We start from the raw sequence: 144,179 nt of genomic DNA, 5'->3' as shown, positions 1-144,179 counted from the left end.
CAATCTCTCTGAGAAGAGGTCACTTGCTTCTTTGGAAAGATTACAGAAAAAGGAAGAAATCATAGCAAGGGAGCTCTGTGATACATGAGTACCTAGAAACCCACTGAGAAAGCTTAATCCCCTATAACTGCTGTGCAGAAGCTGAAAGACAGCCATTTAACCTTTGGACTGCCACTGCTGCACAGCTATAAAGGCATCCATGTGAAACCTTTAAATGGTGGAAGCCACAGGTAGGAAGAGACCTATCCTGCTCCCATGAAGTCTGGCCCACTCAGTCCCCAGCCAGAGGATTTGTCAACTACAGCTAATAAACACTTCACCAATACAAAAACTTAGCACATTTCTGAATTTGGAAATGTTACACTTTCTCAGGCAGACAGTTCCTCATCTGAGCAGGGAAAAAAAATAGAAATGTATTTTTCTGCTGTAGAGATGCTCACTGCTCCTGGCATGGGTTAATATTACTGAAGTAGCTTCTTTTTCTAGGAAGACTGAGATATAATTTTACAGACATAGGCTTGGGTGAATCCTACCTTAGGGATGGTGTTATCCAATGGTAAATATGCTACAGGGAGGGTGAAATGTTACTTTCCATAATCTAAAAAAACATGTCTGTGAGGGAAGAGAGCTTATAACATTAAAATCAGAGAGATAAGACTTACAGGAATGACAGGCACAAAGGCTCTGAAAAGGCTCCCAGCACAGTCAGGCAAATATAAGCACAGTGCCCTCACAATGGCCAAGACTACTGCCCCCCAAAAATGGGTCTCTGGAGGAGCAAATCTGTGAAGGCCACTCAACCTAAATTACAGCAAACCAAGTCTTAGCCATAAATGTTTTTGAACACTTTTCCTTACCAGGATGTGCATTCCCAAGAGGGGCCTCAATATTTTGTGAGTGCTCCTTCTGCTGCTGGTGTAAAGCAGCTGAGCCTGGCCAGCTGTCATCCCACCCTCCTGCTCTCTCCTGTATGCCAACAATATTCTGAGCCATTTATCATGAGAAAAAAAATGGGAATTTCTTCTGTCTACCTTCCATAGAGCCTCGCTGCCTCTGTCCCACTGTTTAGTACCATGGCCATGCCTGCTCCTCGCTGGATATTTCCAAGTTCAGGCTCACTCAGCCCCTGCTTTATGTCCATGCACAGCTCTGTGGAGAGTGCAGAGAGGAGAAGCCACAACCACCCAGGGAATGCTGATGGATCACAGCCTGGGGAGAGCTGATAAAAGAGCAATCTGCCTTGCACAGCAAACTGCTCAGGCAGCTTGCACGAGAAATCTGCACCCAGAGAAAGGGTCACCCGAGTCCTCACGTGTTGCGACAACTTGAGAAAATGTAAAAATAGAGAAGGGGTAGGAGGAAAGATATAGTGAAATACAAAAGCTTTTTTTCCCTTCTAAAATTAACTTGAAAGGCATCAAAAAATTTATTGTGAAATTGCTGAACAACTGTGGCATCTGATAAATCAGAGATGGGCTCCTGGATGTGTACAGCACTCACATGCACACACATTCCCAATACTATGGGGAGCTTTGCCCACTCTTGGGCACTGCCAGCCCTCAATACAAATAGCTTGAGAGCTCTGCTGAATACAGGTGGGCTTAAAATATGCTTTAAATTAAACACTTGCCTATGTTCCTTGCTGAATCAGGATGAAAATCCTGTGTTTAGGCACAGTCTCAGCTTTACAGATGCAAGAATTATATCAAGGAGAAGGAGGTGAGTCTGTAATTTCCAGCAAAATAACAGACTTACAAAGCAGTCAAGGGCCACAAACAAGGAGAGAAACAAGGCCAAGATTTTTATCTGTCCTTGAATCATGGCAGAGCACAAAGGAAGACATGGAGGAAAATCTTTCTTTTCCCCCCTTTCTCCTTGCTTGGCTGAATGAGTGTGTCTGCAGCTCCATTCAAATCCGATTATCTCACTTTCAGAAATGAATTCACCAAGGAAACAGCTGCTTATCACGAGGCTGCAAATGGGATGCCCCCCAGACCACCAGCTCCCAGAACCTGGGATGAGCAATTAGAAATGTGTAGGGCTAAAGGAATGTTTGCTCTTCATCACAGAACACAAGTATTGAAAAGTTTTCACTTTGCCAATTCCTTGCTGCTCTCTTTCCCACACTGCTCACCCCAAGGTGAATTACATAATTCAAAAATTATCAGAGAGTAACATTTCTATTATTCCACTAAAAACATGTGAGGTTTTTCTATAAATACCTCTGGTCAAACCTTTAAACCTTTCTCTTTAACAGGAGAAGAAAATCGTGGTTCTAATTTGAAATGTAAACGGACAACGCCATGATTGAGATTTTCAATGCAGAGTGAAAAAATAACCACAAAACCCAAACAACCAACCAACAAATAAAAGGAAAAAAACTGATAAACAAGGGTATATTTAATTTGGGTGATTTTTTATTTACCTCCACAATGCAATGACTAACCATATCAAGCCAAAGCTTCTTGAGGTGTTTTTGTCAACAGGATGGAATTGCATTTCCTTCTGCTGAAGAGCAGCACCAAGAGTCCACAGCAGGACTCAGTCAGCTTTGAGCATGGGTAAAATGTGTATGTCTGCCCCCAGTCACACAGATATATCCATTATCCAGTGTTTAATCCTGTTATACACCTGACCACTGGCCCATCCCTTACAAATGCAGCCACTCTTTGCCAAACAGGCACTGCTCTAGAAAGTGATAAGGGTTATTCACCTTCAAGCCCTTGGAATTAAACATGCAGAAGCTTATTTAAATATTTAAGTAAATTAGATTGTCTTGTTTTCCAGAAAAACTACATAAACTACAAAGAGTATTTTGGTGTGAATAGAAGATAAATAGACACAAAGAAAGTGCCTGAAACTTTCTTTAGTGCTTATCTTAAGCAAAGCTACATCCCACAAAATCAGGTCATTTCAAGGCTTTCAAGTATATTGGAAATTTTTGCATAAAAACAAATTTCAAATGACACACTGAGGGCTGATTTTGAAGTATAGAGCAGTCACAGAGCACACACTTCAATGGTAGCTCCTAGTGAGCATGGCTTGAAGATGCTCATGAAGGTGGCCTTAAAGAATAACTGCCTCCTGTCATGAACAGGTCAAAAAGACAATGAAGAAGTGTAGTGAGATGGGGATAAATGAACCTTAGAATTCCAGAAATGTCTTGGTTCTAGACCTGTAGCTCTGTGTCAGGCTTTGCTCCTGAGTGCTGACGCATCAGGGACATGACACGGGGACTGCTTAGGTGAAAGAACCTGTTGTGGAATCCTCTGGACCAGCAAAGAACCCTTTCCCTCAGCCCAACACCTGCTAATCAGATGATTGATTACAGGACTGTCATGCTCCTAAAACAGCTGTGTGATTCCTTCTGTCCCAGGCTGACAGGATTGAGGATTAATGAAGTCTGGAGAGGAGATCCCACTGGTGAAATCAAGCAGCTGCCAACTCCCTTCTTCCCAGAATGAGTCAGGATCCTTTTTATTCATTTGTTTCACAGAGTCAGACACTGCAACACTGTTCAATACCACCAAGGAAAAGAAGAAAAAGAGAAACAAGCAGCAACAAAACCAACTTTGGATTTGCAACTTAAATACTGAAGGGAAACATGGGAAATGATAGAGGGAATAGCAAGCTTCAAGTGTTGAGTATTGCTGCTTGTCTCCCTGCATAGGGGTGTTACCAAACCATCCAGATGCTCAGTGGTTTGCCCCAGCCCCATCTTTGCTGAGCTCATGGCTGGATGCTGACAGGTTTTGGTCCCCTGCCAAGGAGGGAGCATCCTGCCTCAGCATCCATGGCTTTTGGGGGGGCAGCTGCTTTCCTGCCTTCTGAAGGGAAACCAAAAAAGGGCCAGACTAATTCCTGTTGCTGCTGTACAGCTCAGGAAGCTGGAGGTATTTACAAGCTGGAGCAAGGCAGCTATTTGCCAGTCTCAACAGCAGCCTGTCAGATGAGTGCTGCCACTCCCAGCAGTGCAGGGAGCTGCAGGAGGGTCACTGAGCTCCCTGCTCACCCTTGTGGGACTGAGAAAACTGCAAAGAGCCCAGAAGAAAGCAGAGCAACCCTCTGCTGGGGGCTGCTGTCTCCAGACACACATGGCTGCCTTATTCCCAAAGCACAGGGTTAATGAAGAGATGCTGAAGGATCTGAAGCTGAGTTGGGAACAGAGAGATTGATTTTGCAAACTGCTGAAGTGAACTCTGGATTAAATGTGAGCCTAGAGATAAGTAAAGTAGGCCTTAAAGCTGTAACACCCTACTGCTCCTCTCAGTCTTCAATTTCTCCTTCTCTTCTGCTCTGCAGCAGATTGATATGAATTACTCAATAATCACCAAGTCCCCTGGGCTTCAGCCTTCAACTGACACAGAAGAACTTATCTCTGTCCTGGCAGTAAGTTTTCCTGGGTTCTCCTTTTTCTAGTTTTTCAACTATTTGCTCTGAACTTTAAGAAGAGAATATCAGACCTATCAGATCTCCCAATCCTAGTATAAAATCTTCTCTCATTTCATAATAATCAGGGGGAAATGTACTAATCAATAATCATATTCAATAAACCTTATGTGTGCCTAAGATTCTGCATTCGATTTTTTATGTCACTGAGCTTTCTTATGCTTCTATTCTCAAACTGTTCTGAGAAGTTAGAGTTTTCTCTTTTTCTGCTTTTTTTTTAGTTAGATCTCAGTCACTTCAGCACAAGGTCCCTAAAGCAGCCCCCAAACCACAGCAGTGTCCAAAGATAGATGTAATGATATATACATATATACACACACAGCCATACACACAGGTACTTCAAACCAGAGTTATGATTAAATCTCTCCTATTCTGGGAAGAGATGAGGAATATTATTAAACTCAGAGGCAATAAATAATTGGTAAATCATAAATATATACCCTAAATAAACTAGGCTCTATTAGCTACACTCTACCATTCCCTTTGAAAGAACTGCCCCTCAGAATAACAAGAAAATGGCATTTCAGGCTCCAACTCCTACTGCAGTTTAAAACAAGTCCTTAGCAATAGAAAATGAAAGAAATTATTTTAATAGATAATGAGTTTCAAGGTGAGCACCTTACCCCTGGCACTTTTCAATTAACAGTGCAGGACTTGCATATCTTGAGAATACTATTACTGGCAGTGCTGTTCTAATATATTTTTAGAGGATTGCCCTCAGGGCTCCAGTTTCTTCAATCCACATCCTCCTCTCTTCCTTCTGAGGTTCCTGCTGAGTTTCTGACAGCCCATAATATTTCAACCCCTCTCATCTCTTCCACCTTCTTCCCGACTGAAACTGAGCAAACATTTTTCTAACCTACTTTATTGTTTTTCTCCCAGCTGAAGGCCCCAGGTGTGAGTGGGCTCTTTGAACACCACCAGGAAGGGTGGTGCTGCTGGGTGGGGGAAGCAGCCTGGCCTGAAGGGTTCTGCCAGGGCTGCCTGCATGCAGATTGCTCAGGGTGGGAAACCAGCAGAAACTGCGTGTGAACAAACACCAGCACTCCTCCCCCTCCTGTACTAACTCCAGTACAAAGTCTGGGGCTGCTAAAAGGTGATTTTGGGGAACTTTGGTCTTGCTGCTGCTTACAACAGCAACAGCTTGAAGCCCAAGATTGGATTTGGACCAGCACAGGGCACAAGGTTGTCAGTCCTTACCTGTTTCACACATCCAAAATAAAACCACTGCAGTGTTCAGAGGAGAAGAGTTCCTGTTCACCACCCCATATGGATTCACACTGCTTTTCATTCCTTTACCTTTTCTCACAATGGATACAAACAAAACAAAAGCTTCTCTAATTAAGTTCAACATCTTGTCACAAGGATGAGAAGTTCCAGGTTGCAGACATCTCTGCACCCACTGACAGCTGTGCTATGATGATTATTATTAATAACTGCTACAGGTGTGCTTGAAGCAGCACATGAGCACTGAGCAGGCAGCCCAAAGACATCATTTATTTCTTGGCTCACGTTAGATTTATTGTTTTGAGGGTTGCTTTGTAATTAATCTAAAGCTCTTGAAAACTCTACCACCTTTCTAATGTGGGGAGAACGTGGCTCCTGTGAGCTAGGTGTGAAGGTTATGAAGAGTGTAATGAGAGCCAGTGTTTGCAAAGCACAGCCACAAGTCCCTCTTCACCACATGCCTAGCACAATGGGGAGTTTACTAATCCCTGGATCTTTGTAAAAGGACATAAGACCCAGCCATTGTTGGAAGGAGCCAGTGATGTGTCTGGACAGATAAATCACTCAGGTGAAATTAAAGAAAAATAGCACCTTCCCAGTTTCCACTAACACAGAGCAGCCCTGCTTCACCAAAACCATTTCTCCAGGTCTGAGTGAAAAAAAGACGAAGACAAAATCTCAAATTTGCTGAAGAGAAAAGGAGAGAAACCTTTAAAGAGGGGATTGTCAGGGCTGTGCTCTGATCCTCTCTTTTGATATAGGTGGACTGAGAGATTTATATCAGGGGCTACAGAATCTGGGTCCATCAATCACCTCAGCTCTTGCCCAGAATCATCTGCATGGGTTGCTGCAGAGGGATGGTTTACTTCACACCTTTCCCACATTTCAACAGTTTGGTTTACTGAAAGATTGGCTATGTGAATGTCTGGAGCTTTAGGTAAAGCTCCTTCATCATCCAGGCCACCACAGGGAAGGAGAATCTCAAGACAAAGACAGTAGGAGTGAAGACATCCTCTTCACTGTGAGGAGGAAATGGAGGGAGGATCCAGACTCACTGACTTTTAGGATGTGAGGACATAATTTTCCATTATTCTAGCTCCTCCCTCTCATAATCCAGAGGCTACTTATTTATACACACACCTAAGGCTCAGTGGGCAACAGATGAAAAAAGACCTTTGGGTTGACCAAGATCACTAATGCCTTCTCAGGTACCTTAAGTTTGCAGGTCAGTATCTAGGAAGATCTTCATTGTATTTGTGCCTGGCTTGTTAGAATGCCCAGGTAAAAAGATACAGAATGCCCAGGTAAAAAGATACAGAATGCCCAGGCAAAAAGATACAGAATTCCATAAGTTCATGTTTGTTTTTGCACACTCTAGCCTTTTACACAGATAGTGCAAACTCAAGCAAGTCTACACCATGAGCTACTAGATTATAAATATGATTTTTGTTTGTGAGACTGTAACTGCAAAGTGATTTCTACTGCATTGGATTATTCAAAATCATTCTGAGGAAAGGCAGAGTTTCACAGATCATCACTTCTAATTCATGTCTCTTTTAAAAGGGAACAATTATAAGAAAAAAACATTGAGATATTTTTGGTACACAAAGCAGCTAAAAGCAATTTCCTCACATGATTAAGATAGCAGTAGCCCCTAGTCATGTCCAGAGGTAACCTGGTGACACAGACAGGAGGGAGACAGCCAAAAATGAGAATCTCTAGCAGCTCACAGAATGCAGGGGAGCTGTGCATTCCTGCACTTGCAAATTAACAGAATTTCAAAGGGAGCTCAAAAGATTCAAATGACAAGTATGCTCCCATCTGGTGAAAAATTCTCTTTCAAAGGAGAGGAGAGTCATGCTGTACTGACCAAAGTGCCTTGCCAGTAAGACTTTGAAATAACAACACACAATTTTCTCCAGCTGAGAAGAAAACTGTTTGGGAAAATCTTCCAGTCACAGATTTGAAAACCTCTGCAGGCTCACTCAGTGCAAAACCCCCAGAATTAAGGAAAAAGCAATCCATGTGACCCAGAAAAATCACACCCACCTATTAGCAAAATCCATATGTAATAGAACTACCAGCTTGCACAGAGTAGCTAATAAGCAGCAGGCTTCTCTTTTCTCAAATCCATCCAGATCTTTTTCACAGAATAATATAAGAATAATTTCTCCTAGGAATAAATTGAATAAACTTTTTTTTTTCTTGGCTCCACAAAAAACAGCTCACATCAAGCAAGTCAAGTTTGTTCAAGCATAAGGAAACAAACTTTTATGAATTTTAAGCAAACTTATCAAATAAAAGTGACAGGATGTGATAAATATTTTTTTATTATTTATTACAAGCTGATCAAAAGGTATATCTTTAATGTCTATATGTATATCTGTAATGTCTATATTTGAGACCAGATTATATCCAATGTAGATAATTTCCATCAATAAGGTTTTTTAATGTCAGAAACATTCATTATATGCTGGCTCCTGTAATCTTTTGGGAAATTACTCCTTCTAAGCTAATTAATGGAAAAGCTTAAGGTAATAATATAATTGAAGCAGTGCATATGAATTAAAGGTCTGATCAACATCAATCCCTGTTCAATAACCCAATAATACATCATCATACAAGCACTACCTACAACTGGAATCATTCTGCAGGAGGGAGAACAAGACAAAAATACTGCCAAAATCATCCCAACTCTTTTAATGACATGAGCAGCAGGGGTTCTTCTGGGTAAGTCCAAACGACATCACCAGCCAGTTATGAGCTTCCTTCTTCTAGACATCCACATTTCCACCACCATAATTGCATTAGAGATTTTAGACATACAAGGTCAGAGAGGTCAGAGATGTAAAAATTGGTCCCACTAAGTTTTATTTCTCTTGCAGAAAGATCAAAAGGTTCTGGTTTTAACTGAGAAGCTCAACTCATTATTTACATGCCTTACCTGCCTCTCCAACAAAAAATGAACAGATTCAGAGTAAAATACAATACCTCATTAGACATAGCACTCTTTATCTTTTAATTTTACCCTGAAGTATATGAGCAGGAGATGCTAACACACTTTAATTTTAAGGGCAGGAAGAGCTGTGGCAACCACCTCATCAGATCTGCTTGGGAGTCCATGTGTAATGCTTCCCCAGCAATTCCTATACCAAAAGGAGTAAAATGTGGCTGAACTAAAAGCACTCCTCTTAGAAAGCAAATTCTTATTTAAAGACTGTGAGTAGTGATCAACAAATCACTTTCCTCAATAAATTACTGTAGCAGTTAATTAAAATGTGTCCCTTATGTTCAGTCTTCTTTGGCATTCAACATGTAGAGAGCAGACTTTGTTTTATCTTGCATCACATCCAGGCAAAGTTTGGAAGGTCTGGCAGTAATTTTTCTCTACAAAAGTGGAGAGAGATTGGAGGCACCTTTCTGGTACACTTCCCAGTGCTTACACACCATTAAAAAGGGGCACAAACATTGCTTCTACTCCAACTTCTGCTAGTGGCTGGTGCCTGGAAGGTTTTGTGCTGCAGCTACCACATGTGTCACAGCTTGTGCCAACTCTTCTTCAATCACAACCACCACCTGCCCTGGCTGGGGTGCCCTAGTCCAGGAGTCCCAACACATGCTGCCTCCACACCTTCATTCTGTGGTGCAGAGAGATCTTTCTGGAATAAATACAAAAGCTCTCTAATTTTCTTCAGTTTTCCCTCCACACTGTATATGCACTTGATGAAAGGTGCCTTGTTATTGTCTACTTGCTACTCAGAACAGACTGAACTCTGTAAACTCTCCCAAAAGGATAAAGATTTCAAAAGATCTGTTGAAAACAGGACAAAAGAAAAGCCCAGCTTCTATGGATTCCTTTTTCCTCCTCCCTGCCCTCAGGTTACACAGACTGCCTCTCCCACTGCACAAAGGGGAAAAGTTGGCTCTGCCATTTCCATCTGCGTGCAAGGGCAGGAGGAATTAATGCACTAACTGCAGGAATGCCCCAGCCCACGTGTGGAGCCTTCCTGAGCAGAGGTGGGCAGGGATGGGTGGCTCTCCCTGCCCTGGGCAGCTCCAGGCTCTGTGTCTAAAACCTGCCCTGAAGCCTCGTGCAGATCCTCTGGTGTCAATGGACCAGAGCTGTGTGTGCTGGGGTGAATCACATTAGAGCTAGTTAGTACAGGGAATTTCTATATTTATAACATAACAGTGGCAGCTTGAGTGCTCCAAGGTCCCTGGACTCACACATCTATCTCATGGAATTACTTGTCATGGAGGTGTGTCAAAGCCAGGAGCATCAGGATGACAGTTTGTTAAAATGGGCAAGCTAAAAGATTCTGCTAAGTTAACACTTGAATAACTTATGAACCACTCATTTTAATATTTGATTTAAGTTTTAGGGAGTTGATTGCGTGTGGAAGTGCAGGGCCTGACAATAACAAAGGAGTCATTCACAGGGCAAGAGCCTTTTGCTTCAAACAAACTTGCAGAATCCTGGCAGGCTGTCCCTTGTTCTGGAACTGGTTCTCCTACAGCTGGTTTGAACACACACTGTTCCTGGGCATGTCCTGCACAGGAACAGTCAGAATATGTGACAGCTCTGGGATCCAGATGTGCTTTTGGTTTGTACCATCGTTTGGTGGCAGATGTAACATCAGCCACAACAAAAAAAGGAGGTTCATCCACTGCTCTCAGCCCTCAGCTTCTTGCCATCATCTCTCTAACAGCTGTTGCTGAATTGGGGAACTCACTTTTCCTGGCAGAGCCCTTCTTGTTTCAATCAGAAGAAATGGCTGGGTTAGCCAAGTGGAGCAGGTCTGACCTGTCTGTGGGCTGGGAGAGGTGCCTGAGGTGTGTCACACCATGCAGGACCTCAGCACACACCATTGGATGGCTTTACAATGCTTGGGCCCCTCTTTCCCATCAGACACTGTGCAGGCAGCCACTAAAACACAACTGTGCCATAAACAGGCAAGAATTAAGTGAAACTATCCACACAGCTCTTCTAAACAACCTGCCCTCCCTGAGATTCCAAAAGAGTTTATAGAATTCCACCAGAGTTGGGAATACCAGAAGGCATTTTAAGAGGCAATCCCAGAGAGACTCACATTAAGAAAAAAAGGGATGCAGCACCAATCTCTCCCCTGTCATTTATATCCTTGCAGTCAGGCTTGATCCAGCTCAAGCTTTAGTTGGGTGATGATTAACACTTATTGTGGGTTCCCATGGAGAAGTCATCCTTTTTCCACTTCTTCCCAAATTGGCTTGGCTGCTCTCTCCTCTCACCAGACCTCAGTCTCTGTCAGGCTGCTGGTTGAGTGTTCCTGACCTGCCCTCTACTGCCCAGGCTTCCCCCCCAGCCACCAAAAGTTGCTCATTGTGGAAGAGCAATCTCAAATTGCAACTTTCTGCAAAACTGCAGAAGCTGAAGAAGGAAAACAGGCAAATATTTTCTCTGCTGTCTGGTCACTTCCTTTTCAAAGGGATGTAACTCAGTGCAATTACAGTGCAGGGAAGTCAAAAAGTCACTACCTATCATATGTACAAGAGGTACAAACCACATCCAAGCTCTCAATATTCCCAGTGAGCAACTCTAGGCACTTGTGCATTGGTTCATGGCAGCATGGACAGGAACTAAAATGTATTTAGGAAGCTCCTATTAGAAACACAGTATTTTCATCTAAAGGCCCCAGGCTCTGTTATGAATTTTTAAATATATTACCAAATAAGACAATCTTTGCTATCTAGAAAGAAGCAGAAGGAAACAGGGATCAGAACAGTGTATAGGTAGGAACACAACTAAAGACAGAACAAGTGCAATTATGGTACAAAAAAGCTGGGACAGCTGGGACTAGGATATAGAGATACAGAGAGAATGCCATTGTCTTCGACTCCCAGGTCTCAAAAATGCCTGAGAATAAAAAATTAGTCAGAAATATAATCATAATCTTCTTGAAGTACTCACCTCTGCTTATTCCTGCCTTTAATAGTTTAAAACACACTGTATATGAAAATCTGTCATCCCAAATTTCATTTTATGGTACAACACAATGAATCAAAATGAAGAAATCATAGAAATGAGAAAGCTGTAGTTAGGTCAGTTAACATTCCAAATAAGTGGTTTGAAAAATTCTTTGAAAGCAGCTCCTGATAGGGTTTTTTTAACACAATAGGATTTTTCCAATTAAAAAACTACTCTGTTTATTATTTTTTGACTGCTTGGCTTCAAGTAAAGCTTATTTTAAGCAGATTATATTGCAATTAGATCTGACACCTTTTGGAAAGCATGGATAATGACCTACACCACTGAAATCTGAGGGAGAGAGATTTGCCTTAGACCAGTGAATGCCTATGCTTCACTAAGTCCATTCCATGGTGAGGAAGTGGCTGGTATTTCCTGCAATCAGACTCTGCATGGCCCTTAGTAAATAGAATGCAAGTAAAAGATTTGCCATGGCAGTGAAGGTTTCTGAGCAGCATTTTTCACTGTCCTGATGCAAATCCAGTGTCAAGCCAAACATTCCAGGATGGGGGCAGTTGTGGGACTCTCATTTGATCATTTGGCTGTGGCTGCAGGTCCTTCACTTGAACAGCACATCAGGATGTCTGAGATCAGCACATCAGGATGTCTGAGATCCAGCAATGTGCAACCAAAAATCTGCAGGCAAGCTGGCCAACAGCACAGCCCCACTTTCCATTGAGTGTACATTCCTGGTTGGGATCTTCCTGGAACTGATCAAGCATGGGGCAGACTGGTTTTTTGTTTCCCTAAAATGTATTTCACCCCAAACAAGTCATGTACAGCACAAGATGACAATCTCCTTGAAGATATTGTTTTGCACAGAAGAATTTGTGACTCATCAAGAAGAGAGGTGAGTTCTGCTGAATATATAATGCCAATTTTGACAGGAAATCTATGTTTCCTCTAAGAGGCAGAGTATCAAGTTATCCAAGACAGCACAGTTCCAGAAAACTGCAGCTCAGCAGTTAACTTATGCAAGTGATGAACTTGGCTTAAGTGACCTGAAAATTCCACCTCCTGAGGAACCTCACACCTGCAATAAGAGCAGAGTGATCATGGACATCACTGGGGCAGGGCTGTGCTGGGGCAGATCCACCTGGATCAGGTGTTGGACCTGCATCAAACGGGGTGGCACATCAGAAGTTGTTGCCAGTGCCCATGCACCTCCTGACCTCTATTCCTGAATGTCAGCAATCAGCAAGGGTGGTAATGCTGGCTTTGCCTGCACCTGCACAGTACAGCTGAAAAACCTCAGCTGATGGGGAATCTCCTTCTGTCTGTGTAGCCACTGCAAAGGGAGGATGCTGGCAGCTCAGTGCTGGTCTGCAGCTGGTACATGACCTCAGACCCCACAGATGGCCTCAGGAGTGCTGCAGCTACACAAGGGACAGCCTTTCCCTTCCAGCCTGCAGTCTCTGAGCAAACTAACTTCCCTTCTTTAAGTATTAATGAAGTGCTCTGCTCACCTAATGAAAGCAAGTTTTCTCTGCTGGAGCGAGCTGGGGCCTTGGCAGCCAATTAGTGCAAGATTTTGCAGCTCCTACCAAAGTTATTTAGTGCTGTTCTAGAAAGTGCTCACTGACTGAGAGCTTTCTGGTGAGCTGGCAGAAACCAAATTGCCAAAAATAATTTTCCCCCAAGGGCACAATCCACTTTGATACATTTTCTATTTTGAAAAGTGTTTCAGAACTGCCACTGATTCTTAATGTGTCGGGCTGTTATTAAAGAACCAGCCTCAGATTTCAGCTTGACATTCCTTGTTTAGAAATCAATTGCCTTTAAATGCACAAAAGTGAATTATTTAAGTGAATAACAATGCAACACAACACAAGTATTTTCATACAGTATATATTAACTTCAAGGTATTTTAAAACTCTGAAGCAGCAAGATACAAGAGACATTTATAAGAATTGCAGGATTTTTAGGAATCCAGAAAGAGGAAAAATAAGAGAAGAAATAAAATATTAAATTTTAGGAAAGCTCACAGAAGATGTGATTGATTTCAGCAGTAGAAGTTGTCCCTGCTTTCAGCCACTGGCATGAAAGTCCAGTCTCCTACCTGGGATGCAGGAGCACTTCACAGCATTTAGGAGACTGGAAAAGTTGCTCAGTTCATGCCTAAGCAAACTTGAATGTGGCACTGATGAGGAATTTACAGTCACCCAGGCCCAGCCCTACCCTGTTGGCACTGTAAAGGTGTTTCTGTTTCTCAAACACCTCTCCAAGTATTTGTGATCCACACTATGGTATAACTATGACTGGAGGGCAATTAAAACACCAGCTAACCCCAGAAAGCTTAATCATTAAATACAGAGTGTGCTCTTACTCTTTATTACTTCATGTGTAAAGGGTAAAACTCTAACAAGCTTTGCTTTATGTTTTCCAGCTAACAAACACCTGCCTGAATTTCATGTACATAGCCTAGAACAAAGCAGTCACTACATTGTATTTATTTATGGAAGATGTTCCTAGGTGCCACAGAATTCCCTCTCCTTCCTCTGAGTTTTTCACTGTGTAGCTCTTCAAATAATCTTTCATGCAGTGGGAGTACTGAAATATTAGGCTCTGACAGAAAGAAGATTTCATGGAAAAAAATCAAATTTAGAACCACCTCTTTTTAATAAGCCATGTCTGTGGCTGTTTCTCAGAGTTTTCCATAGAGAAAGAACTGAGCTCTTGGGTGAGGTGAGAAGCAACCAGAAGTGTCAGCAAAAAAAAACACACTTTCTCCTAGCTGCCACTTCAGCCTAATTCTGTGCTAGAAAATCAGACATTTATCAGTATTATCAGTTAGCAAAAGAAACCAAGTAGATTATCAGTTAATGCCATGGGATTGCTAATGTTACCTCCCTATGCCAACATGGGAAAGGTTTCCCAATTCCAAAATGCTTACATACTCAGCACATGGAAATATTTAGGAATAATGAAACCTTAGAGATTTCTTGGCTTTAGAACATCATCTACAAGTGAGGTATTGTATTCTCTTCAATAAAAAGAAGACTCAATCCCAGCTATGCCCTATTCACCAGGCAGGTGATAGATTCATCCTTCTCACTCATCCTCTCCTGCAGACTTCCTTTACATCCTGTTCAGTCTTACAGGTATTTAAATAGAAGTCTACTCCCTTTGAATGCTATTGGTGGGCTTTTTCCCCAAAGGCTGGCATCCCCTCTGAGTGTACTGCATGCCTATGTACAAAATAGAGGCAGCATCACAAACTGAAATACAATAACATGATTACAAACCTTGTCCAGCTAATACTGAGCAGTCCACCCTCTGCTCTACTTTTCATTAACAAATTGTACTCTGCCATTTTAGACAATAAAGGAGCTGGAGAAGAATAAAGACAAACAAACACCAAATAACAAAACCAAAACATCCTAGAAAACCTCACTCGAAGTTGGTGCCTAATATAAACTCCATAATCTGGAACTACTTGGCCAGATCATCCTGCCAGAATGTCCTGCCCTGAGTGGAAGCCTGGAAAGGGACTTGCTGTTGATCCACACATCAAAGAACAGGGCAGGGTGCAGGGATGTGAGGTACAGTGGAGGTTTTTCTGGAGACCAGAGCACAGCTGAGAGGAGTCTGCAGTGACACAGCCTGCCAGGCAAGAGCCTGTCAATAAACCAATAGCCTGAGCAAACCAGAGAAACCAGCTCCCTCCTGCTCCATCCCCACCCCTGGCTTGCAGGTGCTTTGTATTCCCTGAATTGCCTCTCTGCTTGAGCTGCTGAGGCACAGAGTTAACAAAACTCAAACATGAGCTCATGCAGCTCTGTCTCTGGGAAGGGAAGGAGGCAGGAGGCAGAATGCAGAACACACAGATAATGCTGTTGCCTTACCATAGGCCTTTCTCAAAGCTATTGATTTTCTGTCACAGCTTTTTACTGAAATCACAGCATGGCCTTCTGGCTGGCTGAGATGCATTTTTGTGTACACATGCTCCCTGGTGTCTCTATATTATCACATTATCCTCACATGCCAATTCTCAGCATCCCTGTCATCACTAGAAGCTGACACACAGGTTTCCTTTATGAAAACATAAAGCTGCAATAAATTCCAGTCTAGCTTAAACTAAACCCATTGCTGCTGATTCTTATTCATAGTACCTTATTCCCAACATCAAAATTCTCCCTCTCCTTGTCTGTCTCTCTTTGAGGGAAAATGCTGTTTACTGAGAAGCTGTGCTGAAGCTCTAATTAACACGTGTTGCACTGAGCACAAAGCACACCAGCAAACAGGCCTGTTTTAAGCCTATTTTAAAATCATCTTGCATTCAAGACATGCCCCCTCTGTTGTGTATGCCCACACAGTCACTTAGGGCTCACTGCCTGCTTCAACTGCTGGCTGTTTCCCGAGTTTTCCCTCCCTTCTGTCTCATTCTCTGCCCATGGAGACAACAAAAAAGCTACTTCCACAATCGAGAGAGGCTCCTTGCTGAGTCAAAAGAATGAGCCCTAGTTAGAGGAAAATACTCTCAGACACAGGTGTGCAAGCCACATCATAATTACAGTCAGAATGGATGGCCTGCAAATTGCCTGGCATTGGTAATTAGCAGTGCTCCCTAATGAAGACCACTCTGTGTGCCATTACCACCTAATAATGCTCCATAGCTGCATGAACAAAGCTTTATTTCACTGAGAAAATGAGGATCAAATATTCACAGAAGTAATCTACCCTAGAGTGGAAGATCCTCGAGTCAGGAATGAAATTGTGGGTTATTTAAATATCAATCAAAATGAATTTGTTCTTAAACACCAGTTTACCACTGAGATACAAGCCAAGCTAATGGGAGCTGCATCATGGAACTCTTTTCTGGAACTTAGATGCATCTGCAGGTCCTGAGGGAACTGGCAGAGGACATGTAAGCTACAATCCATCATATTTGAGAAGTCATGGCAGTTCAGTGAAGTTCTGAAAGGGGAAATACAACCTCCAGTTTTTAAAAGGGGAGAAAGGAAAACCTGGGGAACAACAGGTTGGTCAGTCTCACCTTGGTGCCCAAAAAGATCCTGCTAAGGCACATAGGGATGTGACTGGTGACAGCCACCATGGCTTCACTGAGGGCAAAGTGGTGCAAATTGGATGGCAGACTGTGACAGAGTTATAGTGCTAGTGGATAAGGGAAAAGCAACTGATGGCCTCTCCTTGGGCTCGTGCAAAGCATTTGACACTGTCTGGTTTGATGTCTTTGTGTCTAACCAGAGAGAACATGCTGAGAAAAAAGGATTAAACCCGGAAGATTTGGTGAGCAGAGAACAGTTTCACTCAAAGTCACCTTGCAGCTGGGAATGCTAAGAATGTCAGTGTGGGAAAAACTAGTATTTGCTAGGATGAACTAAGCCTGAGAGAGCCTGTGTCCCCATGTCCCTGTGTCCCCATGATGTCCCTCTGCCTCCTGGTGCTGCTGGCAAGGCAATGAAAAAAACCTGATAAACAAACCTGATAAATCCTCAGGGATTGCACTGGGAGCAGCACTGATACCTCTGTGGTGACACTGACAGTGGGATCCACCCTCAGCTGAGGGTTTGCTGATGACCAAAGCTGTGTGCTGTGCACACTAGAGGGGAGAGATGCCACCCAGAGGGACCTGGATAGGCTTCAGAACTGGGTCTGTGTGAAACTCATGAAGACTGCTTATTCCTGAAGACAGGAACGTTCTTCAGCAAGTTCTCCTCTCCCTAACTCAGCTTGGACTCAGCCTGAAGCTCCACTGATTCTGTGATCTCTGGCAGTGAGGACAAGAGGTCCAGTTGCAGCAGCTAGTACAGGTTTCATCCCAGAGTTTAAAAGTCACTTGGCAAAAAGGATAAAGCACTTTTAGTTTCTGCTGGTGCCAGAGAATCACCATTAATGCTGGTATTTAATATATCCAGGGCTAATAGAATTGAGGAAATTCCAGTGAAAGGGTGTTAGTTATTTGCTCGTTTCCAATGCAAATGTTATTCTGATGAGGTCAGGGCTTAATTGTACAAGGACACCAGAACCTACAGAATAATGATAAAAACATGCCCCCATTTCTTAACAAAGAGTGATAGTAACAATTAGCATTTGCATCACACTTAGTCTCAAAGTACCCAGTGCACTTTCCAGAGCACATCTCTGTCCCACGGTGGTTATTCAGCAATCCTGGAGGTCATGTCAGCAGCAACCCTGCATCCTGCACCTGCCCTCCATGGGGGTCAGTAACACCCCTGCATCCTGCACCTGCCCATCCTGGGGTCAGTAACACCCCTGCATCGTGCACCTGCCCTCCATGGGGGTCAGTAACACCCCTGCATCCTGCACCTGCCCATTCTGGGGTCAGTAACACCCCTGCATCCTGCACCTGCCCATCCTGGGGTCAGTAACACCCCTGCATCCTGCACCTGCCCATCCTGGGGTCAGTAACACCCCTGCATCCTGCACCTGCCCATCCTGGGGGTCAGTAACACCCCTGCATCCTGCACCTGCCCATCCTGGGGTCAGTAACACCCCTGCATCCTGCACCAGCCCATTCTGGGGTCAGTAACACCCCTGCATCCTGCACCTGCCCATCCTGGGGTCAGTAACACCCCTGCATCCTGCACCTGCCCATTCTGGGGTCAGTAACACCCCTGCATCCTGCACCTGCCCTTCCTGGGGTCAGTAACACCCCTGCATCCTGCACCTGCCCATCCTGGGGGTCAGTAACACCCCTGCATCCTGCACCTGCCCATCCTGGGGTCAGTAACACCCCTGCATCCTGCACCTGCCCATTCTGGGGGCCAGTAACACCCCTGCATCCTGCACCTGCCCATTCTGGGGTCAGTAACACCCCTGCATCCTGCACCTGCCCATCCTGGGGTCAGTAACACCCCTGCATCCTGCACCTGCCCATCCTGGGGGTCAGTAACACCCCTGCATCCTGCACCTGCCCTTCCTGGGGTCAGTAACACCCCTGCATCCTGCACCAGCCCATTCTGGGGTCAGTAACACCCCTGCATCCTGCACCTGCCCATCCTGGGGGTCAGTAACACCCCTGCATCCTGCACCCACCCATTCTGGGGTCAGTAACACCCCTGCATCCTGCACCTGCCCATCCTGGGGGTCAGTAACACCCCTGCATCCTGCACCTGCCCTTCCTGGGGTCAGTAACACCCCTGCATCCTGCACCAGCCCATTCTGGGGTCAGTAACACCCCTGCATCCTGCACCTGCCCATCCTGGGGGTCAGTAACACCCCTGCATCCTGCACCCACCCATTCTGGGGTCAGTAACACCCCTGCATCCTGCACCTGCCCATCCTGGGGTCAGTAACACCCCTGCATCCTGCACCTGCCCTTCCTCCCCCACAGCAGCACTGGCAGAGCTCACTGTGCAATATTGCAGCATTAATGGGGCAAGCAAATCCAGCAGGCTCTGACAGCTCCTGGGGCTAGCTGGCTTTCTCCAAACCTCCTGCAGGACTGACTGCCTGCTCCCTGTCCCTTTGGCAGGACCCAAATGCCTCCACTGGAGCAACTCCATTCAGCCAGGGCTGCACAATGCCCTGGACGTAATCAGCTTTGCACAGCTCATTGTGAGAGAAGACAAAATATGACACAGATGGAGGAGAGAAAGCCTGGCTTATCCATACTGATTTTGGTGGTTTTCTGACAATTCGTGCCAATCCAAATCTTAGCCAAAACAGTTTTAAATATTAGTACAAAGTTAAAAGGAAAATGCAGTGTCTGGCCATACCAAGGGATTAGTTTTGTCAGGACAAAACCTCCTATAGATGACTTAAGTTGGCAAAAGCACTGTAAGTAAAGGCAACTCTGAATCTGCCAATTCCCAGCTTGTCGAGCTCCTCCACAACCAACAAACCACAGAAGTAATTACAGACAGTTAAAATGCAAAGAGCAGGAGGCCATTTCCTAAAAGGCACAATTACTGTGCCCCTGGAGGCTGGGTTCAAGCCTACCCCCTGAATTAATTTCCATTCATTTCCATCTGAAATTCGTTTGGCTTTCCCAAGATGCAAGTTTGAGATGATTCCAATTTATCTGAGACTTCATCATGAAGGAACTTGCAGTACACACTTCAGTGACATGTTTAAGTCCCTCATTCCCATGGCATTTGGCAATAGTCAGCTTTCTATGAGCCCGAAATAAAGATCTTGTTTTCAGCATCTTAATTTAGAGTGTTCAGTATCACTGAGAATTGCTTTGTCTCAAAAAATGAACTATTTGTTTGCAGGGACAAATGTTGAAATCTGACATATCTGTTGGCTGCAGGGCCTAAAGATGCTCCTATGAACATCTAATCTTGTTTGCTGTGTAAAAATGATATGAATTTCACCACAAGTGCATGCATTCCTCAGAACATTTCTTGTTTTTCTGAAGAGAAACACATACACATACACATTCAGCACAGAAGCAAGTTTGAATCTAGCTACACAAATGTTGTAAGGACAAGAGGAAAAAAAATGAAATGTTACATTGGCCATGCAGTGGAAGAAGTGTTGAGCCCATGGGAATGCTCTTGCTTTCAGAAGAGAACAAGAAGAGTTTATAATAATCCAAAAATTATCAAAAAAAATTCAACACACTGACAGCTGCTCACTGATAGGTGCTCACATCATTTAGCTTTAGACATTCTCAGTTTGATACCTCCATGTACATTAACTGGAAAGAGAGGCAGGTTCCTAAAATGGGTTCTCTGTATCACCCTCCAGAAGTCTCATTTTCCTTCAGGGTACCCAGGTTCTTCAGAACTATTCTAAGAACAGCCTTTATTGTTTCCTTTTCTGGTTCTTGGGCAGAATATGTATTGCTCTTCCACAGCAGGTAATTTATTCAGAGGCATTTTCCAAGTCAGAGGAGCTCCTGCCAGCCCCAGCTGAGCCTCTTGGTAAATTTGCCCTGTGCAGAACAGCAAACACGGAGAGGACAAGGCAGAGGAGGGTTCAGGTGCACAATAAAGCACTCTCTGGGGCTACACAAACTCCTCAGCCTCCCTAGAACAAAAGGAGTTTAAATCTGGGGGGAGGGAGTCTTTTATAAATCTGGAAACAGATGGTTCCTGTGTGTACTGTTCTTTCATCTACATTTTTCCCAAGGCCACAGAGGACCCGAGACTGATGGTGATTTGGAGAAGTCCAGCCCATTTCTGCCAATTTCTTGTTACCAGGAGCAGTGCTGAGCAGGGAGCAGCACAGCCCTGCTGTGTCCACGGGGATGCCCACAGGACACAGCAGCTGCAGGTCCTCATGGACTGCCTGCAGAAATGACCAGGCTGCTCTCAGAAATCACTGGGAATCCCACTGCCACAGCTACAACTCCTAACCTGTTTGGGGTCAGACAGCACCACAGATCACAGCCAAGGTCAGCAATGCTTTGACATTTCCCCTTTCCTACACGAAGCAACCAAAGTTCCTGTAAGACCTGTGCTTTCCAGACATCTCAAGAAATCAAAACTCTCCCATTGCTGTTTAAGTCCTCCTGGTTAAATCCTGCTGGAGAATATCTGAACACTAAAAAGCCCCACTGAAGCAGAGTGATTTATGTCAAACAAGCACATGACACTTTCTTCCCTCTGTGCTTCCTTACCACAGACAGACCAAGCACCTGTTTGAGAAACTTGTGCTTTGCAGAACAAAGAGCATTGCTAAAAAAGGCAGTGTTCATTATTCACAAAAGCCTGGGTAAGTTACCAGGCCAGTATTTCACTCATTCAGTGTTGTCTTCTGCCAGGAATACACAAGTTAATGTGACCTTTTGCAACATCTGCCCTTAAGATGCCTCCAAGCTATGAGTACTACAAAATTTGAAATCTGCTGAGGCAGATGAAGCATTTCCTATTAGAATGACCTGGAAAATACAGGGTTTTCCCATGCATTCCCTCAAAATTCTCATTTAGTGGGTTTCAGGGCTTTTTCCCTGCTCTGCTGATTTGCAGACCCTTAAGCATTTCCCTTTTGATCCCCCAATATCAGCATCAAAATAATAATATTGCCTTTCTTAATTACCTTTCTCAGATCTCTTAGCAGCAGCTAATAGACCAACAGGGATCCATAAAGAATAATCTGAAATGATGAGTTAATAACTTCATAAGGACAGGCCCTTAAGTGATTGTCCTTCAAAGAAGGACACACTTTAATAACAGTGTATATATTAAACAGGAGTTTCCTGGTCTTCTATGCTGTATGACAGAAATAACAACTGCAGCCTTTGCAATTCTTTGACACTACATTTGTTTGAACTGTCCCAAAACCTGGCCAGAGTGTGCTGGGGCAGTCAGGGTCAGCAGAAGGGTGAGTCCCAGGCTCAGGAATTCCAGCAGCCACAGTATGCAACACAGACCTGATGGTAATGCTTATTTTAATGTGCTCCCCCCGTGAGGAGGGTTACAAAATGCTCCATGCAGAGCCAAGCATTCACACTTCCAGCAGCAGGGATGGCACTGAGGGAAACCTCATTTCAAAAGTAAAGTAATGTAGATTTTAGTACTGGAAGTTTTAATGGTAATGCACACTAGAGAGAAATAGCACTTAGAAATATGCACTAATGACACTGTCTTTTCAATAGAGACATCAGAGCAATGATTTCTATGGCGCTTTTGATCCTGGACTCTGAAGGTGAACCTTTCTGTTCAGGAGCTGATGCACAAGTTTTTATGAGGCTCTCATTTACCTTAGCTTGAAACTTCCAGTGGCACACACACTTTGGCTAGACACTGTGTAGAGGTAAACTTGAGGAGCACAAAGTCTATTAGAAAACAACAAACTCCAAAGCCAACAATTTCACTCAGGAGTTTATCTGAACTCTCCTTAGGTGACTCACAACTGTTCTCAAGCCCCAAGGATCACTCACCTGGAATGTCATGTGAAGGATGCTGCAGACATACAGCTCTGTCTTGTCAAATCAAGCCAAGGCAATACATTTGGGCAACAGGTAAAAGCCAGGGTAGCTTTCTCTGCAGCACTGGGACACTGACCTGTGAGAAAGGAAAGGGGCAGGGGAAATTCAAGATCACTTATTAAGAGAAACAGATTCTCAGGTGTTAATCCTCAGCACCAGGTGCCCAATTCACAAGGTAACAGCCTGGCTGTAACTTTCCCACCTCAGCAATCAGGGAAAACAGTATCAGTCATTTTCAGTCTTAGTTCTGCTTATGAAAGATGAGTCTTTTAAAAACCTGGTCATTGTTGGCCAAACAAATACACTGTGTAATTTTGGCTATAAGCTGCAGCTGAAATGCGTGTTTAAATTATACACATAAAAAATTCAAACACCATCCGTGCTCCAAAGGGTGTTCAAGGAGGTATTTTACAATTTTTGTGAACAATTTGCAAAGTGAAAACACCCAAACCTGTTTCAAAAGTGCTTTGCCTCAGGCACCAGCTCTGTCTCTACGTTAGTTTTCATACCCAGAGCTGGAGAGCAGATGGTCACTGCAAGCAGGCAGTTTTCAACATGGGTGTTTCAGTCATATCTGAGCAGGCTGTGCCCTGTTAAAAGAAACCTCCTGAAGCCCAAAGATCAGGGTTGCTTCATCATTCACATAAAATTATGAAGAAGAAATGCAGACACTACAGGAGTTCATTAAAGGATGCTGTTAATTGGCAAGTTATCTGTCAACCTGACACCAGGCTTCCAGTGGCTTCTCTGCCTGCTCAGACACCCAACAAAGACCTGCTTTCAGAGACCTTCTGTGAAAACCTGAGCAGCATTTGCCCTAGGATGCACATCATGTTAGCTAAAATTAATGTTTTTGTCTAAATTCTGACTTCCCAAGCATCATTTTTCTTTGCAAGTTTAACTTGGTAGGATGTAGATGGAAATAGTGCAGGATGTTTCCAGCTGCCTGGCTCTGAAAGAACAGAAAAGATGTAATCTTGGAGGTGGGAAAGGAGAGAAAAAGAGCTGCTTTGTTGTAACACAATACTGCTTGTTCAAAGGGCTGGGTGACACCTCCAAGTTTTGACAACACAGCTGCATTTATATCTACTTGTGATGAGAGCTGCCATCAGCTCAAACCTGGCATTATGCCTGACTGGCAATCCATTTCTTACTGTAATGTAGGAGCAGGTTTTAAATCACAGCAGCTCCTCTTTACTGCTCTCTCTCCCCTCTACCCTCAGCATGCCAAGGAGCTGCTGTGCACAGCTGGAGGTGTCACCACTGAGCTCTGGGGCTGTGCTCCCAGCTGGAGCAGAGGAACTGCCTGTTTATTCCAAACAGGGGCCCTGGAGAGATGCTCCAAATCTCACTCTGAGGCTGCCTCTCTCCCCATCCACTACAGACATAGCCCAGATATGTAAAATGAGTAATGAAGGGGAAAAACATAAAGCAGGGCTCTGTTCAAGAATTAATGTGCTCATTTTAACTCAACAAGCTCAATCTTCCCTGTTTACAGCCTAAATTATCCCCTTTAACACTGGAACAATAGAGGAAGAACACTTCCACTGCTTCCCCCATGGTAGGCAGACAGGTGCATGCTGTTTGTTGGGGAAAAAAATGAGCCTCCTAATAGGATAATATAGTTTGGATTATATTAGTTACAGAAGAATTGAGATGAGAAAGCTGCAAGGGCATAATCATGATGAAACATGGGGCTGATTACTGCAAAGTGCAGAGCTCCAGACAAAGTCATTGGGTGTTATATCTGCACTATAATATGATCACTTCTGTCTTTCCAAAATTATGAGCAAAAGGTAGATTTTCATACAGCTACACACCCAAGTTTCCTTCACTAAGTATTTTTATATATAAATTTTTTAAATGTGCAGCTCATAATAGGACCCATTTAAACCTCTGTGAGTGCACAGAGCAACAGCACAATTATTTATAATCCCTATATAGAATGCAGAAACTGTATAGCTCTCAATGAACATGCACTGCTGTGCATTCATACAGAGGAACAATATCACAGAGACATTTCTCGAATGAAGATCAATCCTCTTGACCAATGTAATGGAAAGAAAATTAGGGCTAATGAGAAGATCAATCAAAGAAAATTCAAAGACTTCCAGATATTGCTCCAAATAGAGATCAGAGGAAAAGTGCTTTCACATCACTGGGATTTTCCAGTGTGTCTGAGGGACCTGAGCACTGTACAGTTCCACAGACCCTGTTCTGAATGTGGCAGGGAAAGCATCACATCACCAGCTGCACCTACCAGGGGCTGGGCAGCCTGAACTGTTATCCTATAGTGAAAATAAAGGTGCTGCAGTAAAGAAACAGGAGAAAAACTTGGCTATCAAGAGCATTCTTGAAAAACTTTTGCACCTGTGCCAAGGGAACATCCCAGACAGGAGCTCAGAGCAAACAGGAGGAAGGGCAAGAGGCAGAGGTTGTAGCACAAAGTCCATCAATGATACTTTAAGTGACTTGAACTGTGAGCCAAGAAATGAATAAATTATGGCATCAAAGTCTGCACTCATAAAAGTGACAGGTTGCTAATTTAATATTTATTTTTATGTTGGGCAAACTCATTACCTACAGAAATGTTTATGTGCTCGCTAAAAAAAAAAAAATTCACTTTCTTCTTCTTAACTTACTGTTATTGGCATTCCTATTGACAGGGAGAATTACAGAACCACCCAAAACTGCCCAAATCACAACATGGCACTTCAATGTGTCCATCAGCTAATGCTAATCTATAATTGAACACCGTGTAGGTACTCAGGAAATCCATTAATCTATATAGATTGTTCCTTCAGGATGAGTGCTTCAGGTTACTTTACATAAGGAAAGGCATCCAAGGTCTAGGACACAGTTAAAAAACCCACAGATCTACAAAAATACTTACCAGGCATCTCAGGAGACATCTGACAACTACAATGCTCAATAACTTCAAAAAGAATACACTCACTGAAGATGTACACCACAGGAAATGCCTGCAAGGACATAAAAGGACGTAACTGGCTTTGAAAATCAGTCAAAACTTGTCCAAAATTGTGATCCCAAGGTTTAACCCTAGTCATTTCTTTCCTTTACACAGATGGTCTTTCTGTTTGCTGAGAAACAAATTTGGTAAAGAAGGCAAATACATTAATACTTTAATAGTTTTTAATGCTATTTGCTAATTGTCTCTATTACCAAATCAAAGGCGTGGGGTAATAAAATTTAGACAAACCCCACGAAAATCACAACTGAAATTCTAAAAAAAGGAAGTCTTAGATCTCTCTCTCTCTCTCCAGAGAGGCATTACTTCCTCTGGTCAAAATGCTTTGCTGTAAAGACCTGCAGCTCCCATCCCCTTTTGAAACAAAACTCTAAGCACACCCTGATAGTAAGCAAAATATCAGAATGGGTTCAGTGCTGTGTTCAAATGACAAGCACAGGGGAACAGGACACCACTGACACCATTCAGGACACACAGAAATGCTCTGCAGCATTACAGAAGTCCTTATATTTACTGCAACACATTTCTTTGCAATAACATGCTGTAAGCCAATTGTTCCCTTTCTCAAAGGCTCCTAATCTCACAAGTATAGGTTTCCTCCAGTGGCCCCACTTATTCATATGGATTTTCATACATACAGCTCTCTCTCTATTCTGTGAGATGTTGGAGATGAAAACTCTTTTGAAATCTTTTCACCCTCAGAAGAGACTGACTGATAAGAGCATGAGGCTGGCAAACCAGAGAATGAAAAAAAGCCTTGTTTGAGAGTCATGTCCATGTGTGACAGCAGCTCAGCAGGGATTTTACTAATGGCAACTTGCAGGTTATTGCTGTGCAGCTGAGCACTGAGTGCTGCAGTGTGTGCACACACATGGTGACTGAGAGGAGCCTTCCCTGCTCCACCAGCCAGTGCTGGCTCAGAATTGAGTTGCTTGCCCTGATGGATGGTCCAGGCTCATTAAGATAAGCACATCAGGTGGCTAGCTGCACCTGGAGGTCATCTGAGCAACTATCCCAGGTAAAACATCTCCTGTCATTAAAAAGAACAGGAGCAATTCAGCTTCTGCTGCCTCCCCTGGATAGACTTCAAGAAAACTGAATGAAAGCAGTTTCCCACTGTAGGCAAAGAGGTGACACCAAATCACTACCTGGCTCATGGATCTGCTGGAAACCTGAGGACAGAGCTTATTTTCCTAACTAGCAGAAATAAGGCAAGTTGGAAAGGTGTATGCCTTAACAGGGAGTCATATTTAGGATGGATGCTTTGAGGACAGGCTCCATCAGAGCACTCAGAATTGGCATTCTGAGCTAAAGGAAACCCAAATTGTTAGGCAGCTCTGAAAACAAAAATTGCTGTGCTTTAGCCTCAAAAAATCAAAATACCACACTGTCTGCAGGACAAAGCTGAAGTGTATCAGCAAATCTTTTACCTTCCTTGCAATTCCTTTTCAGCATTTTAAGATTTTAAAAATTTGCAGCTTATCCTCAGCTTTATCCAAAGGAAACGTGACATTTCATGAGACAATATTTTGATATGTCCAACTAGCAGGACTATATCTAGCTAACTATACCTTTCATTATAGGGATGCTAGAGTGCCTCTGCTCCCTGTTCCTTTTCTGCTCTGCAGTGTTTTCAGTAACAGGCTATATCTGAATTTGATTTCCTGCTTCCTCTGATCTCCTTGGGACTCAAAGAGCCAAAGTCACCACTGAAATCTTGGCAGAGACCAAGCTTTAATTCACCAGTAATGCAATCTGTTAAATTACAGATAAACTGCTTAAGTGCTGGATACATTTATGCAAGTTGTATAGGAGAACTTGTCATTGATTTATCCTCTGCCAAACAGTTTAGCATTCTGGAACTAAACACAGACCTTCTGAAAGCTGCTGTCATTCCATTCAGCAACACAGCACTGTGAGTGAGAGCAAATGCTACTTCAACAGGCATTCTTCCTCACCCTGAAAGGGAAAGGAATACAGATTATTGCTATGGTATGGAGAACTTCTACTATTCACTTTTCCTTCATCTCTTGATTTCCCAAAAGCATTCATTCACTGATTTTTTTTAAAGTCAAAGCCATTGATGGCAGGGGATAGCCCTTTACTGTAACATAAAGTGCTGTCTGCCATCCTCCAAAGGCACTGCTCCAAATTAAAACATGATTAGACTCTCTAGGGTGACCTTGTAAAAAAGCAGGGATGTGTTTACTTTCTCTGCCTTCCAAATCAACCTTGCTCAATTTAGAAGTAAAGATGTTTTTCCTAATTCCCAGCCTTGAAAAACTTTGAGTTTTCTGAGACCCTTAGTCTGTGAAGTCTTAGTAACAGTAAAGAAAAGGAAATAGTTAATGATTCTCAATGGAGAGCATTAATGGCTAACAATCCTGGCAGCTGCCTTCAAGCAGACTCCAGCTGACTCATCCACAGCTGGGCTGAATCTGCAAGGCTGACAAATAAAAAAGCAACAAATGTTTATTTTCTCCACCAAATCTTAAGTCATAATTTACAACAGAGTGACCCTTGAGAGCTGCTCTGCAGGAAAGTGCCCTATCTGCCCCTCAGTGTCATACAGCAGCTGGCCAAAGGTTTTCTCTCCTGAAATAACACCCATTATGGGAGATATATGTTAGCATGGGCAGCAACTCAAGAGTTCCCTGAGATGGGGAGGCTGATTGGTTTTATTTTAATGCATTAGCCCAAGCAGTTGGCTTCTGCCAATGGATTTAACTCCCTGCACTTGAGGAAAACCTGAAATGCCCCTCGAGAGCAAAGGACTAACCTGCAGTCATGGCAGGCTCAGCAGGGATTGCCAGGACTCAGTGTTCCTCCACCTGGGAAGGCAGAGCTACAGGAGCAGGGCATGGGTCACAGTTAATGCCCTGTCAAACCTGCTTTCCTGCCACTGAGGCTCAATGCTTTGGCCATCACAAAACTGACCCTAAGAGAACTTGGCTGAGACTGCTGAGCTGGAAGCACAGCCCTGACTGGATTCACTCCCAACCCTGTCAGCAACCACCAGCAGCCCTTGCTGGACAATGGCAGCAGCCACTGCCAGAATAAACCATACCCAAATTAGCCATTTTCTCTCTATACATCAGGAGCCACAGGACTGTCTTTTCCATGACACCACTTACCTCCTTTAGGCCCAAGCTGCTCCTTGCAGCAGGACACAAACTTCCCTTCCAACTTCAGCTTCCAACAAATCTACTCTTCTTTTTTGTGAATGTCCAAAATGAATGGTCACATGGAATGCACCATATGGAGCAAAATAAGATATGCCAGCTCTACTTTTTCATTTTGGTATCTAGAGCAAGGCTCATACTAACCTTCTTGTGTGTTTGTATTAATGTAACTCACAATCTGAACGACTGTAGAGAAGGCAACAAATATGAATTAAATATAAGATCACTGATTACTTTCATGGCATCTCTTTGAGCCCAAGTGCAAGTCAGAAGCAGATGTGGACATTCATTTTCTCTTTATTTTCTGCCCTATCTGCCCAGCTTTATTCACCAGCCTTGGGAAGTGTTCCTGCTGCCTTGGATTTACAATGCCAAAAGGTAGCTTCTGAAGGGGCTAACATCCCTGCAGATAAAGGAAAGAAAGGAGTTCTGGAGGGCAGTTCAGAGCAGGACCTGTAACCAGGCACTCAGTATCATTTCTGATAAAGCTCTTCATGCCCACTGAGGAACCAGGCAGGGAAGAAAGGCTGACTTCTTAGATCATGTCCCTTAAATCAAGCTATTTCTGTATCTTCTGATGGAACATTTTGGGGTTTGAAGCTTTTCCTGATTTTTTATACTTGAATTCAATCAAGCCCAGTCTATTTGCATAAAAAGCCCCTTTGAAAATAACTAGCTGGAAGTGCCAAATTGCCAGCCCAGTTTGAAGGTGGGGCATTTTTAATGAGCAGAAGCAATGTGCAGAAGGGCACACCTTCAGTACCCTTCACAATGTCTGGCACATAAAGACCCCCAAAGGGGGGAAGGATTCATTTCAACACCCTTTGACATGGTACAACCTTTACTAAAAATGCTAAATAGCTTTAAACATATATCAGCTTGGACTGTCCTTTATTAGGAACTCATAAAAAATATTTTTATTCATTTCCCATCGATTTTCAGCTTACAGAGACTAGAAGATACCTAATGCAATTTCTATTTCCACCCTGAAATATATCAGAAAAAATGTGGAACTTAATGGCAGAAACTTCTTGTGACTCATGGTAGGTTTATGAGTTGTCAGAGTGAAGAATAAGTGCAGTAACTTAATGGGAAAATGTAGCAGGCATTGTGTACGTGTCACAGCTCAGGTGCAGTTTCAGAGCTGAGAATATCCTTACCCAGCACAAGCAATTAAATACATGCTTAGCTTTAAGGAATCCCACAGGAACCCACAACACCTAAAAAGCAAGCTGTAATGATGAACAAAATTGTTACTCCTCACTCTGAAGAAATATTTATATAACAATGTCCTAACTGAGGCAAAAAAAGAATTTCACTGTTAAAATTATTTGCCTCAACTCTGAACTATTATTTTTAGTGTGTGTCTCCATGAAAGAGAACAAAAGAAGCCTTGCCTTCATTCTGGAGCCCATTTGCTCACGTGTTGAAAACACCAGAGTTTCTGGAAAGGGAACCAAGGATTACAAGTACCTCTGAATGGCCACAAAATAAGCGGTGAAAATATTTTGCACTTATCATTCTCAAGCATTTGAAAAATTCTGATTCTAAGTCACCTTAAAGCCCACTCCCTGACACCCTTGGCATTTTCTCATCTATCAGCTCTTCTGGGAAACATCTGTTTTGTTTGCCAGCACAAGATCCTGTTCAGCTGTGGCTTGCAGCAGCCACTGCCCTTTCCCACAGCCAAGTAGAGCACCAGGCATCTCTTTTGCTTTGCTGGGAGAGAGAGAGTTACTGATGAAGTGCTGGGGAGATGGTGTGTGGATATCTTATTTAAATAGTGGCTGAGGGAAGAGCCCCATGATGGATGAGGTGATCAGTGGACTAGCTTCCCTAATAACTCACTAAACCCAAACAGCTCATGAATTTCTTTTTCCTCACAGGGCTCAGAAAACCATGCAGAATTCTGTCTTTCAGTTGCTTGGAGAATGAACCACTGCAAGGGTGGATAAAGGGTGGAAAGTTTACCTTTGTCTCAGTGTTTTCTGATCATAGGGAGTGTAGAGCACACAGAAAGGTTTCCAGTCTCCTTACAGGAGGTGACCACAGGCAGCATTTTCATGCACTGAGCAGGGCACTCACAGTGGAGGCTGGGTGAGAACACACATCCAGGAGTGTTCTCCTGTCTGCTGCCTGGGCACACGAGGCCAGGCTGTGGCACAGTGTCCTCCTGGACAGCAGGGTCAGAATCTGCCACACAGCTCCAGCACAGCAGGCTCTGAGCCCCTGCTGCTGTCCCCACCCTCCCAGGAACCCCAGACTCCCCTTTGAACAACAAGGGACACCTGTCTCATAACCTGCTTAAGATTCTGGCTTGCTAAGAATCCCCCATACTGCAAACAAACAAGAAGACACAGGACAAGCATCTTAAAGATCCTCACATGGGCCAGACCTGTTGCTCACCTCCCACTACAGCAACATACACCTTGGGGTCTTCCCCCCTCCCTTTTATCATAGTTTAAAATGTATAAAATCTGTTAATTAGTGTCAGAGAAACAATGCAAACTAGCTGAAAGCAGCTTTTCTGCCACTGATCACTGACAAGCTAATAGGCCTGACATTTCCTTCAGCACACTACTCCTTTGATTAATGCAGCTGCACAATTACTCTTTTTTTGAAAATTTGTGTAATACTCTCCCATGACAGGAACTGATTTACAAATATAAGACAAAGATGAAGAAGTGGTGGACTTTCAATATGGGGAAAAAAGTTATAATGAGGTTCACAATCACAGTCAGGGAGGCTGTTGTGCTGAATCTTGGGCAGTTTATTACTGACTTGGGTAACAGCAAGGATCTCTTAAAAGGCAGAGAAGAGTCAGCAGCACTTTCCTGTGATGGGAACCTGTTGCTAAAAATTCTTGGAGGAGAATTCTCTTATGTGAGACTGCCAATACTTTTTCAAAAATTAAACACTTTGCACAAAAATAAAAACCTTCTTTGGTATTTCAATCTAAATTATTGAAAATAAGTAGCTCTTTTTTGTTCATCTTATTGTTCTTTGCCAAACCAAGCTGCTTCCAGCTGTCTATCCCAAAGCTCAGTGGCTGCTCCAGAATTTTGAGCAGAACAGATCCTTTTGTGTTCAGGCTTACATGCATGCAATGCAACAGTGACTTTACATTCAATGTGAACTTTGTATTTTCTAGTCTGACTGAATTTGCCATGCAAAAACACTCAACCTGAGAGGTTCAGTCTGGGTTTTTTTATTCAGCTTTTCCTTGGCAGAAAGCCACCACCCTCTCTGCTTGTCAATGATCCCTTGTCCAAGATCACCAGTGGAGTTAGTGGACAGAAAAGTGGAACACTTGGCTGGTTGTTGTTTCCAAAGTTTTCTAGAAGAGTCATGGTAAAATCAGTACCCTCTGAAGACTGCTTGGGGTTCTTGAGGAAAATACCATGCATGACCTTACAGAATGCTTGTGCCCATCTATCCTTCTGTTCTCACACCTTCCTTTCCTCCAAAACTCTTCCTTACCAAATTAGAAATATAAACACATTCAAAAAAGGCAGCCACATAGAAGAGAGTTTCTTGGCTGTAAATTTTTAGCTGTTTTTTTTTTTTTTTTTTTGTCATCCCCACATACTAAAGATATGAAAGCTATAAAATCTACTCACTCCTCAAGGCACAGAAAATCCAATCCCCACCAGGGATCAAGCACTGAAGCAGGTTTGGGGAGACTGAAACCCTTCAGCAGAACCATTGTTGGCTGAGCTGTGCCTGGCAGGGGGATGGCCAAGCAGCATTCCACACCTACAGACAGGGATATTCCCTGGAGAGGGGCAGATTCAAACCTCTTTTCACTGCAGTTCTGGAGGTGAAGCCTCACAGGTCTCCCCTGCCCACACCAGTGCCCCTGACACAGGCTTGTCACTGCTCCTTGCTGCAGCATCTGACATTTCCCCTGCCTTCTGGAGATGCAGAGCTTCCTGGGCACTAATGAATTTCCATGGAAGTTTCAGTTTCAGTGAATCAGCTTTTCCTAATGAAAAATGACTCTGACAGAAATGTCTCTGCCAGCTCTCTCACATTGGATAACCTTCAGAAACTCAATTCTCCTCTGTGTTTCTCCTTAATAATAACCTCTTTTTTATAACCTTCTCTGAGATGTATGGGCAGAAGCACTGCATAAGAGCAAAGTATCATTATTATTTATTATTCTGAGCATCACTGAGACAATAAGGGAAAAGCAAAACACCATGGTACTCACTGAGGTAACAAAATAAAGCCATTCCTCTGGCAACACTTCTTAAGTGTTACAGCTCAGGCTTTTTTTTTTTCCCCCTTTTGGTAGCTGTCTAAAGGGTTGATATAATTCTCCAATATCAAAACTGAAAAAAAAAAAAAGTTTCCCATCTCTTAAAGTAAGGAGGCAAAGCAAACAGAAAAAGAAACAAACTATAAGCATACAAACAGCCTCTGATGGTTTTGTCTCAAAGCAAGATTTTTTTTGTTGCCAGCATTTTCTTGAGCACACAAAGAACCAGTCCTGAAAAGCGTCTCCATATTGCAAGAGCTATATCCAGAATTTTGCACTTCAGGGATAAAACTCTTTGATATCTCAGAATACAACTTAAATTATTTTATTTTTTTAATTCTTTTATTGCTATAAAAGCAAATTAAGCACTCAGTATCCTTCCACTCATATCATCAGCAAAAAATCAACACAGAACAATGTTTTATGGAATAAGTATCAACAAAGTATCTATGTATTTAAATGCCATTCAGCAGAGATTACCACCCAAAAATATTTCTCACCACTTTTCAGTGAGAATATAAAATATTCATATAAGACACAGAAATAAGTATATCACAGTACATTTTGTGAGGGCAAAGTTCCAGCCTCCTGTCAATATAAACATAGAAAAGAAGGAAAGAGCAGTTTATATCCACTGGCATTCACAGGCTGCTGCAGGTTTTGTCCTGATCCTCCTCCCCACAGTTCCACTATCTTTCAATTATCCAGGTACCAAAGTATAAAAACCCTTCTATAATCAAGGAAACTACAAAAAAATTATGCCTCCTTTGATACCTTCATCTTCTTTCCCTGTCTCTTCCATTTCCAGAGTATTTTTCAATCAAGAGGCAATATAGCATGACCATAAAAGTTATTACAGGCTCTTAAAAGACCCTCTTGGCTTTGGGAGGAGACTTTAAAATGTTAAATAATTTCTGTCAGCCTTCAAGTCATTAAAAACCTCTGGAAAAGATTCAAACTGTGTGCCTGGGAGACAGAATTATTTCTGTAATCGAAAGAACAGCAAAACACAAGTTCTTAAATAGGCATGGACTCTTGGGAGATTAAACAATCAGCTATCTTGTCAACTCAAAATGCACACTTGGGCTGCATTTTTCTGCATTTGTTGGTTTCAATCTCCAGTAACAATTCTAGCCATGTTAGGCCTGGGGATGTTATTTGCTTCCTTATTTTGCAGGGGTTTTGTTATGATGTTTGATTTGGGTTTTCATTGGGTTTTTTGGGGTCGTGGATTTTTGTTTCTTGGTTTAAAATCTTGTTTAAGTTGGTTTATACAGCCCTAAACAAATCACAAACCTTAACTTATCTTTTCTAGATGTCTTTCTAATAAATGTTCTCACTTTCTTTGGTAACTTACTGCAGCCTCAGTCTCTGGTCAGTCTCTCATGCAGTCTGGGGTTTGCATTTATAAACAGTTTCCATTGGCATTAACTGGAGCCATATTTGCAGCATCAAAGATTAAATGCAACCTGTTTTTGCTGGTTTTGCTTATTCACTCCTCATTGCCTGCAAGGCTGCTCTTGGATGATAGTGCTGATTCAGGGGATCAAAGCACTGCATCTTTATATATATATATATATAATTAAATTCAAGATTTGTCTAGTGCTATTGTTCCACAGAGCTTTTTATCCTGCAGTAAATCCCTGCAAGACAGACACACAAAGATAAGGAAAGTTTGTAGGATACAACTGTTGCTGTATAACTAAATGCACTGGGCTGGGAGGTTTGGTCCCTTTCTTCATCAACCTGCAAATACAGGGAGAGATTAGTTAGTGCAAAGAGACAAGCACAGCAGGAGTAATTAAAGCAAAGTGGCTCACGATGGACACTGCACAATGTTTCAGCAGAACTTCAGAAGAGCTCAGAATTCCTGTTTTACCCTGCCTTTTGATATAAAATGCCATCATGAGGTGAACCAAACAGGAGCCTTAGACACAGCCAGCACAGCCACTGCCACTCTGCCCATGTGGCTGATACAGGACACTCACCCTGTGCTGCTTCTCCTTGATATCTCCAGACTACCAAGGCTACAACAACCATCAACTACATTGTGCAAAGCCTAACGACAGAGATTATTCAGATTCTCACACTGGCAAGTGTCAGCTCCAGACAGAATGAATCAGTGGCTCAATGCTTCATCTCCTCCTAGGGCTTTACAGCATCTATGACTCACAGCATGGTGCTTGCAGAGCTGTTTCAGAATACTCAGGTCTCATGAGTGCATTTTAGCTGTTGTGATACTGCTGGATGACTAATTCTCAGGACATTACCTTTCCTGCAAAGGGCCATGCTCAGCTGCACTGCTACAGTTGTCTTTTCCCATCTAACAGTGATGGCCAGTGAGATCCAAAACTCTGATGAGGATTGTAAGAAGGAAAAAAAAAAAGAATCCTTACCAACATCTCTTAGCACCAGTGCTGCCTAGAGCAGCCTTTTTTCCTTGAGAAGAGCAGCCATAACTTTGAGAGCACCAAGGGAATAGGGGTGCATTTTAAGATGCTCTCAATTTCATAGAATTGGTTTTAAGGCTGCTTTGAAAAGAAGGGAAAGGGTTTAATAGAGAAAAGGTTATTTGAGAAGAGGGAAGGTAATAATAGAAAACCAGACAGAATCTAATGAGATCTAAAAATAAAAATTAGAAGATGAAGCAGCAATATAATACCTAAACTATTAGAAAATAATCTAAAGAGGATGGAAAAGAGGATTGTATCAAAGGAAAATTGGCAGAGATGGGCAATTCAGGGTTAGTAAAATATTCAGAAAAACTTCATTTTTATTATCATCTTGTGCTAAAATGTAGAAATTAAGGTAAATACACATGCAAAACACTGTCTGGCAAAACCCATGCCAGGGGACAAACATGCCAAGAGCAATCTACTCTTGCTCATCAAGCACAGAGCCACCCTATCTCTGTGCTGCAGCAACACATCCCATTGTGATTCTGCCCCAGGTAGAAGCCTGGCACAGAATAGGCTTTATCAGGAACATTTCTCCAAATTCTTGCTGTGGTAAGTTACCTTGCTGAGACCCTGGTGGGTTTTCTCTTCTTCACCAAGGCACCCATGGCACACAGTCACAGACCTGCTCTTGCCAGCTCCTGCCTCCATCCTTCCAGGCACAAATGGCCTGGCTCCATCTTTTCATATCCTGCCTGCACCCCTTTATGAGGTTCCCCTGAGCCATCTCTTCCCAGGATTTGCCTGGAGTTATTGCTGCCTACAATTCAAACCAATTTTCTGAATGCTGAGTGCTAGATCTGATGAGGAAAGTTTAATATTTTCAATGCTTTTCTGCACAAACTGAATTCTCCTTGTAAGCCCAAGCCCATTTCCCGAGTTTCACAACTGGAGGCTGTACACACTCTAGTAGAGCTGACAAGAACAGGTAGCATTATTTAGGATCCAGCTGCAAGTCTCCCCAGTCCTTACCTTTTGGATCTCCTACTGTCCAGGTGAAAGCCCTAATCACAGAGTTCTGATTGCTCTGCCTGATCTCTCCTCCCAGCACAAGCACACACTGCTGCAAACTGAATCCAACACCACAAATCCCCTCAAAGGAGCATGAAACCCACGACAGCCTCACAGCTCCTCTCCTAACCCACTCTGACCAGCATCACCAAAGATCCTGTCTGACAGCTAATCACATTAGTTACCATACCCTGTATGAATTACCTAGTGAAGGGAAAAGATTCCTCAACTGTAAGTTACATTAAAACACCATAAATCCCCTATCAAAGCCATTATCTGAATCACTGATGCAGTCAAGTGCAAGAGGCATCTGATCTGTAAAAGGGATTTGCTAATCAAGCAGAATTTTAAATCTTTAAGAAAACAGCATCAGCAGGAGCAGCCTCTCAATTTAAATCTCAACCCAGAGCAATCTCAGATATCAAGTAAACATTTTACCAGTAATTAGTTAAATTTTAAGAGGCAGGAGTACTGAATGCAGAGAACCCTGACTGTTTTCCTGCCCTTCAATAGCACAGAGGGTTTTCAAAGATTTTTTTTTTTTTCCCATCTCACTACATTCAATCAAGTCATATAATAGTTTAATTTTGACAGAGCCCATGAATGTACAATTCCCATTCTCTCCCTCACTGGTCAAAGCAGTGCCAAATTTCACTGCAGAGCTTTCTGAGGCACTGAGATGGACAGAGGAAAATATGCTCAGCTGAAAAAGATAAATGCTTGTCAAAAGGAGCTGCATTTCCTACCCATAGTTTCCTCTCCTATTCATTAAACTTATTACTCTTCTTTTATCAAAATAGAAATCCTGTCACAGCAAACATGGTCCTACAGTCTACAGTTACCAGATGTGAAAATGTCAATATATTAAACATGGGTGCACAGAATGTAGAAACTCCAGCCAAGACACCAGGCTTTGTGTTTCTTTACACAGTCTTTCTCTGTAAAAACTGTGCTCTAGAATACTGAAGTGTAAATAAGAATGTGAACTGCCAACACCATGAGTAGGATTTACAATTAACAGGGAAAATGAGAGGTTCTGTCTTTGCATTTGGTGGATTAACCAAAAAAGAAGAAATCTGTTGCAATCCTAGAGCAGGTGCAATCACAGGGAAGTTTCTTCTCAGGTTGTTGCATCATAAAATGGTTAAAAAACAAACAAACCAGAAAATTTTGCAGGTTTAGGGGTTTGATTAAAATGTAATGGCAAGCATCTTTTTAAAATACTTTATTATTTTTCAATTAGGATCCCTTAAATCAAGATACGTCTACCCTGAAGATGTTCCAGGAAGCTCTGCTGCCTTTCAGGTATTTGCTGATTTACCATTACCAGAAGCAGGGAAATATTCCATCCATCCCATGAACCCAGTCATGGAAGTCTCTCCATTATCTCAAGTTAAAAACTTGGGGCCTTAAAACTTAACCAAAGTCAGAACACAGGATCCTCTGCCTGCCTCAAACCCCTGAAGAGAAGCATTTCAGCATCAGTTTTTCATGCTCTCCAATTCAGGACTGCTGAAGTTACATAATATATTCACTTGGAAATTTTTAAAACCATTTTCAGCTTTGGATTGAAACATCTCAATCTTGTATTTGTCAAGTTAAAAAAAACCAAAAACAATTGAAAGGTATTTGTTCCAGTGGCTCCCCTTTCTCAGGGAACAGAAATTATCTGTGTGGCAAATGAAGGAGGTGGGTTGATTTTAGCAGAATTAGGTGCAGGCCTGTGACTTGGCCAGGTTTCAGGCAAGACAGAGAAGTCTGCACTTACAAGAGCTCCAGCAGCACAAGTGGCATCTCAATCTTCCAAGTTATAACTTCACCTTCACATCTTTCAAAGTGAGTTTAAAAAAAAGTATTTTATTGATGTAGTTCATGAGATAACCCTCTGAGAAATCCAATATGCTATTGAAAGATTACTATTATTGAAGTTCCCAGCAGTTCAACTAGACACTTTTCAGAAGTGAATCTTGAAATTTCTCATCCTGCCCCTTTATTCTGTTAAGTGCCCATTGATTGAGACCATGATGTGCATCAAGCACAAAGGGTTAATTGCTGTGCATCACTTTTGCTTAAAATAATTCCAGTGGAAAAGGCAGCTGTAACAACCTATTGTGTACTTATTTTCAGGGAGTCTGAGCACATTTTCTGTGGAAACCATGGCAATTTGAATGTTCCTGGCAAACAAAGAAATAATTACCCTTGCAGTCATTGAAATCAACTATGTGCACATGATATAGAAAAGAAAAAAAAAACAACTAGGAAAAAAGTGTCCATTTCAGCCTTCTTAGACTGCAGCAAATTACCCAAACTTAAGGTATAATCAACTTCAGCAACAAAACTTGACAACCTTTTCTCTCTCTCCTTTTTCTGTTCTATTAATTCATTGCTGAAATACAGCTACAAATTCTGTGGAAAAGGTAAGGCCTTTTAAGTACACACATTTAAAAGCTGCTTCTCTTTTGTGTGTTCTGGGAGTCAAAGACAGGCAAAGGAAAACACAAAAGGAAGCTAGAAAAATGGAGAAAATGGAGGGAAACTGAAAGAGTAAAATCTTCAGGAAAAAGTCTCTTCACACATAAAACTGTTTGTTGCTGGGTAGCTTGGAAAGCATTCCTGCTTGATCACAGAAACCCCCTGAAAGTGGGATCAATTCTAATGAAATCCATAAATCCCAGGGAGCAGCCCAGAGAAGGCAGGGACAGGCTGTCCCTGTGGTAGAACAAACGTTTGCAGAGTCTGGAAGGCAAAGATAATAACAATAGCAATAAATTATAGTCATTCCCAGCATTTCTTGAGCTTATTCCTTTGCTCTGCAAACTTAGAAATGCCAAAGACAAACGTTTAGCTCTTCATTATTTCATTTGCAGCGATTCCTCCAGCCAAACCACGAAATATAAATTATAAAAATATAACAGAGAACAGCTGTCTCACAGAAATGCCAACAAGCACAGGGAATTTGGGAAGTACCACTGAAATCTAATGGAAAACCAGGCTTCCCCTACCACTCTGGTCAGCAGTACCTCTCTCTGAAGAGAATTTTCCCAGCTGACCCAGAAAACCTTCTTGACTGAGGATGAAGAGGAACCATCCTGCCATGTTAGCAAAAACTCCCTGCTCAATCCTGACACAAGAAATTGCTGCTGGTCCCCAGAGGATGAGGTGGCAGCAAGGGGCAAACACACCTTGCTATGTTTGCAAGGTCACTGGAGTTCAAATCCATGCACACAAGGCTTGTTGCACCAAGGAGAAAGGCTTGAAGAAATGATCAGGAAGAACAGAAATCATTTATTTTCTCAGGAGAAGCAATTGTGTGCAAATGATCTCCTTTGCACAATTAAACTCTTTTTTTCTTAGCCTGCTAAGAAATGTAAAAGGATGGACAGGCTAACAAAATGGTTAGCAGGGGGAATGGGAAATAATAGAGCTTATTGTATTTCAGATTAGCTATGCTTTCACAAAGAGACTGCTCCAGCAGGCTGAACAAAACACCATTCCCTCGAGGGTTAGAAAGGAGAAATCACCTTTTCAGGTTTTAATTTTAAGTTTAAATTTATGAAACACTAATTCACGATCCATTAAAGATAGCATTTTGCCAGTATGGCCAGCAAAGCAGGAATGCTTACAAGCTTTCAGAAGCGTATATTTGAAAGGAGAAAAATTGTTTGGCTCAGCCTTTTCCATTGTTCCCACAGTCCTCTGTTTGGCAACACTTCAAAAAGGAATTGGCATAAGAAGCTGTACAATCTGTTCTCCTTAAACAAGCCAAAGATTTTGCTTTTTTTTCCTTCATCTTTGATATATAGGGACATTTTGCAAAGGGAAGCTACAAAGCAGAAGACAGAGATCCTTGGGTTTTTTTCCTTTTTTATTTTTTTTCATATACATCCAGATATAACCATTGAACAGATCAAACACCTCTCACATCCAGCCTGTCTGATAGTGGAATATGGCACACTACATGTTCAAGAAAAATGTAGTGTTATTTCCCCCAAGCACCCCTTCACTCTCCAGAAAACTGCAGTTTGGAGATTTCTGGAGCCAGAAACAATGTCTTGATATTTCCAGGTCCTCAGAGGAATTGTCCCATTGCTTTTCTGAACTCATGTAAACTTTTAGCATGCAGAACATTTTGCACACTGTGTAATCTAGGATTGCTTTTTATCAGTGCTGAGCTGACCACCTGCTGATTTAATCTGATATCCCTTAATTGTTCTGCTGGAGGAGGTAAAAAAATGAACAAGCTCCTCCCTCTTTCTGCCTCTTCATTATATTCCCTTTCAGCAACCTCTCTTCTACCCTACAGGCTCTTCCTCTGTATCACTGATTGTGCTGAGGTTTCAGGAGCTCCCTTGCCCCTTTCCTTCCTATGTAACATTTCCAGGTACACCCAGAAGCCTGTTGAGCAGAGGGAACCAGGAGTATGCATAGGATTCTGGATGGGTTTGATTTGTTCTATGCTTCCCACAATATATCTAACACATTGTATATATTTTAGGAGAAGAATGAGAATTGAGCTAATATTTTCACCACACCATCCATCAGGGTGCTAAAATCTGATTCCTAATTGAAATAAACAGCTCAGAATCCATCATTTTATATGTACAGATGGGATTATTTTTCTCTTATGTTTATCACTTTGCATTTATCTACACAAAGTTACATCTGCCATTTCTTTCACTCAATGACTTCAGCTCACATAATTTTCTGCATTTTTCACTTTGCCCTTTGTTATTAACATACTCACATTCTTAGGACTGTCAAAAACCCACCTTCTGTGGGTTAATTTCACTCTCAGAATTATTTTGACCATTATTATTTTGAAGATCATATGTTGATCAGCACTGACTCAAATACAAGCTTCTCTCTAATAACAACACTCTCCACTTGAAAACTGATCATCCATTTCTGTACTCTTTCCAATTTTTTATCCATGCAATGGCAAGGACATGCAAATTATAGCAAATCAGTGGGCATCTTCATTCTTGAAGCTGCTTTAGTGAAGAAGAATCTTTGATATTAAGGTAACCTGCATTACTGGGAATGCCCACATCCATTTGTTTTCCAGCTACTAAAAAAATAAAATTAGCAAGTCTGTGAGGTTTAACTGCCCTTTTCAGAAAGTGTGCTATGTCTGCCTCCCATTGAGCCCATTTCTGCACAGGGATCTCCTGCAGAGCCCTGTCAGTGGTCCCAGGGTCAATGATGATGAGCACTGACAGAGGTTCTGTTTGCACCCCAGCTCAAGAGCCACAAAACCAGGGAACAGAAAACACTGCCAGCACTCAAAGGAAAAAAGCCAAACAGGAATTACAGAGTCTTCCATATGCCATAGCAGGGGGAAAAACAGTAAATCATTAATGTTTTCTTTTACTCTATAGCTTTGACCCAGCTCCAGTTTTGGGAACTAGACATTTATTAGCCATGACAAATCTTTGATCTTCAGTAACTGACCAAGGCAGAATAGCAGAATTTTAAAGGATCCAGTTGCCTTCCCTGTAGTGGTGATGACATTTGTCCCTCTGTTTCCACAGAAACTGAGACAACAATAGTACATGCAAGGTGCATCACACCCAAATACACTGTGGGTTCTATTTGCAAAATATCTGACAATGAACATCATTCTGGACAATTTCACAGGAACAGGAGATTGAAAAAACGCACTCCTTCTAGACTGGTATTTAATGTTAAAATTATGTATGTATCTGGAAATGTGTATTTATAGTACACATCTAGAAACTCTCTCTGTAATTTTATGATGTGATTAAGCAGCCTCAGTTTGCTGGTACTTGTTTATCAGTCTTTGATGAAATACCTTTTAAAGAATGTTGAAAGATGCTATTTTTCTCCTAACTACTGTAGTAGAATGGAAGTGGAATTGTGTAATTAGTTAATTTTATTTATTCTGCCATTAGTTTAAGAACAATGTACATTACCTCCCCCAAGCAGTACAACTCCAGTTAGAGATTAAATAAAATGAGAAGTATCCACTTCAAGGTGCAACAGAAAAAGCACAGAACAGATTGTCTGTGTCCCCATTTAACTATGGCTAAGATTCTAAAATCAATACCTAACTCAGAATATTTATATCAGGATATCAAAATTCAGACAATTACAGTCCCAGACAAGAGATATGTGGTTTGGTTTTTCTGGGGTGGAGTAGCAGTCAGAGAAGGAAGGCTTTGAAAAACTGATTATTGTTCTTTTCCTGAAATACGACAGAGAACATCTGAAGTACAGTAAATTTCTCCAATTAACTTTAAATGCTGCCTCCTTTTATTTCCAATTCTGAATGCAATGTTTAAAATGATTTTAACACCACCAGTTGAAAGATCCATATAAACTATTGCAGAAGAGCCTTGGTGAAATAAATGCTGGAGGGCAAGTGGGCCACCAACAATGGTCTGATCTTGATGGTTTTTAGCTGAGGTTTCAACAGACCTTACCAGGCTGGGCAAATCACCCCACCTGTGATCATCCCATCTTGGAGCTGCAGGGCACCTGTCCTCTCTGTGCAGGACAGGAATGCCTTTGGCAGCAGCACAGCAAGACATCTGCTAAACAAACCTGTCTGAGCTACAGCCACTAGTAAAAGCGTGTCTCCAGCTTGGTTTAACTGGCTTTGGAGGTGAATCAACACCAACTGAATTAAATTTCAGTTAATTAAGGTTGAGAGCATCAGCAGAAGGATTAGAGTGAAACAACTATTCCACTCCAAAACATAACTCAAGTTATTCCCTTTTGCTTGTGTCCTCCCCACATCAAGAAGCTATTTCTAAAATCAACCACACAAACCACACTAAGCTGGGCTTGGAAGAATATGTGATTTAGAAACACAATAATTCCATCAATTCCAACAACCTCACCTCTGTGCTTAAAGGTGTTCACCTCTAACTGAACTGAATTAAGCCTTCTGCTTATTTTGCATACTTTTCTCTCCCCCTTTGCACAGGAATTTCTGCATTAGTATTCAGAGAAACCAGAGCTCTCTATTTGAGTGTTCCACTCTAGGGAACACAATTTGTATCTTGCATTATTCCCAGCACACTCCAACCCCTGTCTTTGTAGGAGAAATGCCCTAGTCAAAACAGAAATCTTGGTTTCCTGCAGAGATTATTAGGAGATACCCTTTGGTCTGTGCTGTGAGGCAGATTTGATCACACCCTTGCAACCTTCCCTTCCACCCTCACATCTCCAGGAAATCACTGGAAAGCAGTTATTGTTTTAATCACAAGTTTCCTTAACCAGCTAAACTTACAGCAGCTGTTGTACTAGAATAAACCCTTTCTTTAAATTCTTCCATTAATAAAATCTGCTAGAAACAAGAGGAAGAAAATCTGCATCTTGTGCAAGATTAAATTAGAAGTAACAAAACATCTTCAGCTCCTTTTGTTTTCACAGACCTGGAGAGAAAAATTTGTCAAATATCCATACCTTTAAAATGTATTTACCCAATGAGGAGCATGAACTCAGGAAAAAAAAATTTCTAAATGCCAAGATCAATTTTTTAACGTAAGATAAATCAATCTGTCCCAACCCTACCAGAAGCCACAGCTGTGGCACGTGGTGGAACTTTAATGGATCTTCTGGTGCCCATGTGTGCAATCAGCCTGATCTCCTAAGCTTTTAGCCATCCCTGCTCTCAGGCCAGGCTGGTGCATCCTCCAGTGCCAGCCTCTGTTCCCCTGGAGCCAGGAGTGCAGCTGCAGCACTCAGTGCTGTGCAGCCATCTGTGCAGCAACTGCTCCTCTAAATCTCTTCACAAGGCAGCACTGATGAGCCTTTCCACTTCTGCTCAGCAGGTGATAAGAGAGCATTTTACCCCAAGCTGTGGCCCAGATGTATTTGACACTAAATGCATTACTTCTGTTTTGTTTTCATTTTAGAAAGAAAATTAATAAACACTGTTATTTACAATGGATCAGCTCACTCATCTGCCATGGGGTTTTCTCTGTGCCTCCTTCCAGTCACTTCTCAGCACTAAGCTACCACAGGATCATTCATAAACCTCAAAAAAATCTACTTTGCTAATTTTAAGAGTGAATTTTCTGTCTGCATAGGAAAATGCCTGTACTGATCCCTGCCATCTCTTCCTCCCTCTTTCCCTCTGTCCCTCCATGCTTCCAAAGCTGACTTTAAAGTGCTATCCAAAACAGAAGTCACTGCTTCACTAACAGGCATCTCTCTTCTCTCCTAATATTGCCTGAACAATTTAATTCTCATTTCCATGCTTATCTTCCTATTGGGTGTAATTGTGTGTCTAAGTGGTTAATGTAAGTGTAATAATGCCAATTGCCAGCCTTTCAAAATTATTCCAGTGACACAGGTCAGTGATTCACCTCCTCTTCACTGAGCCCATTGTTAGAAACTTACCCTGTTAAGCTGGAGGAGAGCAAAGTAAACCAGGCAGCACCAAAACAGGAGCTACAGAGAGCAGAAACAGCTGGGAAGGCTGACAAAGTGATTTTATATCAACACAAAGGGGTGATGGGTTACACTGTGAGACTTGGTGTCATAAAGTATTTCATTCCTTCGTGTTCACTTTACTCACTGCTCCTACTTAAAACCTCAGAGTTTGCTCTGCCTCTGGCTTTCCTTCCAGTTGCAGAGTGGAAGGTGAGAAAGAAGTACACTGTCTGTGTAACTAGAGATAAACAGGGTGTCTACCTGAATGCTTGAAATCTGCAGTTGAAGCAACAGCAAAAGGGTGTTATGCCTGGTTTCAGACTTTCTTTACCTAGGAAGGCAGTAGAGGCTCCAGAGGAATGGTTCAGAGGAGCTGGAAGTAGAACCAAGCAAGCTGGGCTAGAGGAATATGAGAAACAGCAAGTGTGTAGAGCTCAGTGGCATGTGAAACACCTCCAGGGAGCATTTACCTGATTTACATGATGTTCACCAACAGCTCATGGCACTCAGGAGCAGCTGCTGTGACAGCTCCAACCACAGAGGTAATTTTCAGGGCACAGAGGGGCAACCATAGGCCAGAGCACAGCCTGAAAGGCAGATGAGGTAAGAGCTCAGACTGAGCACAGGTAGCCTCAGCAGTCTTCCTAAAATTCCAAAGAATTCCCTCTGTAGATGAATCCAAATGCCTTCTGACAAAACAACTGAGCAATTCCTTAATTTGTACAGAAGACAGATAAAGGACTCTCCTGCACACAAAAGCTCAAGAGGCAGGAGGTAAAACAGAGCAGCATAACAAGTGTGTGTGCACACTCAGGATGTGTCAGAGAAATTTCATTTCCTCAGACTAAGACACAAGAGAAATACTCAGAGCTGTTTGTAGAGCCCAGGTAAAGCTGATACCTGTGTGCAGGTTTATTGACCAGCACTCAGGTTCTCCTGGCTACCAGAGAGACTTTGAGTCTATTCCCTTTCCAGTGAATAATATCTAGAAAGGCATCACCCTGTCATTTCACAATTCATGGAAGGAAATAAATTCTTCTCCTCTTGAAATCCTGTGAAGTCCCAACAACTAAGTAAACCTAATGTCAGAATTTAACCACAGATGTGGCAAAACCAGCTGATCTCAAAGGCAGAACACCTTTAGGTGACAATCTGTTTCCAGTTACTGCTCAGATTTAACAGACACACTTCTCTGTTTCCTATGTAAGATGCCACGGGGGGAAAAAAAAAAAAAAGGAAAAAAAAGACACCTGTCTCCCACACTATTTAAATTTTGGAATTGGAAGCCTGCCACATTTTCATTTGCACTAAGAGAAGTAACAGCAAGATAAAATCTAGTGGGTTTGAGCAATTTTGGAATTTGCAGTAGTAGGTAAGGAGATCTTTGGTCAGACAAGAGTCTGGAAGCACAAGCAAAGATGCTTTTGAAGTGGAAGGTTTTGCCTTCACTTCTCACTACTGAGAAGATGCTGATTTAGGAAAGGCAGATCTTGGATATCTGTTGGGACTACAGGGACACAGAGCAGCATAATAAGGCCAAGTGTGAGAATTTTTCTCCCTTCTGGGCTGATGAAGGGGATCACAACCCCTTTTTTTGGGATAGGCTCAAGGTTCTAAAGCCCAAAGGTCCATACCTCAACAATAACCACAATTAAGCCTGAGAAAAAGTTCAGAGACATCATTCAGATGCTCCTACCCTGGGCCAAAGGACAAAGCTGAACAAAGTTCCTCTGTCTGCTGCTACCACTTCTAGATAAGTAAAACTTAATGCTCTCTACATAACCCACACCTCTTGTCAAAACACACATTGCCATATTTTATCACAGAACCTGTAATGTTGCCCTCATCTTGGTGGGATTGTCCAGGAAAGCTCATCCCAGGTGCTGTGCTCTGTTCTGGGTCTCTATTGGTGAATTGCCTCCCAGAAAGAACTCAAGGAAAGATCCCAAAACTTGCCTGGTTGGGCTTTGTTTCATTGCTTTGGTGATTTGCTATTTTTGTTTGTTTGGCTTTGGGTTGTTTGTTTCAAGCCAGTAGGAATTTAGTTTAATTAGTTATTTTAAAGTAATGCTTTGGGCATTTTTTAGAAATCTGATACTTGTGGCTGTGGGTTTTTTTGTCTGTTTCTTTGATTTGGTTTATCTCTTGCCTCCAAAAAAAAAAAAAAAAAAAGAGAGCCATGCTTTATGCTTTACACAGCCTTATCTTGCAACCTAGTATTTACAGCATTTATATCCTAACCTTTTATACCATCAACTGTTGAGTTATCTCTCTGCCCTTTTCTTGACTTCATTACATGCAGTGAGAACTGGGTGGATCCCAGAGGTATTATATGCTCAGTTAAAAAACAAAAAAACCCACAATTTTTAATCTGCCATGGGTCCCATTTCACATCACATGCAATGATTTGTGCATTCATTATTTTTTGATTCAAAACTGCCTGAAGTGAATAATCCATGGATTTTCCTCCCCACCCCCAGGTAATTATGGTCTAATGGGTCTGATTCACAGTGTGGCTGCTGAGCACACTGACATCCTTCACAGACTAAAACTGTTTCCAGGAGGTTAAATCCTGCCAGTGTAGCTCTTGGAAGCCAGCCCCAGTGCACATGTAGGACAGGATTAGCACCTGGGGGCAGGGGGAAGCTGTGCCATCAGTCTGCATCTCTCCCAGCAGCTTTATTAAAGAACAGGGATTAAGGAAGGCTCCCCTGCACCTCTGGAAGGACTCAGTCACTGCACCTCCAGCTCAGCCCTGCTGTGGCTCAAACAGCCCTTCATCTTCCCTTTGCTGTGCTCACAGCCCTCAGGGGGAGACAGCAAAGTGGCCACACAGATACTCTGAGAAGTACAAATTCTTTGGTGGTATGACCTTGCTTATCAGCAGAGCTGCTTGGGCAGATTGGCACTGCTTGATTCCAAATGCCACCTGAACAGGAAACAAATGGAAACCAACAGGATCCAACAGCCCCAGCCCAGCAGCAAGGTTTCATCTGTACATAAGGTCAGGAATGAAAGAAAACCCCACTGAGTTTTCTTTCCAGACTGCATAGGAACTTTGATTAAGCACTGTTTTATTATTTTATGTTTTATTATGTCAGACATTACCTTGGAAAACTGCTAGATGGTGCTAGAATATATAGATATGCAATACTCTGCTAACAGAGGGGTTTAAGCTGCAATCCTGGTCCCTGGAATTAGCCTTTGATGCAACTGCCTTGCGACTGCTTGTTGTGTATGAGCAGAGAGCTGTGTCCACGATGGCAGAACCTCATTTTCTCATGCTCTGTAGGGGAGAACATAGAGAAACACTGAGCTGGACTCACATCATGGCCCAGGTCAAGGAGATTGGTTCATCCTCACTCTGCTCAGTGAGAAAGTTCAGGGCACAATTCTGCACATTTAGCTCTATGGAATCTGTATTCTCCTGCATAAAAGGAGCATCTTCCAGAGAAAAGTGTGTTCTTTTTCAATAAAAATATTCTTGGAAAAAAGGAAAAAAAAAAAAAAAAAAAAAAAAAAAAAAAAAAAAAAGAGGCAAAAGAAGGCAAAAAAGGCAACTAACCAAACAGAAAAAAAAATAAACTGTTCCAGTGCATGTTTACAGCAAAGGAGAATTTGATCAAGACATCCAAATTACAACTTGTGTTACCAGTCTAGCTAATATTATTGATTTTTGGGTGGTGTGCATGGGTAAATTTAAGCATGATATGTCATAAATATATGGGATTATAAATGAGAGATGCAGTTAAAAAGAAGTATGATGACAGAGGAAGTGTCACTGGAGCAATTTGGGTTTACACAGTAAAGACTTGATCCATAATCTACTAGAGCTTTCATAGGGAAAAAAAAACATAGACATTTTTAAATGGTATTAATATACTTGATCCTTCACATTAATAGCTAAGCATGTGGACACTGAGGGAAAAGAGAGCCCCAAGCAGACCAAGACCAGCTTTAATTACTGTTAATCTGCAGAGACATTCACATCAGAAATATCACCCTGGCATTTTCCTGTTTGCCAGCTGCAGATCAAGCTCTGTAACATTTAATCTTTGTAAGTACTTGCCCTTTGAAAGCCTCTCCTTCCCTCAACAAATCACCTCCAGTGTTCCTGCTGCACTGCAGCTCCTGCCAGCTCCTCCTGGCCATTCCCTGCCGGGGGAACTTTTCCTATCAGCTTTCCCTGACAAATCCAAACCCTGGGCACATTCCTGGGGATTCTCTGTGTCTGGCAAAGCAGCCAGACCTGGCCAGCAGAGCTGCATGCTGTCACTGAGGACAAAGCACCCAAAGAGATGCTGAGGTCAGAGCAGCTCCCAGGCCAGCCCAGAAGAGCAAAAGCTGCTCCAGGAGATCTGGAGTCACTCTGCTCATGAATAAAGGCACCACCTTGGCCAACAAACCTGCAGCCCATCAGATGGCAAGCACCAATGAGCACACTGCAGCAGGAGTGCTCTACCCTCCCTGCCAGCAGCATCTGGGAAACCCAACACCCAATTCTGCCAAGCTGCTGTACCCAGCGAGCTGGGGTGTAAATTGATTTGTTTCCAGCTTTTTGTGCTTGTGCATTCTCCCAGGTACAGGAGCTTTTCAGAAGAAGGTTTCAGGCGTTCCTGAGATCTTTCAGGATAAAAAGTAAAGTAAGAACAGAAATTATAAAGTGGATTCACTTCTCAGAAGTCATTGAGCAAGATTAATCCATTTTCTCCCAGAAAGCAAGCCTGTCATCACACATCTCATCTCTTACACTCCTTCAGACCCTTAGGTAACTGGACCCACCTCCAGAGGAGTGCTGGAAATTCCAGTTATGCTTTGTGCTTTCCAAGAACAAAATTACACAGAACTGCTTTTGCTTGACCTTTCCTTTCCCAGCATGTTATTCCTACATTTTTGAGGAAACCATGTATAATAATGATAAAAACACCTATTAAGACTTCTTTCTATGGGTCTTTCAACTTCAGATTTTTTAGTAAGTCTGGGTGACATTTCCAAGAAAGCAAATTACTGGTATTATGGCATTGAATTTATCAACTTCTTTTTGTACTTTCAGCATAAAGCATTAGAGAAAATTTTCCTTTCCTGGAGGAAGAAAAAAGTCTTGCTTGCCATTTTGCTACTTCAATTGAGGTACAGTTTTCTTCTTTGCACCAAATTAAAAAAAAAAAAAAAAAAAAGAAAATATAAAGAGGGAGGGGGGAGAAAAAGCCTGTAGAATTAGCACAGTTTAGCTAAAAATCATATTAACTTTATTGACTCTGTGACACTATTATTATATGCAAAACACCCATTAAGAAAGATTTTAATTATTTCTCTTCTGACAAAAAATAAACCCCATTTGTTCAAACAAGTCAAATTGAGGACTCAAGCAAAGCCTTCAAGCACATTTCCAACTCCTGTACTTTGCCTGTAATTGTCTATGCTGCACCCACCCACACCAAGCAATTGCTGTGTCCCACAGACACTTTTTAGATAAATGGCTGCACCTAGAGAGAGATGGTCCTTTTAAACACAGAAGAGGGTACTGAAATATAAATAAAACATCCAAACCTAGAGAAACACAGCCTTTGAATGGCCAACAGAACTTTCCAGACTATAAATGCCCAGGCCACATAGCTGATGAAATTAGCACTTGATTATCTGGTGTTCCAAATCAGCAGATGAGGTTCAGGTGGCAGGTGGAAGAAAATCAAGATCACTTGATGCTCATCCAATGAAGCAGCTGATTACCCAAACAGGTTTTATATGAGGTTAATTCAACATAAATGGCATTAATGACATTCACATGTCACTCATTTTAGCCAATTCTGCCCAAAGCTACCTCATATTACCTCACCATTCACTAAGCACAACTTCTGCTCCCACACCTCTGCATACCCCCATGGCTATGCTTTTATTCCAGGTAATCAAAAATAAAATTTAAAAATTCATGTTTCCACTGCAGAGTCTCTCTATTCCTCTTCACAGTTTCTCCTAGACAAAAACTTTAATGTGGATTGAACAGCATTATGAGGCTGTACACACTACACCCTGCCAGGCATTACATTTCTGCTCTGCTGGCTCAGAAGCCACTGCCTTAGAGAGACATCTCCCAGAACAGCCCTCTCCAGCCCCATCAGGAGCTGGGAGATGCTGGCTAGATCCTGTGGGGCCAGGAGTCAGTGCTGTAATGGAGTGTCTTATCCAAAATGCTTCTCCCAGCACCAGAGGCTGGCACAGCCCTGTGCAAAGCAGTGATTTCCTTGTGTCTATGAACACATCTGGATTCCTACTGATTCTGGATTCCTTCTCTTCCCCTAGCCCACTTTTAATGCCAACTACCCACTCTCTTTCCCAGACCATGCAAACTTGCTTCCTCAGGTCACCACCCTCTAAATCCTGCCTCTCCACCTCCCCAGCAGACAGACCAGTAGAAATTCCTTATCACTGGGCAATATGCACCTACAGCTCTTTAAAGTATCTAACAAATATCCAAATATCAGGTTTGGTGCTTTCTTGTTTTCTTGCAAGGAAACATCATGTATTTTTCCCCTCTGACAGCAGTAAAAGGATGAGGCAAGAAAGGATGTCATGTATTTTCACTAAAATTTTCTTACCTTAGTGCTTATGCCATAAATGTACTTACTGCCTTATCACTAAACTTTATCTTGCTGACAAAAGTTTCCATAACAGCTGTAGGATTCAGGGTGGGAAGTGTATGGTCTGAATGCCAGCAGCTCCCAAAGAGCTACTGAAAGGCCAAATCATCTCCTTCATGTACTGACTCAGAAACAAAACCTGAGCTGCAGGAGGAATGCTCAAACAGTGAGAAGCTCCAGAGGATGGGAGATGGGATACAGACTGAGAGACTGGAGAGGCTGAAAGTGCTGTGCACAGGGAATAATCTCCCTTGCACAGGACAGGTCCCACAGGGGCTCTGAGCCAGCCCAGATCACCCCATCCTCAACAGCAGGAAAAGTGCCTGGAGGCACAGCAGCAGTGACCAGGGTGGCTGGAGAGAGCCCCAGGCCAGACATCCCCAGTCCTTTGGGTGTCTGCAGCTCCAGCCCTTTATTCCTCTGGCAGGAGAAATCAAACAGCTGTGTCACATCAGCCACCACAGAAAAACACCAACTCCCCAAAACCTTCCCCTGCCACACACAGCCCCCATCACCTCCCACTTGGGAAAGGGAAAAGAGCTCATCAGCACAGAAATTAATCTGACAGTAACCTTGAGAGAGTTTGGGGAATTCTGTGGCTTGCCTAATGGCTACAGAGGGACTTTTTGCCCTGGGATTTCATATAATCTAACTGTTTGCTATTTAAACAAAAATTAATCTTTTAGAGCCTGCAGCTACCTTGGACTGATTCCCCTTGCAATTACAAAAGTGATTGTGTTTGAATAGCTGGCTTTCTCCTTCCTGCCACTCTGGTGACTTCTACAGGGAAATTATCCTCTGGACATCCTGGGTAGATGCTCCAGGCATTATTGGATTGCCCAATCTCAGTATCTCAGCCTCACTGCTAGTACTAGTCAGGGCAGAAGAGAATTGAAATGTTGCAAAGAAGAGCAGTTGTTTAAACACCTTTGACAATCCTTGTGCACACTGGAAAAGTCTCTCCTTATTAGCACTCATAACTAGGAGTCACTTAACCTTTGACTGTATAACACATTCAAATTCCATGATATGCTGGGTTGCCACTGTATAAATGATTAAGGAAGACAGTGCAGGAAATAATAATTTATGCTGGCATGTCTGCAATCCCAAGTTCTCAGCATGTTCTACAACTGTAAATGAAAAACAGACAAAAGAGAATGGATTATGTGATTAATGTTACAGTCCTTCCCAGTGTAAAATGTCAGAGGGAGGGCAACACTGTTCAAAACTGAGAGGAGAAGGGAGAATGCCTGGGGTGACAGAAAGCACCTCTCTCCTTGCTCAGTTTCATTTTAAAAAGGTAGGGGGTTGTTTTAATTTCATGCAAGCTTGCAAAGTTGACTGTCCTTATAAAAAGAGCAATTATACACACACTTTAAGCACGAAGCAGCACAATAATTAAATGAGTAATTACCTTCCCACTTTTAAGCTGTCATGCAATTAAGCTTAGTTAAACATTCTGTGTTCTTCACTGATCTTATACAAACAGAAGAAGGTAAGAAGGGTGTGGCAAAAAAAAAGGACATTTGGCAGAAGGTTGAGCCTATTATTGTGCCCATAATAAAAAATAACACTGTAGAGTCAGCTCTAGGTTCTCATGTCATTGCCTTGTTCCTGGCCAGAATATAACCTGGTCTGAGCTGCAAGATGAGCAACACACTGAGGCAATTCCACACTGTTGAATTTTGGGTGGCATTCTTCTATGTAACATTATAAAAGGCTCTTCAAAAGAAACAAGTCCTAGGGAAGGGAAATGCTGGCATTTTAGAGCAGAGGGAGTTAAAGAACTCTGCACAGGAAAGCTGGTCCAAATGTAAGACAGAATCTTTAATGCAAACCCAAGTCCAAGGTTTCTCTTTTCCCCAGCAGAGGAGCTGTCATAGAGACACAGTAGAGGAAGGGGCAAGAAAAGACATGGGAATTTTGTTGACAAGGAGACAAGACAGCTGTGGTGCAAGAACAGTTGTGAACTTGCTCCTGTCCTGGTCTGAAATACAAATAAGCTTTGTAGAAGCACAGCCCACGTATTTCTGCTAACTATTTATTAATCCCCAGAAAGCTGTATCACATCTACTGTCTCTGGCTGCATATTATTATGTTAAATGACAAAATTTAGACAAAGAAATTCATTCTCTCCAGTAGCAAGGATTCTGTCTTCCATTGCTGTCTGAGACAAAGGCAAAACCAGGCAGCAAAACAGGAACATCTAAAAGCAAAACCTGTCCTACACACTGTAACTATAATGTTTAACTCCAGGTGTCCTCAGATTTTGGCCCACCCTCACTCATTACCCTCGTGTGTGCACACACCTCTCTGCTCCTTTTCTTTGCTACTGAGTCCTGATTCCAAGTGCCACAGAGGAAATTTGAGCACATCACAGCAAAACCTAGCTGGGAAAGTCAGTTTTGCCCTTTTCCACCTTCATGTCTTCCAGCATGCAGAGTAGTTCCACAGAACTGAAACCTGCCATTAATACTGGCAGAGGGTCTTCCCATGGTTTGAAACTATCAGCACAATGATGGGACAAGGACAGGATGCTTGAAGATAAGGTGTTATTATTAAAATGTGGAAAAACCCAATAACAATACTGAGCAGCTTTCCAAAATGCTGAGTGTGTCTGAATGCTGAGAAACTGAAAAATGGGTGAAAATCACCTCACTACAAAACCATCCCTGCTGCAACACACTATTTATTTACCATTGCCTAATGACAAACTGCAGCTGTGGTTAAAATGTGTCAAGAAAAGTTTTATGTTTGGTTCTCATTCCAACTCCCACAGCAAGTAAAACATCACAGGCTGGTAAGGTCTAAACCACAAATTCTCCAAAACACAGCACTGTATCAGCCACCAAGAAGAAATTAACTCTATTCCAGCTGAAAACAGGACAGAAGCATTTCTTCCTGGAAGAAGATTCTGCTTTTTATCCTTTGTAAGCCAACACAAGTAGACAAGTAGTTGAAAACACTGGAAGTGCAGCATTTAGGAAAAGGCTGTTTCAGGCAGTCTGTGAGTTTGCAGACCAGCCTGACAGCCCAGGCAGCCCTGGCCAGGCTGCTTGGCTATGCTGCCAGCCCTGTGTGCCACCAGAGGTGGGAGAGCCATGCAGCCCCTGCCAGGCACACAGGGACAGGGCCAGGGCTCCAGCCCCTTGCTCCATGGCTGATCCAGAAGCTGAGGATGCTGAATCCAGTGCCAGCCACCTCACAGCTGCAGGAAGCCTTCAGAGGACCCAGCCTCAGCTGTTTTACCCCGCCTGAAAACTTCCAAAGGATGTTTTATTTCCTGTCTGGGACATTATGTCATTTTGCTAATGGCCTAGAAGTCAACAGTTCTCTATAGCTGGCAATGATTAAGTGCTCTGTGATCTGAATGCAGAATCAGCAATATAGAAAGCATGTTAAAGTTATGGTTTCTGCCTCATGATCCATTGCCCCACCTATACCAACACATCCAAAAAAGAAATTCCAGACCAGAACTTGTCCACAACAAATATACCCTTTCCCACCATCCCCCTCCTTTGGAATTAGTGATTTTCCCCCACCCCCACTGCTTGTTTTGTTTCCCCATGTTTCCATTAGATTTGGTGGTATCACCTCAAGTCCTGCTGCTTTCTGACACAGGCAGCACACCTCCTTCATCCCAGGGAGTGAGACTCTCTCCTGCTGCTGAGGAACTTTGTTAGAGGCACAACCTCCACCTTACCTTCACTGTGGGGACAAAGAAAACAGGCATAAGAGACTAGTTTCCCAGTAGGAGTGCTGAAGGCAGCACTGTGGGACAGCATGCCAGCTCAGCCCCTCCATCCTGCTCTGCCTGACACACCCAGCCCAGGCTGCTCCACCAGACCCAGGATGTGATTGTTTCTGTGCCACAACTTTCCTTCTGCATGGTGTCCACGATGCTCCTGACATATTTTACTGCATATCTACAAACCACAGAAACCTCCCCTCTCCTGGATTTACAGGGAGTAGCCACAGGCAGCACAGGGCTGTGTTTAATGCTGGGGAAGTTGCCCCAGGGATGTGTTTAACCATGGGGGGTGATTGCCTCTTGCTAGTAGGGGCTAAAAATACAGTGGGATTTGTTATTTGCTGGATTTCAAGGAGCACTGTGATTTACATCAGCTGAATTTGTAATATCACAGAAATTCTTATGGAAGGAACAGCTGGAGCCTGCTCACACCAGACTCACATCAGCTCTCTCTCCTCACTGTTCCCTCAGGATTGCTCAGAAAGCACAAGCAGGCTTCATTAAAGATAATGTGATTTTTTTCAACTGGGCTTTCACGTTACTTCTCCAAAAGGCACAAGAATTCAAATTTAAAAACAAAAAATATAGAAAAAATAAGTACAGGAGGAGTCTTGAGCTAAGTGCAATCTCACCCTCACTGCAAGGTGCTCTGAGGTCAGGTTATTCAGCTGAGCTTGCTCTCAGGATAACCTATTTCAATATTTCACCACCCTCGTGATCAATTTTTCTTTCCTAATTAACTAATGAGAATTTCCCTTACTGTAATTTGTCTCTATGCATCCTTTTCCTAAACACCTCCAGGAAGATGTTGGCTCTGTCCTTTGAATGCTCTCCCTGCCATCACATTGAAAAATGGTCTTTTCACAGTTGAGCCCACAGCAAGGCAGACTGAAAGAACCCTCAGTGCCACTTCCATCTTCACTGCCATCCCACCACCATCACCAGTTGTCTCTTTTGCACTGCACATGCAGGCAAGGCCTGGTCCTTCTGTCTGCTCAGACAACCTCAGGTCTAAGCAGTAAAGCCACAGCAATACATGACCTACCTCACACTGCAAAAACATTGCAACTTCCCAATTAAAAACTGCCCTAAGCATTAAGTGAGAAAATAGATATGGGTATGCCCTGCTGGAAACAGCCTCCCTGCCACTTGAACAAGTAGAAAAACAGAGTAATAAAGGCCCCTTCTGGCTTCCCTCCAGTGCAGCAACAAGATTGTTAGCTGTTCTCACAATCTTTGTTACTGCAACAATAAATATGGAACTGAAAATAAGAAAGAAAAAGAAATCCACTTGGCTCAGAGATGACTTCTTGGCAATCAATACATTCTGAATAGCCTACAAAATTGTGGTCTATAAGAGACAGTCAAGTCTCACTGTCCATCTTCCTTTAAGCACTGATGTTTATAATGGTCCCTCATTTAACAGGGTTCGTTTCCATCGCTGCTGGAGCTCAGCTCCTTTCTCTTTCCCCAAAAAAGAAGGGAAAGTAAACAGACTGAGCCTTTGACTACACACTTTCACTTACCAGGCAGTTCTTAACCTTCCTTACTGAACTCTCCTCTAAGCAGATTTGCAAAGATCTGGGGGCACAGAAAATGGGGCAAAACCTGTAGAATTACTCAGAGACTTGCAAATAGAGCTCAGTAAGGAGAAAAAAATGTTTCACAGATCTCTTTTTGCTTTTTCTTTTTTTTTTTTTTTTTTTTTTTTGTTTACACCTTGCTAGTTGGTATAGGGAAGAGTTCTTTGCAAGTCAATGCAACCGAATCATGAACTTCCATTCTTCAAACCAAGCTCAGGATATTAGGACAGAAAAGCACAACCCCAAAAGTATTTCAGAATAAAACCAGGGGAGATTTACCTTTTGTAAACATGCATCCAGAACTCTTTTATTAGAGAAAATGTTGTTTCTGTGGAGAATAAAAGGACCCCTTACTCCAGAAGTGCTCACTGCTGAAACAAGGAGATGCAAGTGTCTGAAACAGTCAGCACTCTCAGTCCTAGCACAGGTTAGATGTGCACTAAACCTCCATGCAAAGCATGAGACAAGGCTTGTGAAAGCTGTTTCATCCCACCCAGAACCAGAGAGCTCTCTTGTTTTATATACTGCATTTCTAACTTCTCCAGAGTGCTTTCCTGTATCACATATAAGGCTGCAGGAGAGTTTCAAACAGGCTGAGGGTCGCTCCCTTCTACCCTCTGCCTGCACCTGAACCTTCAGCCCCACAAGCCCAGGTCTTCTGGGGCACTCCCTCCAATCCTCCAGACATAGCTCTGGGTGCAGATTTCTCACCTCTTTTGGCAGCACCTCCCACAGAGTGCCATTACCAAAGCTATGGAAGCAGTTTTAATTTCCTGCACAGACTCTCCAGCAAATCCAGAGCTGCCCTGCAGAGCTCCTCACCAGGATCAGGAGAGTACAGCAGAAGTCAGAAAGCCAAGCTCAGGCACAGAGCAGCTCCACAGCCTCACAAAGCACCTCACAAAGCACAGAGGCCATGGCTGGATGTGTGTTAGACACCTACCTGCCCATGCCAGCTAAAAGTGCTTCAAGGAAGGCACAGCAAAGAAATGCTGGAGTCAGCACAAGGTAAGGGAAAAGAATACTTTGAGAAGCTTCAGCAAAAAGCTGTAGACAAGCAGAACTCCCTTGTGCCTCCTGTGGCTGCTGGGATGTTAAGAGATTGTTCTCTCCTCCCTCTGGAATGGGTGTTTGTGGACAAGGAGTGCTCATTAACATCGATTCATTAACTTGGAATTAAGGACTGTTCATCACAGCAGCATAAAAGCCACAGACTGGGAGATGATATGCATTAGGCAGCACTTTCACTGATCAGAAAGCTAAGTTTAAACTGCAAACAGCTGTCTGTGAAAGGATTGGCACAGATGATAGATCAGCACATGGACCAAGCCTCATGGAGCAAAGCACATTCATTAGTGACACAGGATCAATCCACAAGCACTTAAGGTGGGAATCAAGTTTGGTGTATCACAGTGCTAACCACAGTTAAGATTTAAATTCAGGGGAATGGCCCAAAATGCTGTTAAGGGTTTTATTCAGTTGGCAGATTTTCACAATCTAAAACTAATTAGCAAGCCTGGGTCCTTGAGCATAATTTGGTCAATTTAGTTTGCAGAAACAAAACTCGAGGAAAATAGGGAGCACTGGCTGAGGGCCATCTGAAAATGGGAAAGCAGATCCATGCCATTTCAGACATGGGTCTGACAGTGCTGTCAGCCCTGAGACAGAGTCCAGCCATGCCAAGAGTGGCAGCAGCTAAGCAGGAACAGGTACTTCAGAGACTGGAGAACAGCCAATTTATGCCACAGCCAGTACCTTGAACCAAATCCAGGGCTAAAAGCAGAGGCAAAGGGGAGGCACATGTAGGGGCTCACACAGAGCAAGGTACACCCAGCTGTTGCTCAGGGTGATACAGTGAGAGTGGCAGAGCTGTAAAGCCCTGTCCTCTTGTTTGGTTGGATGCTCAGCTCTGAGTCCCTCAGGGTGAATAGCAATTTCTTCTTGTGAATGAAAGAGCATATCATCAGCTTGTTAAGGGGTGATTAACTGAACACTGAACATTAACATTTCTCCTTTTGACCCTTTAACCTTGTTCAGTCATATTACTTTGACACAGTATTAAATCTCTATCTTATTTGTACCCACCATTAAGCTTATAAAAGCTAAGGCCAGGAGCAATACATTTTTTCTTTTAAGAAATGTGCATGATTGAGAGGCTAAAGAAAGCTGCTATCTCCTGTCTTATCATTCTTTATAAAAGTTCTCTTTATGATTTCAAAATGGCAAGAAATATTCAATGAAAACCAGTGATAAAATATCTGAAAATGTCTGAAATAGTGGTAGTAACTGAAGTGCTTCAGCATCCTCCTCTTTAAATATCCCCATATATGAGTGGATATATCATTTCCACTGAATTCTGTGAAGTCCATGAACAGAACAAACTGTATACACATAAAAATAACACTAAATTAGATGGAGTAACATTCTAGCACTTATTTTCATTCCAGAATAATAACAAAATCAAACAAAGACTTCACTGGAAGTACCCAAGTATTCAAAATCCAAAAGGAAATTGAGTAGCTTTTGGGGATAGGAATGTCACACAGTGTCAATCACCAGATTGGACCTACCAATACAGAACTGACCACTGATGACTCCTGCACAAACTGAAAAGATCAGTAGTATCAGTCAGAGGGAGGATCCTTTAAACATTTACTTGCACTTTTCAGGCTGCTTTTATTACCTTACATTGATAAGTATACCTCACACGGGCTTGAATTAGTTATACTGCAATTAAGATGTTGAAAGCAGCATCTGAAATGAGCATCTATTAACTCTTTCAATAGTCTAATTAGGACTGCAAACAAGGAATACATCACAAGGCAATACACATTTCAGCCAGTTAAAAGCAGTAGCTGGCTGAAATTGAGATCACATTACTACTTGTAAAAACCTTGGAGAGAAATTCCATAGGAAGAGTAGAATTAAAAGGCAATTCTTTTTAAAAAAACACTTAGCAAATTAAAAAACTTAAAGACATAAATTCTTCACTAAAGCCATCTGTCTTACTTGACCCTTTCACATAAATCCCCTAGGAACTCCTAGGGGATTTATTCAAGTGCTTCTGCAATTGAGTCAGTCCATGCTAATAAGGTACAGATTTAACCTGTAAATATTCTTCCCCTAGAAAAGTTGTTTTCCAGCTTATAGCACAAAATAGCCTCTCTGCCATCCATCCATCCATCCAGCAGCTGAGATCCCTCCAGTTCACTTCATATTGGTCCCTGCCATGCACAGGGACCAGCTCGCAGCAGCACAGCCTGGAATTCAACTGCCTCTGACCTGGCAAGTTCAGGATTTAACTGCTTGGCTCCATTAGGAACAGCAGGCAGGGAGCAGCTCAAACCCCTGGAAAGGCTTTGAAAGCTCCCTGCTCGATGCTCAGGTGTCTCTCTGCGGTTCAGCAGCTGGCAGGAGGGAGGGCAGGCTGAGCAATGAGTTACTGTAGGAGAGGGGACAGGAGGAATGCATGAGCTGAGTTTGGCTCTTGTAAAGCCAGCAGCTCTAAAAAGACATTGAGGAAGAGTCTGGCAGCTCCCCCTTCATGCCTCATTACACAGAGCACTACTCTTCTGCAGGGCTTCCCCGATGTGGGAGAAGCTGCTGAGGCTCCTGAAGCAGCAGTTTATTCTGCTCCTCCAGGGCAGTTTGGCTTGGGCTCTTTGCCCACTGCACCCTGAGCCTGTGAAACTGCCTAAGCAGCTGCAGGTCGTGGCTAAGGCCATCCTGTCAGCTTGGAGCAGGAGGATGCCTTCCAGTGTAACACTTCTCAAACCCCAGAGAGTGACATGTCACTGCAGTGGGGCAATTGTCTCAGTTACTGACAAGTCTGTCCACTCCCATGCAGTACCTACATTCCTCCTCCCACTGCCTTGGAGCCTGACTTGTCTCTGGCCAATACAGTTCAGTTATTTTCTTAACCTATTAATAAATCAATTCCCCTGATTGATGCAGGCTTCTGGATGCTGGGAACAGCGTTGTAAAATTTGTGTTGAAGTACAACTTCAGGTTGTTGTTGCAGCAGGAGGTTCCTGGAAGGATCACAGCAGAGACCCAGTGTGGCCACTCCTGAGAGGGTTGGGTACTCAGTTTTTCAAGGACTACTGAGGAGGCCAGGAATGATTCCAAACACAGGAGCCATTTGAACCTGCAAGCTATGACTCCTACAAATATGGAGATTTTTTTTTTTTTTTTTTTGTGTCTGTTGCAAAAAGGGAAGAAAACCACCAAAATATGAAAAATTAGGCATAATTTTCATGGTTATTTTACAGCAGAAAAATTTTCTGGAGTGTGTTTTTACCATGATTTCTAAAGACCCTTGGCTCCATTCAGGGTCACATATATATATATATATATATATATATATATATATATATATATATATATATATATATATATACCCCTTTGAGAATACAAATGGATTTTATTTTAATTATTATTTTAGTAGCTTTTCTCATTGCTAAAGGAAATATACATGTGTTTAAATCAAGGATTCCCTCCCACAAACTAGATATTCTTGTATCACTAGAGTGGCAGGCTCAGAGACTAGCAGGTAAAATGAAATGTCTGGGATAGTTAAAATCCTTAATGAGTTCAGGTTTTTCCCCCTGGCCAGGCAGGGGGAGTATGCCAAGCCTCACTGGCTATTCACAGTACAGCTGTGACCCATGAAAGCTGTAAAAGAAAACCAGCTACTTGGCTGAGTAAACCTTCACCATCAGAACAGAGCTCAAATTGACAGGTTCCAGTTGATTTCCCGCCCCAGTCCCCATTAATTACAAGCTCTTTTAATTACTACATGCATGCGAGGGGTGGAAACAACAAGATTTAATTACCAGGCTCCCACCAAGAGTGACCCAGCTTGGCCACTGCAGCAGGAGCTCTCACAAAATGCTGTTCAATGGCACGGCAGGTCTCCAGCTCAGCAGCATCATCTTCTGGCACTCAACCCAGGAATGCAGCAGAGAGATCTTTCTGCCTGCTCCTCTTCCTGTTCAAGCAAGGGGTTGGCACAGCTGGTCCCCCCACACATCCCTGCTGATGGCAGGGAAAATCCTTGCAACTTTCCAGATGGGCCATGTCCATGTTGATTCTCTCTCCCCCACTTCTCAGACTCTCTTCTCCTAATTCCCCAAAAGGTAGGGCAGGGAGTTCAAATGTTCCAGGAGTGTGCTTTTCCCCCCTGAAACACACCCGTGGCTGGTGTCTAGAGTGGACTTGGGCAAGACCTGAGCACCTGGAAGCAGTTATACTTGCAAGGGGGGCAGAAGGGAACCCACACATCCCCAGGCTCCAGCCATTTCACTGTAGGATATCATGCCCAGAGCCCTGAAGAAGAGTGAATAGCCCTGGTGGGTCCAGCTGCCCTGACTCAAAACAACCTGTAAGTTAAATAGTGGAGGAGAGGGACCATCTAAGTCCACATCAAATATAGCAAGGCATGCAGAAAACAGAAATGATGCAACCAATTTTATTTTCAGCTTCACAGTGTGCACATGCACACCCTGCACTCTGCAAGACCTGTAGCAGCCCCCAAATAAAGGGCAGGGAATGGTATGGATTGAAACAGGGCCCCAGCACTGCTCAGCCCCTCTCAACAGTCCAGCTGCAGTTGTGTTGAGAAAACTCTGCTCTGCAAGAGCTCCAAGTGAGCTTCAGGTAGCAGCTTTATGGGTCCCAAAGTGCAGCATGATAAACAGCATGCACTGAAGCCACCACACTCTATCAGGAAGGATATTAAGACCTTCTGGTAAAGAACTTCAGCAAACACTTAGTCAGCCTGAATTTATGATCTGATCCTTCAGTTCTTGGCTCCAGAAGTGACTTGTCCTTGGCTCCTTCATACAAGCTGTGCTCATTCCTGAGTATGGCTTCTGGAAAAGACAGGAACTCAGCTGAGCACCAGCTCAAAACTTTCAGTTGCTGCTTTACTTTACTGTTTCTATTAATTCTTTCTTCAAAAAAAAGAAAAAAAAAAAAGTGTTAGCTTCCTGCATGAGCAAGGAGAAGAACCAGCAATAAAGGCTGATAAAAGAATAATTTAGAGCTGTGAACTCAAATCAATAAATAAATTGGAGATCCATTCAGTCACCACCTCCCAGAGCTGAGAAGAATTAAAAACCAGTTAAAAATTACACATCTGCCTCCAAATCAATCAAATGGAAAGTGAAGGACAATTACAGGGCAATGATTGCTGAGAGAAAGGGATCTTCCTGGACCACCTTTTCTGGCTGATCATATAGCAATTAACTTATAAATAAAGTAACCCAAAATCACTATATTATAAACCAGTGGTTCCAGTTTTAGAAAGCAACAGACTCTCATTGATCAGTTGAGAACAGTTTGCATTTGATTCATGAAACTGTGCTTCAGGCTGCCAAGAACAGAGCTGCTCCTTAATTAATAGTAATGAGCATCAGCTCAGAAGCCTCACACTTATTGGACCCCAAAGGGGCACCAGCTGAAGCAGGAATCTCAGTGGGCAGCTTTTATCCAGCCAGAAGCAGACCACAGAGATTAGTAAGAAACATGTTTACAAAAGATGCATTAATGATCTTTGATGTTCTTTCATAATGTCTCTAGCACTGCCAAAAATAACATCTTTTTGGGGTTTAGCAAAGCACCACAGCTCATGAACCTGCCTGGAAGTGGCTGCATCCCTAATTTGCACAGCCACAACTCGTTAATAAGCTATCAGAGAACGGTGAGCAAGCTCATTGTACCTGAGAAATAAAATGCATTTGTTTTTCTGTGGCAGAACCTTCTGGAAAAGAGGAATAAACTGTGGCCATTCACGACTCATTAACATGATGCAAAATCGTTTACTCACAAATACAGACACAAGTCCACTGAATGCTCCCATGAGGAAGGAATCATTCCACTTTGGTTTAGGACACCCAGCACCAGCTACTTGCACAGAGCAGATCACTTGCTTGTAGAATGAAATCCACTAAAGCACAAGTGGTGATGCCAGGTCAGGATTTTGTCCCCAGCTTCATCCTCGGGAGTACAACAGCTAAACTGCAAGTCCACCACCGAGTCTGACATTCAGCAGCCTGTTTGGCTCAGGGTTCTGGCACTCAGAGAGGGAAAAGGAGCATCTTGTAGTCAGGGCACTCAGTCAGCTCCTTGAGAGCCCATAAGGTGCTGTTCAGCTGGCAGTGAAACAAATGGAAATGTCACCTGAATGACCGATGCTCTGCAAAGTGAGCAGAGACTGAACCGGCTGCCATCTGAGGCACCAAGACTAAAAAAGGTAAACTATTTCCTTTCTTCAAACTGAGCAACTATTATCTTCAATCCCCCTATTTAGAGGGAAAAAGTAAGAGCCATTTCAAAGTGCCAAGAAACCCTCTGTACCTTTCAAACCCCTCAAGAATCACACCCACATACAGTAACACACATTGCTAATCCTTTCCATGGATCTGGTCCAGCACCAGGTGCTCCAGCTGCAACCTTTTAGCTAAAAACCTGTGCACAGAGCACCATGCACCTCAGGACCACAGGGCTACAGCACCTCTTCCAGAAACTTCCCCAGCAGCTTGTCACAGTCTTGTCTTCAGTGCAGTGCAGGGATTTCCCCCACTCTGCCATGCACATTGAGAATCCTGGCACGAGTGCCCCATGTGAAATAGCCAAAGAGGGAGTTGGGGCCTGTCACCCACCAGTATGATGCCTACCAATGGCACTTCCCCTTCCAGAAACCTCCAGAGATGTGGATCTTTGCTCCAGAACAATGCTGCCTTGACCTGGCTGCAATGTGCAGCCCTCTTGGTCTAAACACTCCCAGGTTCACAGAAATCTCAGGGCAAAGCCACAGCCTCTGCAAAGCAGCAGCCCCCAGACCACAAAACATGCCAGAGAAGCACAAAATTAAGAGAGATCTGGGCTGAAGGAGTGAGTTTCCTTAATCCCTGGCACTGGTACTGCTGGCCACGTTGGGCATTGAGATTCATCAGGTCAGTCATGACAAGTGATCACTGTGGTCACCAGAGAGCCAAGGCACCAGTATGCATCCAATCCAAACTTTACCACTGCTGAGCAGACAAATAACAAAGCCTGCAGGACATCCAACACTGGGCAAGTGGCCAGAGATTTCCATCTACCTTCCAGCATGGCAGGAAGGCACCTAGTGTTGTGCAGCTAAAAACCCAAACAAAACAACAAAAGAACCCAAAGAACCCCCAAAAAATCAACCACAGAGACCATGTCAGAATAAATGGTCCATCCTGGGAAATGGTCCTGTTTGAGCCATGGCCATTAACTTCTAAAACAAAAGAAAAAGACAAGGCACGGCTGGGCCAGCTGCTCTGGGAGTAAGGGCTGTGCATTTCCATCAGATCTCACCCAGGTGCCCTGCCATGGCAGCAGGCTCAGCTGCAGCCAGTCAGAGCACAGGCAAGTGCCAAAGGTGCGCTGAGAAGTCAGGCATGTTTTAATGGAGCAAATTAAAGGAAGAAAATAGAGGTGGAATCCTTATCGAAGCTGCAGCTTCAGAGACTTATAAATTGCTTACTTAAAATCAATTTAGACAGTGTGTGCTTCATTTTTCCACAAAACCACCCACACCCCAAAGCTGAGAATTAATTATTCCCACACCTTTGATAGCACAGAGGCTGACAATAGGGCTTTGGACAGCAAGGAAACATCTCTGAGGAGCAGACTCAGGACATTTCCTTAGTTCCACAAGTAAGAGGTTAATTCCCTGTCAGTCTGCACTCTTCTGTTGAAAGGTTTATGTCCTCTGTAGTTAGGCAATGAAAAGACAAACTCAGTAATGCCCATGGCTCACTATGGAAGACAGGAACAAAGGAGTAGCTAACAATAATCAAATCACAAAGTACAAAGACCAAATGTAATCTACGACTGACAGGAAAAGCAGGCAAGGTGACATGGAGATCAAAAGCTGGCCTGAGAAAATTAGCTGCAAATGGCTTTAAAACAGAGAGGAAGGGAAAAGATTCAGAATTGTTTAAGTTACTGGGCTGATACACCTATAATTACAAATAAAAGGAATCCACATATGCAAACAGCTAGAACACTGTGCAGAAGCATAACAGGTGAGAGTGTGGACAGGTATGAAAACATCCCAGGAAAATAAAAAGAAAAAAAGGTGTGTTTGGGTTCAGCTATTGTGCATTGTCATTGAGCTGGGACAGGGATAGTTATTAACTCATTTGGTCTGCTACTGTCTGAAAGTTACTGCAGTCTCAGGTAAGTCTGCACTGGATTCTGCTGCCCTGTCCTTCCTCCAAGAGATTTCACATGATTTGATGCTACAGCTTTCTCCCACACCTCCACTAATGCAGCATCCTCCTGCCCCTCAACAGCCACTGCCAGCCCTTCTGCCCTGACATAAGGCAGCACCACCTTCAGATTGGTGATACCAACAATAACTCACTCTACAGTATCTGTGGAACATAGGAGGAAAAGCCATCACTACTTAAAGGAATCCAACCAAAACCCAAAAACTCCCTCTGCTGGATTCAGACTGAAAAAATGAATTATATTACAGAATGGTACAAAGCACAACTGTCCTGAAAGGTGACACAGATCCAGCAGCAGCATTTTTGCCGAGTACCATGTTGTATTTCTACAAAGCTAACATAAATAAAGCTTTTGTTGCTTACTGCTAAAATTAACATAAGTCATAATTGAAATGTGATTTGCTTGCTATCAGCTAAAATAAAGATTCTGTCTGAGAAGAGCAATGAGGAAAAATTTTGTGAATAAACACTATAAAGGAAAAATTGTATGTGAACATGGGGACAGGCTAATGTGGACTCAGTTTACCTGAAAGGTGAGAGGGATATTTTCATACAGTTGCACTTCAGGGGTATTAAGAATATTTTCCTTGTGTTCTGGAACAGAACTGCTAAAAAATAAAAAAGGCTGAGTCCAGGGTTTCACAGGTCAAACAAACAAGAGACTCCCAATGAAAAGATCCAGATCTAATACATAACTAATTTAATTCCCCAGGAAAATAGCTTGCTTATATCTACCTCAATTCAGATCAGTAATGCATAATCAGTAAGTTCTTCTAACCTTAGTTAATACTTGTCCTACTTAAAGAAATCCCTTCTTTAAATTAAATCTGATCACAACAGGCTTCATCTTTCATATGAATAAAATCTGAATAAAGTTTTGACCCCAAGCACAAGTGATGACTTCCATTGCTGAAGGTCTGAGGAGGAAGTGTTACCTTCTGGATATGAAATTCAAAGAACCATATGAGCAATTATTTCTTTCTAAAGATGTAACAGAAATATGCTCAAGGAATCAGGCTCATTTAAAAAAACAATGAAAACAGGACCCAATAGTGAGACTGATTTCTGCTTGTGTGTTATGTACAGAAAATCTTACACACAATTAAACAGGAAAGTAAATACACAGAGGTTCTCCTCGAGTAATTTTCTAACAGTGACCACCAGCACAACAAATTGTGTTGGTGTAGTGAAATGATCATTTCTTCCCAGCAGGATTTGCTCTGCGGAGTCTGTGCACTGAAAGAGCAGTCAAAGATTTCCGCACGGGCTCGGAGCTGCCAACATGTTCGAGCATTTAGTCTTTATCTCCCCTCTCTCTTGCGGACTTCCCACCTGAGCAGTCAGTGAGCTGAATGATAAATACAGCCGGCTGGAACAATGAACCTGTCACAGGGGCCAGGCAGGGAAAACAACTAATTCATCCCAGTTCGAACCCCGCCGATTCTGCAGCGGTTTCCGATGTCTGTTTCGCCTGCTCCACCGCTGATCGCTGATCGCTCCGCTCGCCGGAACAGGGATCGGCGGCGCTCGGCTGGAAGCAGAGGGCGGGACACGGCTGCCTGCCCCGGTCACACCGCAGGGCCCGGGAAGGTGTGAGCAGAGGGCCGGGGCTGCCGGGCCGGCTTGCCTTGCACTGCCCTCTGCTGTCGCCGAGCCCGCCGGAGCCAGCGCTGCGAGCGCCGCTCCGAGCCGGAGAGCCCAGGGAAAGGGAATGCGCGGCACTGTTTCCACGCGGGATTCTTCCCGCACAAAGCACTTCCTCTTGCTCGCTGATATCCGCCTGCCTGCTGTGGAATTCTAATTCTAATCCTAATTCTTGTGGTTTTCTTTTAGTACGGCTCCGAGTGCTTTACCTAGAAAATGTATACGATCAGATTTTGGGGTTTACCCTTCAGACACTGCCTAAAAAATGTTTGCTAAGGCCTGGGCAACTGGTACTGAGCTTAGAGCACTTAGCACAAGAGAGAGACCCATGCTCGTACTTACCAGAACAGCTGAAAAGCCTTTCTATAACCTTTATCATGTAGCTGTAAGTGTATTTCTAACACCCCTCCTCAATTTTGCTAGTTTGCTCCTGCACTAGCACATTGGGACCCAAGAAAACACATTTAAAAAAAGGATCCAGTGTTCTTCTGTGTCAGCAACATAAGTATAATACAGGTCTGTGAAATAACCTCCATGACCTTTTTTTTTCCTTTAAAATAAATAAATTTCTATGAAATCAGACAATATTACTTGGCAGAATAATAACTCACAAAGATAATCCCTCACGAAAATGAGCACCCTCAAAGCAGCTCAAAACAGTGTCATTAGAAGCACATTTTAAAGGAAATATGTATTTTTTATGCCTAAATACAAATTCCAAACATACAGCATTTTTTCAGTGTGCTGTATGTCCCAGAAATGCCATACACAGAGCTTCTAAAAGCCATTAATATAATACACACGGATCTAAGTAATTCCTTTGAGGTCGGGAATTGAATGCTGGGATGAAAAGCACAGGAGCATGATTGGCAGAGAGCTTGGGCATCATTAGGCTTCCTGCATGGGAATACCAAATCTGCAACAGCTTATAAGCATATGGTTTGAACATGAGACTTTCTAGAAACATAAGCTCAGATGCTGGCAGATCAGCTCAGCCTGACAACCTGCTGCTGTGTCTTGTGGCAGCAACTGCTTCCCTACTGCTGCCTGATCCAGCAGCTCACACGAGGGGCTGTCCCCTGTGACTGGGGGCTGCTGCCTCACCACTGGGGACAGGAAACACAGCAACAACCCACAGAAACTACACAGCAGGGTTATGAGTTATAAACCAGGGCTGCGCTCAGAGCTGCCTCCAGCAGTCCCAGTGACACACAATCACTTGGCCAAAGGTGAGTGGAATTCAAAAGGAAGGATCCTACAAACTCACAACATGATGAACACCTTAGGGATCCTCCACAAATTCCTACCACCCCATGAGACTGGCAGTGTGCTGTTTGGGATACAGGTTTCCATGAGGACTTCCTTACAGAGCTTCAGAGAACCTGTTTGCTGTGCCACATGTAACTCACACAGAGAAAACATTCCCTCTCATTTACACTTCATGTTCCTGCAAATAACTGCCATGGAACTCTTAAAATATGGAAATTCACTGGATCTAATAAAAGAGCCTCAACAAGGTCCACAAAACCTGAACACAAGGAGTTACTTCAGAATTTTTTTAAGACTCCTGAGCAGAGAAATGCAGGAAGATTAATAAAGTGTTTGAGAAAATAAGGGTGGATCCATTTCCTAAGGGAATTCTTTTCATGCTGTCAGCATAGAATCTTGCAAGTGATGACTTTGCTAACACTGATACAACTCTGATTTTATTTATGAGGAAACTAAGGCAGAGAGATTAAAGGAAGTGTGGGATAATTAGTGCAGTTTGTCAAACTGAGTAGCAATTAAAATGGAATTGTGGGAATAGCTGGACTTTTGTATTACTAAGCATTGAAATCTATCACACCAAATGATCCAAGTCTTCAAAGGCTTATAGGTTTTATATGCATATGCTTCTGATATAGCTAAATTAGTGTATTTGCCACCCCTAGACTGACCACTGTGTACACAAAGGGTGCTCTGATGATCATGAGGAAATGAGGGAATGCACAGGCTGCTTTTCAAGGGTACCTCTAACCATAGCACTCGAGATAATGATGTTTTCGGGTCTCTTCAAAGTAAAATCTACATAATTGTTTTGATTGGAGAGGTGCTGAGAGCCACATGTCAGAAGGTGAAGCTCCACTGAAATCTAAATGCTTCTCCCAAATTGCTGCATTTCTGTGGAATTTCTGAAAAAAAAAAAATGAAAAAAACCCCAAACCCAAGTGAAGTAACTGTTGGAATGTCCCATGTGTACAACTGGTTTTAAACCTCTCATCCTGGACTATTTCAGGGACTTGCAGTGTAATGGGCTTTAAAAGCCAACCTGTATCATGAAACACTTTTTACAACTGAAGTGATTCTCAGAGCCTGTGATGGAGGGAAGCATTTTAAACAGCTTAGAAATTTTCAGATTTTGCTCTGCTTTGGAATAACCAAATTCAAAATCCTTCTTAAAACAGAGTTTCTGGTCAATTACTTCAGCATCCTACTAAGAATTCATACTGTATTTTCAGTGAGGACTTGGAGCAAGCCTGTGGGTGTCCTGGTTTGAAAAGACAGGTGTGTTCATATTGTATGAGACCCAAGGGCTCTTACTGCCTGTGGCTTCAGAGTAAGCTCTTAGAAATCCTAACAGAAACCCACCCCTTTAGCTTTCAGATTGACTGATTAGCAGTAAATACCTGAGTAACTAGTTTTTAGAGCTGGAGCATTTATGTCTCGTGCCTTCTACTACAAGCCAATTCTTGTTCAAAACAGCAGCTAATATCCATAATCCAGAGCAAGCAGCAACTGCACAAATCTGGTTGATGTTACGAATAGTTTGATATTAACTTGTCTTGAGGTTCAGTTGTATTCAGCCATGCACAGAAAACCCACTGACATTTCTGTCAAAGAGAAGGTGCCAGGGGTGTTCCTTCTCAGTTTCAAAAGAAATGTCTGAAATGCCTTACCCCCTCTCACCTTCTCCCCATGTGTAACATCCTGCCCAACAGCAATAAAGCAGCTCTGCTCCAGTCAGGAGACCACTGCTCAGTTTGGACAGCAGCAGATTGCTCTCCACCACCAGGAAGCCTTTGCCTCTGGATGAGGAGGGCAGGGAAGCTGTCAATCACAGCTTTTAGGGACACTATTTCCATAGTCATTGCATCAGCTGTTTAACACCTGATGATCACATTGGTAAGGATTAGACATCACAGTAACACAGTCTGGTCCACCAAGCAACAAACAGCACACTTACCCAGGAGGACTACAGTGCAGGAGGATCCATTCACACTTCCTTCCTTCTTGGGAAGAAAGTTCAAACCTTCCTGGTTTGAACTTGGAAGCCCTGTGCAGTTTTTTCCGTCCCCAAAACCCATGCTAATTTTCAAAGGCCATCTTGAAGTTAACATTAGGTTAAAGATTACAAGTGCCTGACTGCAGTATATTTAAAATGCTCTTAACTTCAAACTACAGGATTTTCCTCCCTTTTTGATAATGATTTCAAACTTGAACTTCTATCTACTGAAATAGGTCAGATTAATTAATGGAGCAGATTTCCTTTCATCTGAAGAATAGCAAACCATGGGCAAAATACCGACAGACAATTCCGACTTGCATATTTGTACATGTTGTATTCATTTGGATGTCTGTGGGGAAACAACTCTCTCCAACTATCTTATGATAACTTTAACTCATTAAATACATAAGGCAACTAATAACTACTCTTCCTAACTGCACTATAGGTGCCATAACACACATTTAAGAACTAGCCATATCAATCCATGTTCATCTGCAAACAATACATTAAAATGTTTAGCTTCTCTATGTCTTTTTTCCCCTCCTTTTCTTTTTTCCTTTAATAACAGTTTCATGCTAAAAGCCTACCATTTTCTGTTGGAGAAAGACAATTCCAAGGAAAAAAATCCACTGTAAGCCTAAACCTAATCTCCTTGTGCCCCCAGATTTTCTGTCTACAGCTCTGTCTACATTTTGCACAATGATTCGAAAAAACACACAAGTCAAGAGAAAGAGATACTTATTAGAATTATGACTTTTATTTTTTATTTACTAGAGCAACATTGAGGAAAGAGTTTTTACATACAGTTTTTTAAATCAACTTTACAAGCAAATTCCAATATACAGTATTTACTCTGGCCTGGGTTATAAAAACCAAAAACAACAAAGCAGATAGTAAGGGTACCTCTTGTTTTAGCTAGTATTGAATTGAAGATTTTGCTACACAGGAATTATGTTTGTTTTATGATGGTGCTTTTACAATTAAGTAGGCAGTGAGCAGCTTTACCATAACAGTGACTGAATTTCCTTGATAGCACAGTTGTAAGATGACTATACTGAGCCCTACCACCAGGGTCACATTAAATCCACTCTGCTTGGAAAAAGCCTCTGTAACGAGATAGGAACAGCTACAGAAACCTGATTCAAGAACTGATTTCCATTTGTACGGCAAGAAAATTTCCATACTAAGAGGATTATGTGCTGTGCAAAACCAGAAATATTCTCCCCCACAACAAGCAACCTACCCCAGTATGACACTTTAGAATGTGCACATGCAAACAAAGGTAATCACGCAAATGGTATTCAGTTTTCAGGCATCCTTACAACAAATCAGCATTTAGATCAAGGACAAAATGAACTGTACTGACCTATGATGCAGTCTAGTTGCTATGCCTACTCTCACTGCTACAAGATGGAAAGTTGAGGAACCCCTTTTTTTTCCAGAACTGTAGCAAAATTGTGTCGTTTTGGATTTTCAGGGCCTTTGTAATTATTTCGAGAAAGTTGGAGAGATAATATTGCACTTCTTCTCTCAAAACCGTATTCTGGGACCATGATCCTTTAAGAGCTATGCTAGTCCTAGGGAAATTTTGCCATTGGCTTTGATTGGTAGTAAGAAGTGCGAGCTTCAGGGAAGGGGAAGGTAATAATGATCTGGCTGTATCATCAGTGTTAGAATTCCACGGTTAAATTAAAGTCATTGCACAACAAAAACTCAGTACACTATATGAATACTTTTAAACATGCTAGAGTGCATATCGATCCTGTGAAAGTGATGTGAAAATACCTTGGAAACAGCAACACTACCGGGGAAATTTGTTTCAAACAAAAGCCACACACAGCAGGAGGCATCTAGATCATTTTAGGCACAACTCCAGCAATAAAGCTCATTTAAAGTGCAATTCTGTTCTTTTCTTTTGTGTTTATTCACTTGTTAAAACACGTAATTGCCTCTGTACACACATACTGAACAGTAGTTTAATACTTTTGTGAATATTGCACAAAAGAATGATAAATCAAAACCAAAAAAAATGGCCAAAAAAAAAATCAGTTTTTTAAACCTAAAAAAAACCCCTGAAGATATCAAATACTTAAATGTACAGATTTTGGATAATCTGCACCAGTACTGATGATCTGCACCTTCCATAAGGTAGATATGATACCTGAAAATACTCACTTAATCCCATTTGACATGCACTCTCAGTGCCCTCTCATCCATCACTCCCCAAACCCCATCTTTCAGTGAGATGAAGCTTCAAGCCTCACTTCACCACTTCTCTGCCAGCTGCTCATCTCCTGACAGGCTTTGCCATACTCTGGACTTACTATACGTGCAACAGAGCCTTCCCTGGTAAAGTCTGAAGAGCCCAAACATGCAGTTGTCTTAGAGGGATGCAAGGTTAGCAGCTGACCACAAACACAAGCCAGGCTAGCATCTGTCTCATCCATGATCAAATCCTGCTGGCTCCAGCTCTGTGTCTCACTAACCTGTCAGAACAAAATGGGGAAATGCTATAAAAAAGGACTATCATCTACTTATGTTCCTTTAATACATATATACAGGCTCATACAAATATAACCTTCTCTTCTAGAAAGAAAAATTAGGAACTGTCTTTTTAATGAAAACCTTGCTCATCTTGATATTCTTTGCTTAATTTGCTTTGATCGTCTCTTCAATTTTCAGTAAAGGTGCAGATATGAATAAAGGTATAGATATCTATACTTTTAAATGTAAACATAAAAGTTGAAACATCACTAAATCAGGATGGCGATACCTCCAGAATAAGAAGCAGAAGATGATGAATTTTTGTCAACAACATTAGGTGAAAACTGTATTTTTAAACAAAATATACAACTAACAATAAAATCAGCTTCTCCTCAAGGAAAGTAAACTTAAAAAACACACCTTCCATAGAAATCTATATGGACCGGAAAATGAACCAGGAATCTGATCATTCCCTCAGCAGTCTTTAAACTCCTGAGAAACACAGTTAGCTGCCAGGAGCTAGTTTTGGGGAACATAAAAAGTGAGTTTTATTTTCTTATTGAAAGTAAAGACCACTAATTCAATGCTTTTCATGGAAATAAATTATTACCAGAGCATAATTGTTACTGCAATCTCAAGTTGTGTTCTGATCCTATACCACCTATAACAATTAGTAATCTTTATCTTGTTAGGTCTTGCTTACATTGTCATCACCTCAGTTCACAGAAAGTCCTGCAGGTCCCTGATTTCAGATTGATATAATTCGTTCAGACAAAGAATCTCCCCCTACCCATCTCCCCCCAAGATTCTCACTTTTCCACTTCATCTTCTGTTAAATAAAATTATAGTGTAAGAAATCCAAAATAATTCTTGAATATTAACGATGTAATTCAGGTGAGATGATTATTTTTTCCTTCACCCAACTGAGGTATCCATCAGGATACCCCAGTTAAAGGGCTTACATTATAGAAGCAGAATACTGAATTCATTTATGAAATGTCTACACCTATTCACTTTAATTCTCTCAAAGAAAATACTGCAATATGTCAATGTCCAACAGCCAGAGACTAGAACAAACTAACACTGTGTTGCATTTTACTGACATGATGTGTTCTTCAGGAATAGATTTTGAGCCAAGTTGTTGCAGCAGTCTTCTGCTGCTGATTTTAAAGCCAACTTGAGAACAGGAAAAAAAAAAGACCACCCAACCAGTAACATCCAAGAGAATCATGGGAAAGACAGGAAGAATTGGAGATGGGACAGAACATCAAATTTCTGGAAAGCTTCACTGGATATGCGCACATGTGACTCGCATCATCGGTGCATGGTCCCAGAGTGCACCAAGACTACTTTCAGAAAAAAGTACTTCTCCTAGAGAGCACAAAAACATAGGGGTTTTTTTTTCTGCCTAATTTCCCCAAAAAGCTCCTTACCAGTTATCATGCACTTCTTCAGAAATTACAAAAAATCCCAAACAAAACAAAAACAAAAAAACCCCAACAAAACAAAACAAAAAAACAAACCCAAAATAACACGTTCAAAAAACTCTTAAGAGTACCAGCTCTGGATTAGGACATAAAAGGATTGCTCAAAGCAAATAAGGGGGTTTAATTTTTTTCCTTTTTAAAAAATAGTTGCATTTTTCATATAAGTTTTATTCTGTAAAATAGTTTCAAATTCTTACACATATGGCAAAGTTTGTGCAAAATTTCAAGTTAGGTACTTCAGAGCCTTCCAATATTAAACAGAAAATGAATAAATACAAGCAGAACAATAAAAGTTTAAAATATTAATTAAAATGCATGTTGTGCAACCTCAACAAAGGTGTTCTGGATCCCTTATTCCCAGAGGCTCCCTACTTACCAATTCCTAAGAGCCTGCCTTGGAAGGTTTGGACAAACATCCTTAGCACTGCATTTCAAGAACCTACCCGGTAATGTGTCTGTTCAACACAATAAAAACATACCACAATCTTTTAACAAATGAGGATGTTTAAGCGAGAAGATTCATTTCACCCTGTGACATCTGCCTAATGTCTGTGAACAGTGAAAACGGGATAAATAAAGAACAGAGCAACTTCAGGTTACAGCAAAACAAAACAACACAACCCACCCAACCCATCAGATTAAATAACATTAAATATGTCAGTCTTGAGAGAATGATAAATACAAGGATTTTTGCATAGGCCTCTGGAATACAGAGTCAGAATTATGGCCAAGAAAACATCTGCTAGTCAGTCTAATTTTCTACCACTCTGACCTAACGAGTACTCAGAACCAAGAAGTTAAACAGAATAGCAATTTCATTGTCTAATAACTCAAACAGAGGTAAGAAATAATTTATGCCATCCTGAAATAAATAGTGCAGCATTCTGGCATTTGTGGTCACCACAGACTTCAATATTTGCTTAATTACTAGGATTGCAATACCATCTTTATTAAAGACTGACATTAAAATAAAGCACTCTCAAGAGAAACTGCACAGCTCATAACATCAGCCTCAGAACACGGCAGGATGGAGAATGCAAACCCTAAAGAAGATGCAATTTGGAACAGTGACTCAGGCTTTGCAGGCTGCAGGTACAGCAGGCTCCAAGGCAGTCACAACACGGGAAGCGGGATCTGGCGTGGCATAGTGCGGTGAGATGTGGGAACAGCCTCAGTGTGTCTTTGGTTTCGGGAGGCGGGAATGCCGACCGGAGGGCATGCTGTCCCCAGAATGCAAGCCAGCAGAGTGTGTCTGCACGTTTTCCTTTCTCTGGACTGGTGGCCTTGGGATGTTAGACTTTAGGGAGGTGTTCTGAGGCTCTGGAGGTACTGGTGTGGATTTCTGACTGCTCACTTGCTTAGATTTAACAAAGGACGTAGTTGGTGGGCGAAGTTTTGACACTTTCTGACTCTGTTTACCCTTTAGGTTATCCTGCCCAGATGCTGGCTGTGGCTGAGTCAAATTACTCAGTGGTAGAAGCTCACGTTCCTTGGAAGCAGCGGCATGACCTGCAGATCGTACGGGAACAGCCATGGTAGGAGGCACTAAAGCAGTTGGGGGTTTCGCGATTCTCGAAGTCTTTGGCTGAGAAGCCTGGTTTGTGAATGAGGGTTGACCTTTCACAGGTAATCCAGTCTGCACCTCTGGAGCATCAGCTCGTGTAGAGGTCTGAAAGTGGGAACGAGGTGGTAATGTACCTTTCTTATTACTAGGCACCTCTCCAGGGTCTTCAGTGTTTTTGTTTTTCACATTGTCCAAATATGGTGCATTTTCATCTTTCGTGTTTAACTGCACGCTCGTTAAAGAGTTTATGTCATTCGGGCTATTTGGGAGAGAGACATTTGCAGCATTTGGATTCTGATGGTTTCTATTGTCATGCAGATCTGGTTTAGGATATTCACTGTGGGCCTCGATATGTGGAGTTTTTATTAGTTTTCCCTGGGCGAGGTCTGTGGAATTGGGAAGGCTGCTGGAAGGCTGTAGTACTTGAGGCTGTTAAAGAGAAAAGAATACAAGAATATATTAGGCAGAGAAGACACCAGATACACTCAGAATCCAATGTGAGCTGACTGGATGCTTGATAGGGGCTGTATATCTGGGTTTTTAAATCAAAACTTTGACTTTGGCAAAACAGGATGGGTCATGAGACGCGCACAAATGGAACTTGTAACTGAAGTGGAAAAAAATACACCAGCACTGAAATAAACAACATAAAGACAAAAAAGAAACCGATCGGGTTAAAAAGGAAACATGAAGAAGGCATGGTTGATGGTTTCACCCAAATCTGCAGGACAGCCCAAGAACTAATGTTGGTGCAGATCAATTCTAATGAAGTGCTTAACCCAATGCTATGTCCAGCTTTAATTTCTACTCACGGCATACTGACCTCAACCACCCACCAACCCTTTTGCTGCACAGGCAGGAAAGGAGCTGGATGGACCACACAAACTTACAGGCCATTTCCTTGTCTTACTGAGGCCAGAAAATCTGGTGGAAGTAGGTGCTAATCAAGCCACTGACTAAGCTTAGGTAACTGTTTTATCTCAAACTGATTTTAAATGGGCTGACAAAGAAACAGAGTTCGTGTGAAAGTAGAGACCACACTCTACCACACTGATAACCATGGGATAAAGAGAACTGTAGAAGATTTTACATTTTCTCAGAAGATAGAATCTAATCAGACACGCATCAGACAAGAGAATTGCCAGTACATCTTCTGGGTAATTTCTGTTCTCTTTGCTCTGCCCTGTAAAGAGACTTAAAAGATTAATGATATACTAGTTTCACAATACATCCTAAACCTGCAACATGGATACAGATCTTGGAAGCATTACTAAAAATTCTGCAATTCGTGGCAAAACCCAAAATCTATTAAAATCTAAACTACAGTTTTAGCAGGTTTGGATTATTTTTCTCATTTTCTTTACAAAGGACAGGAACTGAACTCCTACCAACTAGTCATCACTCAACCACCTGGATTCTAACCACCTGACAGGTTGCATGTATGCAGTGAAGAGGCTTATTCTGTTTACTAGAGAAACAGAGTAAATTAAAAAAGAAGCAATGCTTGTGTTTGGGAGATTTGACTAGAAGTGTCATTTTAGTCACTCTCCTGAATTATTCACAAGTTCTAAAGAGAAAACCCATTATTAGTCTGGTCTTTTTAGCTCTTCTTTGAATGAGCAGGAAGTATGCAATGATAGCTGTGCATGCCAGATTCCTGTTATGCATTTAGGGCCACAGCCCACCTCAGGACTCTTTAGGCTTTTCATCTTTTCCCTGGCAGGATTACTACTGAAAACTGAATCCTCAAAACTCCTCATCAAGAAAAAAGATTTAATGGTTAATGAGAGGAAAATCAAGGTTTCTCAGTCTATTTTTTATTTATGAGCAGTTTTTCCCTTTAGAATATAACAGTTGTCTCATAAGGCAAAATCCATGCCAACAAAATCAGCTATCAGTGATAGACATGAAAGGCAAATATCCTGAGCAGTCAGAACATGATTGTTTTGGAAAGAGGGACAAGATTAAAAACAAAAAAAGGCAAAGAAGCCTCCAAAATGGTGACAAATGAGTACCAACACATTATTCCTTATGTGACCCAAAACTAGCTTAACTTTGTGAATCCTTCACAACCATACAAGCCTACAGGAAGGAAATGCTAAACACAAGGAATAATTCCATAAGCTGAGAGAGTTACAGCTTAAATAAAATTAGTCCTCTGAATATTTTTCCATTTCCCAGTGTTTATGTTTGGATTACAGAAGTTATTCACCTTCCAGCCTAGGAGTTGACAGGCAGATGTTAGCCAAAATGATTTACTGATTTGAGACCTCACCTGCAAAACCAAAACTGCTAGTAATGACTGCAGAAACCAAAGCAATATGTGCCCGATTTCCATGCAAATACTACAACAAATAAATCTTATTTTCTAATCCCACCTGAAGTAAAAAAAAAAAAAAACCAAAAACACCAAACATACATTTATAGCCCACAGTATTGTGTCAAATGTGGAAAAATAATTGTCAAAAAATTTTTCTCCCTCAGCTAAGGAAGGGTTTTTAAACACTAGTCTTCAAAAACACAGATAAATATCTAACCAATATAAAATAATTCTAGCAATACTAATTAAAAAAATTAAAAAACTGGTAAGTTACAGAAGAAACTAAATTTGTATGGAAAGTTGAGTTAAACACATCCAAGGTACAACAAAGCCATCAAGGTTTCAATAATGCTATTTTGAAGTCTTCTGACAAAGGCTAGGTAGTATTTGAGCTATTCCCCTTGGACAATTTTGCACTTTACATATAAGAATAGCCAAATACACGTTTTCCTCATTATCCTTCATAACCTTAAAAGGTCTAAGCAGCTCATTACCCAGACAGTTAGCAACACTAAAGTAGAAAATGGCTATGTGCTCAGAATTATGAGGATACTAAAGCTCTGGTATCATCTTTGCCCAGTTGTTTTAAATAGCATACTGCTTTCTAAGTGTGTATTTCTACTCAAGATCTGTCCAATTATCACAATGACAATGTTAATATCATCAAATTTCTATGTGCATTAACATTCAAAATGATACTAAAAGCAGCAAAATGCCACTTGCAAGATATGCACGTAACAGTTCACAAGGTATCCAACACTGACAACTGCATTATTGTCACCCACAGCTCGTATCTATGTACTAAATACAAGTTCTCCTTTTACAAAGAAAGTCTTTGAAATTCTGACCATGTTACTGGTAAAAACAATGAGCCAGCCGAAGGACTGAAGTACTTGGTGAATTCCATCACATGAAGAAGGAGAAACAGATGAAGAAGCATTCTGCCTTTCAGGCACAGTATTTTATTTCACCTAAGTCCTAAAAGAAGGGTTTCATCTGCATTGCTTTGAGTGCACTTCTGGCAATATTTCTGAGGTGGGAGAGACAATGACTTGGAATAGACTGCCATGCTACCCAGACTTCTATTTATGTCCCACAATGAAAACACGCAGGTAGACAGACACCTGCACTCCTTTGGGATGCTCCTAAAATACCAAGTTGGATTCAAATACTTCAAGTACAATATAACTGAAGAGAGTTCTCCTCAAACTCAAAGCGCATTAGAAAAAGTGATCTGTGCACATGCTCCTTTCTGCACAAAGAAGCTGATTTTACTGTACTGGCAAAAGCCTTTCTGTATTTGCAAAGCCTTCCAAACACCGATGCACTAATCAAAATTACTCAATTCACTCCCTACTTCATTAGCCTAGATTTTTCTATTATTTCTCTCAAGTAAAAATAGCTGTCACAACATCCAGAGAAAGATGACATCCACAGATGACAAGGATTACCACTATTGTACAGTTATCAAACTACTGAGGTTGTATTAGCATTGGGCTAAAAACCTGAAACATCATGTTGTATTGTTAAAGAAGTTAAATGGACTGTTAAAGAAGTTAAAAATGTGGTCACGATAGTGATATCCATTCATTAGCTGAAAATTCCCTCAGTTTTGCATTGGTTCTCTTGGTCCCCATCTCGATTCCCTTTATAATACCTCTGTAGAATGAAATAAAAGCATTTTGTCCCTGCAGTATCTTGAGGAAGGAGGGAAGCGATGCAATGGAAAATCCAAGAACTGCATGCACATCTCCCATAGACATGCATCATGCACAGGGCAAAGAAAAAACCCAACAGTGAGAATGCGTGAGGAGATGGGAATAAATCTGAAGTTGTACTGTACCACGCTTTATCACAGAAGTAATGGACTAACTTCTCAACTCCTTGCCAATGGCATAATGGAAAGCAGAGACAAGAAAAAGACAAGGACAATGATGTCAGAGGACCAAGACAAAACAATGAGCAATTGCCATGACAGAACTGCAACTTCACCATTTTAATTGCAATTACCATGTCCCCCATTGGTTTATAATCCTCCTTCAAGAAACAAAAGTAGCAACAGAATTTAATTAATGCAGTGTAAACACATTTATAGCAAGACCTGCATGGAATACCTTTGCTCTTACAACTTGGAGGGTTTTAGCAGTTAATTTCTTACATTCCAAATACTACATCTAGAATTTGTGTGCATTATTAGAACTGTATAAAAAAAACACTTTCCATCGGTATCTAACCCTGAACAGCAAGGTCATTAAAGGCACAGCATTCCATCCTTGGATCATATTGCCCTCATTTTTAACAACTCATCTTCCTAAAAACTCACTCATGAGTTGGAAGAGACAACTGCCACAGGTTCTTTTTGGAAAGGGGTGGAAGGGAAGGGTCACAAACCCTGCTACATAATTTTTTCATTTCCTCATCAATTCTGCCATCCCTCCTCTCACTGCCTTGGCACAGGGTAAGCTGTCATGTCAATCCATGGCCTGTGCAGACACAGCCCTGCTGAAAGGCTGCATCAGAGAGCTCTCATTTTCCACCTCTGGAAAACTTCAATATTTCAGACCTTCAATCTGTAGCATTGGATAATACCTTCTTTTTGATGTATTTTTTCTTTCCCTTTGATATAGCTGTATTATATCCATATTTCAACATTAAAATATAGGATTCTGCAGTATGGAGAATGACCTCCAATAATGACACAAAACAATTGCGTTTTTTTAAAGCATCATTCACCAGAGCCATGAGGCTAATAAAATAATTAGTAATGTGGCAAAGCATTATTTTTTTTCTGCATAGTCTGTACAGAAACCCCAACTTGGAAAATTTTATTTTCTTCAAAGAAAAATTCATTCAAGTAATATATAACTATATTAAGGCAGATATTTCATCCACAAATGTAGATGTATATGTGCAGCAAGCAGATAAATATGACCAAATACAAAATCAAGGGGTTTTTTTGCAAACATAAATTTAGTTAGGTACAGGAGACACTTCTCTTGTAGTTGACTCTGCAAGTACTGAAGTTGGGAGGAAAGGAGTTTTTCCTAAAAGACTCTTCTTCATATAGCTGAACGATCTTGGAGCAAAAATATTTACATAAAAAAAGGCAGTACTGTAATGATTTGTAAGAATTTGTCACAGAACTTTCCAGCTAATGCTCTGGAGCAACTTGGTTCTGCTAACAGAAACACTTTGTACACCCTACAAAGCTTTGTTGGTCCATAAAGCTTTGGAAACATTTCAGCACTGAGCAACATGTCTTTGTTTAAAAGAAAATGCATGAAAAAGCACAGCTTGGATCTGATTTATAGTCACTGGGCATAGAGTAGCTTTCTTCTTGGTGACAACAGCTGTGTGTCACCTGCTAGAATTGCTTAGATTATCTCTATTTGTAATACTTGCATACAAAAAGTCTACATACTTCTTCCAGGATGTGCACAGTAAGTGGCAATGTAACAACTGCAATGCTTGAATAACAAAGCAATTTTGATCAGCATTTCTGTGTGGAGAAGCACTTGGGGTAAGGTAAGGAGCCCAGAAAAGGTGGTGTAATGTTCTTGTATTACTCATGATTGCTTCCTTACCAATGTGTATTCTAAATGTTTGTTTCTAGAGCCGCATCATTAAAGCTCCAGAACACAAATGAAAAGGGTTTAACTGTATTATACAAAGTGTGAGATGTCATCAAAATATGACCTCTAACCAAAAGAAAAATAAGTTACCATTACACAGGAGTTTAGTTTAGACACGAGGGAATTACAGGAACAAAATTAAATGGTTTTTATTCTAAAATGGCAAAATTAATGTACTGTTATCAAAATGTTTATGAAACACAAAGTGCTGAATTGTTTCCAAAGCTGGTGAAAAACCACAAAATTAATAAATGTGGGTATATTAAAAATTAATAGTCATTAAAAGTGAAAAACATATATCCAATGCTGAAGTGTATTGCAGTGCAGTGATATGTAAACTAAGTTCAGCAGCAGGTGTTCTGACATTGTTATTAGTGCTTACAGAGAATCATAAACCTACACTAGTGTAATATTACCTAGCAGGGATATATTTTGTGTCCTGTACAGCAGGAGGAAAATTATTTTTAGTTTTTTATACTGTAATATGAACAGTTAACAGATTTATACCCTCATAATCTACAGTGCCTGTAAATGATCTATGTATCCATCACCTATCAACAGCACAGTGAAGAAACCTGCAGAATTCACATGCAGAGAATGATATTTTAGGTTCAGGATCCAGAAGTTAGGAGAGAAGTGCTTGACTTTCAAGTCTATAAAGAAAAACACAACCAGACAAAACCTGAGACTACTTCATGTTTCCATCGTACATCTTCTCTGTATTATTGCAAAAGAACACTGAAATTAATGTTTCAGGCTGTCCTGCACTCAGTGGTGATGCCCAGGTCACCATCTGCCTTAAAACCCCATATTTGGCATTTCATTCAGCTCAAAAACCTGAACACTGAAACCACTGAACCAAGATTAGGGAAAGAAGGATACTAGTGACCATTGCAGTAATATTCTACTTTATAGAACTGTTCACACAATGATAAATCAGTGATTTCTTTCAAGAATTTCATTAAAGTGTCTAAGGAACCTCCTGATTTATATTTTATTCCCAGTATTGCTCCACTGAGTAAACCTAAGGCTTAAAGAAAAAAGCTAGGAACACTCCACTAGCAGAAACTTACTTTCCTAAACAATACATTAGTTTCAGTTTCAGTTAACTAGTTAGGGGCCCATTTTTATTTACTTCCTTTACTAGCAATTCACTGAATGCAATATATAAGATGCATATTAAAAAAATCCAACCTGCTTCAGTAATAAAAGTTTACTACAGAATCCCAAATAAGAGGCCACCCTTGTTAGTGGAGGGATGAGGTGGAGGCTCAGAAAAACAGCAAGATCAGCAAACAGTTTTCTTCTTCAGCTAATAAGCCACTGTGAATAATGTGACACCAGAGGCTCACGTGGCAGCTGGGACATCATCCTCCCATTCTGACTCTCTGGTCATGAAGCCTCAAAATCATAACATTTATATGATCCTTAGGTCTAAACTGATCTCCTTGTTGTCAGTCTCTGTTGATAGAACAGTGAATCATCCAGGCTGGCCCATCCATTCAGCAACAGAAGGCACAATCATCAGATTTTGGGGTTCTACATTCATTACACACACTGAGTCCCACATCAAACACCACAGAGAAATGAAGCACATCCCTTATTGCACAAAGAAAAGCCCATGAAACAGGCTGTGCGTTCCTGATGAGTTGTTTACATGAACATTATCACAGAAACATCAAGAGAGTATCTGAAGCACAGTTTACAAAATATTAAGATTTTTTTTACTGGTGATTGATATAAATAAGGACCATTGCAGTGAAATATATAAGTTTAGTTTTCCAAGGTGCAGCTTACTCTTCAGATCTCCATTGGCCCGGGAAATCTTACTTTGTTTTCATAATTTTACTTTTCCATTATTTCTTGTCCAAATACACTCTTGAGCTTTGCTATGCAAGCACTGTAATTTGCAAATTACAGTACATTTTAAAAATATAACTTTAGCGTTATGAAGTAGTTATATTTCTTCAAACACTTATCTGTTCAAAATGAAATACCAAAGCACAAAATAAGACTTACCATTCCACTATGTCTACGTAAGCATACAGTTTTAAAATCAGCAATTGTCTTTTGTTTTGCAGATCCAAGCCAAGTGAACAAATGCATTCTACATCAGCCCACACTGTAGCTAGCACATAAGGAACGTTAATAAATCATGCAAGTTGTGCAACAGCCACTTCAGTATAAGAGAAGCCTTTTTACAACAAATACTGAGAGAAGGGGAAAAACATTAGTTTGAGGGAAGCCATTCTGCAAAGTTAAAACTTTTTGTGAGAGAAAATGCAAGTGACACTTTCCCAGCAACACTTTTCTGTACAAGCACGACGCGTTCACGTGAACAGACCCACAGGTGCGCGTGCGGACGCGTGAGCAAACAGAACACACACGGACAGGAGAGTGCATCACAGCCATGGAAAACAGGGAAATGCAGCAAGCAAGACTGATGTTAAGACAAGACTGGAAACAAGGGCCTACTCAGGTTTGCCTGAAGAACTGCTGAGGTCTACTGGCATTTAATAACTGTTATAAAGCTATGAGTTGTAGCTGCTGGTACGCTGGCCGAAGGAAGCGGTTTGTTAGGCACAGACTATCGTGTATGCCTGGAGATCTGCCTGAGAGGGGGAGACTACGAGATGAACAGTGCGTGCAAAGGGGAAGCTGCTACTGGAACACGGTGAGGGAGATGAGTGAGAGGTACAGACTCACTCTGTCTGCGGTGCGGTGGAACACTCCGAGGGATGCCCTGGAATGAGCCCTGCCAGGGAGAGAAGGAGGGAGCAGAATACCCACCCTGTGCAGAAAGAGAGAGGGGGAGAAGTATAATAAAAAAAGAGAACGGAAAAACAAGACACCAAAAAGCCACACCATTCTTTTTTCCCCTAGAAAGGTATCATTATATTTCCAGTTGTTCTACTTTGTAAAAGTAAATGTTCCACGCTACCAAAGCCCAGATGTCCTAAACTAGTCAGAAATCTTATAAACTACCTCCATTTTTGTTCAATATATAAGTACACATTTCTGTCTAAGATAGTTTTAGGGGAAGAGTACAGAAACCGAGCTTTTCATGATGAAAAATACATGAAAAAATTGTATTTATACAGCTTTCAAAAGTATTTTAGAAAATGCCTCACCAAGTAGTAGCTTGCTTAGTTCTAATCTACTGGAAAACCAGTAAACTTTAGTTTACAACATAAATTTCTAATGCATAGAAACAAATTTTCCAACAAGTCCTGGTGCTTTAGAGGCCACTTTACTCCAACTTCTTCAGAATTATTTATTGTGGAAGGGAAGAGGTGACACAGAACTGTTTTCCTTGCACTTTGCTCTTGGAGCGTGAGTCTTCTGTGAAAGGATGAGGGAACTGTGCAGATCCATGCAGTGCAGGGTTTGCCTGTCAGAACTCTCAAAACACCACAAATGTGACAAAGTAATTTTCTTATTACTTTTCCTTTTCCACACATCCTTACCTTTGCAAATCCAAGCTGCAACTTCCCTCTTAAACAACACAATCTTGATTTCCTATTTCAGCAGATAAGTTTACATATTTACAATCCTTTTGCCATTTAAGCAGCTGAAAACTGCTTTTATAAGTCCTGGAACACAGGTACTACAATAATGATTGTCCCACTGCCTCCTGACCACCTAACTGTGGCTACTCTGTGAGCCAGCAGGCTGAAGGTATCTGAACAGCAACCACACAACAGAAAACAGGAACCCAGTTTGCCCCTCCTCTCCAGATTCTCTGCTGCAGACCATACTGTCATGGCTGGACAAATAATAAACCATTTGACTTCCATGCTTCTTCTAAAACAATGTTAAACATCACATTATTTCTATAAATAAATATTTCTGCTTTTATTTGTCTTAGGAGAGTTTTAAACGCTTTCCTGATCCAGTTATCCTTTCCTAATTTTAGCCAGCACTATTCCACATTTCAGTACTGCTAGGATGAAACTTAACACATGCATTTAACCAAGTCTTAGAATCTGCTAGTCAGAACACTGTTCATCTAGAACAGGAAATAAAGAAAAAATCCCAACAAGACTCCTTCGTTGTTCTTCAAAAGCTGAGACAAAACAATTATTGCAGCAAAATCTGAGGGGAAAAATGAAACAAGTTCTTCAGTCTGATTATCTCTAGATGGAGGTATCGATTACCTAATGTGTTCTTACAGTCCTCCATCAATGGTCATTAGGGTCACAATTTTTAGACTGCTGCATGAATGTACTGGAACAGTACTAGCTTCAGTCAAGCAATGTGACAAAATAATATAATGTGCTGAAGAGGTACATACATTAAATAACACGATTTATCAATCAGATGAGGAAGTTATCAAACACTTTGGATTTCATAGTGCTGTACAAAAGAACACTACATTTTACAGGTTTGTTCACATTTCATCCAAAATTGTGTCAGGGTACTGGAACACCAAGACAAACTTCCCATTCTCTAAAGATAATGCATCTCCACGTAGTAGAAAGTACATTATCACCAGGCACAAGTCTGATTTTGCAGAGACTCATCTGAGTTGGCAATGGGCTTTTTCTAGACTTCTTTGAAATTTTTAACACATTAAGAGGGGAGGTGAAAATTTTATATCCTCTCCCTTTTACTCTCTGAAAAGAGAGATTAAGAGAAGCACAAGCCATCTGAGCTACATAATAGTTAAGATGCTATTGTAAAGGCAATGAAATATTTACATGGCTTGATACATTCCAGAAATTTTTAATCATCCATATTAGCACTTCAAAGCACAGCACTAAGTACAGTCTTCTCAATAATTCTTCATGCTACTTTATCATTTCTCTGACTGGAGAGGTAAATGAAGAAAGTGCAAGTAACTTCCTTGAATCTTTTGCCTGCTGAAGTGAACTGCTCTCCAGGCATATTTTAATCCCCTTCTCCCAAATGCTGCAGTTGACATTGCTCCATACAGGTAAGTTTCAAATAAATGCCAGGTTTCTTTTTTTGTAATAAATTAATAAATAATTTTTTTTTTTCTAAAAATACCTAAAATAAAAAGGTTGTTTAACTGTACATCAAATAAGGTAATTAAAATCAACATCAATTGAAAAAGTAAGGATCAGCAGATACAGCACTGGGAATGTATTAAGACGAGTGCTATGACTTAAACTGGTTATAAAAATTATAAAGGATGTACCAATCCCATTGATATAGCATATAATATTTAAGTATCTGCAAATATGCCTGGCTTACAAAAAGATTAATTTTCTTTTAATAGTAATTATTGTATAAAACTCCAGAAAATTTACCAAGCATTCTCCTTTAAATATCAACTCATATTCATTTCCTGTTACTTATATGTGCACTGAGGTTCCCAAGAAAATCTAAAGAGGAGGAAAAAAGAAAACCACTAATAAATACATTTCCTCAGATGATGATGGCACATATTCAAAATACACAGATAATGTGGCAGTTTCCTACGAAAAGTAAAAGAAGAAAAACCTGAATCGCCACTTATTTATTACATAAGCAAGGAATTCTAGAACTGAAAGATGAGAACACGACTTACCTCAACTTCTATTAAAAAAACAAACAACCCCCCAAAAAAAAAAAAATCTGATGGGATTCTTCTGGGTTCTGAATCAACTTTTTCCACTAAGACTTTAATGTTAGACAGAGGTTTGAACAGTCCCTCCCCATAGCTATTACATGCATCCAGCCATTACTCTTAAATCCCATTCCTGTTTTATTTTCCAGATACTGGATTTGTGAAATAGCAAAGGCATCCCCAAAGAGAAGTGAATCAGAATTTAACATGAGATTCAGGAGTGGAAAAGTAGAAGCAGCTGAGATAAAGCAGTCTACAAACCAGAAGGAAAAATGTTCTTCTGAGATCCTGATGAATTGTACTATTTATGTTGTACTAAATGCTTTATGAAGTTCTGACTGTAACTGCACTGGGAAAACCTGGTGGCTGTTTCTTCTTTTAAATGCTACTATGAAGACTAAGGCCAGAGTTTTCCATTGTTAGTTACGAGCAGACTTCAACCTTAGAATAAGAAATCACATGAACAAAAGCAATTGCTTCTGCCAGAAAAGGAGAAGCAAAATATGTTTAAGCTATTGCCACACAGTGATTTTAGTCCAACAGCCATATATTCCAGTTCTTTTCCCAAGGATACACCAACATGCAACACTGCTACTGCTTTAAAGGCCTTTTCTGCTGCAGAAACAAATATAGCAAAGATCCTTTTTTAAAATTCATACAACTGGAGCCTCTGAGCACTTCAATGAGGAGGTGATTTTTGCCACCTCTCACCAAGCACTGCCAGTTGTCTCATACACACTCAGAGCTCCACATCATGAACAAACCTAGAATGACAGACTTCAATACTGAGGCAAACAAAATGTTTCTGCTGCACTCTTCTCTTACTGGCCTAGCATCCAGAAAGAGATTATGAATTAGCAGTTCTGACATGTAACAGTCTTTCTGAAAGTATTCATATGAAAAACATCACCAACCCAGTTTTATGTGCTAGTTTACACTAAAGCAAACAAGAAATGCTTGTGAAGGGTTCAAGGACCTCCCTTCTGTGTCATGCAGAGTCACAGCACAGGAGACAGGTGTACAATATGCCCACCTAGTCCAGCTATGGTTTTGTTTCACCAAGTACATGTATAAGAACATGAAGCAAACAGCAGAGCATTGGAAGGGAGAGAAACCAAGGCTGGATGTGAAGATGAACACATACAGTGACTGGACCTCAAGAGCTGCAAGTTTCCATCAATGGTTGTGAAGCTAACACATACAAGATGTTTAAGGCTAAGGTAGAAAAAGATAGTAAAACCAGAAGGACAACAGCACACACAGAGAGACAAAGGATTACAAAGGTTCATTGAAACAACTGACATGAGAGGCTTTGGAATGACAAACTGGAACAAAATTCAAAAGTGGGGTGAAGAATAGTGCAAAAGTAGAGAAAAGATGAAGCAAAGAGCAAGACCATGCATGCTCCCATGCAAACTGACAGGTTCTGTTGTCATTTTAGCAGACAAGAATGGACTTGTACACACATTTAGGCAGCACAGCTCATCCTCATCACTGTGAGCTGTTACCAAGGGGAAATACCCAGCTTTTACCGTACACACTACCTTGCAGAGAGTGGAAGAGGAACCAGCAACTAAGAGGAACTGGTCCTTACAGGCCAGAATCTCCTGCAGGTATCTCAGACCAAATTCAAGGCTTTGCAGTTTGTTTGCTTGTCATTTACTTCCCGGCGTCTGCCAACATCCTTTCCAGCTCAAGAAACCAAATGATTTATGAACAGAAACTTGACTTCTAACCCCTTTACCCTCAAAGTCTGAAAAATATCAGTATTTACTATTAGAGAAACAATCCTGCAAAGCCTGCAAGTCAAGTGTGGCAACAGATGTTCACATTTTTCTTTCTTGTAAGTTGTTCATTAACATTAATTTCTTCAAGAAATGTTACCTTCTTCCAGGGTTTGGTTATTTTTTTCCATGACAGTAGAATCGTTAAGACATAGTAACTGGAATGAATTCTGTATTAGACACCTGTGACAGATCCTTCCAGAAATATCATGGTCTACCCTGCCAGCAAGTATTTGTACAAGCCTTTATCCCAAGGATGGCTAACCAAGAATAAAACACAAACAATAAGAAGTTACCTAAATTTTGAGCATCCTGACAGGTCACTTACAAGAAATACCATGTCACAGACACAGTTGACAGGCAATAGGTAGCTACCTACCAATTTTTAAGAAATCAAATTTCCCGAACATTTCTTTCCAGCCCCTAGTTTTATTATGTGAGCACTAAGTTTCAAGGATTAAGTTACACAACTTCCACTAATGTACATATTTACCTTTAAATATGAAAAAAACTAAAAGTACTTTGAAAACTGTGGTCCCTGGAGAGAACAACACCAGACAAGTTTATAGTCACATCAGAATGGGCCATTTTCTAGAAATACTTAATTACAAAGAAACTGTGTGAACATGACTTTTAAAAACAAATATGTTTAATATCCTATTATTCTAGCATCTATTCTTTATGACACACTACATTAGCAATGTTTGTTAGGCACATTTCAGTAAGCATTTAAAGTATTCCTTGGAACACTAAATCACTGTGTTCCCAGACTGGTACTAACTCCTGAGGAATAAAAACATTGTATCAGTTCTGATTTGCATAGAATACACAAAATTTAGAAATAGTCACATTAATTTTAAAATTTTGAGACCTGAGGCACCTAATATCCACTATAATTTAAAATGATGGACAGGTCAACACTAATAGGAAAAACCCTAAATAGTTAAAATCGAAAACTGTTAACAAACCTAAAGAAGCAAAATGCTAAGATGCCTCAAAGGAGCCATTTTGTCATTGCCAAGACTTCAATTACACTTTGATTTTAAAAAAATAAAAGCGAATCTATATTTTAAAAAACTAGTCTACATAAAAACCTGATAATTTCATAAATATTAACATAAATATTAAATGTTTTTTTACCACATATAGAATCAATAAACATGATTTTTCTTAGCCTTTATACTTAGGTCAAGACCATGAAATTAAATTGAAGAGGAATGTTAATAAAGCAAAACAATTTGTTAAGAGGTTTTTGGGATTTGAGTAGTGAGAATATGTTTTCCTTAGGTGTCTCCTATTTATTGTACTCTTACCCTCAAGAAAAAAAAGCTGATTGTGTCCCCTTTATATTGTAAAAGATGTTTTTTTGTTACTAGGTTCCAGATCAAAAATTATTTTATACATTAACGTGTCTATTAAGCCATGCAAGGAAGCACCCAAATGCATTAGCAGAGGAAGCATTAAACCAGAAAGTTGAGGTCTGACCATTAGAACTGAAATTTGCATCAGTCAAATCATCGTTCTCCTTGAAGAAATCCTGCTTTATGGAGTTCCTGTTTCTGTTGGCTGGCAGACAGCCTGTAACTTACAAATATGCACATGAAGATACTGAAAAACCCAGAAAAACATGCCCAAAACTTCCCAGCTATCAAAAAGGTCCTGAAAAGCAGCATAGTTTCAAAATTTGCTAACACTTCATGAATTTTCCTAAGTCCTTTATTAATTTCATGAGAAACTGTGCCCATGGATAAAAAGACAAGCTGTTTGGATTGTGTGTTCAAGATCATATGCCTAGGAATACATATCTGTATCATATACATATATCCACACACCCAACCATGGACACAGCAGAGGTTCCTTTAGTTCTTCTTAAAGATACTATCCCTTAACCCAAACATCCCCCTGACAAAAAAATGTCTTTTTGATCAAAACTACAATATAACTGTAACAATATAACTGGCCAACCTGACCCAAACCAGACAACTGTGCTGAGTGACTCCTTGTGCTTAAGACAGAAACTCACATTCCCCATCTTCTCCAAAATCTTTGTCTTATCGATAGACACAAGTAGCACAAGCTAAAACTTGTGTACTTAGCAACTAACTTTCCACTAATTAATCTTGTCTCTGAAGCCATGTGATAAATGAGCTGGAAAAAAAAGAAGATGGAAAAATAGCCACTAACTTGCAACAGTATCAATGCACAAAGACATCCAATGACCAGCACACACATGAAATGAAATTGGGAAAAGAAACAATGCAAGGGCTCAGAAGCTCCAAAGTAAAAGAAGAAACAAATGGGATGAATCAAGATGTTCCATGTACATGGAGGAGCAGAAGTGTCAAAGCAAACCAAAAGCTACTTAAGGTTATAATCTTTTGACAGTGGGTTCAGACAGAAAGAAGGAGGTTGGAAAACATGGGTACAGTTGTTTGCCAGTAACTGGTGAACACACTAGCACTATATATTTAAAAGAGAAATTTTAGAAGGATATAAGGATTGATTCATCTTTACTACAAGCTTACATAAAGTAACTCAAGGTAGGATAAAAGCAAAGAAACAAAAAAAAAATCAAACCCATTTTTAACCTTTTAATAAAATGTCCTAGGTTTTCTAGCTAGAACAGTAGCTTCAAGATCCAAATGCTATTTACTGGTAACTAACAAAAGCTTGGTTTAGCAAAGGCAATTTCTGCTCATTATATAATATCAAATATGCTGTTCCCCCCCATCTCAAATATTCTATTGGTGTTCCATGAAGAATGTAAATTTTACATAGTGGAAACAAATGAGATCCATGCAACAATATATGGGAATGAAGATGTCTCTTGTCAAAGTGATTTTCACAGATGTTTTTTTTAATTATTCAAGTTATTAAAATGAATTAGAATAAAAAATATTAAACAATATTTACTTCTGCTTTTATACTTATGCACTGGAACTTAGAATACCCTGTTTCTTTTCCTCAACAAATATGAAAGCATCAACAATGAAAATCTAACCAGGAAAAAACCTGAAGAGATACCTTTGACTTTGAAGTCAGGATATAAGAAAATCTCTTAAGTATGACTAGATATACAGCTTGGATTTACTGTAACTTAAATACTGCAAATGGTGATTATTTAAAAGAGAAGATTTCTAAAGTTTAATTATTTATTTTAAAATAAATGTTTGTAATATTAGTTTACATAACAGGCCTGCAAAAGAATGCAAGGGTTGCAGAGCAGGAAGCACGCTACTCACAGACAGCACAGAATCTCTTAAACAAGGCTGACTTGAGTGAGAGCCAAGGTTGTACAGGTGGGGAATGAGAGGCAGAGAGAAGTACCCGAGCACGAAGGGCCCACTTTACTCACAGAACTCCTCCTCCAGGAGGTCTGCGTGAATTTATCGGCACACGCGCGCACTGCCCCTGGAGGTTTCTGACTGTCCTTCTGGCAGTTACATCTGGTGGCCTTAATCACCCCCAAAAAGAGAAAAAGAAACAAGAATTAGTTAGCCATTAGCCAACCAAGCCTCTTGAAAAGTACAGTCAAGGCCCAGTGTTCAAACATGAAGCATGAGCTGATTGTAGAACACAGTACGATTAAACTGTAGAAACCACTATTTACAGTGCTGCACAACTGCTGCTTTTCTCAGAGGATACTGAGAAGTAATCCAGAATAAATATTGACTTCTGGAAAGAGTTTTTCCACTTAAATTTCAGAAGCACTGAGTTCTTCAAGTCATCTTTCAGTCATTACAAATGTAAGTTTTACCATCTCTACAGCAGAGTTCCTCTGCTGCACCACTTACAGGTTACTCCAGCAATCAGGTACATGACTGAGCAGGCAATAAGAAACTTCCTTCAAGGAATTTTGGCTGATTGTTAAGAGTGAGATTAAGTGTACCCAAAACCCAACACTTACTGCAAAATGCTAGCAAACAAGGTAATTTGGTTTGGTATGCTGTGATCTGGGATTCTGCTGTTTAAACAGCAGAAGAAATGTCAGAACTTCATCTTTCAGTTTTGTTTTAGAAGGAATGTTCCTAAGCCAGAGAGGGAGAGCATGAAGACCACAGCTCAGTTTTACTGCACACACCTAAAAAAGCACATGTTAGGCATTTTATTAAAGCACAAGTACTGTCTCCAGCTATGATAAATACATATGGTGTGCACCTCTTGGCATCTCATCTACCCTGCCTGTAGGGTCTTGCTGTGGCTTGAAAATGTGGGGCTATTTTACAAGAATTGTCACAGTAGGTGATATTACCAGAACCAAATGCAAAGATACACACAGCAAAATCCAACTCAGAACTAAGAACAAAAAGGTAAAAGGCATATGTGACTTTACTGGAGGCCTTGTGTCTCCCTGGACCTAATTTAGGATGAAGTACCCCCTCAACTTGTTCTTAGCTGGCAGATTTAATCTATTTAACTTATTTTGTATTGTTTCCTAAAAAAGCAATCAACGTAGAATACTACCTTGCTCTGCTTTAAATTCCATGGTGTAGCTCTTTAATAAGATAATGGACAGTAGAGGAAAAGAGAGGGAGAAAAAAAAAGCAGTAACAAAACCTTTAACCAAAATGATAGGCCAATCCTTATTCATTTTTAAAATACTTTAAGTGTAGCCTCATCATTTCCTCACTGTTATTTTTGTGCAGCTTCTAGAATTTCATCTAGGAGTTACTTTATTTTTCAAAATTATTTTAGAAATTAAATACTTTAAATTAAATACTTTAAACATCCTTGCTTAGTGCCACACAAAATCATGACCAGGTTAATGGAATTAAAGATCCCAAGAGCACAACTGCAAACCCAAACCTACCTTTGTTACAGTGGGAGTGCAGGAAAAAAATAGCTGTTTAAGCTCTCAAAGCCTTCATCAGAACTGCCTACTGAAGTTGGCACTCTGCATTGCACACCTGGGATTTTGCTAAACATTTTAGATTATACTTACAAGCTGCTGCTCTAATTGGTTGATTGTTTCATCCTTTTTCCTCAGTTCATCTTTAAGCTGCCTGATCTCATTCAGCAGATCATCCATCTGCAAGAGAACAATGGTTTTCTATAAGGACTGCATGATCTAAAGCACCACCCCTACAGGACATGTGAGATCAGGCATGCCTGGAGGGATGGCAGTGACACAGCACATGCTTTCCTCCTGTTCACAAGAGAGAGGGGCTGCAGGCACAGGCTAAAGAGTAAAGAAACTAAACTAAAAGTCCCTTTAAGTGCCCAAATTCACCTGACCTGCTAAATTTCCAGGGCAAGTAAATCAGCTGCATTTTTGAAGCAGTAATTCATCTGTTGTGCAAACAAGTAACATAATGTAGATGAACAGGCCTAGTCAGCAAAAACCTTACCATCACAGAAAACACAATATTACAAGTCTGCAACTATAAAAGATGATCCCATCTGCAATACCTATTATGATTTCTTCTGCCTTTAATACCCATTGTAAAACAATAAACTTGCCACTGACTTTGTGGGGTTCACCTAGGTTAGCATTTAAACAAAGAAAGAAGCAAGAAGCAGTACTTCAGTATCACACAAGCTTTGGGTGTGTTTTCTGAACATAAACAGGTTTGCATCTTTTATTCCTTAGAGCCAATGTCATTTACCTTAAAAGTTGATGCAGCTTCTTCTGGTTCTGGACTCGATGGAACTGAGAATGTGATGTCCTGGAGTGACACATTTTCATCATTCTACCAGGGGACAAAAACAAGAATACAAGTTTGAATTACTTGTTGAAACAGCAAATTTCCTTTTTCCCCCAAAAGGAAATCCTCCCTTGCTGCAGTCTGTGTACAATACCCAAGTAAGTGCCATGCTATAGACACTTAAAATTAATTTCCATAACTTGACAGAACTTTACATCTCACAGTTTTTTGGTGCTTTTTTTGTTTAGTTGGGGATTTTTGGGGTAGTTTTTTTTTTTATTATTTTTTTTTTTGTTTTGTTTTGTTTCTTGGGCTTTTAATAGACTGGCAATTTTGAGAACAGTCAAGTTTACACTGTCCAGCACTCAGCTGTATTCAGTTCTAAAGTAGCTGTTTGTCCCTTCCAGGCCCATGGCCAACAAGTTAAAGACTGATGAAGCAGCAGTTTACACTCCATGTTAGGGACAAATTCTAACAGAGTGCTCTGAAATAATTAGCACAATAACACCATTAAAAACAAACATTTCTAAAATGCTACAGGAAAAGTGCAGCAATTAAAATCCTAGAATTACTTACAGTTTAACAAATTATTTTTTGCACATTTATATTGTATTTTATATTTACCTTATATTTCCCAATTAACAAAATTCAGCATCATTTTATTTTAAGCAATGATTCAAACAAATACACTCAGAAGTGAAGCTACAGATGGTCACAGTTACAACTGTGAAAAAGTCATCATGGGAATGGGAAAAAATACAAAACAAGACAAATCATTTCATGCAAAAGTATCTTGCATGGCTTTTCAAAGCTCTGTAACTACAATATACATTTACAGCTATTAAAATGCAGGGAAGTGGAGCAATAAGATATTCTACAACAGCAGACTGAGACCTTATTGCAAAGAAGGTTAGTATGCCACACACTCCCTGGTGATTTAAATCAGTACTCAGTACTGTGCTACACCTGACTCATTCACCAGCAAAGCAGGGACAAAGGTCATTTGCAGCAATTCCCTCACCACTGTCATAATTATCTCAGTACACATGTAGAGAACAAGGCATAACTGGAAAAGAAACAGTTCTAACACTATCAGTGGGAACTCAAGCCCCCATTTGAACACATGCTAGGATTAATCTAGGAAATCTGTCTTGTGCTTTTTGTGTCTTGCTCATTATATTGCTAAAATGAAACAGGGAAACTCAGCAAAATATCAGCCTTGAACAAAAAAGAACATATTAGAATTACTAAAAAGATGATAGAATTAGCAAAGAAAATGCATCTGCTTGTATGCATATGCTATTTTTGGTAGGCTAGAAATAATACTAAGAAGTACACCAAAATATTATCAAATCTGGAAACCTGGAGAGAACACATGCTTTAAATCTTTTGGTAAAGATACAATTAACTTTATAAAGGTATCACCAGATTGCACATCACAGTACAACAGGCAATTTAAAAACCTGCTCCCTCTAAGATTTTTACAGTAGCAGAATACATTGTTTATTTTGGTATAATCACTTATACAGAGCAGTGGCAAGTTTATGAGGGTCTACCAAAGTTTTACCAAGGTCTAGGTTTTGATTGCCAATTCTAAGCTTTATTCAGTACAAATCACTGATCTGAATAGGCTCCTTTGCTAATGGCATTTCTGTAGTGATGCAAGCAGAAGTTAAGTGGCCATCAAGCAGAGGGTGCTATTCACCTGCTGCCTGCTTGGCATTCTGAGTGCAGGTTCATCCAGGCCATGTCAATCTCAGTGCCCACTGTCAAACACTGTCAACAGCAACAGTCTGACAGTTAAATAATGGCTTGACCCTTAAATTTGCCAATTTGATTTGCTATTGTTTGTTCATCTCTTTTGGTTCTGTTTCTTTCAAGCACAATTAAGTCACTGAGGTGAACTATTTTGTGGCTAGTGAAAAATAATTGTATGGGTAATTCATACAACTTAATGCATGACACAAAAACATCCTTTTATTTTGTAAGTCTGTTTCTTTCTCAACTTCAGGCTTCTCATAAACAAAGATGAATCTCTCCTGTGGATCTCACCAGATGCAAAAAGAAAAGAACACAATGAATATGTATTTCAAAGGTACCCAAGTGAGTTACTGATCTGGAACATCAGCAAAATGTACTGATGCATTTAGCAACTTTGTACTACATGGTTGACGTTTTCATTCACACCTCTTCATACAAATAGGCCGTATCTGAGAAGTTACAGTGAAGATCTGTGCTTGAAAAATAGAATTTCATCTCCATTCAGGACAGATGAGTTGAAATGAAACATTTTTCATAAAACCTGCCTCCCACAGAAAAAAAAGAGCTCCACAGATCTCACAGTTTCATAGAACTATTCATGTTTCAGTCCTCCCTACAAGAGCACCAAGTGCTGATCTGAGGCAAGACAGAGTGGTTGCAAGCACTGCTGGGTTACTACAGAGGATGGTCAATCCTTGCCAAGATCAAAGGCTCCAGGGCAACAGAAACAGAACAATCTTATTTAAAACTGTATTAACACATTAGCCTCCACCCAGAGCTGCAAGTTTATGAAATTAATTGAGGAGGAGGAAGAAATTGTTAAGATCAGAAGAAAACTTATTTCTTAATAAGCATGCAAATGAAGTACCTTAGTCAATGTTTAAGAGGCATCAACATTTACATGTCAATTATTACTAGAATTAGACTTCCAAAGCATTTTCTTCTTACAATACAAAGTTAACACTCCAGTTAAGCATTAAAGAGAGAATGCTCTCCAGCAGCACACTCTCTATAAACATGGCTGCATTTAGTACAAGAACAAGCTACATTTTTCATTCCATATAGGTTAGTATAACATCACTGAGAAGTCAGAGAAGCTTATACACACACTGTGTCTCTCATTATGAGAGACTCCTACTGCTGATTTCACTGTTTGAAGGCACAGGAAGATGGCAGTGTGTGAGGAGTAAGCAGTCAGCACGTGTACTCCTGCCACTGTCACCCTGGTCACACAGAGCTCAGCCAAGGCTCTGGTACTCAAGTAACTGTTTATTTTTCCAAGCTGAACAGGGAATGCAGCACCAACCCCACACTGCTGCAGCCATGCTGCTAACAATACTCCAGCTAATTTATATCCAGTTATGTGAGCTCCAGTCACAGCAATGAATCTAGTACAGCACATTAAGTCTCCCCAGGAATCTGCTAGGTATACATTCATTACGTCCTGTGCTCCACACTAAGTCACACTATGGCTGATTAGATAATTGTATAAAACTGAATTTAATTACTAACTCTTCCTATTTTACTGGAACTGTTCCTCTGAGACCTCATGCCTAAGTCCTGACTACAGCTCTATTTCTACCTATCCAAATTAAATATTATTGCTGAATGTCACAACAGGAGAAAAGCAACACATACATTTAAATGTGTAATACTGGTGGAGCTAACAGAACTTCTGCTTCCATAATACAACAGGAGTTTGAAAGCAATTGACTTTAGACCTTGATTTTTTTATATTTTGAAAGAAGCTGCCTATGTTCCAGTCCTAGTTCACAGTTCAGAACGCTGAAGTTCAACTAATTGTTTTCAAAGCTATATTTTGGATCAAGAAGTAAAAAAGAATTGTGGCATTTTTACTCATTCCCATTAGTATGAAGCTCAATGTTTACTGTAAAGGCTTAACACTTTAATGTAATGAAAAAATATTTCATACAAGTTTTGCCCTAATTTTTCAGCAGATTAAGGTAATAAAGTTTCCCCCTTTGTAGCATGCTTATTTACTTTTTCATTACTATTCATGATCTTTGATTAAAAGACTGGATTATACACAGGAGAGTAGAATAAATATTCAGAAGTCCAGTGATGAGTTGTGGAAGCAGTGAGTCAAAACAGAGTTGGTTTAGGCCAGGAAAATACAGCCAAGTGTGCCTGACACAGTTTGAAGGGAAGAATAATACCTGTTATTACTAAACTCACTGTTACAGGGAGGAAGGATCAGGCACTTGTCAAGACAAGGAGCAAATTTCAAAACATGGACATATTAAGAGTAACTGCTTCATCCTGTGCATTTAAGTTCTTTGTAAAAAATTAATCTGAGCTACTTAAGTCAAGGTTTTTATTCTGCAACCTGTCAGAATCCCAGGATTTTACACAGGATACTCTGCAGGGCCACACAGTACTCAGCTATAATGTGCAAGCCTTTACACCATGAGCCACACACACAGATCATCCATCAAGTTGCCAAATTGTCCTTGTGTTAAAGGTATTAAAAGCCCTAGATAAAGGTTCCCTGCTACCTCTGTATTAATGCCTGGGGCTGTTGGGGGCATAGTTTATGCAGCCTACCACTCAGATATTAGGTTCTAAGAACACACCTGCCCCTTCTGACACTTCATTAATTCTATTACAATTGTTTTTCCCCTGACAAAATCAGGAATACATCTCAGTTAGCACAGGAAGCAAATGCTCACATTTCTAAAAGGTACAATCACACCCTTGTATTAGTCCAAGGTTGATTTGCTTTCTTTTCTGCTGTGTTTTGTTTTAGTGCCTTACTTTTAAGGCACAATTTTCATTTCATTATCACATTAGGAAAGAACAGCAATGAATCTGGTATTAAAAGACAACATCACACAAACACTTTTCAATGCTAATCTGTATATGCCTCCAAAGAAAGCCTCATGGACTGTTTTTTATTATGGTAACAAAGGAATTTTTGTAGCCATATTTTAAATGCCATAGTTCTGCTGAGTCACTTAGCACTTTATTAACTCCCACAACTTGCCAAGTTTTGAGGTGCATTGAAAAAGCTCCTTAAAAGCTTATGACTATTTCATAACATAGAAATTATTATGAAATTAGTTAAATTTGAACACTTCCAATAGAGATGACCTAGCAGGATTTGCTAAACTCCTTGTCAAATCACACAGAAAAGAATGAGGAAAACAAAGTTTTAAGAAAAAGCTATTAGCATTGACTTGCTGAATGCAAGTTTGACCAAAGAGATCAATTTTAATGCTTTTTAATTCTTTTAAACTCCCAGCTTTTTTGAATCTTATTGGGAAAAAAAGCTGGTTTTCACATCCACTTATTTTCTTTTTTAATTTGACGTTTCCTCAGAGAAGTAAAATTTAATATTGAATAAATATTAAAATGTTTAGTAGTTAGCATGTTTTGTAGTCAGTAAAGTGCTGACAAGGCAGAAAAGGTATTATTGGAAACAGCAATAAAAGGTATAGTCACTTTCTGGAACTCTGTAATTCAATGTATACCTGAATGCCAATATCCTCTGGAACTCTGTAATTCAACGTATACCTGAATGCCAATATCCTAATAAGGCCAAGCAGAAGATAAGCCCATCTAGGCACAGTCCCCAGTTTATTTGTGCTCCAGTCCCTGTGGGCAGCCCACCTGGTGCAGCAGCCTCTTGAGTTTGAGGAGCTGGGTTTTGACGGCGGTGCAGTCCTGCACCATGTGCCGCAGCGTCATCTCGTCCAGCATCACCGTGTTCTCCGCCAGCGCCCGCGGCGCCTGCGCGCTGCTGCCTGCTCTGCAGCTCTCCAGGGCACCCACAGATGGCTCCAGGTAGCCTGAGCCCCTGAGAAGAAATCCAAAACAGAAAAACACAGAGATGCCAAGGTGCAGCTGGACAGCATTTGGTAAAAAGGTAAGCGTCATGCAATGTGGGCTATACTTACGTACTGCGGCACACAGCAGAAAATAAATTAATGAATCAGAAAATGTCAATGCTATTTCACTTAAATACAGAGCTTTCCTTTTCACTCCCAGGGACGTCTCTCAGACTAGAAACTACAGTACCCTAAAACCAGTTAGTTCAGCAGAATTTCTATAAACTGTCATTCAACCCTTTGAGGACTATAAGGTTGCACTTATTTTACCAACAAATTAAACTACAGAAAGCTGCTCAAACTTACAAAATGCAAGTAGTAAGACATGGCAATGGTTTTCCATGGAACACATAAGGTATTTCAATCAACATGTATAATATTGTATCAACATGAGCAACAAGTACTTGGAATGAACACAGAAGGATAAGTTTTGAAAAGAAATTGTTATAACCCTCAGTGGTGCTTCTACTCAGACATACAACTACTCAGAAAATGTTGTACTTATTATCACTTGAGACCCCTTAGTGCCAAAAAGGAATTGCTCACTGGTGCTTTAAATGTTTGTGAGGATATCCAAAAGTGCTTTACCTGTTCAAATCATTTTTACCATGGATATAATGGTCAGCATGGCCAAGATGATAGTGCTCCTGTGTATTCCATCGCTGTTGTGGTGCTCTTTTCCAGAATCCCTCTTGATGTTGTCTCACATTTCTGTCTTGTCTGTCATAGCGGCTCATATTTTCACATTCCTCTACACAAAGCATAATGTTAAAAAAAAATTGTAAGACTTGTTCCCAGGACCTTGCAAATAAAATATTAACTATGTGCTGGTAACAGATGCAGTGTAAAGTCTGCTGGGTTTGTTTTGTTTAACTGATCCAAAACAGTATACATTTCAGAAGTGTCAAGCAGACTTCTGTAACAATGTCACATTTTTATTAAAATATAAACTTGATACAAGAGTAAGAGCAACCTGTAGCATAGCAGAAACTAAAGAATCCAGCTTTAACAGTATTTCCAGTTTAAAGAGAAAATCATTTGGAGGAGGTTGAGATTATGGAAGAAAAGAAATTTAAAAGTAACAATTTCCTGCCTTTTTTACTGATGGTACCTCCAGGCCTTTAACAAGTTCTAACAACACACAAACACAGAGAGACAACATCGTAAAAAAAAAGGTCAGTATTGCATTGCAAAAGGAAACAGTTTAGTTACTTAAAATACAGATATGCCTCCTCCCCTATTCACCTTGTTTGGTTTTCAGATTCAGAGACACTCAATCTGGAAAACCAGCATGATTTAAAACAAGGAAAACAATCTCTTTAAAGTACTAACTTCTGCAAAGCCACAGGAATTCCACAAACGTCTTAAGGGAACAAACGCTAAATTTGGCAACAGCCCGGAAACGACTGAGAGAAAGCCAAAACAACTCCTACCCAGGCAGTCAGACCCGGCAAAAAACAGCCCTAAACTGCTCTTCTGCCACCACACTCGGTGCTCCACTTACCCAAGGAGCCTTCCCGACATGGTGAGTCCTTGGCTAGGAGCAGCTGCTCCCAGGGCGCAGCGTGTGCCCCTGCGCACAGGCTCCCAAGCTGGCCCTCCTTCCTGCGGGCTCCCAGCCTGCGTGGGGCTGCGAGCCAGCCCAGCTCACCCTGGGACTTACACTGCCCTCCCCACTCCTGCATACTTGTGCAGCTACAACTGCTGCTATAAATAGTGGCCAAGCGGCATCCCAGGCTCCAAAGTGAAACCAGGAGAGTTTCTGAGGACCTGGAAAGTCTTAGGAGGTTACGTCAGTGAAGTCACACGTAATTATGGAAAAAGGGCTGGCAAAAAGTGCTGTTAAGCATCATTAGAACAAGTACTCATACCTACAATTCAGTTTTTATCACCTTGCAAATAACCAAAAAGTTGCATAATAAAATAAACTTATTCACCTTAACTAACAGAAGATTTATTTTACTTTGGCAGCATCTTTCTACAGCTCATAACACATGAAAATTAACCACAAAATAACTTTACAAGCAATTAGGATTTTCAGCTTTGGAAAAGTAAATATTGAGGCACTGAGAAAAGACAGGTGGAGATTAACAGAGAAGTTTTGCTTTTTCAAGTGGTCATATTTACATAAGTGAAAACCTGGAGGTAGCTTTTGAATTCTTTTCAGATCCTCTTTGCTGAAAATACAGAATTTTCAAGATAAGAAGCAGAGATACAAAATTAATCTGGCAAAAACTGGGTAAGGAAATCCAACCTCTAAAAAAATGTCAAAAGTATCAATAATTAGCTTTTAACGATTTTGTGGCAAACATCCGCCTTTAAAAACATGCCCTTCTAGCAGTTTTTAAATTAATAATTTGCAATGGAATTACTGATGTAAATGCAGTGCAGGTTTCATACAATCAAGGAAACTTAAGAGAAATTGATCTACACTTTAAAATAATTTCTTAGTTTTTCCCCAACAGAATTAAATTAGCCCTATTGAGAACTGCCTTAGGCTTGCATTGCTACCCATTCTGCAAAATTAAAATGAGTAAAAACTCGTACCTGTCAGGGTTGGAAAGCTGCATCCTTGCAATGTTCTCAATCATTTCACAGAAGCACTTTGAAGAACTCCTTCTGAGATTTAACAGTTTAAGCACTGCACTTCATAAGTGCACAACGTTAAAACATGATGTGCCACCATCATGGTAGGTGTTAAACTGTGCTTTATTTACTGTAAATCTGGCTTTGTATCTAACATACACACAAAAGTCTTCACTCAGATAACTCAGAGGTCCTTGAAATTTCCCCAACTTCAGAAGCAGCTGAACAAAATAAGTAAAGCCCTCTTCCTTTCAGCACATGTTTGCACTGGGTAGGGCCTGACAGTGCTCCACAGTGTTTCTGTTCATTTGACAGACTGGCCTCCACTGACCTTGGAGGTAAAACTAATACCCATATTCACATAACATTAATGTAACAGCTCATAATAATAACAATACTCATCAGTACTATGAGAAGCTCAGGAATAAACGAAGCAAATGCCTCAAACTTTTCCAGTCTGAGATTTGAGAAAGTGCAGCCATCATTTCCTTTACCAAGCTCATTCTACTCTGAATTCGTTCTATTGCAGGGGTGTCTAGGTACCACTACTTCCTCTGTGAAAATTCTGTCAGCACCCTCACTAAAAGCAAGAGCACATAAAACACAACTTGAAAACACTTATCTTAAATTTTACACCTCCAATCCTGACGTGTATGTGTATCTATTAGGAGATGTTGTCTTTTTGTAGAAGAAAACAATTAACTATCTCAAAGAATTACACTGTCATTCACCAAAGCTAAAAAAAAATACTGTTCCAGCATTTTCAAATATAGCTGAAACATGAGACTGAAAGACTAACTTAAAACTTTGAAATTTATTCTATAGAGACAATTTTAACAAAAAAAACAGTATGAAACAAGATTGCACTTTTCAAGGCAGCACATTTCTATATTCAAAATTTTTCAAATGTAAGAGTTGTACTTGGGAAAACAGAAATATCTCCCTTCCTGTATTTCACAAAAGAAAGCTGTTACTTTAAAAAAAAAACAAAAACACCCCAATTTTGGAGTGCATTGACTTATTAAGTTGAGGTTTAGAAGAAAGCAACTCAAAAGTCTCTTAAACACATGAAGCAGTTTCAGAGTGAGATTGCTTGGCTGCCTTACCTTTGTCACGAGGTGGGTCCTCAGGCAGGTCCACATCAAGCATGAGATCATCATCTTCAAGATCACATGAATCAAGATTATTCAAGATATCCTGCAAGAAAGGAAAAGTGAGATACAGCTGGTTCCACGATACTTCGTGTACCATACAGTCACAAAAAGTTTTGCTACATTTTTGTTGTGCATGCATCCAGTGTTACCAGCAGCCTCCTCCCCTTAGTGGAGGAGATCAGCCTTATTTGAGACCATCTATACAACAACAATTTTCACACCTGCTAATATGACACAATAACAGTGCTAGATGAAACAAAGATGGATTAAAACATTTTTCTGCCTGATGCCTAGGGAATACTCCAAAGACTTTTTTATTCATTAATATCCTTCTCCACAGTTGGAAGCATTTTGAAACTCAACTACTTTGTTTACTTGGAGTTCAAAAACAGCTTTGTGAAGAGATGATGTCACATTCCCTTATTTCAGCTCTCATATTATCATGAAATCAATTGAAAGTAAGTGAGGGAAACTTATATTATCTTGACTTTTTGGGACAACAAAGCTATTATGGGCACCAAACTCTTTTTGCCTTTCATACTGTGGTTCATATAAAGCTGCTACTAAAGGGACTAATAAACCATCACATTGCATGGGTACACTAATGGCAGAAGAAAAATGCTATGAAGTGTTACTGCTAAATGAATTACACATATTAAATATAGTCAGGTATATTAAAGAACTGCAATACTTTAATTTTTAAGTAAGCCCAGTCAGTGTTAAAAAGAGAGTGACCCCTCTTGCTTTAAGAATACCAAGAGGAGGAGAAACTGAGGTCAAGGCTGTGGAACACTCAGCTCAGGGCCCATCAGACACTGCCAGCACTGCTGGACAGCCACAGCAGCCTGGGCAGAAACCCCAGACACCCTTTCACTCCATTACTCAAGAAAACTAAACCTATTAACACCAAGTGGTTATCACACAAAGCAGGCCTGAGGAAACTTCTATGGATATCCAGCTCCAACTCCTGAGTTCCCAGTAAAAGTCAAGCCTTTAAGGCCTGAGACCACACTCAGGCACTTCACACTGGCCTCTTTCCTAATAGCAGAAAAACAGATTTTTCTTAGGTTTAACAGCTACCCCTAAAGGTGATGCCTGGCACCAATACTGAATAATTTACCAAATATTAAGTCCAAAAGGGTTACTTCTCATAGTAACATGATCATTAAATACTTAAATGAATACTGACACTCAGGCTACAAACACAATGCACAATAATAGTCCCTTGTAAAGCCACCCCTTTGCTGGCTATCATTTGTCAGATTTGCTTCATCACAGATGCACAGGTGAAAATGAAGAACATTAACAGGCATTTGTCTGAAATGTTGATCCAGCTGTTCTCCAGCAGCCTTCCTACAGCACTCACAAAGCACTACTGTATTTTATTATAAATGGTGACAAGAGCTAAGTATATTTTAAGATTTTTGGGGGGGTTGGGCTGTGACATAGAACATTAAACATTTTGCAAGTTATTTATTGACTTAGGAAGGAGAGTGTGAAATGAAAATAGTTAATATGCACTTTGGAAAATATGAGCAATATAAAGGAAAGACAGAATACTTGAGACAAATCACCTGTTTTTGTCATATTTCAAACTCCTATCTGAATTGCTTTGTCCACAAATAGCATTCTATGCATTTACAGGGCAAAAAAAAACCAGGAAAACCTACACAGCAAGACATTGGGAATAATAAATCCAACTATGGAAAAGCTTCACAAAAAAATGGGAGCCATTTAAAGGAAACATAGATTTGATATTTAGGACAACAAAATACCTGTATAATTTTGCTACTATTGCTTACATTAATTTATATTTTTCCAGGAACTAGGAGTTTTTAAACTAATGCATATTTTTTCAAACAATTCTGCAAAATACAGACATGCTTGTGAGGCAGTTTTGGTTTGCTGTTGATAAATTACTTCTATGCCACGCTTTCATCTTCCAAATTAATGTTCTACTGCAAGAGCTTTAATGAGCATGACAAATAAAATGGAAAAAGTGGCCACAAACACAAAAAAAAAAGCAGAAAAGCTTTACCGTTGTTGTGCAAATGCATTTAAAAATGCACAATATAAAAACACAATATGCTAAGATGTTTACGAATAAAGCTAGATAAGCCACCTTACTATCTTTGAATCAGAACTTTGGAAGTCTAATGGTGTCACAGAAGGTCACTATTTGAGATTCCAAACATACTTTACTGTCAACAACACATTTCATTATGCTTCCCTAATTACACATTCTTCACCACACTGAGGAAAGGAAACTCCATGCTACAAAAAAAACCCCACAACTGCAAATACCAAGACTTTGTAATCACTGAGCCATGTGTGAAAGCCCTTTGAGCATTTCCCCCTCTGAGCTACTTGGGAAACACAATATACAATATGTCAGCAATGCCATCCTGAAATAGCCATAAGATAAAGTACAAGTTTCATCAGCACATTAGTGTATTAAAAAAAATAAAATTTAGATACTTCCATTGTTGTTCTATCTACTGAATAAGGAACTGCAGGCAATTACATGGGAATAACATAGTTAATAATGTGTGCCTAACAGCAGTTAGCATCATGAAGTGATTCAGGGCAATGAGCTCAAACAGAACAGGATATAAAAAATTCTTTCAAAGTGCATCAGCTCCAACCCTACAGAATATTACATGTTGCAGCAATTACTACAAGTTAGAGAAAAAGAATCCCATTCTATTTGTATAGATGAAAAGAGTAATGTATATTAAAAGGGGTATGATTTTCACAAGGCTGATTCAGCACTAGATTTTCAAGCTGGTACAACCTAGGAAGGGATTGAGTTTGGGACTGTGAAATCCCAGGTCCATCTACAGTGCTGTCCCCAAGCCCTCTCTCCACAAAGCTTTTCCACTGGACACAGGCAGTGGTGCTCTGCTGGTTTCCTGCAATAGAACAGGGAAAGCATGAGGTGAGATGGATGATCTGTGAGTCCTGGTGTAAGAATTGAGTAACTCAAGCACCTCAACAGCAGGGAACCCCCATATTGCAAAAGGAGAAGGGAAAAGACTAAAAGGGCAAGGCACACCACATGTGGGTCATACCACCTTCAGCAAGTTCACTTTAATGTTCTGCAAATCTTTTCTGGAGTGACTGTCCTCAGATGCTGTGTTTTACCATGGGTTCAGCAAGCACACACCAGCAGCTCACCCACACCAGCTTGGGATTTATCCAATTTGCTGGAGGCATGGAGGCCAGCACCTCTTTCTGGAGAGGCACAACAACATCAAGACCACTGCTCTGAAGACTGGCAAAGTCTGTGGAGAAGAGCTGCTTTTGCTGAAGCAAAACTTCAAATTTCATTGTAAATAATGTTCACCATAATGAACTGGAGTGCAAAATATTCTTTTCAAAAAGTTCCGTTTCCAAAAATTCCTCATACAACATGCATCATAAACTCTTTCTTAAACTGAAGAGAACTATTTTCAACCAACCAGAGTTCAATTTAGCTTAAGTTGGACCTAGGCAAGAGGCCTGATTCTCAAACTTCCCACTTCATGCACTAAACACTGAAAGGTCATAATGCAAAATAGAAGAGAGACAGATATTTTCATTTTCTCCCTACTGAACAAAAAAATGTTGACCAGTGAAAGTTTATAACACAATGTATATTAGAGTGGAATAAAAAAAAAATAATGAAGTCAGGCATTGAGGTTAGTGCAGAAGTGCAAAGCCCTCAAACAACTAATTGCAGAGAGTGTTACCATAATTGAGAAGAGTCTGAGCTCAAAGTACCAATGCCAGGTTAGGATATTTTGCAGGAAAAGCCATTGCTCTGAGGGAGTCAGAACTGGTGGTGAGTATTAGGAACAACATTTTATCTGTTTCCATAACTTATGATCTCAGACTTCATTCGTTTGTTCCAGCTTTAGGAAGCAGACAGCTAAAAGAAATAACTGTCATTATTACTGATTTAGTGACTTAGGTCTTGTTTTTGATGAGGATGAAACAGTAGAAGGTAAGTGTGAGCAAAGGGAGAGAAAATCTGGCCAAAAAACTCAAGTGAAGCATTCAAGAGTAGAAACTAACAGAAACTAACAAACCACCATTTCAGGTGCTTGAGGAATGAAAAAAAGGCTTTTAAAAACAAACACAAAACAGACTGGGTAAATCAGTCATCTGAAGGGCAGCTAAAGGATAACTGCCAAAGTCAAACACAAGTCAAGGCTGACAGGAGAAAAGAGGGAAACCTCCAGGGTCTTTTTCAATGCTATTTTCAGCCTTTGACAACATCCAAGATAGAGATAAACAAAGAAATAGGAAATCTCCAGAAAGGCAACGTTATATAGGAACTGAACAGAGCTCTCAAGTGAAGGCACAAAACACAGATGGAAAAGCACATACTGTACTATAGGGCTGAAGAGAAAAGCCCACTGGAGTGGGTTTTAAATGAAATCCTTAAAACAGAAAAGCACCGAGGGAAGAGGTGGGATAAAACTCTGAAGGTTACCAAAACAGGAAGGGAAAGAAGTACCACTGTACAAGTAACATTAAAAATAATTAGGCCAAATAGACAAAGAAATATTTTGTAATTTTGTCCATGCTCTGTAGCTGAAGGTTGCTGGGACAACACGTGTAACAAGAACTTGGTTTGGAAAATCCAAAACATTTGTGGTTTAACTGTTAAGTAGAACAGTCTCAAAGAAAACATTTGCTCTTGAAAACATTTTTGTAGAGGCACTTTATGTTCTACCTGGTTTTACTGAAGGTATAGAGGAATTCATTATTAGTTTTATAAGTTTTATAAAGCATCTATACTTGCTGGTTTTTAATTTTCTTTTTAAATATAAAAACAGATGTCAGACTGAGTAAAAAATCTGAAATTCAATAACACAACAGAAGAAGAGAAAGAGGAAAACCAGAAATATTAGCCATTAGCCATTCTGTTAAGACTTCACCAATTCAATTCACTTTCAAACACACAGCCTAAGCTACACTCACTGCCACAAACAGCATTCCTTGACTGCCATCTAGCCTCCAGCAATGAGGAAAGCTAAAAGGGAAGCATTGTAACCATCCTTCTATAAAATTCCAGCAAAATGTAAGAAGACTTTCTATTTTGGGGGGCTTTTTTAATAGGCTGGTGCTTTTAAATATAGTTTCCTGTTTACTTTTAAGCACAATCACAGAAAGCAGTGAGCATAAATAGCAACAGAGGAAGAGCAGGGGAGGAGGAAAAGCACTTCTTCCTACTCACTGCTTCCAGTCTGTTTGCACAAAAAGGCTACCAATACCAGATTTCAGCACTGCTTTTACAGTTTATCTAACCAACAATGGAGCATTTTACCCTATTAAGCAATGTGTAATTCCTACAGCTATTCTTAAACAGGCAGAAATAATCATGAATCATTCTCACTCCACCGACTTGCACTTGTATTAAATGTACAATCTTCAGTTTCAAGGAAAATATAGATGCTTCAAATAATTCCCAGCTGAGAAAGGAACCAAACAATAACCTCAGAGGAGCAGCATGGGCATGGCTGTACCAGGAGTTCAGCTGTTTCCTCTGTGCAAGAGTTAAATTCTACCCTAGCAAGACTTTGGAGTAACCTGAATATGACATGTTACACAGCATTAATGTGCTCTATTCTTACACAGCCAGCTCAATATACTTGTTTCTAAATAAAACCAAAACAATCCTCAAATACCTCTGAACTACTTTGGGGTGATTCTATTCTCACCAACCTCTCCATAAGCTGATAACAACACAGGAAGCATTCCCTCACTCACTGCACTACTGCAAAAGTGTATTTATGCTACATTATCCTGATACATTTCCACTGCATGAGCCAAGAGCACAAAAGCTCAGAACCAGTTCACACATGGATATGCAGTTACCAGCTCACACAGACAATGTCCCTTACAAGCCCAGGAAAAGGACCAAGTGCTAACTTCTACCAGTGTTTGCTCTCATATTTCACCCACTGTCACAGCAGCTGCCAGGCTCTCTCCATCTCTCTACAACATAAATCCAAAGGTGTAATTAATGGATGCCATGAAGAGAAGACATAAGTACAAGTGAAACTGCCTTCCTTGTTTTTTCCAGTCAAAACAACATGAGAAGATTTATTGTGCCAGTTCTGAAGGAAGTATCTCTCAAAGGCATATAAGGTTTCCCATCCCAAAGGAAAAAAGGTAATTTGCCATAAAAGGTTGTTCACAAAATGTCATGCTTCAGACCAGTATCACAAGAAGTTTGTGAACTTTAATACAGCCATATAACTTCCTAATAATGTTTGACAGCAGGGACACCTACATAGCACAGAACAGACAGAAGTGCCATCTCATTAAGTAATTCAGTTTCTCACCACCTCCCTTTGCTGTCATAGTTAAACTCTGAAGTTGAAGACTGGAGCAGTGGTGAGACAGTAGAGGCTGGCTATTTTCACTCTAAAATCAGTCTCTAATCTACTGACATTTCCTTTCTCTGCCATGAGCAGAAAACTGCCTGCCAGCAAACTCCACCAAATAAATGGCTGAGGAGCTGACAGAACACTCAATGAGGAGTATCTGCCAATGAGGATTTCTATCACTGCCCATACACACCTCCCCGCCTGCAAGAGGTGACTTCTAAGTGCATTTACCTTGGTTTGTTTGAATAGCCCCTGGGCAGATAAAATCACCTCCCCCTCCACTGGCACTACAGTCACAGACATTCTCAGTCTCATTCCTCTGACACACTGATTAATCCTGGTATCCCCTCACACACCTACAGTGAGAGGTTGCCCAGTTTCCTCCTCATCGTCCTGTTCTGTCACAACAGTGGCCAGATAAAACTTGGCAGCTGCAGGAAAGACTAAAATCTGAGATTTTACAGGCTTGGTAGGAAGCAAAAAGGCAACAGTTACTTCAAAATTAAAATCACTCCAACACAAGTGTATAATAAGATTCCTTAAGACTAGAATAATTATTCTTCATTAAATAATTATACCACAAGAATGAAGTCTTTTCTCTCTTTCCAACCTCGCACCCTCACAAGAGTATTGGGCATCTAATAGCTCATCAGTTCTCACTGTATCACATTCACTAGCAAAAAAACAAAAAAAAAAAAAGCCAAACCAAAACAAAAAAAAAAAAAAAAAAAAAAAAAAAAAACAAACAAAAAAAAAACCCCAAAAAATCTCTACCACATACAAAATTGGAAGTGTGCATTTGCCATAATGAATTTCAGTCAAAAAGGCATTGACTGGGGTGAAATCATCCTTTGCTTTCAGTCACAGAACAAACTCAGACACTTCTTAAAGTGCTCAACGAAAGTTCACAAATTACTTTTAGAAAGCATCATGGGAGCACAAAATGCAATTAATTCTCTTTATTAACCTCACCTTTTATATTCTAAGAAAGGAGAAAATGCAGTAAGTCAACACTGTTCATTTGAGTACAGCCTGTCAAGAAATACGTGTCTCTTTAATGGTCTTCTCTGATTTGAGTAAGATCTTTATTGTTCTTTGCAAGATGAAAAGAGAGAAAAGAACTGAATTTCAACTGGCTCATTAGATGAAAGGCTTTAAATGCGTGCTTTTTGTAACTAGCTTGCACCTGAAGGACTCATTTCATTACCACTCTTTTAGAAAGTTTTAGCAAAAAAAAGAAAAGTTTGTGCTGAGAAAGGATTACATACTTTTTACATTATCTTAAGCTCACTTACACTTTTATTTTCACTACAGCTGTAACCAAACATCACAAAGTTTAAAAAGCCCAGCTTCTCATAGAACAAGAACTAGTGTATTTGAATTAACTTTCTGAGAAGAAAGTTGAACCAAAGACAGGAAGATGTGTAGAAGGCAATACCAAGAACACTTCATTCTAAGGAAATAAATGTATTAGAATTACACACATTACAAGTCTGAAATCACGTTACTCATATGAGAAATCAAATTGGTATTTATACTATAGTCATTTTGAAAGGTGAATTATTTTAAAAATTAAGGTAATTAACATTAAATTACTTGTAAATAACTACTGAAAGAAATTAATAACTGAACTAAATATTTATATTCTAGCAAGTTAATTTTCTCTAAGAAGTAGAGGATATTTCACTGAGTACCAATGCTTCAGGAACCAGAAAGCATTTTCCCATATCTCAAAAACTAATTTAGAACTGCCCTTGCCCAAGTTACAGTGACAAAGAGGAAAAATGTAACAAGGAACAACAACAGAAATCTTACAAGATTTCAAAAATTGCCTGAAAGAAGATAAAAAATGTAACTACCATACTCCCGGCTAAAATTCTGGCCATGTGTCAAACTGATTCATTCCAGTGAGATCCAGATTTCATCCCAAGAGCAATTAAATTCTCAGCAAAGCAGTTAAAACCCATCTGTCTCTTCAAGCCAGATTTCAATTATTATTCCATAATCCTATGCCCTTATAATTACATTGATGTTCAATCCGCACATACCCAAAAATACTGGCTTTATTTACTTCAGGAAAATGAACACAGGGCAAAGATTCACATTGCTACTGGAGCCTAGAGGAAAAAGAGGGCAGAGGTCTCAATCTGACAGTACAGGGAACATTCTGAAAGTTTCCTGTCCAAACCTACTGGCCCAAATGAAATTTCTTTAAAAGAAACAAAAAAAAATCCCAGATCATATCATAAGAACTTCTTCTCTTGAGAATATTACAGAAAGAAGCCAAATTTACTGGAATGTTTTCAGTTTAAGCTTTTACTTCTTGCAGACTTTGAGCACTAGAATATTGCAGCATCTTTAAAAACAGGCAGATACTGCAGAACAATCACAGCTGCACTACCTATCCTTCTCAATGTAAATATGGACCTGCACCTGCCAAAAACATTCAAAGCTTCCCTCTGAACAAACACATATTAAAGCTTCTGATTCTCACGTGTCAACTTAATGTGCTGGAGTTGAGAAAACACCTCAAACCTTGCTACAACAAGAGAGGGCAAGCAAAGGAGCCATGAGACTCCAGCTGGGATGCCTGTTTGAGGCTACACTGCTTACCTGTATGGTGAACAGTATTTTCAGGCAAAAATTGAGGAAAACAGAAATCTAGCAAGACTAAACTACAACTAGGAGTTGTACCTCACACTGCTGAGCAGCTTTCTGCCATGAAGCAGTAGAGGAACCAGGCACTGCAGCCAGTAACTAAAACCCAGGACAGGAGCAAACAGCACAGCTAAAATCAAGTGAGATCACCTATAGATGAATACTGCCCTTCCTGCTAATTTACAGAGCCATCAACTGCTCTGCCAAGCATCAGACTGCTCACACAGAACTGAACTTGGTGCACAAAGACCAGCTGCTGAAAATCAACTACAGAGAACACAAAAAAAAAAAAAAAAATCAGTGCTTAGAAATTTGAATGCAGTTCAGTACTTAGAAAGTTATCCAAGCGATTTGTTGACTTCAAAAGAGTAAATGGAACAACAACAGGAATAGTGAAATTAGTTATTTTCTGTTATGCAATTAGACAATAAAAATATTTTCATCCTTACAAAAAACATACACATTTCCTAACAAGCTCTAAGTCCCCCCTAAGATTTTATTTAGATTTGTATGACTCTTAAACCTCCAACACTGGATTATATATTTTCTTCATACCTGCTCACTCAGTAAAGAACAGTAAGACTGTACTAAAAGAGGCCAAATTTATTTTATTCTTCATTCCCGTGTTTTTAAAACCAAGATATACTGAGAATAGCAAAGATATTGGCTATTCTGCTCCCCAAAAAGGAACAATGAGATTCAGAAGCCAATATGTTCCTGCTGTTGCCTTCCTATGCTGGTTCTCATTTCAGAAGCCCAGTTAAAATCCCCTTTGCAAAAGCTGCCCCTACCTAATATCACCCAATGGGAGTTGCACTGCCATCTATGGAAAAGCTTAGGAAAAGCATTTAGTATTTGCTGATACTAAGGATACAGCTTAAAAGACTAACAAAACAACAGCAGGATGGAAATGAGAAAGAAAAGGGCGAATTGAGCACTAAATATGACCAATTATCAGCACATAGTTCCCTGAATTGTTACTCAGCCACATTGCTTCTACTCACCCCAGCCTGGTGCCACAGGAACTCCAGAACTACTGCTTTGGTGTGCGCCCTGGAAATACTAAATCCAAGGGGCAGGCAGGCTGGCATTAGCCCAAGCACTCTGAATTCTTAAATCTGACTCTCATCAATTGGATTTTGACACACAGATATGAATTGCTTTTAACTCACCACACTAGAGGAGAGAAACTGCATAATTTGATACGTATCTGCCAGCAATCAAAACATCTGACGTGTTGACTAATCACAATAATTACTCCAAATGCCTTCACTTTTTTGTCTTTATACTCCCCGCTTGCAGAGAAAAGGAAAAACATGGAACAAAAGCTTACTACTCAAGAGCATAATTTTTCAGAAAGAATGAAAAATTGCATCAGAAATTCTTCTGCATCTTCAGATTAGAAAAGATCATTGTTTAATCTTCAGGCTAAAGAAGTCAAATATATCATAATTTCTACCAAAACTAACAAATACAGGAAAAAAAATCCCACTACTAAAAGGCAATTCAACACTTCAGAGCTACATTTTGCCCCTCAAAACCCAAGTTACTGAAAATACATTTCTGCCTTGCAAAAATAAAATGTGCTATCGATGTTTTTCTCATTCAGATAAAAGCACTAAAATTCTGGAGAAGCACTAACAGGATAAAAAATCAAAATGGCAGAAACAAGACATGATCTTCTATATCATGTCAAGGGGGCAAGTCTTAAAATCTCCTTTCTCCACTTCCTCAAAAACTAGTAAGTAGATTCTTTCATTTTTAAGCCCTCTCTAAAAACTTTTAACTTTCAATAAACAAATAAATAATCCAAAATAGTGAACAAGAATGTCAAAGGCTTCTAATGTACCTCTGCTCCACACAGCTTAAAAAAGCTTCTGTCAATCAGCACATTGATTCAGTAGCAACTCGTACCCATGCACAATTAATTCATGAGGGCTACATGTATCAAAATCTAGATATATACTCCAAAAGCACTGTAGAAGTGCCTTTCTTTTGCTTGTTACATTTCAAAATATGTATCAAAATGCCTATATTTAAAACTTGCCAAGGACAAAGTTTAAAAGCTTCCTTCTTTTCTTGGCATGTGCATGCATGTGTCTGGGGACAAGGGTGTTTGTTTTTGCAGCAGCCTCCATGAAACTTGGGTTTTCCCTATAAACACCAATAAAGCTACAAAACTCATACTACAAAAATCTCTAACAGTTTTTCCAAGCTGGTCACAATTGCCACAAAAAGTTAATAACCACTGCTAAGCTCTTTCAAGCACTAGATCTCAACATTACAATTTAAGATGGACAGCAAACAAAACCACACGAAGCTAAAAATATTATCATGAATTCATATTTAGCTACACACAAAGAATATAATTACATATCTGGGCTCAAGTCTGAAAGTGGTATCTATATTACTAAATTGGCAGTGGTGACACAGTACCTAACACGCCTTAAACACATGAAGCATGACACATCAATTAAACCAAACTGGTTCTGTCACATGAATTTTATTTAGGCCCACTAAAACTCTAAGGTTGGCTACCTGATCTCAGAGGAACAGCAACAACTCTCCATCCACTCTCCTGATATTTAATGATGCTTCTTGCAGACCAGTTTGAGTTTGGCAGCAAGAAAAAGGTTGTGCTGCATTTGTGTATCCCACCGGAGATACATGAAGAGCCCTGCTACAGTGAGCTACAGCCAGGTCTCTACCTCAAAGATGCTATGACTGAATGAAGAGAAACCAAGTATCTGCATCAGCTCACAAGAACCCTATGAGCACACAGTCCAGAAACAATAAATGCAAGAAACCACAGAGGCAATAGCTATTTTCTGGCTTTTTCACTCCCATGTTTAAAGATTAGTAGGAGGTATTAAACCTATCCTTTGCAGAAATCAAATTCCTTTATTCTTTGTGAGCACTGCTATGAGACTGCATAAGGAAGGACCTGTTTTTGTCCTGACTTTAGAATAAGGAAAAAAATGTGTGTAAACAGCCTGATCAAGGTCACTCGTCCAGAAACAGGAGTTCCTAAACAAGAAGCTTCTCAAAGCTTATCAACTACAAAAAGGAAACAACTATAAAAATTTTTAAAAGCACTAATATTTCAAAAATACACTTAAAGAGCAAGAAACTCAACACACTATAATAACGCAAGTTACGAATATAGATACATACTATGCTGTTCATTTCTGAAGAGTCGTAACTCCCACACGGATGGACACTTCCTATAGGTTCCAGCCCTTCTTCATCCCACATATATGTGCCATCAGAGCTGTCAGATGGAGAAAGCTCAAAGGAGGAGCCAGCTCTGTAGTTCATCTCTGAAGAGATGACATTCTCAGTAGTGTGTTTTGTGCTTTCACTGTTGTCATCCACTGCTTAAAGAAAACAACATCAGTTAAGACTCCAAAAACAACCCACTACTCAAAAAATAAACATTAAAATGCCTGTTACTGGTGTGCTTTTAAAGGTGTACTACCTTTGCTGGAGCTGTACTGTAACAGAAATACCTGAAAGCTTTCTACTGTATTGTTCCCTCATCCCAGAAGGGGGAACAGATCAGGCTGGTTTGGCAGCTACAACCAAGGAATCTTCCAACCTACACCTTTGATAACCTTTTATACTGCCCTAATTCACCCAATGGAAGCTACTTTCTAGAAATCTGCATCTCTTTAACATATTAGAAGGTGGGTCCAAAAATATATCCTTTGGATCTAGTCTTTCAATTGCAATATCACTCAAACAAGCTTTTATCATGAAAAGCCCATCAAAGATTTGAAAGTGTGGCTTTCAAAAGCATCTTCTCATGTCTTCAACTAATTCTTAAGAATTAATATGCATCAGAAAAAACAAAAAAGATCCAGTAACAGCCCTGTTTATAACTGACCTAACTCAATTACACATCCTACACTTACTTCCACTACTTAGAAGCAGCTGCAGCTGTTATCTGCCTGCAGAGGTGGAGGGAGCACAAGGCAAAATTTTCTTAAAATATCTTCAACCCAGAAAATGAATGGCAAAGCAAGGATTTGAGGAATCCCACAACCACATCACAAATGTGTTTAAAGGAGGTCACCTCCATTTTTATCACAAAGAGCTCTTCAAAGTAATGCTTGGGAAAAAACTGTAATGCAGAAAAGGCACAAGCAAACAAATATGCCAGCACAGAGCAGTTCCATTGTGAAACAATTCATAAGCAATGGGCAACTACATTAAATAACTTAATTACCATTACAGAGTTTTGATATAGCACCTAAAATTTCAAACAGAACATAAAAAAGGTACTTACCAGACACATTTATATCAAGCCAGTCATCAGCATTACAGCAAGATCCTCCACCTTCCTTGAGAGATGTGAATGGCTCGATGGACGTTCTGCTCCCATGCTCTAATTCCTGAAGGCAGCTCTCCTTCTGCTGGACTTGCACAGGTCTGTTTGCCTCTTCTATATCTATGAAATCATCACTGAAGTCTTCACTCAAATCGTTTTTCTCAGAGGATGACAAAGAAGATATAGATATTTCATCTCCATCATCGCTCATACACATCACCTTTGAGCCATGTTTTCCCAGATTTTCATGCAGGCCCTCACCAGGTTCTGTTCTTTGAGCCCTGCTCTCCAGAATACTGTTTTTATCGACGGCTCTATTGATATTGGCTGAAATCTCCGTGTTCTCCACGACGCGCGTGTCCGCAGCCGCACTTTTGCTGCCAGCCACAACGGAATTGTTCCCAGCAAACCGCTGCCTGGTAGGCTTCAGCAGAGGAGGCCGACTTAATCTGTATCCATAGGAAGGTGCTGACCCAGATCCATTTGACAGTGGGGGTTTCTTGGAACAAGGAGCTGACACAGCCGAGTACGGTCTGGTAAATCCATACTTCATCGGTTCATTTCCATTGGGTACATCCAACTGACATGCATTTCTTGACAGCAGAGTAGACCTCTGAGACGTCCTGGCAGCGAGATTTTGACTGTGATAAGGCCTTGTAAGATCCACAGCTTTATTAAAGGAATGTGACCTGGTTAGAGATGCAGTGGGAAGGAAAGAATTCTGAATGGAATGTGAAAAACTTTGTGATCTTACCATTTTGTCACAGGAAAAAGCCTTGCTATTGTCTGTAGATTGTGCCAGGCTTTCTCCTGAACTTGTCCTTGCAGAACCAGAATTAGCTCTAGGTCTCTGCAAACCTACCACTGGCCGATTTCCATAAAATCCATTTAAATTTGATCTTGGAGCATTGAGTCCAGAGTATGTCCTTCCTGACAGGGTACCTTTGGTGAATTTAGCTGAACTAGAGAGTCCAGGTATAGACTTTGGGTTTAATTCCTCAGTAGGAGATACAAACATATTGGTTGGCTTTGCCGCTTTTGACACAACAGAAGCAGTACTGTTCAAACCCACCCTGAGCTCATCACTGCCCAGTGCTCCTTGAGATTGAGGATACTTCTCAGAATCAATTAATTTTTCATTAGAGTTGCATTTGCCATTGGCCCCTCTCCCATTCTGATCGTTAAGCTGATATTTATTTGATTTTTTCCAGTTGAAAGCAAAGGAAGACATTCCAACAGTGCCATTGTGCTTGCTGAAATTTCTGCCACCATTACTCCCAGCCAAGTTCACAGCCGTCCCGTTTGGCGTGGGTTGCAGAACACTCCCTAAAGTTTTCGTTCCATATTTCGGTAGCCTGGAAACCAACGATGTCTTGGTTTGATTTTTTTCTTCCATGAGCTATTGGGTACATTGGTCCTTAAAGGGTGCTTGGATCTAATAAAGAAAAATAAATCACATTAAATTTGAACTCACCACGTATCAAACACAGTTTTCTTTACATTTGCAGCTATATGCATTCTAGATTTCTGTGCCTAAATCCACCATGCTGACAAAAAGTTACCTAGTTCACCTTGTGAACTCCAGAGTTCTAGCAGTTATTTGGCAGTAATATGTTCCTCAAATCAGAGCTCCCTCCCCCAACTTTCATTCCCTACATAAACCACCTTTCTTTGGTTTCATTTTGTACTCTATAAATTAAACTTGAGAAGAGGCTGGATGATTTTCTGTTGGTTTTATTTTTTTCATTTACCCATTTTCAGCAACAAACTGAACTTTTCAACTGTTTAATTGTGTTACATTACTAAGCTATAAACTTAAGACTTAGTATTTTTTAAAAAGCCACAAATATGGCTTTCATATCAAAAACCTGTGATCAGCAACATAAACCTGCAAAAACTATAATGTAAAATCTAACTAAATCTAACTAACTTTTTAAAGATAGTTTTCAGTTTCCCCAATGCCTAAAATATAGGAAAAGCCATTCATTGTGCATCTCACCACAACATTTTTTGTTCCCAGACCTCATGAATATCTCCAAACCAAGATTCACATTCCTAGTCATTGTTTCCTTTGTATGGAGACTGTAGTCACTTTTGGAAAATATTATTCATTAACAAGACCTGAAGTGCAGTGCAACAGTTGCATAAGGTCAGTGTTAGTAAGCGAATTCAAAAGTTCTACTTATTCAAAGTACAGAAAATATCTTGTGCAACCACAGCAAGCATTACCCTAAAGTGAGTCACTCCCCAAGTTGCAAGACCTCACTAAGAAACACTTAGTTTCTTGGTGATACAATCGAAGATAAAATCAAAGACAAAACTGAAGTGGCATTAAATTCATACAAACTGAAATGCCCTTAGGATTTGCCAGAGAATAGGATGCCTCAGAGCAGTACTTCTGGAAGCAGATCTGCATTATAAAGACAGAAAGAGAAAGGTACTGCAGACAGGGCGTTTAGGGGCTCCTAACTTGTGAAAACATCAGAATCCACATTCTGGAATTCCATTTCCATTTTGAAATACACAAATCCCGACTTTTCAAAGACTCAGTGAATTCTTGCACACCAGAGACACTGCCCTCACCCAGCTGTGCAGAGAAGGACACAGGGATTTCCCCCTGGGACCAGCAGAACACTTCAGTCACCACGTATGATACCTGCCTACATGTGAATTGTCCAATGTCAGACTTCTTGCCTACAGTGCACCTGCATACCCTGCATAGTAAAGTATTGTCAGGATTTAACAGCAACATCAAAGATCGTTATTTTATGTCAACTACATACAATAAAGTACACCATTTTATTAGTAACTCCATGAATAAAAAATGGCCTTTAACATGCTGATGAATTCATTCCCAGCAAGCATCACACTGCAGATCCCTTAGAAGATAACCTAACTCCAAAGAAAAGGCAAGTCTTGTGAAGGAATCTTCCAAATTGAAAAAGTTAAATTAGAAAGCTGCTAATTTAACTTGCATGCTTTATGGATAATTCCCTTTTCACATCTGTCTACCATCTCTAAGGTGACTGCAAAATTTAAATGAGGCTATTTAATTAAATTACTTTAATCCTCCACCAAGTGCTGCAAATTAAACTTGAAAAGGAGACCTTTCAGTTCTCTAGGAAGGGTTCTTGCTCATTTATCCTTGATTAGGCAAAGACAACACATTATCTTCAAGAAAACCATACTGATAGCCTAGAACGCTTAAGATAATTAAATTAAATGACAAACAAGACTTCCCTGTATTTTATTAGCTACCTAACTGTAACTACTGTGCCACCTTCTCAAGTCCAGGTTTCATTTGTTTCACTGAAACACATCATCACCAAAAAAACCACTAAAACTTAACAGCATCATGTCTGGCAGCTGTTTCCCAGAAAATGGGGCATTTTCTTATTAAGTTCTCTAAAACTTCCTTAATTTTTACATATGTTTACTAGGAAAGATTGCACTAGCCTAACAATGAAAATCCCCTAACAAGCAGCACTGTACCTACCAGTTAAGAGTATGATTTTTGTATCACAGTATCTGTATCTGTATCAAGTTCAATACAATTTAAATTGTAGCTTGGTGTACTATAAAGAAATTCAAAGTATTTTTAGATATAAGCAATCCATGGATTTTTTAAAAACTGACATTTGGGCTAACAAGTTTTATATTCTTTGCCTTGGGAAATACATTATCTAGTGCACACAAGCCTAATCAGGAATTAAGCTAATTATAAAGAGCCTAGCTTTACATAATGATCCAGGGAAAAGGAGTTAAAATCCACAGACCCCCTCTGAAGTATAATCTGAATTAACTGAAAAGCTGTTACATCCTTACCTTCAAGGATATTCAAGATCCTGGTGATAAGCAAAAGGATATTCATTCTAACCCTCCTTGGTACTTCCTCTACAGGATTATTTACACCTCAATAAAATCCTGCACTGTTAGTTTCAACTGGCAAGCACAACATTCACTCTAATTTCATTCACAGCTTGCTTCAGCACCATCAGGAAGGCAGTTTCCTATACATTAGCTTCTCAGCAAAGTCCAGCTTTCCATCTGAGACTCTGCCCTACAGAAGAAGACAGCTTCAAGATTCATACATTTGAAAGCTTAAGCACCTTAAAATGCTGCAATCCCTCTGATCCCTGCCACCAGGAAGATAACAGCATTTTCCAGTTCCAGATTCCCGAATGGGACAGAATTCCCCTCCTATTCATCCAGCTGAGGGATGAAACACATCTGACAGACTGTGACAGGCCAGAGCAATTCCCCTCTGCAGATCTGCCATGCCAGCAGTTTCACATCTGTGCTTCATTCACAGAAATTTAAGTGCACGTGTCTTCCAATTCTGCACAGCTTATAAAACCACCTCTCACACCTCTGGGTTATTAAAAATGTATTAGATCAGTTACGTGAAAATATCTTATTTCTAGCAATGCAGGAAGGTATTGACTGTCATCAGGGAAAAATGTGGGAGGTCTCTGCAACAGAAGCAGCAAAAGGCTTCCTAGCACTCACTTAAGAACATTGCAAGATGGGCAGCATGAATGCAAGTCAGTTTTTATCTTTAAGAGGACCACAGAAGCTTAACAGAATGGAAGAAACTGGCAAGAGGTCCAGCAGGCAAACACCTGCTCTGAGTATGGCAAGCCCTGGGGAATTCAAGATCATGAATCCTGAGCAAATTGTGCATGCTGTATGAATTAAAATTAATCAGAATGCAATCAGAAATTCTGATGGCTTCAATATCGAACTTTGAGTTTACAACTCTTAGTGTTGTTTATTCTGTATAGAGTCCTTTCAGTTCAGTCAAAAGTTCCACCTTCATTCCAAGATCCAGTAAGATTTATCAGCTCTGCAGTAAAATCCTCCAAGCCTGCCTTCCTTCTCCTATCTTCCATTTTTCCAAAACACCTGTTCTTGAATCAATTCCCAAAGTTTTGCAAAGGCAGCCATGAATTTTAGCCACTCTGCCTTTCCTATGTCCAAACTGCAGTGGCTAACACCAGCCTCCCTGACATTCTGTCTTCTGAAGGTATCATAGTCATGAAATATAGCAAGAAATTAAATTCCAAGATGGTGAGGGTTTATTGCTCTATTTCTCTGAAATCACCTTGCTTTTCTGTGTCCCAAGTTGTGAGATTCTGTTTTCAGATCTCAAGACATCTTAGATATACATCCTTTTCTGTTTTTCCTCCCTCACAATAATGAGGTTCTATCCACATTGATGGGTTGATCCAAACACCAAAAAAACAGTTATCCAAACTGCTCTTGTGCTCAATTTACTTTCAAAACACACCAGGTCAAAGAACATGAGCAGAACAGGATAATGAATAAAGGGAGAAGGAAGCAAGAAATGCATCATAAAGAAACTGGAGTTTCAGTATTTCTAACACTGAGAAATATCTTTAGTCAATACAGCAGAAAATGTGACATCCCTTGCCATCTCTAAAAGCATTCTTCCTATTCATCAGAATTCTTAATGTTTGATAAGGCAAAAGGACATAAGCACTTACTGGAGAAAAAGAAATAGGGAAATGCAGCTCTATTTTGTAGAAGAAAGCTGCCACAATGCTTTCAGAATCAAAAACTCCCTCTGCATCCCTCAGGGCCACACTGACAATTCACCCTGACATTAATGCTGTTTACACAAAGCATCAGGCACCCACCTCAAGGAAGCAAAAAAGGGCTAAGTGTTATCTGCCCAGACAAGGATACTTTGTAATTGTTGCCCACTTGTGCTTTTTGTATTAGTAAAACAGAAACGATGCATTTTAAACTCAAAATTTTTACACCAACCAAAACATTGAAACGAAACAGAGTATGAGTTATCATAAACCCCTTTAGATTTTATTGAAAAAAGTCATGCAAATTTTAACTATAAGAGAAAATTTTGCTAAAAACCTGTTTCTCAAACAAGTCAAGTTTCACTGATTTTTTCATATTCTTACACAACTAACAAGGTGGAAGGCAGTCAAGGTCCAGATGTTTACCCAGCTGCAGCAAGGAGAAGCTTCAGCACAAAGAAAAGAAGATGAAAGTGGACAACTGAGGGTACAGATAAATTACTCTCAGTAAAAGAGAGTATCAGGGCCTGTGAAAAAGAAGAAAGACTTGACATTTCAAATTCCTCTTAAGTGTTAATGCAGGTTATAATGGTTTGTTCATAAATGAGACATGAAGTGCAATGCCAGTTACTCTTTCCTGCATTAGTGCTGACAGCCCAACTGCTGCCAGGGACAGAGGTCAGCTAGAAATTGAAATAAAGCATTGGGGATTCATGACTCCTCTCTAAACCTGCTATTCATCTGATGCATCCTCTTGGAGGAGGTCATCAATTCCTTTCTTCAGCAGATCTTGCTAAACCTGGACAAGCAATGTCAAGCCTGTACCTACAGATACAAACACCAGACAGCCCTTGCATGACCAACTCCAAAACACAAGACCCAGAGAACAGTGGCTTTCACTGGCATTCAAAGAACACAAGGCCCAGATGATAAAAGCACTGCATGAGGTGTGCTGACTCCAGGAACACTGCAAGAGGTGGGAGGGATATATTGCTATGTATGAGAAACAATTAACATAATCATGACCAACACATCTGGCTCCAGAGCAGAAACAGCCCTGCTAGAAGGAATTAAATTATGTGGATTACTTCACTTGTTATGTTATGTTATGTAAGGAACAGCCTCCTGTGAACTGAACCAATCCAAGAGATTCAACCCCAGTGAGCAAGTCAATTTTCTTCACTAGGGTAGCTTAACAGCTCTTAAATAGCAAAAGATGGAGATAATTTCAACTTCTTTGTTGGAGAAACAGAGCCTTCACTTGTTTCTCTCTTTGATAATACTTCAAATTGTTACCAAATTTGAAGAGATCCCAAACAGAAAGGGGAAAAACTAAAGTAAGAAAAGACAGACACTGCCTGCTTGCCTCACAGATCCAATGCTCTGCAACCTAAAGACAAAGTCACACAGATACAAGGAAGCCAAAACCTGTTAAACATTCACCAGTACCACCTCACAAGCCCGTCCAAAAACAACCCCAAACAAACATACTGTGACTATGAAGCCCAATTATATCTAGGTTCCTATTCTGTCTTAATACTTCCTTGCATTTAGCAAGATTTTGGTCCTGGAAGATAAGTCATAATTGTGTATATGCTTGTGTGTAAGTACATAGATTTTGGAAATCTATCTCCTCTTTCCCACCAGAGTCTTTTTTCCAAGGTTTCTCAAACAGGTAAATTTTTGGCATTTTTACATGATGAATAAGGTAGCAGGTAATCAGACCCCTGCCTTTCAGCAGAGTTTTAAAGGTGGCATCACTGTTTACATCATAAAGGCAATTTTATGCTGTGGCAAGGATTGACTAAAAAATCCCAAACATCAGCTGCAGTCTACAATTAAAGCTTTCTACCAGTGAAATGTCAAATCCTGATCTCTCCTTAAAACATTTTGTGATTATGTCAGCATCAAAGCAACTGACAGCAGAAACAGGCCCCTGCTTCTGCTGATGGTATTAGTCCTTCAGCAACAGCATTTCACATGGGTAATTTAATCTGTCTTGTAAGAACAAATCCAGAAAGATTGCATCTGTCTCAAAAGCAATGTCCTCATGCAAACCAGTAGGAAGTAACTGCTGTTCTCCAGCAAGCATTTCACTTAAAAACAGAGGAATAACCCTTTTTTCCTCAGCCATGTGGATCCACTTGTCTGAGGAAAATCCACTGTCACCAAGTGATTCAAACACACTATTCCCATCTCTAACTCTTCTAGGAAAGATTTATTTTACCATTGACTCAGTAACCAACAAAAAGAGACGATTACCAGTTAATGTTGTCTACTTCTTATTTAGTAATACATGTTAGCTGGAGCAGGATTTTCTTGCTGATAAGAACAGGCAGGCTGAAAGCCAAGTGAAACTTGGTATAGAACTAATTATAACTGGAAATATCCCTTTTTAGATTGTCATGTTGTCTATTCTACTCCTCTGGTTTGTTTACTCAACTGATGCATGTAAAAACACTGAGCTGTCTCGAGCTAGAAGCCTCTCACACTGGTACTAACATATTTTTCAAGATATATTTTTTAATAATTAAATAATGACTAAGAACAGAAACAATACTTCCTGTTTGAACTGCTGCTGAACACTTTATCTATGTGGGTATCTTAAGAATTGCCATGGGTTTAAATCTTCAACGAGGCTGTGCTTTCAACCAACATGTAAGTTGCTTTTTTCCCCCCCTCCAGCCACATACATTCATTCTTTCTTTCTTTCTCCTGCTGCCCAAGTAAGAATTACAGCTATAGGTTAAGCTGAATGGCAAGCAGAGACAATTGGAAGAGACTGCATGTAATTCATAGACTCACTGGTACTGGGATATCTTCAATAAGCCTGAAGAGGTTCACATGTGATCATTAAGCAAGATTAGACAAGAAGCAGCAGAAAGAAGATAGAAAAAATTAGTTCTGAGATTTTCTTTTCTGCATATTGCCAAAGCTATTTCAGCATAGTTGAGTTTTTCATAGAAGATTGTGATCCTGACACAAGAACATGTCAGCACATTGCTACATATCAAAAAAACATCATATTGTTAAGTCAGCCACTGCTGGATTAAAAATATTAAAAATACTAGAAAAAGGACTGAAAAAGAAAATCCTTAACACTGCTATCATGAAAGACAAACAGTGAATCCTGGATAAGCTGGAAATATTATATAAATAATGGTATTTCACTGTGTGTAGATCATGGCACTTCAATGCCCAGTTGAGTATAGCTCCACCAGTCAATTTAATTTTAGAAATGAGGAATATAAAATCCCATTAACTGCTGTGGTTGCCTTAAAATAAAAATATACTAGGGAAGGGATGATCAGGGCAAACACAGAATGTGACTTCCTCAACTTTCAACTTTCTCAATTCATAGAATTGCTTAAATTTGATGCAGTCTCTTTAGGAACTCTCCACAGATCTCTTGTCTGCCATTTTGTGTAACCTGTCCACGAGCCCCCAAACTTTTTGCATTCTTAACTGCCTTAAGCAAGGAGTTCCAGAACCCCAGTAACAAATCTTTCAAGCACAGATTCCCAAGGAAAACGACTAAAACTACTCCTAAACTCCCTACATTGTCAGAAGAGGCTACTGATACCTGCTCTCTTTGCTACCAAACACACCAGTTTGTTTCACATCTATGTGCTTTCATGAAGCTACTGTATTATTTGAAGTTTGACTTCTCTTTAACATCCACTCTTGATCAAAAATACTGCAGCCACACACGGGTGTATTACAGCTTTCAGTTGAAACTTGCTTATTTGTAAACCACATCTTCAAAGTATTACTTTCTTGCTATTGAGTTTCATTTCTGGACTCAATACAGCTTCTGTCTACAATTCCACTGATTTCAATCAGTTCCCAGTCTCAAAACCAGACTCCTTGAAAATGTTTGAGTACCAAACAACTTTGCAAGTTTGCCACAGCATAGCAAATACCAACATGTTTTTGACAACAGACTGGCAGCCTCCAGTATTTTAATGTGTGTTTTGTGTTTTCCTACCAGCTTTCCAATACACCAACAGCTATACTGGAATGTACTTCTCAAGGTCAGTTTCCCACAATGTGGAAGACAGAGATATTTGTTATGTCCTCAGAAGTTTGCAACTGAAGGCAAGGAAAAAAAGAAAAAAAAGAAAAAAGAGAAACGGAGATGTAACTTCAGTTATAAGTCACAGTTTGTCACAGGATCAGTTTTAGAGTTAGTCATCTATGTAGTATTTTATTCACATTTACAAGAGAGTGATATATATTGTTTGTACTGCTTAATCAGAATTTCAATGTAGTCATAGTAAAGCTAGACTTATCCAAATGACCATTTCAGAAAGCTTTCATGACTAAAAGATTTACACAGATTGCTTTTCTGTTTTTAACTCTATTTACTGATGGAGAAGACTATGCAGGTTGTCATATTGTGCTCCTCCCCTCAAGTCTTCTGCTACTGACAGCAGCAGCGTGGGCCCTGCCAAGTTTCTACCTATGCAAGTTTGCCTTACTGAGATGAAGGTTACTCAAAAGCCACAGCATCTCTCAACTCATCAAAAATATAAACACGGCTATGGAATAATTTTAACATATAAGATCAGAAAAAAATGCCATTTAAGTAAAGCCAATCTTTAAAACAACTTACAAAATAAGTATGAATCAAATTATCATCCAAATCCACATTGCAGCAATAAACTCTGCCTCTATTTAAAAGACATTTTTGAATCTCCAGCTTAAAGTACTTATAATCATTGAGTCAAGAGAAGCTGAGACATTCAGTTCTCCCAGGATGCTTCCCTTGTGCTGTGTGTCACAAGCCATCTGGGCTGATTAGCCTAAAAGCACAGAATTTCTTAGGCTTCAGAGAATAACTGCAGAAATTATTTGCAATTTAAAGATTATTCCTGATCCATAAATTGTTCAGCCACCTCATCAAAGTAAATCCTCATCACCCATTTCCTCTGGCTAAGAAGCCAAGCCTTCTTGTAGTGAGGACACTGCCAGCACTTCTTCAATAAAGGCCATTAAGATGCACTCTGCAGAGCAGGACTTCAACTCAGCACAGACTAAGTGCTCATGAAAAACCCAACAATCCGCAGTGAAACAGGCATTTTAGCAAGAACTTGTGACACCAGTTCCCCATGTGACTAGGGATAAGCAAAAACCCCCACCCTGAGGAGACCTTCTTCAATTCCTGTAGAATACTGTCAGCAGAACTGCTGCAGCTGAATCCTCCTTTTAGAACAAACAATGACTACTGAGCAAAGTCCAGATCTCTGCAAATCCAGCTACTTTTGATTGAGGAGGAAACAACATTCTCAAAATATCTTCCAAATTGCACCTACTTGGTAGGAGTTTCAGAGTGAGCTGGGGTATGTGTCCAAGAGCTACAAAGAAATGCAAAGACCTTTCCTGACTAGCCCAACTCCAACTTTGGGATAACTATTTAATGCTGTTGGGATTTTACTGTAACGTACACGCTGCAGGTATCCAGAGATTTACATAATCTGTTTTTATTGTTCCAATTGAAACACAATACAGGATTTTCAACCTAATTATCAAAAGCACCATTAGTATTTTGATCTCCTTAGCATCCCTGTTGGCATGGGACTTAACTCTGCCTGAAAGCTTCTAATTAAGAAGATGGTGCTGCTGTTTACAGTGAATAGTGGCTAAAAGAGAACCCCACAACCACTGTTAATTTATTTTATCATATTACTTTCTGTAATCTTATATTCCTTTATCTCTTCTCCATTTTGAAAGATCCACACTTTCTAAAGATTCCAGGCAAACAATGTTCATCTCAAGATTGATGGCATGATAGCTTTTTTTTCTAAAGAGCCCATGCCAACATTTCCTACTAACTGGTTTATTCCAAATAACCAATCCCTTTTAAAGGATGATCAGGTCCAAAAGTAATGGATTTTACTCCAATGAGCTTTTACACGAACAGTTCCATTAAACAGGATTACTCATTAGTATAACAATACATTAAATGAGATCATTATGTTAATTGAGGCTATTTCTACAGTTTCAACAGCTTTACAGTTAAAAGACAATACTGGGCAGTTTTTGGAACCCAAACATTGATATTTTTTTAATGAAAAATACATCCATGAGCAGAAATTAAACCTCAACTTCAAAAACAACTTTTCTACTCTAAGTTGTATATTGACATAGATCCTTGGTTGACATTTAGGCAGCTGGTTGTTACTCATGTCCCATTTGTTAGACCATCACCTCTTCAGCTTGGAGGCCTGTAATTCAAAATGGGCCCATAGAATTTAGAGATATGCGATTATTACATACACGAGAAAAAAATCTTGCCAATTTCATTCAATATCAGCAAATTATGTAAATATTTACTGTCTCGGTCTAACCCAAAAGTTTTGTATATTTCTCCTGAAGAAACAAATTTAGTAAAATCTCAGCAAATATGTGAAGCGGCTCTCAATTACAAAAATGTAACAAAATGAAAACTTAGACTCAACTTCATTTCACTTTTAACACCTTCGTAACAAAAAATTCTATTCTGCACCAAATCAAGGCTCAAAGCCCACAGACACCAAGAATAAACGTGCTATAGACATGAAGTTCTAACCCTGCAAGATGCACCAATTCCCCTGAGAAGTGCTTTACATCTTTACACAACATACCAGACCAAGTACCAGATTGCCAATCCTTACCTTAATTTGACGTCTGGCCTGGACACTAACGCTCTGCTACAGGATAAAGTTCCCATGCAGTTTTGCTTTCTTAAACTGGAGATAAACAGCTCGACCTCCTCCAGCTCAAAGTTAAAGGCTGAGGGTGCCTACGTTTCATTGTGTGCCAAAGTACATTTGACAGACCGCGAAGTGAACAGCAGGCTCTGGGTGACGAAAGCAAAGTCTCAGTGTCATTAAAGTGAAATCACCACAACGCACAGAACATCCCCTTGGTAAAAATGTCAGCAGATCGCTGCTAAAGTAGAAATGCCACCGTTACAATTTTTTTTTTTTTTTTTTTTTAAACTGTGGTCTTTGAGCACACACTGGGTGCTTTTGCTTCCTCCCTTTTCGGAGATTAAAACCCCTGAGACAGGAGACCTCCCGCTGCCAGCCCTCTCGGACCGGGGCTCGCAGCAGCTGCTCCCAGGCAGCCGCAGGTGCGTCTGCCCGAGCCCCGAACGACCGGCACGGCGGCAGAGCTGCCCGAGCCCGCGGCATCCACCGGCCGAGGGGACGCGCCGAGGGCCGCCCGCCCGCCCCGGCCTCCGCCGCCGCCGCAGCATCCCCGGCCGAGCGCCGACCCCCGCCCGGCGCAGCGGGGCAGCGGCGGCTCCCCGCGGCACAGAGCCCCCGAGGAGGGGCGGGGTCGCGGCCCGGCCGCCCCGCACTCACCGCCGGCCGGCGCGGCCGCTGTCGCCTCCCGGGGCAGGGCCGCTCCGCGCCCTCGGCTCCCGCCGGCCCGCCCGGCCCGCGCAGCGAGGGGCGGAGGGCGGGAACACGCAGCCGCGCCGCGCCCCGCGCCCGCCCTGACGTCAGCGCGCCCGCCCGCCCCGCCCCGCCCCGCCCGTGGCGGCGGCCGGCCGGACACATTGCTGCGTGTCCCCATCTTGTGCATCTTCCTCATTGCACCCATCTCCCCATCTATCTCCCCTGCCATCTCCCCTGCCCCGCCACCGCCCCCTCCGCCGTGCCCCGGGAGCCACCGCCGCAGCTCGGCCGTGTGACGCTGCCAGCGGTTGGGCAAGGCCCGCGGGTCGGCTGCGTCCAGCCTGCGCCAGCAATCGTCGGGCAGAGCCAAGGGCAAAGGGGAGTTGTTAAAAGCATTGCGGGTGTCCGGCCCCGCGGCGTGGAAGGATTGGATCATAGCATCGTCAGGGGTGGAAGAGACCTTTGAGATCCCCCGTGCAGCCCCCACCCAGCCCTGCCGCTGTAGCCCCTGAGCCACCACCCGGCGCCAGCTCCAATGACGAACACCTCCCACGGTGGCCGTACCACCCCTCTGTGCAACCTACACAAACAGTGCAAAAATTGTCCTCTAGTATCTCATCTGAATCTCTCCTGTTTAAGGCCGTTTCCTCCTGTCCTCTCTCCGCAGACACGGCAGAAGAGACCGGCCCTACCTTGGTACCTCCTGCTTTCAGCGAGTTACAGAGCGATCATGTCCCACACCCCCGGCCGCCTCAGGACTGAACAGCCCCAGCTCCCTCAGCTGCTCCTCACAAGACGTGTTTTCTAAACCTTTCACCTTCTGGCCCCTCTGGACACACTGCAGCCCATCAATGTCCTTTGCAAAGTGGGAGCCCAGAGCTGAAGGCTCCGGCAGTGCCCAGCACAGGGACCGGGGTGATCCCTGCCTTGGTCCTGCTGCACCCTACAGCAGAGCACGCTGCAAGGAGACAGGTGCTGACCCAGCTATGCAGAAATCCTGCAGGACGCTCGCAGTCAACCAGGGGATTCTCCATGCAGGTGCTCACAGAATTAATTGAGATTATTTTCTGCCTGTGCTAGGAATTAGAAGGCACTGACAGAAGGTTTGGGAAGTTCCTTGCCAGTGAGGTGGATCACTGAGTCATTATTTACACCTCAGCGCTCTGCCCTGGGGCTTGTGTTTCTGTGTCTCTCCTGGTTTGGGGCCTTTGTCTTTGTGTTGTCACAGCATTTCACCATCTCATGTTGCTGTGCTTCAACATCAGGTCTTCCAAGTTTCTTTTATCTCAAAAGTTTCACTATCCAATTTTTCTAAGCTCTTGCCTGCCTTCTTCGCCAGGCCTGCCAGAGGGAGGAAGCTGTGCAGTCGCCTCGGGCTATGTTTGTGTCGGAATAAAACCTACACCCTGTAACTGATAAGCCGTGCTCACCTCTTGGCTACAGCTGGGTGTGCCCAGATGTCAGCCCAGGCACTGCAAGTGCCTCCTCATCTTTGTACACACAGGGCATGAAGATGGGTGCATTTGCCCCATAGGCAGCAGAAAGGCCTTTTTAAAAAAAGAAAGAATGAGAATTGAAGCTTTTATATATTTGTTTTTCTTTGAGGGTTTTTTTGGTTGGGTTGGTTTTTTTGGGTTTTTTTTGCTTAAATTTAAATGTATTGGCCACATTAATGCATTTATTCTTAGAACAATCTCAAGTATATGACTCTCCTGTGGTGCAGGAAGGGGAAAAAAAAAAAAAGGCAAGCAGAGAGATTAAATCTCTTGCTCAAAGCTGAATAGATAGCAAAGCCAGGAAATGAACTCAGATTTCCTCAGTCAGGCATCAGTGCTTTAACCACACAATCATCCTTTCTTGCCAGTCATTCTCAGCTTCTGAGCATCAACTGCATTAGCATAGATTTGATTTTCCCTACTTTGTTCACCAAAACAGCTTCTCCATTCCCACTGAAATTTCTTCCTAATAACTTTCTTCTTAATTTCCTTCAGAAAAATTAAAGAAATTATATTAGAGACTCACTGGGAGAGTTATGTTTCCCACTACCTTTCTGCAGTGGTGCTGGCAGGTGTTTCTTCAAGGGCAGTGCTTGAAGTCCTCTCTCCCAGAGCGATTGTGGAGCTCACCTGATGCATCTCTGAGGCACAGGGGGTGAGATCAAAGAGATCAGAGCACCAGGAGTGCTTGTAGCCAGCACAAAGGAGGCACATACACTGTGTGTGCTGACCTGGAAGTGGTGGTACAACCACATTTTTCAACTCCAGCTCATGCTTTTTATAATCTGGAAATAATTACAAAACAGAGCTCTGAAAGAAAACTACATATGTAGAAGCAGAAAGCAACCTAGAGATATTTTTGAACAGATTTGAGAACCTCCACTATCTGTTTAGGCATTTAACAGATTTTCACATGTTTATATAGCCTGAAGATCAAGACCCAGTCTTGAAGCAGAATTCAGAGTTTTTGAAAAAGGAAGTGTTACATACAAAACTCCAGGTTCTGACTGCTTGCCTCAAAAATGGTGTTAACCCTCCTACAGACAGACTGCAGACTGAGGGCTAGCTATGATCAACTGCAGTATCTTTTCCTCCCAGTTTATTATCAGATGTTTTCAGCTTGAGGTCTTCACCTTGAATTGATTTTCTATTAAATTGATTTAAATGGACATTATATTACACTGGGAGATGGACTAAAAGCTTGTTATTATCCCCTTTGCTCACTGACCTGGCAGTGTGCTGCCTCCAAAACCAGAGACACAGCTGGGGGTGGCACCAACCACCCAAGAAGAGCTGGATGTGCAGTTAATGACATTCACACAAATATTCTCCCAGCCCTAAGAGTTCACAGGCCAGGGACTCCACTCTAGAGGAAAAGGAAAGAAGGATTTCTCAAATTTGACCATGTAGCAGAGCCTACACTCTAGAAAATCTGAGCTAGATATTCTATTCTAATTCTCTGCATTACAATGACACTGAGTGAGCATGCTTGAGTCAAAATTATCCTCAAAGCAAGGAAAGCTTCCTGCATCACTTCATAAAAATCATCTTTGCCATGATGTCCATAAAAAAAATCTTTGCTCCATGGCTCATATGCTGTGACTGCTGCAAACAAATCTATTCATAATAATTTCACTTTTACTTTGTGTGTCCACTTTCTGTTACTGCATTCACACACATTCTGCTTGTACTCAGATTTGATGCTGTCTGATTGATGAGCTATATTTTCTTGGTTTGCATTCTTTCAAGGTCTAAAGGGTTAAGCACTCAGGTGACAGTGGTTTTTTTGCCCCCACATATAAGTAATAATGTATTCATTGTGGGCATTTTACTTTTGCAAAATCCTGCAGCATGGATTCTCACTAACCTGCTGACATCAGGAAAACAGATGTTAAAATTAGAGACCACATGCTTCTTGGGGACTAGGTGGACTTTTGATTGAATATGACAGTGCAGCAGTTGGATGGTTAGGGGTTAAAATCCTTAATTTAAAAATGTCTCATGATTCTGTAAAATGTATTTATCAACAGGCATAAAAAATGAATTTTCAGCTGTCTTCATAATCTGTGATTCTACAAATAATTTTATTTTTCATTAAGGAATACATCCCTTATATTTTCCATGTTTTCTTTAACACTAAGGAGTCACTGTCTCCAAAACTGCCTATTTACTTTTCAACTCCTTGTACTTTTTAAACTAGACACGTAATTTCATTTTTGAATGAAAATATTTACTAAAAAGATATGTACTAAAATGGGTATTTCAAGTTTATGAACTTGTTTGCTGAGATAATAAGTAAAGCAATGGGCTAATGTCACATAAAATACTTAAATGAGTGTTGTGTAAATATGTGTGTATATGTATTATTACCATGTATACTGTCCACAAGTAATGAAACTTTGTACCATTCTGCAATAAATAATTGTATAAGAATAAAAGAATTCAGTTTGGTGCAAGCTGAGGTCTTTATAATGGTTCCCTATCAATATATCTTCTTCCCTTTTTACAAAAGGGAAAACACAGATGTGATCTCAAACTAATTCTAATGAAATACACATTTATCTTGTCACATTTAAGACTAAGTCCTTTACTTTTCTTAGCTTTGAAAAATAATCCACATTAAGTAATTAAGATTTGATAAGTTTTCAGGCCTTAGTGCTATCTACCACTTTCTAAATAACATTGAGTTAATAGGGCAATATTTAAATGAAGACCTGTTCATTGCAGTTTCAGCTGCTCTGTTATTTAAATAATTGTCTCAGATGTCTGCCTTGCAAGGACAGTGTTGCTGTATTTATGAGTTTGGTGAGCTTTCTTACCCTTCTCTCAGAAAAGTTTTTCTTGGTCAAACTCTTCTTCTGAACATTGCTGAAAGAATACTCGAACATCAGTCCAGGATGTGCTTTAAAACTCTGTGATGTGTTATTCTGTGGCCAGCCCTGCTGATGTTCAGAGATGCTCAGGATGGATTACACTGTCTGTTCATGCTGGGAAAAGCAGTGAATTTACACAGGCTTAAACTGCTCTTATTTTTCAGTGGTGCTGGAGCAGAAGTACCTGGACCAGTTCAGTAAAATCTGCCATTAAAACCCACTCAGGAATCTTTACACCTTGCTGTGTTCTGTCTTCTAAGGGCTTACTATGCATGATGTTTCAAAACACTACATTAGCCTCAATAATTTAGACCTACTTTGATCTAAATTATTTAAGAAGACTAGTTAAACAATTTAAGAAGCCTAGTTAAAGCTGCTTCTAAAATATAGTATTTGTTTTCTGCAAGGTCTTCAGCAGCCACATTCCAGCCATCCACACATCCACACCACCTTTACAAACACAGAGAAGCATTTCTAGGCAGTCATTAAAATGACTTTTTTCTAAAATCCAGTGTGCTGCCTTTCATTTCTTCTTACAGATGATACTGCTTCTCAGTGTCTGACTGTTAAAACACATTAGTGTATAATGTATTTCATTTAAGTCTGATACGGTTTCTTCATTATTTTTCATTACAACTGAATTTGTATTCATGTAGGCTGAAAGGAATCCAAATGCCTAATGTTTTCATTATTCAGTGGGATTTTGGAGAATTCTGGAACATAAATAAAACTCCTTATTTCAGCTTGATGTAAGCTATGGAAATTATTTCCTTTTTTGTAATGAAAAAATTTTCTAAATCAGGACAGATTAATGGTTTTGTTGCATTTTATAACTGAAAGGCTGACTGATAATCTCAGGACTCAAAATATAGCCTTTTACTATGGCATTGTTAAAGGACTTGATCTCGTGTGTTTGGGATTCTTTCTTTATCTGTGAAGTCATTCAGTTACACAACAGAAAAGACAACAGTCATGTTTCTAATAATGGCCTTCAAATTTAAAAGAATGAGAAAAGCTAACTATAATTCAATGAAATCTCAGTAGAAATCAGTAATAAAGATGAAAATTTATTTGCAGTTGTATGGCTTATCTTTGTGTAAACACTGTTACAAAGGAGCTTGCTTTAAATTAATGCTAATCCTGAACTGATTGATGTGGATAATTTGTGGGTTTGCTGATTTAGTTACTTAATAGCATTTTAAATTTTACAATCCTTAAAATGTTTAATGAAGATGAAATTATAGCTTTTGTGTTTGTATAGGCAGTGTCCTCCATTTTACGATATCATTACAGTTTTTAATCCTGAGATTTTTATAAGTAGTAATCTACTTATAATCAGCACATAACACAGTGGATAATGGACCAACAGAGCTGTACACATTAAGAAACATAAGAGGAAAGAAAGCCTCTAGGAGAAGAACAGAGCAAGAGCATCATATTTATGTGTTTTCATTTGGCTACTCAAAGAACAGCATTCCTGTTAACATACATCCAGGGAGGAGACTCAGAGCTGGAAGTGAACTAAACATGATCCTTCTGGGTCTTGTTCAAAAAATATTTAGAAAGGACAAGAGCCCTGGGTGGTGTGGTGACCAAAGCACACAGCAGTGTGCACTAGGGACTAGCACACAGTTAAATGGAATATACAGAGAGCAGCTGGGCTCTTGGCTAACTCAGTGTCACCCTGTCTTCTAGGGCATCTTACAGCCATCTTACCAGCCCTAACAATAGCTTGACTATATGATGTTCTCTCAAATCTTTCTTTAAACAAGATACCTGCATTATCTCTTCCTCTGTTTCACTGCAACATTTGCTAGTTTGCCACAGAGGTTTAAGGAGAGCCCAGAATTACCTTTATGAGCTATAATTTTGTTTCTTTAGATACTGTATTTACCATTGACAGATATTCTGTAATCAGTGAGACACTACATAAGAATGATAGAGTGATATCACAGAATGGTTTAGATAGGAAGAGACCTTAAAGATCAGCTCATTCTAGCCCCCCTGCCATGGGCAGGAACACTTTCCACTAGACCAGGTTGCTTCCAGTGCCATCCAGCCTGGCCAAAAACATTCCCAGGACTGGAGCATTCTCTGGGCAGCCTGTTCCAGTGCCTTACCACTCTCACAGTAAAAAACTTCTTCCTTATGTCTAATCTAAACCTGCTCTCTTTCAATTTAAGATTCCTGAGACAGACTTATAAATTAATCCCATCTTCCTGTCTTAGGGGAAATTCCCACTCACCGATTAGGGAATTATATGAGAAAAGTATTACATAAGATGTTTTTGCATATTATAAGGAGGCACTAATGATTAAAATATATGTCCTCTGATCAATTTAATTATCTACTTCTCATTGATAGGTAAGAGAGGTCACAGGAAAGAAAAACAGATACTGCACTGTTGCTGTACTTCACAGGGACTCTAGCCACAGCAGCCTGAAATGATGAGGCTGCAAATCCTCCAGAGGCAAAGTCACAGCCTCTGGCCTGATAGATGCAGATCATGTTGCACCTCCCCGAGCTTGGCTCCTCTCTCACCCCACTGAGGAGCCTCTGCTGCCCTGTGCAGGATTCCAGCTTTCCAGAAGCTGGCACAGGGAATACTTCCTGCCTGCTCAGATGAAACATGAACAGGTTTCAAGAGGATTCATATATTTTTCAAGTCTTGAATCACAGCTGAATCAGACTGCAGAAAGGAATTGACTCTGAGTGACATTCTTTCCATGAACACTACTTCAATAATGCTATTTTTTTAATATGCAATTAATTAGTTTCAATTAACTTAAGGAAAAATACAAGCAGACTGCTCCAGTGGCACACGAAGGTTTCAAAATGCAGGTCAGGACTTTAAAAATAGTTTTATTCCATGTATATATTTGATCTTAATCTTTCTTGTCTGAACATGTCAAAGCATCAGAAGATAAAAAAATGAAAGCTGAAATTCCATTACATTTGCAGTATTAAATGGCAACGAAAGCCAAAGATCAGATTAAAAGATGCAATTGCTTTTGCTCTGGGCACGTGGCAGTACCACGTGCACTGAGAAGTGAGCTGACCTTATCTCAAATCATGTGTGAACAAGCAGTAATTAACTGAGTAACAGTGTTTCAGAGCTCCACAGGAACATCAAGAGCAGTAACACTATATGCCCAAAATCATAATAGCTTGGAAAATCATGAGATGTTATCTTACAAAATGTTTTATAAAAATTTTTTTCTTCTTTGATGTTCACTCCATCCCTCCTGTTTTGTTAACCCTGGTTACTCAGGGAAACAGTGCATATATATGGACATGTATACAAATAAAAATATATTTCTATAAAACATAACTTTTACATATACCTTCACTTACATATGTGTGTATAGGTATGTATATACATACATCTGTGTGTGTACATATATAGAAATATAAAAATATAGAAATTATTTTAAGTTAGTGAGAATTATCTGGAGAATGGTAGTGGATGTTTAGATGATTGATAAGTATGGACCCTGGGCAGCTGGAGATACAATTTGCAGGATCATTAGTGGCTGTTCCTCCACGTGGGGTTGGAGAGCCCAGCTCAGCATGGGCCACAGGATGAGCCCTCAGTCTGTGTCCAGGGTTCTTTCTAAACATTGAATCTTCCTGGACACTGTTTTCAAAGTCTGACATAGTTCAGTCACAAAAACTGGATTCTCAGAAAGACAAAACAGAAATCTTATTATTATACCTGCCTCTGATACATGGACTTCTGAAGGCATTTATCCCAAGAGATTCTGGCAGCTTCCTGAAATACTGGCACCAGAGAATCAATCACTGCTCTGTCTAGGCAGGCACATAGAAAAGTTCTGCTGTGCTTTTAAATCAGGAGGTGTGGAAGGTGTTTTTCTCAGAGTTGATAATTTCTAACTGTAGATAGTGGCAGCTTGGAAAGAGACTGAACTATTTTACAAAAGTATGCAATAAATAATAATGTTTTCCATGGTTGTCACAAGGCTCAAGGACAAATTCTTAATAGCATGGCTCTGGCATTTTAATGGCTAAAAATATGCTTTCAGTCTACACTGGGAAACAGAAAATACTGGCAGATGAAAAGCTACATGCAAAATCATGAGCAGAGCTGCTTCTCTTTCAGTCTCATGGGAAATATTTGCACTCATGATCTTTTGAAATCAAGGAATTCCTGGTGTACTACAACAGGAATGTACCCTCAGAATTTGCTTTGACAGAGTTAGGCCTACTTCTGCTTAATTGTAAATAAAGTGAGGTGTAGAAAGATGCCAGGATCAAGCTGGCAAGCTCGTGGCAGAGACAGAACCAGAATCTATCATTACTCCCTGTCAGATCCACACATTTAGGACTGACCTAAGAAGACCCTATATGGAACTACCCTGTACCAACCTGGTGCAGAGAAAGATCAAATCTGATACACTGAGTGTAAAAAACCTTTAACAGGAACAGCTGTGAGTAAACAGAAGCAGTATTTGTGGATATTTGCCTAAATGTTGATGGTAAATCCAAGGTTCCAGAATTCCCAGGGGTGCTCCCAGAAGGAGAGGCCTATTCAAAAAGCTGGGGGTTATCTCCTTACTGAGAGGGCAGTCAAAGTACAGAACTAACTCAGACTGCAGTGATGGACATATTGAAAGTATTAGTAGATCAGCACATAGAAAATTAAAAACCTACATAGAATGCCCAGATAAGTGGATAAACTTCTAGGGAATGTCTGGCTTTTTTCCATTTAATATCACTCTAAGCTGTTTATTTGATTGCAAACATGTTTTATATGTCTGCTGGGGTTTTTTTATGCTACATTTTTATAATCCACTACCATCCTTTTTCAAGACCAGGATAGTACCCTGGCAACCTGAATCTAAATTGCAGGAAAAAGTGAGGACAAATGTTTTAGAGAAGGAAATCATTAATATAATGACAGCTGCTGGTTTGAATACAGCATCTATGGGGGAAGAAGGATCTTGGTGAAAGGAGAATGTTCTTCTGCATGATTCACTTACCACAGTGAGAATGAATGACCTGAATTAAGGCTTCCCCAGTGCACACAGTGACACACATCATTGGATGTTTGGAGTGTTTCATTTCTGCTAAGACTCATGATTATGCTGCTTGTGTGTGACACTGAGTGTCACACACCTTTGCATGGAACATTATCTTCTTTTCCTCATCAGAAAGCAGTTTAGGGGGAAAAAATATCTTTTTTGGGCCAGAATGTCTAACCATAATTAGCTCAAGATGCACTGTGGTGTCCAGAGGGAAGAGGGGTTTGGAGCCATTTTCTTTATAAAAGAGATACCTTATTAGTCTGTGAAAAATCTGCCAAGATGACAACCTTCATTGATGGTGAAAATTCAGCAACTAAACTTCTCCTGCTGATTCCAAAATATGTCACAGGAGAGAAATTAGATGGGGGGGAAAAAGGTTTTATGGTAATTTTCCCTAGGAAAGAATTCTTTACAGGTATAATCTCCTAAATAAGTAACTGCACCCTTCATCCTGGCAGAGCCAGTGTGACAGTGTGCATTTAAAGAGACTTATTTCAATAATAAGGAAATAGTAACCTGTGCTGCTGATGCACCTAAATCATGAGCAGTATTGCAGGCTCTAGCTAAGAAAAATCAGCCTTAGTTTTCCCTGGAGCTGTTTCTCTCCTATAGTCCCAGTGAAAGAGTTTTGCTGTGGAAATCATTGAAGCAAGCTGCAGAGAGGAATATGAAGTGTCATTTCTCTAGATGCAGATGGCCCAGAGTGGTCCAAAGGTGGGAGAAGACAGAGGGAAATAAGAGATTAGGAAGAAGGGGAATCAGAAAATTTTAAAATGAGTCACAAAACAGTTTTTCAAACCAGAGGGAAAAGATGACCTTGTTAATAAGAGAACATCAGGTCACATGAAATATTGAAGAGAGAAGTGAAAAAAATAGTCCTGTCATTTTCCCTTGGAGTGGTGGAAGCCCCTACTTTGCACTTGCTCCATTTGCTTTTAATTCCTGAGGCTGCTACAGGGGCATCCCCTAATGAGAGAGATACACAAGGGTATTGATGGGGAGACACAAGTACAGTCTGTAAAATTTTACACCTGAGGCCAATTTCAAGTGCTTAACTAAACATACATTTGCATATTCAGTGAGTGAATTTAAAATGTAACCATGAGATAGACACATGAATATCCTTAGATCTGCTTTGTAAATCAGTGTTTATGTGACTCTCCCTTTGTCACTGAATTAATAGATGCCACTGCATGAGTCCTGGAAGGGCACTGTTGTTCTAAATGCAGAAATGCTTACCTGGCAATGTTGGTATGTCAGTAACCAAGGTTACTGGCTTTTTAAAAAAGCTTAACTGAGAATCTGCAGTTCTGACACTTCTAGTTCTGTCCTGCTCCTCCAGGTACAAACTGTAGATCCAATATCAGCTTGGATAATATTTTATTTCAAATATTTTATTTTCAATTTTTTAAAAAAATTGTTTTTTTCCAAACATGTATTTCCTGTAGGTGCATGATGGGTATGCAAGCATTTCCACACAAGCTTTTGACTCAAGCATGATGAACGTACAGAATTATTGCTTCAAATAACATGCCCTCATAAATAAATTTTAAACATTAGGATTTTAATTAAGGGTATATTGGAAGACATTTTTCCTGCATCTCAACAGATCTTTATTTAAAAAAAATATCTACCTAATCTCTCACTACTGTTAGGGATCATGAAAATCACTGAGTTGTCTGCTTTCTTCCCCAAGATGTTGCCCAAAATTATGTTTATTCCAATTTACTATCACCAAGACTTGCTACAGGGGTCTACAGCTGATGACAAATGTCAGCTCTTACAGCAAAAGTTAATTTGGAAGAAAAAAACACGGATATGTTGATGGATCTTTTCAGATATTTCCATGATTAATAATTCAACAGAGGATGATTTGAGCTTCCTACAAATTTAGAAACTATGATGATAAATGTACCAGATTAAGGAACTGGAAAACCATAATTCTCTATTTCTACATGACTTTGAAACAGCTTTAAGGAATATATGTTCCACTGCCAGCATATCTCAACTAGGAAATCATCTTCAGAGGAAAAGACACTTTGGGACCCGTGTATAATTAGTCTGTGGCCTTTTTGCCAAAATACATAACATTCAACCTTAGAGAATGAAGAGCACATGGTCACAAGACTGAAATGCTGATAACCACTGAGAAAACCATCCTTCAGTGGCACTTTGATCTCTGAGGACTAGCCAAGGACTAAAACTTACTCTGTTGCTCCTTTAATAGCCATCAGGCCATATTGTCTGTCAGAAATAATACACTGCCTGCACTGAGATGTGACCCAGTTGGTGACAGCGAGTTAAATCTCACTATGTTCCCTTTACAGCTCCTTTGAGATAAAGATCTTATTATCCATTACCTCTGCCTTTGTAGAGCATGTAATTTCATATGAAATTTACCATTTAAAGGCTAATAATATGTTTAAAGCTCTGTATTAGATGGTCTTTGGTCACTGCCAAGAGGGAATGAAGCTGGCACTGAAAGTTCATCAGTGTGGACAGTAAACAGAAAGAGTAAAACTAGATTAGTGAGAGTGGGGCTTATATTTGCTCTGCAACACTGAGTTCTGTAAAATAATATATAGGAGTGAGAATAGATTTCTGCATCAAAATCCAGACAACAGCAGGAGACTGTATTTAAATAGCATAGTAAATTTTGTATTGTTTAGCTTACAGATAAACTGGGGGGAAGGATTAGAAGGAAGGAATATACTGGAGACCTTCTGTCTACAAAGTTGTTTCTTTTCTTACAGAAGGGACAAAAATCATCATTATGACACATCTGGCACTTCCTTGTTTGTACTTAAGAATAAAAACTAGATACATATTTTATGTTTATCATTCATTTTCCTGTCTCCATTTCGTACATCTATTTATATCTGTAAGAATATACATCATATACAGGTATCTATATATATATATATCATATATATCTATATGATAGCCTTGGCAGTTCTTAGGGGAATGGACTCAAGCACTCAGTCCCATTGGCTGCTAGGAGACTTGGCAAAGGGACACTGCTGAGCCATTTCAGGCATTGCTCTCAGATGCTTTTCAGGCCAGCAGCTCATGGAAATACTGAGAGTCTCTCATGGCTTGCTAATGCCTAGTGTTTAAAAGAAAGAGGTGGGAGATGTAAAATACAGCAGAAAGCAAAGAGATCATCCCAGATTTTGTTTGCTGGTGGAGATGAGCTGTAATCCCAACATCCTTATTTCTGCTTTATCTACCCCATGCACATCCCTGGGCCACGCCCAATAAGATGCAGCTCTGAGGAGGGTGTGGGGGAAGCAGGAGTGCTTCTCCAAATCCCAGGGATACTAAAGATGGCAGAGATGACAGCAAAATTCCTTCCACCCTCCCAGCCCTTCTCAACAGCCACTTCCCACACTTTTTAAACACTTTTAATCACTTCAGAAAACGGAAGGAGCAGTCACCCCCCCCCCTCCATTGCCCTGCCTGCCAGTTAGTTCTAATTGCCAGCACATCAATTATGAGGCATTAATTTCTGGTTCCATTCCTCCCTTGTTTACCAGACATGATGTCAACCCAGTGCTTGGGTTGTACCAGTTGCTGTTTTTGTTTCTTGGCCCTCAGCAGGCACCCTGTCCACCCTCTGTC

General features: G+C 40.6%; 1 protein-coding gene across 5 annotated transcripts; it reads right to left on the bottom strand.

The window, feature by feature from the left end:
• Window positions 1–71,728: 71,728 nt before the first annotated feature.
• Window positions 71,729–131,211, bottom strand: CCSER2 (coiled-coil serine rich protein 2). 5 transcript variants are annotated; one of them, XM_056494675.1, is made up of 12 exons: window positions 131,109–131,211; window positions 130,413–130,597; window positions 118,157–119,633; window positions 117,043–117,245; window positions 104,783–104,873; window positions 101,679–101,841; window positions 100,873–101,059; window positions 95,443–95,526; window positions 94,779–94,865; window positions 93,192–93,290; window positions 85,187–85,271; window positions 71,729–76,957 (listed from the first exon to the last, which is right to left on the bottom strand). In XM_056494675.1, exons 3-12 carry the CDS (start codon window positions 119,592–119,594, stop codon window positions 76,863–76,865), a joined length of 2,532 nt encoding a protein of 843 aa, XP_056350650.1. In that variant the 5' UTR covers window positions 119,595–119,633; window positions 130,413–130,597; window positions 131,109–131,211; the 3' UTR covers window positions 71,729–76,862. The 5 variants fall into 5 exon arrangements, with proteins under 5 accessions (XP_056350650.1, XP_056350651.1, XP_056350647.1 ...); XM_056494676.1 differs by having other exon boundaries at window positions 117,043–117,242; XM_056494672.1 differs by lacking the exon at window positions 85,187–85,271.
• Window positions 131,212–144,179: the final 12,968 nt, after the last annotated feature.

Source organism: Oenanthe melanoleuca, chromosome 6 (assembly GCF_029582105.1).
Source record: "Oenanthe melanoleuca isolate GR-GAL-2019-014 chromosome 6, OMel1.0, whole genome shotgun sequence".
NCBI classification, from domain to species: domain Eukaryota; kingdom Metazoa; phylum Chordata; class Aves; order Passeriformes; family Muscicapidae; genus Oenanthe; species Oenanthe melanoleuca.
Note: the sequence above shows the minus strand (reverse complement) of the source record. Positions and strands in the feature narration are given on the sequence as shown.

What these genes read in the sequence shown, in the direction of transcription:
- CCSER2 (XM_056494672.1), bottom strand. Translation starts at nt 119,594, where the DNA reads ATGGAAGAAAAAAATCAAACCAAGACATCGTTGGTTTCCAGGCTACCG. An exon ending in GGTAAAAATGATTTGAACAG is followed by an intron (nt 101,060 to 101,678) that starts GTAAAGCACTTT and finishes ATTTCTTCTCAG; the next exon opens with GGGCTCAGGCTACCTGGAGC. An exon ending in CCTCCTGGAGGAGGAGTTCT is followed by an intron (nt 76,958 to 93,191) that starts GTGAGTAAAGTG and finishes TCTCTTTAACAG; the next exon opens with CCTCAAGTACTACAGCCTTC.